Below are 144,179 nucleotides of genomic sequence, written 5' to 3' on the forward strand. Positions count from 1 at the left end.
CCTGAGAGAGTTCTATCAAATGGACCCTGAGAAGCATTTAGAAAAATGATGGATACTGAAAATTGTGGTTTCACGCTACCAAGACTCCCAACTGATTCTGACTCCAGCGATTTCAAGATCTCACCCATTCCTTTTCTGTGCAAAAGAAGTCAGCTGATCCTCAGATGTCTTTTTATGGATCAGCTCGCTGACCTCCGCAGAACCCTTAGGCCATCTCCGTGCACAGTGACATAATAATGATGGATAAGAATCATTTACCATTTTGGGGGAGAGGCAGAGCAAAAAAAAACGTTTCCCAGGCCTGCCCCAAACTGTGGAGACCAGCTCTGCACCAACCTGCCCTCTTTCTCAGAGCAGTGTGCAACTTCTCAACCCAACAGCACATTCCTCTCCCTGCCCTACAGCTTAGCTCTGGTGCCCCAGCCCCTTGTATACTTTTGACCTCACGAGCATTGCACAATCAGCCCATGAGCCTGATCCTCCCTCTGCTACAACCCACTGAAACAGCACCGGCCTAGGAGAACTCAGCTGTGCAGAAATGACTGTGCCCTGAAGCCACAAACCTTTCAACGTGTGCTTGCAAACTGTTCCAGCTCCAACAGGCACTTTTACCCACTTGCTCCACTTCTCCTGCACTTCCCATTTCTGGGTGTGATGCATTCCGTCTGCAGGGTTCCTTGCGTGTATCCTGGTATGCTGCAATGTATCAAAAAGTAATACGTAAATTCATCACAATATGGTGGGATGAGAAAAGAAAATTGGCACTGAACCAGCAGAGGCTAGGAGAGATTGGGGTACCTTTGGATTAGCCACTTTGAGAAAAAAACAATGTGTTTAGGACTCACACCTGTGTGTGAATTACAAGTCTGTGAGGCCAACACATTGTCTGTAGCATGGTGTGGTTCCCAAGTGCTCAGGACTTGGGACCTATGTGGCCCATAGGAACAGTGAAAGTCCCCTCCATTCTAGTTCCAGCTGAGCTGATCCCACCAGGATGAGGAGACACCTGAGTGGTGCTGGGGTGGAAGTGCAAAGGAGGAGCAGCTGTAGCCATAGGCTCCAGCCCCGAGCTAATATCCCTGAAGTGGCCAACTCTGACCTGGCTCTGCACAACGATGTATGGCCTTCGCAGCTTGCATTAGCAAAGACTGAAGAATCTCTGGATGACACCTCAGCTGGCTTCTCCTCCACACAGCTCTAGCCTCACTACATCTTTCTAGTCACCTCTAGTTTCCATTTTCTGTTCAACATATAATCCTCAGTCTTACTCACTGGCTTCTTCCTCTGGTGTCCTCTGTCTATTTAATACAAACTCATTAGCGGCCTGGTCACCTAGTTAATCCTCAGCTAAGGCCATTGGAGTTTTATCCCTGAGAGAAGAAAGAGCATGCCAGGTATTTTTCACATGATTTTCCCTCCTTCACTATGCTTTCTCCTGGGGGGATTTCCCTTTGGCCTTAGCTAATCAGAAGATCCTGCTCAGTGAGTGGGGAGGGCTGCCTCAGAGCAAAGTTCAAGCCTTTTTCTCTTCAACAGCTTCTTTGTAACAGCTCTCATTCAACCTTTAGCAGCAAGTATTTAGTTATTAATTTCCCATCTCCATCAGGTGGACGGTGCAGGTGGGAAGCTGGTCTTGGGGGTGTGCAAAAGTTTTCCGTTTGGGTACAATTTCTTTTTAATGTATTGCATCCACCTGGTACAAACTGGACATCTTGGTGTGTCAAACACAAAGATGATGAGAAGGTTAGAAGGAGAGGACAACGTGACTCCCATGCACAAGTCAGCAATTTGAACTGGATTGCTCTTTTCTTGTCCTTTCCCATTCTCCCCTCCTACCTGGTAATGGTCATTGGTAGCAATTTGTGTCATGCCGTCCTGGGCTCTGAGTTTCTGCAAATCCATTCATTGTGGCCCACAGGAACAAATCCCATCAAATCACCAGTTTATAAACTGCATTTCAGATACATTAAATGAGCACTGACTGCAAATCTGAAGACATTTCCATTTAGCTGGAGGCCAAGATTTTTAATTTAAAAAAAATATCCCTGACAGGGTCTGTGCAAAGGCTCTTTAGATATTCAAACCAGCATGGTTTATTTAAAAATTCAATAAGGCAGTTTTCATGGCAGCAGGGAAAAGGGAGCAGTTCTGGTGTCCGCACACCTAGTAAGGAGGAAGAAGCAACCAAGATCATGTCTCCCAGCTCTACAGCCAGCCAGCCAATGTTGCTCCCTCATTCAGCTCCTACGAGCTCCTGGCCCAAAAATTGAGGTACGCTTTCTGCTTGACAATTTAAGTTTCTCCAGCAGTGGCAAGAGGATTTGGGAGCAGGGAGCAGAAAGGGCCTTCTTAGAATTATCTGCTGTCCCAGGAGAAACGTTAACTAACACAGAGCAAGTTTAAATGGTCAAACCCACTTCTGGACTTCACTAGAGAGACAGTGATTGGAGGGAGACAGTGATTAGCTTTGCATCAGGGTAGTCATGGAAAATGAACTAAAGGTAAGTGAGATCTGTATCCAGAGTGATTATCCTCTGCTTTCTATGAGCCATAAGGGGCTCCTTGGGAAGCAGAACGAAAGTTAATTTGCTTTAATTTAGACCAGCAGTCAAAAAATATCCCTGGCTGCTCCAGATCATGAAGCAAAGGTATTTTCTGCTACAATATGGCCACTGCTGCCTTGCTATCTGTGATTCAGCTAGGCATAGACAGGGAACAGTTGAAAACCAAAGCCTTTCACTAGTGGTTCTCACTAAGTTGATTATTAAGGAATACAACATAACAGCCAAGACATCCCCTATTTCTTGTGTGGCTTTAGGATACACCCAAGGACTTCTCACATGATATCACTCAGGTCTCAGCCCATCAGCAGAAGGGTTGAAAGACTTTCCAATCCTGCTGCTAACAAGATTGTTAAGACAAACACAGTGATTATGTGAACCTTTCCAGTCAGAAGGATGAGGTGGGGTTTTAATTAAGGTAATTATACCCAGCTGGAAAGGCTATTTGCAAAGGCATTTAAAGTCTGTAGAAAGGTGCTGTGCTGATAAGCTGGGTTTAGTGATAGTACTGCTGATAGAGTCTGGAGCAAGCGAAGCCTGTTGTCTGTGCAGTCCCTTCTTTTTCTCAGGAAGATGTCTGTAGCTTTCTCCTCATCTTTAGGCAAGGAACCAGTATCTTTGCATTTAAGTACCAATGACAGCTATGGATTTTGACTGCTGTGAAGCAAAGCTGGTGCAGAAAGCTGGTGGTCAAGGTGTCTTGAACCATCTATGGGAAGCAATGGTTCCCAGTTCCTGGCACTGCACATTGAACTGGTAACTACCACCTTCAACAGGGCACTAGTGTCTAAAGAGTTTGCATGAAGTATCTCCCAGCAAATCCTACCAGCATCATTAGCATCGTATTTGAGAAACCTGACACTACCCAAGAGGGGTAGATGACACTTTGCAGCTGGAGATGCCTAGGATGAGTTTGCACTGAAGCATGTCTTGTACCAGAGAGGACACTGTTCTCCTAGCTTGGAGTTTTCAGAGTGTCAGCACTTTTTCTCTCTGAAAGAGGACACAGACTTTTAGCTTCAGAAGTGTTCCCAGGTCAGTAATTTGTGGGGAGTGGCCAGTATCCGTGTCAGGTCAGCTGGCATTTTGAGTTGTAATTGAGTTTTTTTCTTCAATCCTTTTCCTTTTAGTGCAGCGATCTACAATTTCTATATGAAAAGCCATTCCAGCTTGAAACTGTGAACTTGGTACTTTGACAGTGTCACATTTCTGACAATTCAGAACTCTTCTGAATTGCAGAAGATGGGCCAAAATTGACCCTGGCCTTCAAGAATCTGGGATTTTGACTAATCAATATTTCCCAATGCAAGTTTCTAATGGAAAATTTCTGATGAGCTCTGGCTGTGTCTACATTACTCTCTTTTTTCCCACTTTTTCTGACTGAAAGCTATTCACAACCCCTTCACCCCTTGTCAGAGTCCTGTCCCTCGCTTTCTTTGTAACAACTCTGCCGAGTGTTGGGGTTCCACAGTAAGGACATTTCATTGTTTTCTTATTCGTTGCAAGAAAGAGCAGATTGACACGACTTACACTTCACCCTTTCCCATTCAGCACTTCCTCTCATTTTGTTCTGCTTTTAATATCAGCTTTATTGCAAGTCTGTTCTAATGACACCTGTTTATTTATGGCTATTATTTAGATGATGCTTTAATTGTCGGATCAGCGCCTCCAGTCCATCAGCAAAGGAGCAGGCAGCTCTTCATAAACATCATTTTTATTTAGCTATGACACATGCACACACAACACACACTCAATTAGGAGCAACAATGGTGTTATTCCCGAAGAACCCTTGTGAGGTTCTTTGCGATTTTATTCTCTCTTGAAAAGGACAGCCTTTGAGCCTGTTTACTTTTCTTTCTGCACTGAGCATTTTGCCTTGCGTATCTGGAAAAAAAGGAAATTTAATTAGAGTAGTATTCAGGAGGGTTTTTTTATATATATTTTCTACCAATTAGCATTTCATTAAGGCAGTTAAATTGCATTTGCCAGAGACAGACACAACCCGTTACAGAGTATTATTTTAAGATCTCGTTTCTTTTTCCTCATCTTGCAAGCTGAAAATGAAATCAGGTAGTGATTGATTAATTATTAATTCATTACTGGTGATTAGGTTTGGTTGGAGCTGGGCGGGAGTGTGAGAGAAAGGGAAAGTGCTAAGACACAATCTTGTTTTATTCCTTTGCACAATTTTGTAGGAGCCACCTTATGTGGGCAGACTCAACCTGAAACTAAGTGTAGTTTCTGGACTGCCTTGACTCCTCGCACCGCTTGCTTCAGAGTATTTCCTCACCCTGACTTCCCTGCAGGATAGAGATGATAGGGAGCAGTATTAGCTCATCGGTGTCTTTTCTGAAGTGTTCTGGGCAAGAAGCATCCTACCGCTTGGTAGAGCCCACTTTCTTCTTGAGGCAGTCCATCAGTAGAACTATCACACTGCTCTTCTTCCTGGAGGGCTGATGAAATGGGACGTGTGCCTGTGCGTGGCACGGTCCCGCAGGCTGAGAGCAGCCATCCAAACTGCACCTCTGCCTTTCTCTAGGGGGCAGTTAGGGTCTGCTTTCACTTCCATTTCTGCTAGCTCCCAAGGCTCCTCTCCATCCCTTCCTGCGTTCGCAGAGTGGCTTTGTCTCTCTCTTCATTGCTTTCAAGGTCACCATTGATCAGATTGCGAGTGCTTTACAGCTGCAGCCTTGGACGGGCAGAAAGAGAAATTGATTGCAGTCAATTCAGCAGCAGATTGAACTGTATTGACTTGTCCCCTATTCATGCAGACGAGGAGCTTTGCTACCTTTTAATTACCACAGCTATCCTTTCTCTGTGTCAGTGGGACAGTCGGGTGTGCGCACGGAAGTGTGTGTGTTGGGGGGATTATATGGCCTTTCCACAAAGGCTTTGGGGTGTGCAGGGATTTTTTTCTGACCAGTCAGGGCCACATGAGATAAGAGGACAGGTTCTGGCTTGCTGGCAAGGGAATCCCAGTAATATAACATCTTCTGTTCCTGAATATGTGCAGTGACTGAACTTCCTCCTGGAGTAGTCCCTATCAAGTGTGACTGATTTTTTTTTTTTCTCATAGTGTAAGCCAGCCATTTGCAAGAAAGTGGCACTCTGCTGGAGAAATGGCTGCCACAGGTGATATAAGGGTGCTATTCCTTTGAACTGGGCATATTTGGCAGGAAAGGCAGAGAGGATCATCTGACAAAAGTCACATTGTGAGAAACTTTGCTCCCTCTCTCGCTGTCTTTGAGCATGTGGTGGAAGGACATGCTGCTGCAAGCTTTCTCAAATAGCTGAAAGAACCAGTCTCCTGTTTAGCAAAGTCTTTGGGCCAAATCCTGAATTCTCTTCTTAGGGAGGGACGACTGTTTCTGTGATTTGTGCTTGCATCTAAGGATCAGGAGAGACTGGGCCACATTCTTCCGCAACTCCTACGGAAAACAAGATGCATATGATTGATCTCCATGGAGCCACTCAGGCTTTTCATCCTGGATTCTACTTCTGGCTCTGTCCACAGGCTTGCAGGCTTTGCCGACACTAGCACAGTAATTCGTCGCTATCATAGAAAGTGCAGTTGGCATTTTTAAAAGGTACAGAATTGGCTGCTTTAGAGGACTGAAATCCTCTGTTCATCTACTGAATTGATGCCAGTAGTACCAGCACCAGGAATGAGAGAAAAGCAATGATTCCAGCAGGGCTGGAGAATAACAGCTTTTTTAGCAAATTGAAAAGTAAAAAACTAAACCAGAACAACAAAATGACTTTCATTTAGGGCCAGAGAAAGTGTTGCATTTTGATTTTGACCATTAAAACTATTCTGAGTAAGACGACAACACTGAAGAGAATTTCAAAAGAAAGCCTCCTTTCAAACCAGAGCTAAAATCAACATTTGAAAGATGAGTGAAAAAAGTTAGTTTTTCCCCTGCCATTCCTTCTCCTTCCTTTTCCCTGTTCCCTCTTCCTACACAGAACATCAGAAATTCTGCAAAGTGTTTTGGTGTGATCAAATACACTGTTTTTGCTTATCCTCCAAAACATTCCCCTCTTCTCTAGTCTCCAGGCCTACTTGAACCTTGAACTGACACTTTTTGTAAGGACACCAACCCCAGGCTGGGTTTGTATGCTACGTGTCCCGCAAGTGGAAAGTGGGCCAGGACCAACAATTTATCTTACACAAATGCCATCAGCTGGTAACAAATGCAAGCCACAGCTTCCACTGGAATCCAGACTGAAGATCTGTAGGACTCTTTCCTCAGGCCCTATATTTAAAATGGAATATTTTTCTTGATTGACTAGACCTTAGCAGACTAAGGATATCTATCAACTATTGCAATCCCTATTCAAAGTGAATGCAGACCACAGGCTTATAGGATAAAGCCCTTTGTTTTGCCCTTGTAGAGAGACACTTCCTCTTTTTTTCTGCAGCATCCCAAAGGGGAGAAGTGAATTCCAGCAGTTTACAACTCCCAGGGAGGGAATGTACTGTGATAATCTCCCCGAGTTTCTAGCTGTTAAAATAAATTCTTCCCATGTTAGTAAGGCTCCCTGAGGCCTCAGGAGAACAGGTGCTCACTTGACCCACGTGTCACCTCCATCTAATATATCACATCAGCCTTGGGGGTAAAAATGCAGCCAAAGCTTCCTTCCCCACACCCACCCAGAGGAGGCCTGGCTCAGCACAACCACAGATGGGGACCTGCATGCAACACACCTCTCTAGAGAGACACAGGATTTGCTTATCGTGATGCTTAGCCAGCCTGTCTGCTGTCTTGCCTTTGATGATAAATGATTCATGGGAAGGCTAGAAAAAATCATGCAATATATAGAATTGTCCGTTGTTATTCTGGAGGTGAAGAATATATACAAATGTGTCCTTCTACCAGGTGGCCATCTACTGATGTCTTGAAGAAGGCCTTTGGATTCTTCTGGTTTTACTCTGCATAACTACTTAGTAAGTGTTGCTAGTCTTGGTACTGGGCATGAAAAATTTCCTCTGATTTTGGAGAATGAACATTTTCTCTGGGCAGTTCTCTGAGAAGTGGAGGGAAATAAGTTCAAGAAAAATCTTCTTCAGGAAATATTCTTTTTCCTGCTGTAGAAAGTCCCAAGTCATCCAGTACAAACAACTCTTTTCCTCTGTTCTCTTCCAGGGCAACATTAAGGTGAAAAGTGCCATCCCAGACAGTTTGAATGAGGATGCATCCAGAGAAAGACAACTCATCTAGGGGAATCCTGGCCTGCACACTGCAATATTTCCCTCTCTAGAATGAAAATGAAAGCCCTTTGGTTTTGGCTTTGTCTGGAATACCATGAAACCCTTGGAAAATCATGTTCAATAAGGCTTTAAATACTATGTGCCTTATACCTACATGCAGAAAGAGGATGAGGGTGTACTTTCCATTTCTTAGCATACCTTGGGTTATTTCCTGGAAGGAGAAAGGAGTACCCATTATCCAGCATACTTTCACCTCTCCTATGGAAATCAGAGCAGGAGCTAACAGCCCAAGCCCTCGTGACATTTCCAACAACCATGCCACTCCCAGCAGCAACAGCAGGAATACTACAAGTACATTGGTGCTACAGTATTACTAAGAAGAGGCCAGAAGTCCACGTTTGTCCTGATGGGGCATGTCCTCTCTATAGATGGTCCTTCTCACCCACCACTGGTTCTGGAAGTGGAGTCAAAGGATGGTAAATCCTACCTCCTATGAATAAGCTCTTGGGGTCAGAGCTGGTATAAAAGGAAGTTAGAGGAGATATTCCTGTCATTAATCAATAGGGGACAGTAGGAGTGGTAGATGTTATTCAATCTAAATAATGTCAGGATTCTTGTTACATCATTACAACAGCTACCCCCAACACCTCAGCAGCCAGATTATGCACGGATATAGAGTCTGGATTTTGATCTTTTTCAATAAAACCCAAACTCAAGGGGCACGCATACTTAGCCTCTCATTCTTGTCCACACCAAATTATGTGCTAATTATTTAGCAGGTTATTAATTATTTAGCTAATTATTTAACTCATATTGGAATCTGAACATGACTGGTCCTTCTGCATGATGTACAACATGGGTTAATTTCACACTTCATGCCATGTTTATAGCAAAGTCAAAAAGGTTTGTATATTCTGATGATTAGAGAGCAATGTAGAGAGGTGACTGTAGAACAGTTGTGTAACAACAGGTTCTTGGGAACCTCAGTTGGAATTTCTAAGTCAACCAGCTCTTTTTGTATTCAATTCCAGGCTACATGAAGCTGAACAGTCATATTTTTCTGGCTGGGATGTTGTGTGAGAACTTGCAGAAACTGTGTATGAGCCTCTAGTTGCAAGTGTTTGAGAGCCATCATTAATATGGAGATAGGATCAATAGGACCTGGTGATTTAATTTACCAATCACTGCATAGTAACAATCAGCTTGTGAACATTTCTAAGCATCTGTTCAAAGGGAAGGAGGAGTCTGGGTTGTGAATACTAATGGTTTTGCACAGCAGAGATGCTTCAGAAAATTAAAACCCGTTCATGGAATATTCTGGCAGCAGAAAAAGAGTTTATATTGCTTGTAAATTCTTTACCAAGCTCTATGAATAACAAACTGCTTGCAGAAAAAAATGGAGATGCACACATGGAGACATGAGTAAATAGGAGTCACTGCATTTACTTGGGGGAAAATGGTGAGTAAATGGAAACAGATTGGAAATACATTGATGCTCTCAAAAGACTTCAGGTCAATTTTTCTGGGTGGTTGTTAGTAATTTTGTTCTCTGCCTCACTTCGCATGTCTGTAAATCTTAGCTAATGTTGATACTCGTTCAAGGATGGATGTAGGCCCAGGGTGACGGAATGGTCAGAGAGGAAGGACAGAGCAGCAAAATAGCCTTATTTACATCATGTTTTTGTAGTGCACACTGAGGAACAGAGGAGAAGAGAGGACACCCAGCTCCACAGTATGGTTTGAAAAGGCATACAGAGACTTTTTCTATGATCCTCATTTTTCTCACATTACCAAGGCACCAGAAGAATACAGCCCTCTGTGATGGAGCTAAAAGTATTTTCCCTTGTAGCAGGCTTGCAAACCTTTCTTGAGGCCCGCTTGTAAAGAAAAGCCTCTTCACTGTAGCAAGCTGGGTGACGCTAAAGATAGGCTGAGTATCAGTGTTATTTATTTCCCTGACTGCTGTAACCAATTAAACAAAAGCTCATTCCGCCCATAAACAGCAACAGCCTAGGGAATGTGGGAGAGAGAGGCACTGAGAAGAGGCATTTTATCTTTGACACATGGTCTTGGGCGGAGGGTTGAAGGTCAATGCATACACATCGTAATGGGCTGATTACCGTGCTGACAACCGTTCACTCAGTTTTATGAAATTATCAATTGATCTGTGATTGCAGAGTCTATTCAATGCTTAGAAAATACAGAGGGTGGAAAAGCCAGTAGGGCTAGATTATTCTTTTGCGTCTGGCTCTGTGGGAGAGGTCTCCTCAGGAGCAGCACAACTTTCTGGGAAGGGATTAATGCTGCTTTCCCCTTTACAGCTTGGTGGGAGGACAGCCTTTACTATCAGCCTTCCTGCTGCTTCTCTGTTAGGTCATCCTGTCTTTTTGTGATGTTTTAATTCTGAAGCAAGGAGCACAAATTTGCTCACTATTAAAATGACAGAATTGTGAAAATGTTAACGGTGTGAAGCTATTCCCTTGGATTTGGCAGCAGCTGAAAGGCTTGCTCATTGAAAAAAGGAGTCTTTGGCAATATTTTGAAGCCATCAAAGGTCTCCTTGATGCTGGCAATTCCATGTCCCCAAGAAAACAATGTGATGTATGTTTATCTCATGACATTAATTCCTAAAAGAACTTCAAAAAACTTTGCAGAAAACAGAGTCACACTTCTGAAATGAAACAGCCTCAGGAACAGCACTCAGTAGATGTTTTCCCTAGAATGGTGTTGCAAAGGAGGAAAGAACATCCCCAAGGGAAAATCTGAGAATTTTTATTACTAGAAAAATGATGCAAAGTGAAGTTTTATCAGAAAGTGTCCTAACAAAATGTGGAAAGCACTAGGAATTTGTAAGGGGCACAGGAAAGTTTGGATATCTTACAGAAAGGAAAAAAAAAGACAAAAAAAAAAGACTTCCTCATCTGTACAGTATTTCATGGGGAATGTGCACTGGCATCATTTTAACTGGATTACTACAAACCTCGTAAGACCGGTTACTTTCTGAAAGTCTGAGATCCAGGAATCGTGTTATTATTTGGATAGTTCATATGTTAATTACTTTGTTTAAAATTAAGTTCACAGCTTTCATAGTAGAAAAAAAGCTAGAAAATATCTTTTGGGACAACTCTGAAGGATCAGAAAATAGAAGTCAAATCAAATCTCCTCTTCCATTTATTTTAGTTTTGTATTTTACAGTAAGTAATTTATGGATTTTAGAGAAAAATTTTTTTTGTTTTGTTTTGTTTTTTGTGGTTTTTTTTTTTAATACTTGGACCCATTACTATTGAGCAATATGGAACTGGTATCAATCCATGGATTTTTTTTTCTGGAGTTCTCCCACCTAAGGGCTGAACAGATCTGCTATATAACCATTCTGTTTCTAGCAGGGGATCATATTTTCTATTGATATTGTTTTTCTGTACTATTTCTATTATAAGTGCACAGGATTGCTCTTTCAACTTTGCTATTTCATTGGAAGCCCAGTGGTCAGAGAAATTATGAAGAAGTTGGGATCCAGCATTAACCAATCATTAGTTACAACTGTAATGGCAAAAATTTTGCTACTACACTTCTGCAAATATTCTTCCATACCTCAGCCTTCCAATGCTGGCAGAATTTGATAAATATCAGTACCCCAGGTGGGGCGATATTGATGCTTTTGTCTGCTCTGACTAACCTCCAAAAGGCAGAAAGAAAAGTCATTAAGAAGCCTTAGCAACATTTTCCTTTTTTCAGACCATGTTGTGCACCTCTCACCTCCCAATGCCTCCTAGAGCAGGCTCTTAAATAGCGACTGATGAAATTACTCTAGTGAGAAACCAAGATAAATTACTATTAATTGCAATGTGGGAATGATTCAGAGCTCTTGTGAAGATCAGGGCTTTGTTGTACTAAGGGATGCTCAAACACAATAGAGACATCCTGGTCTGAGGAGCTTGATGTCTGAATAGACAGAAGAATTCTTGGAATCCAGAATTTTCTAAAATGGAGAGTCTGTTCCCCAAGGTAGCAATGTTGACTTAAGGATACAAGGTTTTTAAAGTCAACAATAACAAAAGGATTTGGAAAGGAGTTTGCCTTCTCTTTTGCTGATTAAGTAAGATCCATATTTTATTATTTTTTTCTGCATGTGTAAGGAGGAATGAATGGATTCTTTCTTTCTTGCCAAATGAAAAATGAGTTCTTCATGTTATCAAAGCAAAGCAAATAGACAAAATGTTGATGTTCTGGAGCTTCAGTAAAAACACCAACTATAGTGACAACTAACAGAGAAATGAAAACAGATGATAATACCCTTCTCTGAAACAGAGGGAAAAATAATGGGAGAAAGGAAGGTTTTTTTAGTACCCTGCTTTGCAAAAGGGAATGTGACTGTAGGAGTTGTGCTGGGTGCAGCTCAAGGGGTACAATTGTGAAAATAGAAATTGCCACCACCGTTCAAATGTTTGCCAGTATTCTTCTCTACCTTCATAGTTTGGTTTCTAGGCCTCTCTAGTAGCTTTCGTGCCCTACAATCAGTTGGCAGAAAGCAGCTGTTTCTATTGAGTCCCGCTGCTCTATTTCCAAGACTACGGTTGAAGGCAGAAGAGAAATTGGACAGCTTATCCCATGCCCTCTTCTGATCTGACTGAGGTGGCTCTAGCAAGCAAATGTATTTCCACTCTCATTTTAAAGTCTTTTACAGTTTAATAAAATGGAAAATCAAATTGCAAGGGAACAAAATTATTTTCATAAACATTGTTGTGGGCAAAGAGGTCCTCGGGATAATAACACTTTTATCTCCCTTTTTGAATCTTCAGGCTGCCCTAAATGCATGTAATAACAGTAAGTCATTCACAACATGTGCATTCTCGCAGAATTACTGTATTAAACAACTGTGTTAAAATGCTGGGGAGTCAAGGTATATCTTCTTTTATTATCTATGCAAACAGAACGGGCCTGATCTGTAGTTCGTAGAAGACAGACTTCCTGCTGTGGATAGAGAATATCTAAGCCTCTGGAGGTCAGCTCGGACTGTCAACATTTACAACGCAGAGACGATGTCCCATGATCATGCAGAACTCCAGGTAGAGGGATGGGAATAAGTGGTGGAATTTGGGGAGCCACAGTGGTGGAGGGGGCTTTCTTTTATAGTAGAGATTTGTACTTACAGACTGCAAGTCAAGCAGATAAAGCCACAGGGATGAGGTTTCTCTCTTACTCAATAGGAGATGTTAAAAAAAATCCTCAATCAACGTCTCTAAGTGTGTTATGAAATAAATCTAGATGATTGAGGTTTTCTGTCTCCCTCTATGTGCACAAACATATACCTACACCCCTCTCCTCCCTTCTCACAGAGATGTTCCTCATTCTTACAGCAGATACACAGCCTCTAAGAGGCAAAGGGTCAGCTTGTCCCTGAACATTCTTTTCTCTTTGCTGTATAAAATAACATTCTAAAGATGACACAAAATTCTGCCACCAGATATCAGTTTCACGGTTCTCTCTACAGGTGAGGAGTCAGGTCTTGGTTGTAGTTACTATGAATAAGCTGATCAAAAGAGAATTGGCTGTCCACTAAGATCTGAATCAAGTAGTACATAGTATAACAATGTAGGTCAAAACCCATTAACCATATTTCCTAGTTATAGTAATGTATAATATCTAAATATTTTAGTAAATTATGTATTATTAACTATCATTTCTGTTAGAGTCTGAAGAACCATAGCCTATACATTTTTTTTTTTCTTTGAGTTTACAACAAGCTGATGTTCCTTTCTGTGTGGAGAACACAAAGCCTAGAGATTACAGAACCAAGCTGTGAGATCTAAAAATCTATTCCACTGATCCATAGGGCAATTCTGATTAATGCTTTGACATGCCTTGCTTGAGTTTCCCTACCTGCAGAAAGAAGGTAGAAAGTATCTCATTAGCATGGAGTGAAGCTAAATTCATGTTTTTAAAGTATCTTCAGAAAGAAGGCACTTCAAGCTATACAAAGTAGTTAAGTGGGCGTACATGCACATTCTGACATACATTACCCTATCTCAGGAAAGGAAGCTGTAATACAATATTTTACCCTGTCAGAGGAATTGAATCTATCTCACCTTCAACTTCAGGATCAGAACAACCCTATGCCCTAGCAAGCATCTCACCCTGTTACCCAAGGGAACCTCAGGGTGCTGGAGATGTATATATATACACATATATCAGGATCTTACCATGCTTGGGGTTACCTTGTTCACATTATTCTCCCCCTACCTCTTGCCGTTTCATTGGGGAGCGCACCACTTGGGAGTTTTGCATGTGGGTCTGTATTAGAAACCCCCTTGAAATGATTAGGAGTCTTTCCTTTTAGCTAGCAGGATTTGAACGTGATAGTTTGTAAGACTCCTTGGGCTTCATTGGCATGAAAGGTACTGTACTGAAATGTAATACAGAAAAGTTCCTTTTTCCACACATTGCTATTCACATGAATATAGGTACATCCACTTACTTCGGTACACTGAAATGAATATCCGCTATAAGAATAAAGCTTATCAAAGCCTAAACACAGTACAATCAGCCTTCTATATAGATGCAAAACCTTACTGAACAGCAGCAAAAAGAATTAAACCCAATAGAGGAAGACAGAGACTCATTAAAGAGTTATAACAAATCAGTTATCAGACGTTTAAAGAATAAACTTGTTAGAATAAACCTGTTAAATAAATCCTCAGCAAAGCTAATTAGGTCGGTGTTATACTGGCACAATGGCTCCCTTCTTCCATAGAAAACTTAATGATAGCATAAGCCTGTTAAAGGAATACACTACGTATACAATTTAAGCTATTTAAAGGATACCTCAGTCTGTTCATCCTCTTAATCTGACCTACCTACGAATTGTCACTGGCGAGAAATATCTCCTAGGCTCCAAATGCCAGCTGAAAAACCAGGCCTGTGTGCCATGTCATTTGTGAAAGAGACATCCATGGATGCATCCCTTTTTCCAAACAAAGGGACTGGTGTGATGGCTATGAGGAACTACATGATTGAGGGATTTTTGTTTTCCTTTCTTTCCGTGTTGTAGTCAAGGGGCAGATTAACCAACTGAACCTATTCTCAGAGCTTTAATGACAATATTGATCGACTATTGGTGAAGCAGCACAGAAAGAAAGAAAATAAAAATAATTACTTTGCCCTTATATGGTGGCTTTTGTCAGCACATGTGTAAGGATGGATGATTTGGTGATTAAAGACATTTAACTGGGGCTTGGAGTATGTAGGTTTGCCCCTAGTTTTGCCTCTGTTTTTGTGTAAACCACATATTCCCTGTACTTCCCTTTGTCATCAATGACAGGGTGACTAGAGCCTCCTTTGATTTCACTTGTTGCAATTGTGAGCTCTGTGAAGCAAGCACTATATTTCTCCTCAGGAAGATCTAAAAAGCCAAATAAGGCTATGAGAGTGTGTGTTAGCATTCCTGTGATGGCTTAGTCTTGCTAGTGTGTGTAACAGCAGCAGTGGAGACGTAACTGCAGGCCATGATGCTCTCAACACTACCATTCTCCATGCTAGCTAGAAAAAGCTAGCACAAATAGATTAACATTTACTACCAACATGCCTTCATTCTGCTACATAGACAAAAAGCAGTGTGGGTAGCTGTAATTAGTTCTAGTCTGGCTTCTAGGTTGACAACAGTAATCCTGACAAGATGAGAGCATTAGATTGATGTATTATTACTTGTATTGCATAGATGGAAGCAGAAGCAAAGCAAAGTGATCCCCGCGAGATTATGTGGCCATGCAGAAGCAGAGCCAAAAATAGAACCCAGGTGTCCAAGTCGGTCCAGCACTTTTTATGCAATAGAACGCTCCCTCCAGAGGTGAACTGCACAATTTTCCTCAAGAAATGTGGTAAAATTTAAATGCTGAATGTCTGGGGGGAAATGATCTAAAACTATCAGGGAAAGAAATGTTTATTTCTGGAGAAGGTGACACAAGCAAAAGAAAAGCTTGAAAACAAGAACTGAACACTACATAAAGAAACACTTGACAGCCACAGCCCTTTAAGTTGCCTTGAGTGTCTATGTGCAGAATTCATTGCTGACAACTGAAAAACAGTGTCAGTTCTAAAGATTGAACCCGGAGTGTGAATCTACTATAATAGCACTGGGATACTGGGGATGACAGTGCTCTAGCAGAGAGATCTGGGCTGGCTCAGAAGCTGCCTTGGACAAATGGATTCTAAGAGGGGAAAAGATAGGAAATAAGGACCTGCAAAATCCCCTAGACTGAATTTCTGCCTAATGTGGCACTCACTGTTAAAGAAACACAGTGAATGAAGTGTTTGGTATGGAAAGTAGTACCATGCTGGTACCTGAGCATGTCTGGGTAGCAGGAGGGGAAGAAGCATGTAGGCAAAGTTCATTCTTAGTAATGCTATCATTAGCACAGAGAGGTAGCAGCTGAGTTAGGGACTGCTCAGGGAAAGGTGCATACACAGAGTAGGTAACAGTCTTTGCTTTGGAAAGCTTCCAAATAAAATAAACAAGGTAGAGTTTTTATACACACTTTTAAGCATGCTGATGGGAAACCCTGACATAAGAGCCACGTCTAAACTGTCTGGCAGCTGTGCTTCACCCTACACACTAAGGTCTTGGTCCTAGACATCTGGACAGAGTACATCAGAGCTCGTTCCTGGCTTACTTGACTGTTTCCTTTTCTTGGAAATCAGGGCATATGGGAACAAGAGTATGGTCTCTTCTCAGCTCAGGTAGGGCTGAGAAACTTATCCTGAGCTGTGGGCTAGGAAGAGTTTCTGTTTGCTGCAGCCTAGAGAGAGATTCAGGGCAAGCCCACACCACAACTTGGTGCAAGACCCCCAAATCAGTAGATTCTGAAGCCAACAAGTTGCAATAACACTGTGTGAGCTGACTGGTGCATGTTCAGTGTGAAGGGTCCCTCTGAACAGAGGGAAGACATCCACATGACTTCTCAGACTGCTTGAACTCTCTCTTCTCCTTATTCTCTAGAGATTGCTTTGGGGATTCATTTATGTAGATTGATGGGAGGCAGGAAGCCTTACCAGCTTTAAAATGGTACTTGAAGACTTAATGGCAGAGGTTTCATTATATGATTACATACGACAGTAATGACCTAAAATGACCCTGTATAGGTCATACAAGGAGTCAGTATCAAAACCTGAAACAGAGTCCTAAATCTTTTGGTTCGTCCTCTCTTTCTCTGACCACTAACCAGAATAACCTAAGAGACTGTGTTTATGCAGAGGTTTTTGTAAAGCACTTAGGCGTATACCTTTCGACATAGTTCCTAAAAATCGATCATGTCAGCTTTTTCTTAACAAGATGAAAACTCCCTATTGTATGTGAGGAATAGCACTGCCCAGGGCATGTGTTTACTGTATGGTAACAATAACCCCACTTCTCAGGGTGCTGGTATGCACCAGCTATCAACCTTGTGACTCACTGCATACCTGAGGCAAAGTGCAGTTATCTCAGAGTAGCAGCATGCTCTGAAATATGTCACTCCTTAGTGATTCAAATTCAAATTTTCTCCCAAATAAATAATAAATGACACACGGGGTGGGGGTGAGGGGAGAGATTTTTCACTCATCTTCCTATATTCTGTACTTGCCAGGTATATTTGTTTGTGAGAAGATAATGATGATAGCTCATTCTGACCTAGACTATTGCTTATGAAAAAGTGCGACTTGGTTGCATGAATCTGTTGGAAGGGGCTGGGCTACCAGCCCTGGTGATTTGGATCCTGAGGTTCCAGAAAATGTAATTTACCCCTTTTGTTATGTGGGAGACAGCCAGGAGGCTTGGTCATTGTTTATAAATGAGAGGTGAGAAAACAAAGATGAAAGAGTTTTGTGCCACCCCTTCCAAAAGCAGAAAAAAAAAATCTCCATATAGTAACAGCACATCGACGTCAGTGTAACAATCATGCAATCAGATGTGCGTATGTGTTATAACTGACCTTATGCTGTGGGTGGTACTATTATTCTGTACTACAATGGAGTTTGCTACTCTAACATCAGATTGTACGACCTCAGCACCAGCCTGCTAGACATGCAACAGCTTCTCTTGGGTAAGTCAGAAGAGAAGCACTGACCCTCTAATTCTCACTGATCTGGTGCAGAATCAGCTTAGAAAGACTAGGGATGTCAATGGCAGTCCACTTGCTCCAGCAACCCCTGTTAATTAAGCTAAGAGATCTCTTTCTCATGCCTGTTTCATAAATACCAGGAGATATTGGTGCCTCTTGCTTTGCCATCTCCTTTGTGATGAACATTTTTGGGCTCTGGGAGATATGAAACAGATGCAAGAACATAGATATGTTAGAGTGAGGAATGAGGAAAAAAGCTCAATTGAACATTCTAGTCCCTGCATTTGACTGCACACGGGTTTCATCTACCAACATTTTTTTGAGTGGTCTGAAGTGCTGAGTGATTGCAGATAGAGGCAGAGTGAGGCTTGAAGCCTTCTGTGCAGTGTACAGCTTATGATGGGTTGGGAGTTACAAGTAGTTCTCTTTTAATAGCCTTAGTCCAAGTTCAGAAAGAAACTAAGCTGCAGGTGATGAATACTGATGACTTGTACTTGGTACCAGACAATAGTAACAATAGTGAATATGAAAGACTATTAATAAAGAGGATGGATTTGTGACTAAGACAGGAAAATCAGCAGCTATGGGTTCATTCACTTGCTCTTCTGTGTACCTCAGCAAACTCTAGAGGATAGAACTCATCTCTGCTAGCTTCATCCCTCTAAAATTTGGGAGTTCAGCCTAAACTGCTGATCTAGGTTCCCTTTAGAGTCAATGGAGAGCAAGGTAATTTCAGAGAGAAATCCATCCCATCCTAGGGTAAATGTCTAAAACAATGAGATGATTCAATCTCTAGAGTTGTCATTGTCTTTGTCCGGTGGATCAAACCATTAATTTTACATCAGTGAAGCCCTGGCCAGGAACCTTCATATCAGTGTGACTTTTGAGCTGGGAAACCATCAGTTCTCACTGTTCTTTCTGTCCACCACGCTTTCCTAGAACTGACCTTGTAGTGGTCTGTGACTTTTTTTTAAGCCTCAATGACAGATAAACCACTGTTATTTCTTTTTCACACACTTTCTGCTTTCTAGCCAAGACCAGTAGCAAAAATACCAAAAAGCTCATCAGAAAGCTGGCTCTCAGGAGATTGAAAACCTCATTCTGCAAACCCCAGAGGCTCACAGTGCTCAGAACAAGTATTCTGAAAGGTGAATGCCTAGGACAGCTGAAGTTTGATTTTGAAGTCATGGCATTTCTTTTGTTGCTGGTGTGATGCTGGAAAGGGATCCATCCCCAAAAGTGGATTTGTTAATATAGGAACAGTGCAAAGATCGGACAGTATCTATTTGGAAAGTTCAGTGAGTTCAGAGTCTTTCAGGTTTCTAGGGCTGCACTGAGAATGAATCAGTCTGATGCAGAAGAACCAGCTATTAGAAACTCCTGTCAGAAAATGCCAGTTCCCAGCTATATCTTCCCAGTCTCCTGGGAATTATCAACATTTCTGCTTAGCTTGGCAGGGGGTTCCAATCTTCCACCCCCCACCTCCCACTCCCTGCTCACACCTTGACTGGAAACCTCTAATTCTTCATTGGGGATGGTGGGAACAGTCTTTTCCAGCTCCTTGCCTCTTAGCCCTGCCATTTGAGCCCATTCCCAGACTTCTTCCCACCACCTTTCAAAAATACCTTGTATTTATTTGGCCCCACAGCCATTCTGCATATCACCCATCCTGCTTTGCAAACAGTGAGACTCCGACCCATGTTTTAAGGGATACCAACAACAAATTAATATGGCTGACCCTTAGGAGGTAGATATCTATGCTACCAGAATAAAACATGGTCTAAATAAGATCACTACTTATTGTGGTATTGTTTGCAGAGGAGAAAGAGGAAATACATTTCACAAGAGACTGGGAGAGCACCAGAATATCAATACAGTGCTCACAAAGCAAGTTTAATCCATTTTTAGCCTGTAATAGACAATGAAGTCTGCAAAACGTTGACAAGAATACATTCTGCATCCTCAAGAAGGGCAACAAAAGAGGATATGTGGAAAGGAAAGGTTTCATGATAGCACAAGAAGAACTCAGAGTAGTATCTGATTATATTCAAGAGCCCATGGGACTCTAAAGTGAGTTTTTGCTGCAGAATCACAAATAGAAATGGAGTATTCATAATGTCCTGTGGGCACAGACAGCTCTTTTGGCGCTGTGAAATGGTGCTTGGAGCATACGCTGGAAACCCATCTGACCATTTTTTGTGGCAGCTTGCTCAGTGAAAAACATGGATGCTTTTCCCTGCTTTCTGGATCTCTCACCACAGAAAGAAACACTGTAGTGTCTCTGTAAGTATGTAACAGGGAGTCCAGATTATTATTTTTGCATCCTCCCCGTGATGACCACTGCTTTCCCCCCTCCTCCAGTGCTTGAAAATGGGAGACACTCTTTATATATCATGTGTATAGTGAATTCTAATCCTCCTTCACATCCTCCCTTGACTGATTGACTACTTTCTATTTTCTTCATGAGAAGAATACTACAGATAAAAAATAAAACAACTAAACATTGTTCTTAAGACAACTGGTGGAAGAGAAAAAAAGATAGGATTGGAAGTGTTAGCAACTCGGGGTCCTGATTGGAAGAAATAAAAAACTCTTGTTCAGTGGAGCTTTGCTGACTTGGGGTGAGGATCCAGACCTTGTTCATTGCAGAGAGAAGGTGAGTTGAAATACCCAAGACTAAAAAGAAGAGACCACTGAAAAGAGAAAGCTACTGGAGTGAAATAATTTTGTTTTTAAAAATGGCATCCAGAAGCCTTATCTTTGACACATAAGAACAGACACATAGCTAAATATGCTGTAACCTGCTTAGGTTTCCAAAGCAGCAAATTAAACCAGTGGACTATGCAGTGAGTGTCCATTCAGATGAGCAAAGCTCATTGAACACAACAATGCTGTAAGAGAACATGTTGAATACTCAATGCACCAACTAATCCTCTTTTGATATAGACACAGTAAAAGCTTTTTGGAAAAAAAGCAGCAGTAGTGTGTGTATGAGCTGGAGCGGGAAAGACAATATTTGGGGACAGGAAAAATGATGGGCAAAACTTCTCTCTTCACTTTGTTTTATGTTTGCCTCTAATAATCTTTATAATATTGATAGCAATTCTCATTTCCAGGCAGGATATTGGTGCCAAGAGTTTGTTGACTCTGACTTTCTGGAAGAAGGTGTTATTTTGTAAAGAATAATTGAGCTGTTCTCTAGGCCCTATGAGACCTTTGGGTGCCTGAATAATGTCAGCTCACCTACACCTATGTTTTCTCTCACTCCTTCTTCACAGGATTATGAAATGTCAGGTTGGCTTGTCCTAGATCCTGCTAGTCCAATCACCCGGTAGCTTTTCCAGATGCAGAGGAGAAAGGCACCTAGTATTGTTGCATTAGTTGAATCAATAAATCCCAAATGACTACAGCTGTAGTCTGTGGGACCTTTACTTTGATTTGAAACAACCTCATGTAAGACAGAAGGATTCCCCCCTCCATTTCTGTAAATGCCAAGAGCAACAATGAAAGAACACTATAGTGATAACCCTAGACACTATTTATTTGTTTAAACAAGTGCTTTGCAGATATATGGTCTATATAAGACCCGATCCCACAGACTTCTTTGCCCTGGAGTAAGTCATTCTGCTGTGGCCTTGTAGCAGGGAAATCTGTGAAAATCATTTCAGCCTTTTATATGAGCCAACATGACAGAATCAGGGATGGTTTACCAGGAAATGTGCTTTGCGGCTGAACAGTCTCTTGGAAAAAAGTAAAACTCAGGAGCTTTGGATACCCTGTAACTGTGATAAGCTAAGCTTCAGCCCTATCAGAACAGCCTGGAGTTTTACCAAACAGCTTCTAATTCTGCTTAGGAAAGATTTGCTGAAGATTTAGCTTAAGACAATATTCTGTAGCTACAGGGAATGCAGTGAAAGAAGGAGAGAACAGACTGTCCTTGCAGGCCAGAGGAGGCGGGTGGAAGGAGGGCCTCCCTGATTGCCCTCCTTGCCCATATGCCTTGCACAAGATGGCTAATTATTTTGCTTTTTGGCAGCAGAGCACAGCTAGTGACTTTTCTGAGGGGTCACTGACTAGAAACCTCACACAAAGGTCAGAAATTTTAAATGTTCTTCCTGTACTGGTTTGCCTTTGCTGAGGTACTAAGATTTGTCTGGATGGGCAATGCCCTTGAGGCACCCCTGTCTCTTAACTTGTTCCTCCCTGATCTTCCTTGCATTTTTTGAAGTGCTTAGGCAATTGCAAAGCCGTATTCTGCTACTGTGAGCCAGAGACAAGCTGGGTAGGAGGAGGCCCCATTCCTCCACCCCGCTTCTTCCCCAACTCTAGCCTCCCCGAAGCAGACGAGCCAGCAGGCCCCAGGACCGCAGCTCACGCCTCCGAGCGCCGCTCGGCTCTCTCGCTTTCCAACCAATTTCAAGCACGACCCAGCTCCCTTCCCAACAGGCTGCTGTTGCCAAACGCTGCCCAAAGAGGCAGGGCTGAGCTGGCGGAGACAGCAGCAGCCGGGGGGGCACCTCCGAGGGAAGCAGCAGCAGCCTCGCAGCGGCCGGCGGAGGCTGGGCGCGGCGAGGCCGCCCCGGCCCGACGGCCCCGGCGCTGTCCGCGGTGCTGAACCGCGCCCGCACGACGGGGCGGGGGGGTCCCGGCCTCTTCTCCCCCCCCCCCTTTCGGAGGGGCGAGTATCCCCCCCCTCCACCCCACTACCGAGTCAGGCTGGCGGGGGGCTTCCTGGAATCGCAACCAGCCTCGCTGCCGCCTCCTTCCCAAATTTGAGGGGCAGACAAGTTTAATTCCCCCCCCATACACAACCCCCCGCCCCGTCCAGGCAGACCTTCCCTTTCTCATCTTCCCTTCCCACGACCAAGGCTCCGTCTGGCCGGAGCTTAAGTTCCTCCTTTTTTCTCCCCCCCCGCCCCTCCCCCTTCCCTAATTATGTACAAAACACTTCTTAGAATAAAATGGCCAAGCTCGGGCTCCTCCCTGCTTTCCTCTTCCCCATTCATCCTCTCCAGACCGCTGCAAGCCCCTCCCCCGTGGCAAGCCCAGCCTCTCTCTTCCCTCCTGGAGCCCTTTTCATTTTTATTTCTAACCCCCTCTCCATTCTCCCTGCTGCCTCTGCTCCTTCCCCCGATAGCTATGAACTGAGCAGCAGAGGAGAGGGGGGGGCACAGGAGTAAGGGAAAGGGGGAAAAATAAGAAAAAAAAAAAGCAAAAGAAAGCGGGAGGAAAAAAAGGATCTTTTTTTGCCTCTGCCCTTAATGCCCGCGATCTGGATCAAGGAGGGGGATTTTCTGTCTGAGCATGAAAAGGACTGCTAGAGCCCCAGGATTTTCACGCCTGCATTATCAGCCCAGCACCCAGTATGCGAGCTGGACAGAGAAGCTCTCCCACAAGTTCCTACCGAGCCGAATAAAACCCACGGGCGAGCAGATCTCCGCCAGAGAGGGACATTAGCATCAGGTAAGGCGAGCTCTGCGCTGCGGCTGCAGCGCTGCCCCTGCCCCGGCGCTGCGGGGGGCTGCGGGCTCGGCCCGGGCACGGCGGCTCCCAGCCCTGCCTCCGCCGCCCCCGCCGCCCCCGCCGCGCACACCGCCGCCTCCGCTTCGCTCCCCGGCACCCCCGCCCCGCGCAGCGCGGAGTTACGGGGGGGGGGGGTGCTGCGTGGCAAAAGTCCTGTAACCCAGTTAGCGGCTCTGTGTGTGCGTGTGCTGAGCTCGGCGCCGAGGCTCGCCGGCACTGGGAGGACTGGGAGGACTGGTTCCCCCGGGGGAAGCACGCAGCCCCCGGAGGCTGCTCGGCAGTGGGGGTTCAGCCCCCCGTCTCGGCTGGGCTGGCGGCGAGGCGGGCGTGGAGGTGGCGATGGGAGATAGCCAGGCTCCATCTGTATTCCGGAGTATCGATACATCCCGGGGGGGGGGTTGTGGGGGGGACCGTCCCCAAGGAGATGGTGTCATCTCCACTTAATCCAGCGCTCCGTTTTGGCAAGTGACAAGCAAATCACGGAGGAAAAGGAAAGTCTGTCGCCTTGAATCCCACACTGGGCTGATTGCCTCTACTTCTAAAGGGGGGTGGGAGACCCCAGCGCAGAGCCGTGGGAGGGCTGCGATGGGGGGCCTGGATCCTACAGCCGAGGAGATTGATTCCCCCAGCTCAGCCCACAACGCTGCTTACCAGGCTGAGTGCGGAGCATAACTTTGCCTTTCCCAGCCCGTGGGGACTAGGGGGACAGAGGGGAGAGGGCATTTCCACACCATTACATCATTCCCGAGGTCCAGCACAGCCGGGGTCTAAAGACCCATGGATGATCCAAGGAGAGGAAGGCTATAGGTGTGAGCATGTGTTTTGGCTTTGGAGGGTCCCTCTGTGCATTTACTTGGGAGTAGGTAAGGGGGGGGGAGGTGTCAATTCTTAGATGCAGTCTCCTCTGAGGGAAGGAAGCAAGCTGCAGACGAAATGTTGGCAGTATTAACGTATGGATTTAGCCTTGTGATTGACATCTGCACTAGGTAGGACCGAAGGATCCTTCCTGCTTTACTCTGGCTGCTCATCTGGGTGCATAATATTAATTTGTTAATGGCAGTTAAGCCGCTTTCCTGAGAGTTGTAGAGAAGTATTTTGGGGTTAGTGAGAGGAGCAGGTAGTGAGTAAAGAGGAGATCAGGCTTGGGTGCAAGCAATGTGACAGGATTTTTATTTTTCTTCCTTAATAAGGAAAAAAATTGATCCGGTCTACTAGTGAGTGATAGACAGACAAACCCAGGCTCTCTCCCTCCCACTCACTGCACAGACAAGCAGTCCTGGTCTCCCTCACACACATGTACATGCCAAGCACACAAAACACACACGTTATTGAACTCGCACAGTCCACCCCGTTTAAGCACAAGATGCTTAAACACAGCATCTTGGTCTCATTCTCTCACACGGATGCTAGCTCCTTTTCAACCCACACAACCCCACTGTTCCCCCCCACACACAGACACCGTCTTGGTCTACACACTAACACACACTGTAAGTGCAGGACTGCATTGGTATTCTCATTATGCGAATCAAACCTCCAGACATTCACATGAACATAAACACACTGTGTTCCTCGCAGATCTCTTGATAGGGAGTTTGTTCTTTCAGCATAGTCTTCTCCATTGTATTTAGTTCCAGGCATTGATTTGGGGTTTGTCTGACTCCAAAGCCCTTCGCCACTCAGCAGAAAATGTTCTCAACATTTCATGTGTCTACATTTGTTTTACTGCTCTTTGCATGTTCCCAGGACTCAGTAATGACTTCACTACTGAAAAGGCAGACAAACAGCAGCCAGGGGAACGGGGCCATAGCAGTTAGAGAGAGGTAACAGTCCTGTACCCATCATACCTTCTCTGATGGAGAGCTGGAGTGTGAGAATGAGAAGTGCTCTACAAGAGTTATGTTGTTTTTTTCTGTGTATGAATATGTGTGTGTGTGTGTGCGCGCATGTGTGTGCACACGCGCATGCAAAAATATGTATGCAGCTATGGATAAAACATACACGTTGCAAGGCTCCACTTCAGTCTTACCCAGGTTCAGAGCAAAACCCTCCCATCCCTAGAGTACAAATTCTGCTGTGCCTTTGCAAGCCCCTCCGATCAGAAATGGACTCCCTGGCGTAGTATGCCTTGGGAAGATGATGTCACTGCTGTAAGATGCATTTAATCAACATCCCCCTCTGACCTTCCTCCCCTTCCCTCTTTCCATAGGCCTAGTTAGGAACTTGCGTAGTCCCCAAGAGCAGGAATGTGACAAGGCCGACCAAGGTCCCTGTTACAACTTTGGAGTGGAAGAACGTATGGCAAATTGGCTTGCTCTATGTAAAAAGGTGTCCCCAAAGAAAAGCTGGAGAGTATATCCGTGTTCCTTCCTCACCTCCACTGTTTACTGCCCTGGAAGCATGTGTGAGGCCAATGCTAAACACTGTATGGGAGTGGGTCTGCCAGCAAATGGTGATCATCGTTATCTGTGTAACAGAAATATTTCAAAGCCAAATCCTTCTGTCTTTGCTCAGGCAGAGGGCCCGTTGCCTTCTCTGCATGTGTTGCTCGAGAAAGCGCTGCAGAAACTGGCTCCAGTCAAGGGCCAGCGCATTTGCACCGATCTTGCTGCCCACCTCCGGAAATCGTTGTGGATTTCTAGAGTTTATCCAGGGGTCTGTGTGGATGCGGTATGTTTACAGCTGATGCAGAGACGTGAAGAAGGCAGGAAAAAAAAACAAAATCGCGAAAGATCAGAAAGGACGGCGAGAAGCCCGAAAAGCACCCCGAGGTATCAAATTCCGAGGCGAAAAACCCAGGGAGGCTGCACCCCGCCGGGGGGCGGTGGGCGCGCTCCGCACGTGCCGGGCCCCCGCCCGGGAGCCCCCCGCCGCCGCGCGCCTCGGCGCCCCGCTGCGCCCGCGCGGAGCCGCTCCGCGGCCGCGGGGCCGCCGTCGCCGCCGTCGCCCAGGAGGGGGCGCTGTGGCTCCACGCAGCGCAGAGCAGAGCAGCGCCGCGCAGCGCAGCGCGGGCGGGCGGCGGGCGGAGCGGAGCGCGGAGCGGAGCGGAGCGGAGCGGAGCTGATCGCCCTCCTCTCCCCGGCCTCGCGGAGCTGGAGCCAAGCGCTAATAATAATATGGGGGGGGAAAGGGGGGAACGATAAATAACAACAGGGCTCTCTTCTCCAAGGAGCCCAGGTGCAGCTGAATGGGTTTGGGCCAGATCCTTTCCTGGTGCAAGTCAGCAGAGCCCCGCTGCTGGGTACGGGAGTTACGGTGAGGATCTGGCCCGATACATGCAGGAATCTTTTACCCGGTGATGAAATGCAGCTACTTCTGGGACAGAGCCCAGCAGCTTTTCCGTGCCAGAAAATACTACAGGGGAAGTGAAAAATCACTTCATGCATTGAAAGTGCAGAGATGAACTTAGTGAGGCAGAATATAAATTACCCAGAGTTAGGTAGCTTGTGCCTTGTGGTTTGATTTACACCATCCCTCTTGCAAAAGTATCACGAGATTTTTAACAGCCGTAAGGACCTTGGCCCATTTCCTTCCAGGTCGTGCAGAGAGGCTTCCCAGAAAGGGGCAACATCTGTGCACAGAAAGATCTGGCTTCTAAATAGATCCATGGACCATGATCTGATCTTGTGGTTCTTCCTCTTGCCTGAAAGATGGCTGCCGCCCAGAGCAGAATGCTGAGTTACTGAATGGTGCTGAGCTGAGTCGGGGGCAGAGCAGCTCCTCCTGGCTCTGTTAGACTCCCCAGAGCGTTCCTGGGTGCCGGGGAGGTCTCCTTCATGCTCCCAGTGCAGGCTCTGCCCTGCCACATCCCGTAGACATGCTGCGACCTGAGCTCAGTCAGACAGGGCTGCAGCTCGTAATTGTTGCAGACAGGGAAAAAGCTATCAGCATAGAGGCCCGGGGAAGGAAGTTGGGTGTATCTACTGAGTTCCTCTATCGAGAGAAAGACAAACACGGGCAGAGCTGGACAGATGAATCCGATGGCATTCACCGGGGCTTGGAGAGTAGATATAAGACAGCTGTTGCTGACATAGTGGGCTAAGCTCTACTCTTTCAGCAAAGAAGAGCCAGGACTAGTGGGAGGGAGGGATAGGAGAAAGAACAAAATTCAGAGGAGCAGCTGATTTAATGACAAGTGAAGACAATTCAAAGACTCAAGTTTACTTCAGGGATGCTGGATCAGATCCTAAGTGAAGGTGGCATAAACTAGTCATAAACATGTTGCTTTGAAAAGTGGCTAGGAGTCAGAATCAGGATTCCCTTGATACTTGGGTTGGGGAGTTTAATACAACATGCTTACACCTTTGCACCCCTCCCTGCTCAGCGAGCTGTCTGCATGCATCCTCGAGGCAGGAAGGCCCGAAAGCAGCATCACCGGAGAGAGAGAAAGCAGCTTATTTATTTTTGCTATTTGTTCTCCTGAAGTCATGTGCTCTACATCCATTTTATTGTTGCCTACAAGGCACAGCTGACAGAGCTTAGCTACACACAATGCTATCGCTGTGTCTGCTGACAGGCCTGCTCTGAGAGCAGTGCCGGGTAAGAGTGGCACTAAGGCACTCATGGTTCGGGTGATGGTGTGCCCCTATGTGTTGACACAGTGGGCCCCAATGCTTGGACTTTCATACACATGATTCCCCCCTCCCATTTCAGAGAAACAACTAGTTGCATTGCTGATGAATTACCCCTTCCCCTGCAAATGGGAACAGCAGTAAGTTGGAGCAGCAGCAGCTGATCTGAGCAAACCATCTAACCAGCTTTGAATAATTGCCTTCAAAGTGAATAGCTTTTGCCAGACACATACCATTGGTGTGCACTGTTTATACTGGTGACAAAAATGCTGGACAGAGGTAGAAACTCAGATACCAGGAGCACCAGCACTGCTCGGGACCTATCTAGTGGTTCTCCTGAAAGAAAGTGAGCTCTTTCACATGGAGTTTGTGGAAGATAGAGCTTGGAGGCTTATGACAAGTCTTATTATAGCTTGGGCTTTTATATTGAGGCATATTATAGCCAAAATGTGTCGCAACGAGAGTACATGTGAAGAGTCTAGAACCACTAGATGTTAATCATCACAGCTTGTTGAAGCCAGGGAGTTAACTGGCTTCATGGTGAGTGAGGATCTCTTTCTTAGGGTTTGATTTAGAGTGTGATTTAGAATCTGGCTGGCACTCTAGATTCTGCTGCGTCTGTTATGATTTTGGATGCAGTTTTGGCCAGAAGTCCTGAGTCGGCACAACTCATCCCATTTAGCCATCTCTTTACCCTGCTGGAGCTGCATGTGAGTTTGTCAGAGACTGCAAACATTGGAGACCTTTGTGATAATTTATCCTTGCAATTGTGGATGCTACCTTGCTATATGGGTGGAAGACGGGGAGGGTGAGTTTTAAGCCATTGGCTTGTGCAGGCAATACTTTCTAGGTGTGATTGCCAGGACCAGAAGAATAAATTAAGGAAGTTTGTTTAGCAGTTCAGAGCTATAGTCAGAAAAGTACAAGGAAACTAAAAATAACCAAGGAAGGATGGAAGGAACTGAACTAAACTGTGATCTGAGGGAGGATGCTGACGTTTCAGGACAGGTAGGAAAACTGGGAAAAGCAGGTGTGAACTCTAGCTGGACTTCTGGGATCAGTGGAATTAACAGCAGAGAGGCAGACTATGAGTACCAGAGCAGCCTGGTTGCTTTTGGCATGTGACTGCTCTTCAGGCAGGTACAGATGGTGAGCAGGTAAGTGAAGCCCTCAGACATATGCTGGGGTACATATGTGGTTATGGGTCCCTCCTGGCTCAGACCACCTCCTTGCTTACAATATGAGGATGCTAGAGTTATTTCAGACGTTCCTGGTACTGCTATATGCTGGGGGAGATTTGCAGACAAAATCAAAGGTGTGATTTGAGGGAGCAAGGAGAGTTTAGGCGATCTAAGGTGAGGCCAAAGAATGCTTGAGAAATACTGAGGAAGTCTAAGGAGATAACTAACAAAGACAGCATAATGTTTGTGCTAAAATTGAGAAGGGAGATAAAATAGCAGCAATGAGGACCTTAAGACCAGCAGCTATTGCTAGAATTGCTTATGTTATGTTGTCCAAATTCTGAGCTGCTTCTGCAAAACAGCTCTGGGCTTTGCTGTTTTATACCTGAGAGTGCTGATAATGTGTTTATCTGTCATTCTCATTCTCCTAAAAGAGGATTGGAAAATATTAGAAAATGAGAGGGGTTGTTGTATGCATATTTTAAGCCAACTAATAGTTAAGTCTAACCAGCATCTTTCACTAAAGGAAAAGGCCCCCAGATAGAATTCTCCCACAATATTTATAAGGTGATGGCTTAAAGGGACTTAAGAGCTGTAATCTGAGTTCCTATAAGTATTTTTATAAAATCTTTTTTTTGTGCATTTGGAGAGACACATATATCGATCGTCTTACACAGTTACTTCTCGAGAGAGAAGAGTTAATAGCGGAGAAAGGCAGTGATCAGGACTAGATCAGTGTGGCTCAGGGTATTTGCTAGTGAAATGGAGGAAGGAGTGAAACATGGCGGTGATGGAGTTGGACTGGACCTCATTAAGATTGGGAACAACTGAAAAATGGTCTAATCAAAACAGTAGGAACAAGCACAGACTGTTGAAACTGGAGGAATATTCTGCTCTGCAGAATGGGAAAAATTATGCAGGATCTGCCAAGAAAAAAACAAGCATCCAAGTCCGATGGAAGTCCCTTGAATCAAGACACTGAGACAGGACAATGGGGTAAGTGTTACATACCTCGTCACTGGATGAGGTGAAAGGTCCATTTAGCGCTGACTCCGTGTCCCACCATGGTCAGTAATGGACACTGAAGGAATCAGAAAGGCATGTATAAGCGATATCACTCCTGGGATAACCTTGCAGCTGGTTAGGGACATCCAAAGTCAGTAGTTGTCTCAGGAATGTCATGTGCAGTGTCACTGGGAGCCCTAGCTCTTGTGAGTGTGACTAATTCCTTCTTGAGTCCTTTTCTGCTTTTGGTTTTCACAATATCCTGTTGTAATGAAATTAGTTATGGGCTGTGCACAAAAGTATTTTGGGTTCTTTTTTTCAGATCTGCTACCACATAATTTCCTTGAGTCCCTCCAGCTTTTATAGGACAAGAAAGAGTGAAAAATCATTTTCTGTTCTCCATCTCTGCTCTATTTCTGACTGGGCAGACATCAAATCATACCCCTTGTCTCCATGGCATGCAGGCCCCACTTCTACAGAGTGCTTAATCGAGTGCTTAAATATTGCTTAAGGAATATTAAGTATTAGTTTGTTTTTAAACATGTGCTCAAGTGTCGCTGACCCAATGCAATCATGGTTGGCTCTTCCAGGGCTGCAAAGGGCCTGATCCTGCAATCTGAGTCATGTAGACAGACCTCTAAGCACGGTCCCATGGACATAATGATACCTGTTTCCAGGATCAAAGTTGAAGCAACTGTTAATCCATATACATGCTGAGTGCAGAGTGAATCATGTTTATGATCTGCTGGAGTTCAGTTTCTTTGTTCCAAAATGCTGGTCAGGAAGGCAGAAGAAATATTCCCCAGGATATTATAAAGACTAACATATCATCTGAGGGAGAATCAATGGAGATTGATAGCAAATTAGATGGATACTGGAGACATTAAAAGGAATGATAGAAAATAGAAGTGATATTATAATTGCAGCATATTAATATATTTTAAATTGCTTTACAAATATTAACAAGATAAATAAGGAAAGACTGGAAAGAATGGTTTATTTAATCTGGGAAAGTTTGGAGTAAGAGGGACATTTGGGTTCCAGTATGAAAGTATATGAAGGTTAGAATGAAAAGTGATCAGAAACATTTTAACACTTTGATGATACAAGAACAAGGGGACACATCAAAATTAAAGGGCACAACTTTTAAAGCAAATTAAAAGGAAATAGTCCTTTTTTCAGCATATAGCGAAGCTAAACAATTCCCTGCTGCTGGATGTCATTGAGATGAAAGTCTGGATGGATTTGAAGCATAAAAGGCCGCATAACTTTGTAGCAACTAATAGCATTTGCAACTATGCAGTCTAGGACAATGGTAGTCAGAGCTCATGCTTCAAAGCAAAAGTTGACCATCTTCTGGGGTCAGGAAGGACATTACCTCTCTGCATAAAAAGAACATAATATGGTTGGCCAAGTAATATGACTGTGTATGGTCGATCCTGCTATAAGCTAAGTCAGCAAGAGATTAGCAAATTGCTTCTGTGGGTGCTGGATTAAGATATTATAAAAAGGTTTTCATCAATGCCAGACAGAATATCAATCCAACAATCTGTTCTTACGTGTCAACTCCCACAAAAGTAATTTCACTGATTTCAGGAGATACTGAAGCAGGACATAAAATGGGCGGTTTGCAAGCAGCTGCAATGACCGTGAGCTGCACATTTCAGTTTCCTGTGTCACCACTTTTATCTGCAGAGTGGTGCAGAGCTCAGATGAGACTGGAGCCTCGCAGTGCTAGGTGCTGTACAAAGGCGTGCTCTACTCCCTGCCCTGCAGGGCCTGTGGTCTAGACAGATGAGGAGACGAGAAAGGCAGTGCTGTCACTTCTGCTCCATGCAAAGGGAAGTGCAGCAGAAGGCTAGGGGATCAATTCAAATCCTATTAGAGTCAGTGGAAGCATTTCAGTTGGCATGAATAGGAGTTTGGGCTTGGCCTTGACAGATTTTGCAAGTAGTCAGTGGGAAGGTAACATTTTTAGACAGCAAGGCCTTAAATATCACAGTGGGACATGATGGACAGTTGAAAATCAGCCTCCAACGTATTTGTAAGATGTCACCTTAAAGAATTTGCTCAAGCTTACACAGAAGGTCTGTGGTAGAGAAGAAATGACTTGGTACATCCTGAGATTTAACCAAATTACTTTGGCTGGAGTGACAGAGTGGAGAGAGGAGATCAGTTAAGGAACTCATTAGCGTCCTATTGCCTCTCCCACCATCTCAGAGCTGGCTCTGCATTTTCTCTCCGCTGCCACAGCCCTGTGCACTGAATGCTCCTGAGGTGCCTCTCCTCAGGTGAAGGCCCATGTTGCCTGTCATGTGCCTGGCACAATCCTGCATCCTGCCCAGGATGCCCCACATCGTTTGGGTCATGTTGGTGGGAGAAAGAAGGAACCTACCTTTCTCCAACCTCTTCCTCTCACATCAGCTTTTTTTTTTCCCCAGTTGTCAAAGATATGTTTGGACAAAGGGAGAACAGGCTGTCACGTTGATCTGCCTTGCCTCTAGTGACAAATACATACATCCAGGGCTGTTCAGCTTTGACAGGTGAAACTTTTGGAGGGCTACTTGTCCAATGACCATATGCACCACCGTGCACACAAAAAGGAGACCACCCTTCTGTAGTCAGCTGAGACAGGTAACAAAACCGAGCTTCCTTCAGCCAGGTGGGAAGGATGAAAAGCTGCTGGCTATGAGGAAAGCATGTGCTCTAGATGGAATAAATGTCTGAGAGAGACGTGGGACTGGGGGCTCAGAGGGAGGGAGGGAGGAGAGAGCTGGCAGGTAGGAACACGAAGTTCAGTGGCAATGCAAGTGTGAATGCTGAGACAAGTTGTCACATCAGGACAAATGATTCCTTTGCTTTCTGGATAGCAAACGAGAGAGAGAGATATGACGAGGAGGTGCAAATCTCCTGATGGGGTGTTGTGTAGGTGTGATGATTGCTGTGCTTATAGGCTTGGCTGGAAAGGGGAAGGCTGGACAAGGGAGCTTTTGTCCTGCAAAATTCATGAGAAAGATGCTTGCAAAAAAGTAGCTATTAGGTAGGATTGCAGTTTACCTGCATTATTGGAAGATTGATTTCTGATGAAGGGAGCAGAGAATGGAGGGGAATAAAAATTTATAGACAGCAAGAATGGAGATCAGAGCTTTAAAATGGCAGTTGTGAGTTAGTATTCTTGAAGGATTGGTTCAAATGTGACTGCAGAGACCACGGCCAGTGTCTGATTTCCAACCATCTGCATTAAAAAAAAAAAAGAGAGAGAGAGAGAGAGAGACAGTGAGTGAGAGAGAGACCAGTAGAGTGGCCTCAGTGAAATTCTGCTGGATTTACCCCAGGGAATCAGAATTGTCCCTGCATTTCAAGTACCTGGAAGACTTAAAACACCGACGAGACTGCAAGACGAGGGGAGGGTTGAAAAGGAGAATGGCTGGCAGGAATAGGCAGATTGTAGACTGGCCTGGATAATTCAGGGATCTGTAATAAAACTGCATGGTGATGGATAGTGAATAAAAGACTACAGGTATATTATGGTTTACGGAGCACAGGACAGATGTGTCTCTAAGGAAGCTGCGATAATAAGTGGAAGCTAGCAGAAGACCAGGAGCAGTGGCTGTTTTGGGATGCAACAGCGCTGTGTGAATAAAGCAGCACCGTAGCAAGATAGTTCAATCCCGACTCTGTCACCAACGTGTTATATATAACCTTGGGCAGGTCACTCAGGCTGATATCTTTCAAAGAGCTTTTTAAATGTATGTGTTTCCATGCACAGGAGCCAAATTTCTCACAGTCAAAGCTGCAGTTCTGAGCCCTCCAGCTCACGCAGTGGATGCAAACCACCCAGGGAACTTGGCTCCGAGTTTGGTATGAAGGAAAATTTGGATTTTTTGAAGAATTCAGCAACCAGTGTCCTCAGGAAACATAGGCCACCAGGCTGGTATTCAGCAGTGCTGGGCCTTTACGTTTTGAACGTTGGGCAAAAGCAGCACGGATTTGCATTGAACTCCCCCCAGCCCCCTAAAATGCCTCAGTGTTTAGAAGTACATCCTGAATTAATTTCTCTTTACATTGCCTGAGACTGCTAATGAAATTTGCCTTTTATTGGAATATAAGGGGAAAGAACGTATTAATTATATCTTTTCCCCTCTCTCTTGCACACAGATATTGGACTTTTAATTGTACAACATACGCAAGGAAATGTGCAAGCATGTATGCGTACACACACACACACAAGTGCTTTGTGAAGCCTGGATAAAGAGTGCTGTTTAAGTGCAGCATATTAGTCTTGTTACCAAGTTCAGCAATTGCAGTAAATAGTAATTAATGATAAAGCTGCTTACATTAAAAAGAAGAGCAAAATAGGCTAAGTCCTTCCGTGCTTTCTCCTGCAGTGCTTCTCATTACTTTGTTTGTGTTTGAAAGGCAGTCATTATGTTTTTCCATAGTTCCATTTTGTTTTCTCACTGCTGTTCCTCCAGACTGCAAACATGGGGGACCGCCACATTAGGAAGGACACAGGTCTTGATTTGTGTCTCTCCTATAGCGGCTCGTGTCAGGGTAATGCACAGAAACATTTTCTCCCCTGTTAATGCAATAAGCCCAAGAAGAAGGGAGGGAGCTCTTCCATAGAGCCCGAGATCAGTGAAGAGCAGCCCCAAGCCCTTCGTGTACCAAATAAGAAGGTCCCTCTTTTGATGCTGGGGGCATGACCCTACCTGAGGTCAGATAATGGAGGTGAACGGATGGGCCAGGGGCAAATACACCCTGCTGTGCTTGCACAGCGTTAATGCTTGTCTGCGGATCACCATATGTAAGTTTTGGGGCTGGGGAACTGAAAAGAAGCAGAGACATACTCTGGATTTTATTTTTGTGTGTGATTCTAAAATTTTTGAAATGATGCAAGGCTGATTTCCGGCTCAATAGTGCAGTTTTTTTGTAGTATGATGTTGAGGATGCATACTGCATGCTGTCCATATGCATGTGTGGAGTGTTTGGGAGTACAGTGTCTGCTGGGATAGTGCTGGAGGACTGTGGAGGGTTTGTTCATATTGCCCACAATTGCTGTTATTGAAGCAAATTGTAGCCAGAACTGGGTTTCATCTTAGTGGAAGCTTGTTTGTTCCTGAAAAGATCCCAAAAGCAAACTAATACAAATGTAGCTTGCAGTTAGGAAACCCAGGAGCAAACTTAGGAGCCAAGTTCTAGAAACACCCAAAAATATTGAGATGCCTAACTCCTATTTAAGTGCCTCATTTTCTTTAAATCCAGGGGATGTAGGAAGATAAGTGGGTGACGTTTCCCTAGATACCTCTGGGACTGAGATTTCCAGCAGAGGCTGTGAGCAAGGTCCCATGCTTGATAGATCAGACACAGAAAAGGATGTCAGATTATGCCAGAAAAGCGGGTTCCCCGGTACATGCTGTTCCTGTCCCTGCGTGTCTGTGTCTCATTCAGAATGCTCTTTGGTGGTTTGAATAAGCGAGGGCTGATTGCAGGGAGCTATGCTTTTTTGCTTGATGTCAGACGCACTTGGACATCACACATTCCAATTTTCTATATGAACCTCATGCCTATTGGTGGCGTGTTAGAGAGAGCTGAGGTTAAAAAAAAGAGGAGAACTAAGAGAAGAGAAAAAATTCTGAGAAAATCGAGGGTAAAAGGAGATGCTGTGACTGTCTTAAAATAAAACAGTAGTAGATGGAAATTTTTAATGGAAAAAGTAAATTCAGCTTCTCTGAGATTATTTCTCAGGAACTTTTCTCTCATTTTTGATAGAAGGATTAGCCCACACATTTTTCTGTAAGTCTAATTATTTTACCTTAAGTTCACCGTTGAGTACAGGTTTAGACTAGAAGAGGGCAAAAGGCTATGAAAGTCAGCAGCTCAAGAAACTCACAGAAACTCAGCCTTGCTGAGATTCCTCATGCTGTTATGAAGACCTGACAGACAGCTATTTTAATTCCTAGTAGGGATGGATGAATAATGAATTTTCTTCAGTTTTGTTCTGAACCAAAAAATGAAAGGAAAAAAAAATGATTAGAGCCATGTCAACACAGTCAGGGTCGGGGGAGAAACAGAAAGACTTTTTTTGAGGAGGGGGGATGGGAGGAAAGGAAAATGGAATGTCACTTCAGAACTTTAAATTCTGCAGAAATAAAATGCTTTGCTTCATAATTAGATTATTTTGACTTTTTTTAACATTTGCATTTAGACCCACTTTGTAAACATTTCAATATAAAGCATATGATTTAGAATATGATGCAATCATGTACTTTGGCTCTTTTAAATTTTTCCAATTCCATTTTTTGACATTAGCTATTTAATGGATTCAACCTGAATTAATAAACATTTTCGGTTGATCCCCAAACACTTTTTGTGTGGCTAATTTTAGTATGTGTTAAAAATAATTTGACACAACTTCAGTGCCTATGATTGCAGTTTTCTTTATGTTACACGCAGTTAAAAACAATTCATACCCCACATAACTCACACAAAGGGGGCAGAGCAGCAGGAGATAAAAACAGAAAACAAAGAGATTTGGCTGAAGTCACAGAGTAAATCAGTAATAGAAATATCTATAGAAGCCTACACTCTTGATTTCCTTTCTCCTGCTCTCTCACTAGACTGCAGGTGAGTTATAAATCCCTTTCTCACCCATTAGATTTTTCTCATATTTCTTCCTCTCCTGCACTTTTTCATTCACACCTTCAGTTCTTTGTAACTCTTCTTTTAATTCTACTTTCCTTATCCTTCATTGTGCATGCGGTCTCTTCTTCTCTCCTCCTCTGCTCCTCCTGTAGAAGACTACTAATGAAGTGGCAAGTGTTAATAATGTGTCTTGGCTGTGCCTGCTGTGATGGATAAAGAAGGAGCAAGGTGGGTGAAGCAGAAGAGTAGCAAAGAGGGAGGGAATGGGATGATCTGAACTGATTTCTGACTTCAGGTGGAGGAAGGTGGAGGACCTAGCTGCATGCTTCGAAGCCCTTACTGCAATGGCAGCACAGAGCTAAACTGGATGTCTAAGGAGGGGAGTGTAAGCATGGCCTGAAAGCTGGGAACTTGTACCCCTGGGTCAGTAGCCAAAAGGAGAGGAAAGACTTATAGGACTGGGAAGTGCTTGGGCAAAGAGGAACCAGTAGATTTATCGTCTTTGTTGTGACAGGACCTCAAACCTGGGCATCTCATACCTGATTCATCTGGATGAGTTTGTGCATGGAGACTTCTTCCAGTGTTCGAGTAATATCAGATGCAAATAGGCATATTCAATGAGACAGGGGTTACGGGTGCTCTCTGCACACTGGGCATTGCATGCTGGCAGGGATTAGACCGCCATCTGCTTGGTACAACACACATCAAAGGATTGGTACCTGCATCCAAGATGCTGCTGGAACTCCTGCTGACTTACTGAAGTTCTTCAGAATAACATTTTTGTCTCTGGAGCTTCTCTTGTGTGATTAATGGACAGATCTGGACAGAGTGTATGGATTTAGGGAGGAGAGTCATTTAAGGGTCAAATAGGAGAAGACACTGAAGAATCCATACTCTGGGCTGGTACCTCTAGCTCCCTGGAGGAATGCACATGATGGCAGAGCAAACACATGAGAGCTGGTGTGGGGAAACTGTGTTCATGCTGTGAGAACAAAAATATTACCTAGCCTGGAATCCAGGCAGGAGGAGGGAGAAAAATGAGATGTAAATTAGGAGCAAGCTTTCTTGAGCTGCTTTGGTCCAAGAATGTTATATCAAGAATAATATGAGCAAGAATAGTTGGATCTCTTTGTAAATAACCACATTAGACATGATAGATAACTTCAGGCTATTTTCATCAGCATGGTAGTCTCTAAATATCCATCTTTCTTTAGAAAGTCCTTCCAAACATATTTGATTTCAAAGGGATAATCCAGGTAGCCATATTCCTGTTCTGCATTCAATTCATCACTCACAGAAAATTATTTTCATCTAATTCCATGGCTGCAGTTGAAGAAAGTCTGTTTATTCCTTTTCCACAGCAGTGTCTCTTTCTCCAGCAGCTCTGACTAGCTGGTATATACCCTGGGGAATGTTGAAGCAGAATTAATTAATCATGACCACTGATGGAGGTGTTTTTCAGATTTGGATTTGGTCAGTTGATTGCACAGGGACTTTCTGAGAGTCAGGCAACTGAAGAAACAATGTAATGTCTACTCTGGATCACTTTTAGACAGGGTCACTTCAGGAGGGTACGGAAGCATGTGGGATCTGACAAGCAGTGGGCAAAATGTAGCAGAAAGCAGCTGTGTGAATCCTGGTGGAGGGGACCACTCTCTCCCTTTGGCAGGGCACTGTACCAATGAAACTTTAGACTGCAGTTTAACATATCCTCTTCCATTCCCAGCCCATGAAGGTGTGAATCTTTCAGCATCTATGAGAGAGCCTTCCGGAGGTCCCTCATTTTGCATGTCCCCTTCAGTGCAAGAGGAGTTGTAATGGCACCTGGCACATGCCAAACTAGAAGTCACCCCTTCAGCATGCCCACAAGTGATGGCAGCTCTGGCCAACTGCACAGGTTGTGCTGGAGCAGTAACATTTGTGTTACAAATAGCTCCCAAGTCTTCCAGACCCTCTCCCTTCCCCTTGTAGTGTTGTGCAGAGCATGTGATATTCTTCCTGGTCAATGATTTCCTCCTGGCAGTGGAGAAAGGTCAAGTGTCCATGCCAATTCTTTTCGATCTGTCAGCAGCCTTCAAATCCTCTGGCAATGAAAGGCTAATGATTTGCAGCATCTGGCATGGATGGGCAATCTCTCCCTGCAGGAGCATTCTTCCTTTCCAAGGAGAGGCCACAGTGTGGCTTGGGGTGAGGAAGCATTTCCCTCAAGGACTCTTGCAGGGTGTAATTCTGTGCTCAGTTGTGCTGTTGCTGTCAGAGGGACATGGGCTGCAATATTATCAACATGCTGATGATGGGCGATAAGGCCAACCTTCAAGTAAATAATCCCCACCTTTCAAACTTTATCATCCTCAGACATCATTTTCTCCCTCCGACTTGTTTCATTGTTGTCTAACACAGAAACAAAAATTGAAGGACTTTGTTCCTTTCCTGCCCCAGAGATGAGGCCAAACATACAGAAATGTCATCGGGACATTAGGATGGATTTATGCAGGGACGGCTAGGTAGAAACATCAGCCTTTAATGGAAGCCTCAGTCTACAGCAGTGCTCACTATTAGCAAAGAGCTGTAATCAGCAGTGACAGACCAGCTGGAGCAACAGTAGATCAACCAGGAGGATCTGCATGCAAAGGTGCACTTTGAGCAGCTGTGCAGGGGAATACAGATTCCAAGTTGTGGTGACTGGCAATAGTCGGGTCCCTTTAAGAGGAAAAGCAGTGAGGAAAGTCCCTGCTCTTTTAAATACATCTCAAAACCTTGGGATGTTTCCCCTTTTTCCCCCACCTTGCACAAAACACCAACCGCTGTGTTCACCCCTGCGAAGCCCACCTGGTCGGGGAGGGAGTAATCCCTCTTGCCGAGGGATGCCGGCAGCCTTGTGACAGGGAGAAGCAGCCCTCACTACCTCTTTAAACTTTCTTGTACTCTGGGGAAAAGGAGGAGAAGGAAGAAGGTGGCCTTAGCAACCACCTCTGCTCTGCACGGTCGTGGCCCTCCATCCGGCAATACCAAGTGTCCCCCTCGCCTTTTCCACCCCAGAGGTGTCCGAGCCCGAGTCAGCCCAGCTCCAGCTGGCCCTGGCAAGGAGGATGCTCTGCCTCTTCTCTGCCTCCTGCTCCATCCCCACCACCAGGCACAGCCCAGCCCTTCGCCTCATATTGCCACCATATTATTGTACTCGGCGCTTACGTTTCGAACGGACTCCTTGTCCTCTCGCCGTTCAGCTCTGCGAGCGGGTGCTGGCAGCGCTACAGAGCGCAGCTCTCGGTACCGAGACCCGGTGCCCTCAATCTCTTATCGAACTGCAGTGAATGCGCAGGAGCCGTTGGGGACATTTTCATCCATGAAATGAAGAATCAATCGAGTTGCCTCATTACGGGCTCTGCTCCGAGCTGCAGTTCTCTCCTTCCCTTTCGCCGCTCAGCTTGCCCTTTTTTTCAACCCGCTTTCACCACCACCTACACAAACTTGGTGGTGCAAATTCACTGGTAGCAGTTCCCCTCTGCTACGCACAGAAAAGCAAAAATGTGGGTTAAAAAAAAAAAAATAGAGAGACCAGGTAGACTTCCAAGGAAGAGGTGGAACGTATATTTCAAAAGTGCATAAGTGGCTTGGAAAGCAAAGGCCCCACGAGGTCAATGGTATTCAGACTTTTAAATCCCTGATGCTGATGAAAACATGACAAGCAAATTCCACCCTGGGAAAATCTGCATTTTTTTCCTCTTTTTTTCTTTCTTTCTTTCTTTTTTTTTTTTTTTAAGAAACAGAGAACTTGATTTTCTGATGTGCAGAGGGGACTGAACTTGTGCTATGCAGTTATTGAGCTGACAGTCAGAGCTGCTTGGAAAATGGACTTGCTATTTCCTCAGGAAATTATTGTTGTTTGATTTGCTCTATTTGTGTGGTGATTTTTTTTAGCTCCATTCTGAATCAGAACCCTGCTTCTGCAAAGCTCTTATGGCCTAAAAATTCAAAATTAATAATAATTTGAGACCAGCAATATCTTCTGTTTCTGTGGTGCTAAAGCACAAAAACGCTATTGAAAATATTTAACATAATATACAATAAATAAAACACTGTGAAATATTATATGCAAAATATACTTTAAAAATATTAAATATATATCCACACAATACAGAATATGTAAAAATGTCAAAACAAATTAATTGAAACAACATAAAAATAATGTGTTTATCTCCTCATAATGAAACATTTCAGTATAACTGAAATGAAGAGAGAAAATCAAAATGATTTGTTTTGACATTTTAAACATAAAAAAGTTTGTAAAAATTGACATGTTCCCATGCAACGTTTTGATTTTAAGAGAACTGCATTTTCCTGGGAAAAAACTGTTCTGTCAAGATTTTTGACCAGCTCTGCTTACAGTCTATCTAAACAGACAAGCATCACAGCCAAGACTCTCAAACACTCCAGGTGGTCAGAAGATGGATTTAGCACAGAGCAGAACAGTCTCAAAGAAGGAAATAAATAAAACTCACAGCTAGAGGTGGCCTTAAACTTGGGTACCAAACTGCCTTCACGTCTGAGGTGTTCAGAGCTGAGTGGTTTTGGTCTCTAATCCTAGTGAGGGCTGAGTTCCTTCCATTTCTAGGGAGTCTGTATTGTGAGACTGGCTCACTGATGAAAGAGAGACGACTTGTGATGGTCAGATGCCAGCGCAGATTCTCAATATCCTCTGGGATTTTTCAGTTCTTGGCACTGGTTGGGGCCTAGCTAGTAACAACCCTTCTGTGTTTGACAGATTAATACTGGTAAGTATAAGAGGGCTTTATTCAATACGCATCCTTCCTTCTCAGTGGAAATCCCAGACTTAGGGCTTAGCGCATAGGCTGAAATGCAGCACTGCAGGTAGATTGGCTCTAGGATTCAAAGCTGATGAAGACAGCCTTGGTTAGAAATTCTCCCACCTTCATGATACACAGATTTTAAATCTACTCATTATATAAATGCAGTTTCAGGTTAATTTGAGCTTCTAATTTAATATGCTGTTCTGAATTGAGAGTTAATATGATATCTGATTATCCTTTTGCAATGAGATCCAACCCAAGCCTCATTGCCTTCAATAGACCTTCCAGCAGAACCTGTGGCTGCTGAGAGCTGCATAGATGTGCAGCCAGAGCAGGAGACCTACACTCAAGATATCTGGCTTCTGTTCCAGAAGCTGCCAGTAAAGTAGTGTTATTTGGGGCTATTACACATTCTTAGCTCAAATTTCTAGCCTGAATTTAAGCTCCTATGTATGAAGGTGCATATAAATGCCTCTATACAGGGAGGCAGGGCAGTACATGGAGCTGAACCTGAGTCTTTTCAGCCTCAAATCAGTGACCTGTGCACTAAGGAGTCCTTTCTGAATACTTAAATCAGTGGCTGTGTCTCTGTGGGTGATTCGTATAACATCTCTAAGTCACCAGGCAGCATCCCTCTGTCGGGACCAAGTGTATCAAACCCACATCAGCAGCCTGTTTTCCCAACCCCAGTTCTAGTCACGGCTCTGCTCCTCTGTGGAAGTCTGAGCCATGCAGTCCTTACGATGTCCGAGCTTGCCCCCAGCGCGGTCTGGCAGGAGTTTCGCCCAGGGTCTAAGGTAGTGACTGCAGGAGCCTGCGAGTCTAGATTCATGAGATTTTTATGGCCAGAGCAATTCTTCAGTTGCTTGGTGTGACAGGAGAAGTGGATCTGCCTTGGGTGAGAATTTGCAGCCATCAGCAATGCCGGGTCTCTTTTCCCTCCCCTCTTCAGCTGCCCCTGGTTGCTTTGGCTTCATCTAGCGTGAATGGTGGCAGAATCTGGTGCCGACAGAAAGCACTGAGTTAAATGGTGCTTTGCATCCTGGCAGGCAGGGCTGTCATTACCTGAGCAGCAGGAGCTGCACCAGGAGAAGCAATGGCCTGTGGATTTTAACCCCTTGTGCACTTCCAGCCAGGGATGCCAAACACAAAAGACACAGGTCAAGAACTAAGTTCCTTTCTGAGAGGCAGGAAAAATAGGAGGATACATAATTTGCAAGGACCATTAGGTAAGCGCAGCTTCTTAGCATACCAAAGGAAGCAGTGTTAGCTTGTCTTTCCTATACCGCATGGAGCAGGGTCCACTCCGTGTGTTCATGGTGTGAAGTGCCCTGCCCAGGAATGAACTTCAGAGCAAAAATATTATTGCACGGAATGTCTGGTTTGGGATAACAGTTGGCCTTTTGGATTGAACACCACATCATTGCTCCTCAGGGCAGTTTTGGCACTGATTTTTTTTTCAAGCCCTCTGCTTACAGGTCCAAAAATTGTTGCAATGGAATATATTAGAAAGGCAAGACTGGCACGCAAAATGGAATAGGCATGAAAAAAAGAACCAGAGCTTCTGAACTCTGCCCCAGACCTGCTCTTTAAACTTACATATCAGATTACTTTCTTTTGGAATTTTCCCATAAAAATGGTAGAGAATAGTAAGTTTTTTGTTCATGTGTATTGTGTAGGGCAGGTGTTTCTATGAATTCTTATTCCAAAATGCAACAAAAGTATTAAATGAATTTGGACATTTCCTTTTATGCATAAATTACAACATGTATTTTGGCTCAATCAAAACACACTGTTTAAGAAAACATTTCATTTGGGGTTTTAATGTATATTACTCAACACACAATGAAAAACAAAACAAAATCTTGAACCAATCCTTTCCAAACAGAAAACTCAACACATTCTGTTCCGAAGAAAAGCTGACTTTATCAAAATGCTCTTTTTTTTCCCTAAATCAACAAATTTCTACAAAGTGTTTTGCCTCTGATGAATTGGCATTTTTCTGACATAAAAATGAGCAATCCAAAAAAATTCTAAGCAGCTCTGTTGCAAGTCTTAGCTAATTCTGGAATGGTAGCGTGAAGGTGCGTAGGAAGGATATTGCAAGGAGATGTAGCACTGTACTGCAACTTAAGAGATTTGGGTTGAATTCCTGGAGCAGTTATAAAATGATCTGGGACAAGCCATTAATATACCATGCCTCTCAATTTCCATTCTGCAAAATGGGAAAAACAGCATTTCCCGATCTCCTAGAGCTACTGCAAGGATAAAAACCTATTAGCACTTATGAGATTACTGGACTTTGATATGAGATGTATGAATATTGAGGAAGACAGAAGACAGCTGCATTTTGGTGTAACTGAGAATGAAATTATGGGCAAGTGGTCTAGCTTGGACAATAATTTAATAACAGTAGGCATAATTTCAAGTTCAGGGCAGTGTTTAATAGAAATCAGTGCTCACCGCCCACCATATTTTTTTTTCATAAGCAGCTCAGAAAAGTGCAATTTATCATTATTATTATCATCTATATTCATTCTATCTCTACCACTTCACAAATGAGAGGAGTTCCTCACAAACATCTACAAAGCTAGCTCATTATCCGGCCTCCCTATTTATAACTCTCATTTATGACAATAGCTATGAAAATCTTGCCAAAGTAGGGCTGCTGGTGTGCTGACACCACTGCTCAGCCCACTGAGCGGTATTATCTCACTGTTCCCTTGCATTCCCCCATCTGTCCCTGGCCATCTGGTGTCCTTGGTCTTCTAATTAGATTGTAAGCTTTGGGGGGCATGGACCGCCTTTTCAGTTTCTGTTTGTACAGCACCTAGCACAATAATGTTCAGTCCCAGATTTAGCAGGACTGTGCTCATAATGCAGTTCTTCATCACACATCTGGATGCACATGGAGTAGATCCTATTAATTTGGTTTCAAATCTGCTGAGCACTGGCAGATGGATCCCCTTTCTAAGCAGAGACCTGAACCTGGGCTTCTGAACGATGGCTTTGGCACCTTGGCCAGTAAAGGTCAGGGACAGATTTATGGCAAGGACTAATAGCGTTTAATTCCCTCTGCTAACACTGTCCAACAGCACCTGATGATGTGACTTGGTAGAAGTTGCTTGCCTGCCACAGTTCTTTGGTTTTGAGCTACCTCTGCCTCTGATCCTCACTGTGATAACACCGGTAGTTTATAATTAGCTGGAGTGCAGGGACAAATGAGCTGAAATCAGGTACCTAGTTGTTACCAATGTGATTCTCGCCTTGCTATAGGCAGGGAGTAATTAGAATTCTTGAACAAAACCTGCTCCCTTTAGGCTGCTGGTTGAACTGCATTAATAACAAAGGATTCGTAGGGTGTTTTTGGTTCACTGAATACTCTGACAAGTTGTAAGCAAAGTGTTGACTAGCTGAAAAGAAAAACCTTTTTTTCTTCAAAGTCATTTGGGGTCAAAAGAAATATTTTTATCACTGTTCTCTTTTAAGAGGCTGGAAGGGCTGTTCAAAAGCAAAAAAGAAAAACCCAAGTAATTTCAAATGGAAATTTGGAAATGTTTCCCCTCGAAGCTCTCAAAACCAAAACATTGACTTCTCCCAATTATTACTTTTCTCAGCATGAACAATTTGGCAAAACTGATGTGAATGCATGAACTGTGTTGGTATTTTTGGAGAGGCATTTCTCATCTCCCCTCCTCACCTTTCCTCCCCCAGAATGTTTCAGCTGATGATATGCCTCAGGTTTAACTGCTCACGCATATTTCAAATTAAAATAGATAAAGAAAAAGTGGAAATTTAGACACTGATCAGAGCAGAGTGGCTGAGGTTTGGAGAGGGATTCACCCACTGCTGCCTGAAATGAAGAAGTCCCACTTCCATAGAGAAATAGCTCTGCAATCATTTGGGATTTTATTATGTTGCATGCCAAAGTCATCCAGAAAGTCAGAGCAACTGCTGGATTGCTGTTCCATCTCTCACTCCAACCAGATATGAGCCTCTGTAGTTTGATCTAGGGCAAAAATGGCCAAATTCTGCCTTTCTAGGGGCCGAGTTTACCCCCAGAACTTCACACGACCCAGTGAATCCTGACGGACTCAGCTGGGTTTATCTTCCCCATCCCTTTCCATCCATTCTCCCTGTTTTCCCCTGGCTCCAGCATGCACACATAGATGTCCCCAGTTTGGCTGGCTCACTGGCCAGCATTTCCAAAGGATATCCAAAACTGCTTCATGGGCAGTATCTGTCTCCCAGCACTTTCACGAGCCATGCCTGAATTAGGTGCAGAGCATAAATGATGCTGTTCCTGTTGCACCCAGCAACTTACAAGGAGTTAAATCCTAAAAGTGTAGGACAGTAACTACCTGTCCGGTAGGAATGTAAGTGTACAGTTAACTTAAAGCAGAAGTAGTTGAACAAAATCTAAGAGAATATCTCCCATGCTTAAAATTAAGCATACACTTAAGCTGTTTGCTGAAATGAGGTCAGACGTTTGTCACTTTGCAGGGTCGAGCTCTAAACTAACATAAGCTGTTTCATCTCTCCCTTGACACTTCAGTCTTTTACTAATTTATCAGCATCCTAAAGCAGTGTGTGAAGTTGCTGCAGAACAGAAGTGTTTCAGATACAAATAGCAATTGTTAGCCTCTTCCCTCTGGTAAATGGCAGCAGGCAGAAACCTTTCTCAACCTGCCAAGAACCAAATGTGGGACGCAAGAAAGAATTATTGGTGCATGAAGCTTAAAGAGATAGGGGGCTTATTTCTTTACTTCAAATAATGCGTTCAGTAATTTCTTTTTCCTGAGTCTGCATTTCTGATGGAAGTAGTTTACAACAGTGAGCATGAGAAAACAGAAGGGATGTGTGCAAGATCAATTTGAATCTAACAGAAGGGATGAATGAAAGGTACAGAGGTTAGAAAAAAGGTTTAAAATCCCAGGAGGCAGAGGAAAAGTGTGGTTGTTTAGAACAAGCAACGGAGAGGCAGAGCTCCTGCGTTCTGCCTTTCCATTTATAGCAGTGAGGTAGGGCTACACAGCTTCCCCTATATGAAACAGATCTGGCAATATCATTTTGTGCAAAATCTGTCTTTCTTAGCTATCCCACTGTATAAAAATTATCTTTTAAGTGGCTAAGTAGAGACCCAACTTTATTCCGTTCTTCTTATTTCAAGAAACAACAGGGATAACAGCACTTGCCTGCCTTACTAGAATGCTGAGAGCTTTAATTAATGTCTCTAATTCAATTTGAACTCCTGGGATAAAAGGCGCTGCCTTGTGACAGCAAAGGTATTGCCCAAAATAGAATATAATTAACACACAGATATCAATCACAATGAAATTAAGTGTACATTCAAATGCAACCTGCACTTTGCAGAAAGTACCTGCCTATTTTTCCTCCAAGAATCCTGAAGAAAGACTCATAAGACAAGGAACATTAAATGCTCCAGGTTGAATTCAGATTAGAATAAGGCCATATTAAACCACCTAACAAACTAAGAGGAACTGTAAAAGAAATCTACATTTGCACTGAAGGATGTACCTTCATGATGGGCAATGCTGGAAAGTGACTGTACCATGACGAATAACCAGCACTTCTAACATTTTCTTCTTGCTGTACTTATTTACCCTTAACTCTAGCCTATGTCCTGCTTCACTCACCAGTCACATTTATTAAGAGGGGTGACACTTGCATGATCATATTTATTGACATGAACCAAAGGACCCAGATCGCTGCATAACTGTGTAATGTTTCTGAGTGGAAATGGGCTGTGGAGCTTGAATTCTTTCTAACTGCCACATTACAAACAAAGCTCGCTGGCTCCTTGAGAGGTTATCGTTCATTGCTGTTAGGAGAGGAATGCCTAGTGAGCCGAATGTGCGGCAGGACTACATTTTGCTAAGTGTTATGCACAAAAGATGTCTTCTCCAACAAGTTCACAGTCCAAATTGGTCACACATAAATACTATTGTATCTCCAAGCTGACAATTAGAAAGTAAGGCAAAAAAAGCATGTGAGGGCATAGCCCAAGGTCATAGAGGGTGTGTGGGTCAGAAATGAACAGAATTTTTGGATTCTTGAATCAAAACCCAGTGTATGTGCTGCTCCCATCCTCAAATGTCCTTTACTGTAGAGATTGCTTTTGAACTGAATATAGCTTATAATTAGGCTTGGATCTCCTACCAAAGGGCTGTATACATGGAGACATCCCCTTCCTGCCCCTTTTTGCCCTGTCCCCTTTGCAAAATCCCCAGGACGTGGCTTACATCAGTGGAGATCCATAATGCCATGTAACAAATTAATTTCAGACTCAAACTTGTTAGCAGTTAGATTGAATAGACCTCACAATATTGCCTTAGACACAAAATGATCCCACTTTAGTAAGCTTTATGGCTTCCACAGGACCAGCCCTGTGGTATGTATTAATATTTAATGTGAAACAACATCTCTACAGCAGAGATGGAGGGGAAGTGGGGCAGATACTACTGAAAAATTAAACTTGGTTGTGTGATAGTTGTCTAGACCAAGTTGTGTTCTGTCATCCTTCATTGCCTCAGGCACCTTTCCATGTTCTCAGCACTGATACTTCCAGCCAGCTTCCAGACTGGAGATGTGTCCGCTTCTCCCAGTTATCTCAAGAAATTCTCTCCCCATACCTTAACCCCTAATGAAGAGCCATCACAACTCTATTGATCCTGACTCTAACCTTGACCTAAAAAGAAAGGGAGGGAAGATAAAGATAAGGAAGGGGATATTAGTGAATATCCCCTCTCTTTTGTAAGCTGAAGTTTCCCCAATGTATGATGCTCACATGTGAGATGAGAGAGCAGGGGTTTCTCTGAAATCCACTTCATTTGGCTCTTCTAGTATTTCAGTTCGCACTTGGACTGTACTGGCAACTGGAGGTGAGCAATCACTCCGGTTTGATATGTAAAATCTTCCTTTCTCTCTTTGCAATAGAAATTCAATAGAAAGTGAAATGTTTAAAGGAAAACTGATCCAGGCTGGCTGATGAAGGAAGTAGTTATGGAAGGGTTTAATGAGCAGACGACTAAGTGAGTTTGGACGACGTGTACAGAACAACTGATCGTTATCAGAAGCAAATCTGCACACCCGCCTGATGGCAAATGTGCTGAGTCTGCAGCTGTTTACAGTGGAGGGAGCACACTGGAGATATGCTAGGAGCAGCAGGGCAGAGAAGCAGCCTGAACTGAGGGCCAGGAGAAATGAATTTCTGAACTGGAATCTGGAAATGCCGAGGGTGGGATGAAGCTGAGAACATTTCTCAGGAATCGTATCGGATTCATGATTTCTATGAGTGGAAGCAGACCTGTATTGTAGCCTACTCGGAATACACCGTATTCCCTTCACTGTGGGTCTGGAAACTCCTCAAGCCCCATTTTGGTAAGGTAGGGTAGAATCATTTCGTTCTGACAGGTGAAAGGCTAAAGCACAGAAAACTGTGCCGTGCATGGTTGAAGTAGGAGTCAGCAGTGAAGGCTAATATTAAATATGTCTCCAAAACAGTAACAACCTCCTCAGTCAAGATCTACAGGTACTATTAAGTTTAATTGCAATAATATTCTATCTCTAATTAGAAAGGAGTTTTTATGTGCCCAATAGAAAAAGCTAACATTCATTGCTCTTCCCATACTTAACTTTTTTCCATTTTTCATGTAATGCAACAGCTGACTGTCATTTTTAACCAGACTTACACAACTCCGTTTTGTCAAGTGCTGCTGAGCTCAGTGCAGCTCCACAAACACATGCTGTGCACACGTGCAGACTCCCACACGCTCCGGCGCACACACACACTTGGCACTCATGCTCCCTGTCTCACTTCCAGGTTCGATACGCCCACACAGAAGACATGCACGCTCGCTGTCATGGGCTGCACCTTTGCCATGCTCCCAGAGAAACCGCCTGCAGCAGAAGAGCTGGCCATGCTGGCCACAGATGCTGATGCTCTCTGGTCCATACCACCAGCCAAGTGCTCACATTCACAGTCAGTGCTGCGGATGTGCTCGGCACCTCCAGCACAACTCCATGTGGCCTCTCCTACAGTCCTAGCAAGACCCTTTTGCCCTTAGGAATTACAAACTTTCAGGGTGCCTATGGTGGAGTCAGACCCATGACCAGAAGGGCCGTTTGGAGATGTACAAATAAGCCTGAAACCAGAAGTCACGGTAACAGAGTTCTGCATAGTCCAATTTCTCCTGCTTTAAAGAGTAGCTCCAGTCTCTCTATGCTATATTCTCCAGAAGTAGGTGGGTTTTGGCTGCCCTGAGGACAGGTTTTGGCTGGATTTGTGCACCCAGAGCAGGAGACACAGCCTCAAGATGACTCTGAAAGCCTGGGCACATCCCCCCAAAACTCAGCAAGGCAGCCAGATGGACAGGAGGTGGGCAGGAGGTGGAACACATCCTGCTTATGGAGATGGCTTTTTCAGAGCAGCATCAACAACTCCCAGCAACTGCAATATAGATGTTTAGCTCTGATTAATAGGGAACGCAAGCTGGGTTGCTGCTATAGTCTCTGCTGCTACGAAGCAGAAAGGGAAGAACACCACGCCAGGCGCAGGGTGCCGGCTAATCAAGCTGCTCACCTTCCACCAACGGAGCACAAGGCTTCGTTTGGAGAGGGGGCATCATGCCAACAGCGTGACTGTGGAGGTGGATGATCTAATGGCTGAAATGCTGGAAATGGGAGTCAGGAGACGAGGGCTCTCTTCCAGCTGTATCGATGGCTTGTTGTGTAACCTTTGGCAAGGCATTTCACCCCTCTGTTTCCCTTCCCACTCATCATATGTCTTGTCTATTTAGACATTAAACACGTTGGGGAGAGAAACTGGCTCACACTGGGGCTGCCTGCAGCCACAATTTGACAGAGGGGCTGTGCAGTGGGCAGTCGTTCTCCGGTCGCGTGAGCAGGACTGTATCCTGCACCAGGTGGTGTGAAGCATCCCCTTAAGCTCCCTAGTAAATCTCCCAGCACTGAATGTGCATGTTCAGTGTGTCGCCCTGTGGAGCCTTGATCTTGAAAAGAGCCTCGAGGTGCTACTGTAATCCAAATAGCAGCAGACCTTGCCCTCCCCCACCAAACACACACATCCCAAACACCCAGGCAGGAAGGTGGGTTGGGGTGATCTTCATCTTTCAAAGTTCAGCAAGATTTCATAGGGGTGTGTGTGTGTGTGTGTGTGTGTCCATGTGTCCTCATGTGCTCATCTCTGAAACCTGGATAATTATTTTATTTCTTTTTTGGCAACACTTTAAAGTAAAAGCTGGATCTTTATAGATTGTTCAGGTTGCATGGAGTATGGATTACAGATCATCAGAAAGACATGAAAGGAGAAGACACGTTTCTCTGGCACAACATTAAAGGTACAATAAATGGGTAATTGTAGCCTAGGGTGCGGCCACCTTCTGTGCCCAGCCTTCGCTCATCTTTGCAGCATTGCAGAGAATTTCACGAGGGAAATGATGGACAAGACGGGGTGAGGATATCTCAGGCCAGGACCTGGTTATTTCAAAGGTGATATATGCTTAGAAGGTTAAAGGCATCATGTAGGCGCATGAATAAAACACTGCCAAATACTCTAAGCTGTTAACACAGACAGACTGAAGGCTTTTAAAACTTGATTTTTCATGTCTGTTTTCACCCTGAGAGAAGGTTGTCAAAGGATCAAAGCAATTCCAATTTTTAAACTCTCTCTTTCTCTCCCTCCTCTCTTCTCCTTCCCGTCCATCTCTCTCTCTCTTTCTTTCCTTCCTCCTCTTCCCTCTCTGTTTCAACAGGACTCCACAGAATGGAGCAAGAATGAGAGGAAAAAGGCAGACAGAAAAGCATGAACTGGAGGCTTGTTGAGTTCCTCTACCTCCTGTTTATATGGGACCATATACTAGTACAGCCCTCCCACCAGGACCCAGCTGCTACCAACCAACATGTCTCCAAGGAATTTGATTGGCTTATTTCAGACAGGGGGCCTTTCCACCACTCGCGGAGCTACTTATCCTTTGTGGAAAGACATCGTCAAGGATTTACAACCAGATATAAAATATACAGGTATGTTGGTTTTCTACAGCACTCATAGCTCAGATAGGTTGTTAGGTGGGGGGAACGCAGCTAGCTCCCATAGAGTCAAGGCTTGTAGTCAATGGTGAGACATGTCATTGTCCCCGTTCCACCTGGAAATGCTTCTTTGATTCTTCACCACCCTCAGCTGGCAATGCAAGTTGCTTCAAAGACTCAGATGTAATGCTCTGATAGTGAGATGAAGGCACTGCGGGACTACGGCAATGAGCACAGTGGAGATCAAGACAGAGAGGGGCCAAAGGTGTGGGTGTACTTCTCATGTGGGGACAGATTAACCAGATAGGTGCACAGATATGTCTGTCAAAATGAATGTACCAATGGGCAGACCAATCATCCATACCACACTCATGCATGTGTACTTCCAACAGCTTAAGGTTTGTGCAGGCAGGAACAAACATAAAGATGCTGAGACACACTTCAGTACATTCGTTCTCACACTGCTATGCATGCACCATCACTGTGTACTGCCTACCACGGGCCTTTGCAGTTTATCTCCTTGTATGAGTCAGACTTGCTTCCAGAACTATGAGCTTGATTTAAAAGTCATTCAAATAAAAAATTAAAGAGAATAGGCAGAATTAGGATTTTTCTTTGCCTTCTAGGTTTTGAAGACTTTGTTGCTGCCCATTTCAAGTTCTTCTTGGCAGCTGTGATACCTAGAAACATACTTTTCTTTTTTTATTTTAATATGAAAAGCTGAGATGTTTGTATGAGCCCCCTACTAGAGCAACAGATGTTTTGGAGGGAAGGGGAACAAGTCAGCAAGTGTCATGAGATTTAGGCTAAAACCATAAGAGACTGCAAAACTCTCATAGACACATGCACATTTACATAATTATATAGTCCTGTTGCATTTCTGAAAGACACTTGCAAACACAACTACACAAACTAGTAGGTAGGAAAGCAGTAGTTAATAGCCTACTGTAAACATGCACACAGATACACGCACACTGCCATTGGGGGGTAACAGAAAAACCATGTGTGTGCAGGCAGTATTTTCCCATGGGCAGAAAGCCAAAAGCACTTGCAGAGTAGTAGCAGCATGCTAGACATTATCTATGTGTGGGGAAGAAAAATGAGTTGAGCTCATCCCTTGGCCTCCAGGGAGTGCAGCATCCCCTCCCCTCGCACGAGACCGCGGAGTGAGGAAAGATTAGAAAGGGTTGGAGACACTGTCCCGTCTTGTCCTCTTCATTCAAAACAGCCCAGAGGGGAAGAAACAGCCACAAAAACTAGAAATTATGCTGCCAAATTTCCTTGAATGATCTCTCACTGACTTTGCTGCACACAGGAGCATAGAAAATATGCTTTTTTTAATAGACTTTTTTCCTGGTATACCCTCAGCTTCCTCGGCTGCACTGCCTGACAGCATACACTCTGGCTGAGGGTGCAAACCTCTGTCCCATGCAGTGTCCCTAGCAGCAGCCCTGCCCGTCGCTAAAGAGCTATTCAGCCCTGAATGCCACCGCAGCAGTCTACAGGGGCTGTAGTGAGAGGGAAATGCATGCAATGTATGTGTTCAGACACATCTAACGACTGTCACTGCAGGTCAGGCCAGAGATCCATCAAGCCCAGGAATCTGTCGCTGAGAATCATGGAGAAACAGGGCTGGAAGGACCTTGAGAGGTCATTTAATCCCTGCCTCTTCCCCAAGGCAAGATCAGCCATACCTGTGTCACATTTGACAGAGGTTTGTGGGTAACCTCTTCTGAAAGGCTTCCCGTGACAGAGAATTCACACCCACCGCAGGCAACCCGTTCCACGGCTTTGCTGTCCCCACCTTCACAAAGGAGCTAAAATCTCTTCTGTTGCACATTAAGCCTGTGACTTCTGGTTTTGTCTACTATGGGTTGAGGAACAAATTCCCAGTGTGTTTGTAGGAGAGTGCTAAGAACTTGAAGGCTTATCTCAGGCTTCTCCTTTCAGAACACACAGTGTGATCTTTCTCATGGGAGACTACCAGCTTCAAAAGATCAGGAGTTTAGGCACTCCCAGCTCAGGGGAGCTGCATCTGACTCTGTTTTTAACAGTTATTAACAGATAATTTTGAATTTTTCTAATACCCTTTTGATCCAGTTTAGAATTTGTGTCTCCACAGTCTCCTGTGCTGATGAGTTTCGTAGTAAAATTGCATTGTGCAAAAAATACCCTTTCCTTTTGTTTGTTGGAAAACTGTGACCTGTTCATTTTATTGGATACTCCCTTCTTTCTGTGCTACTGAAGAGAGAGAATACATGTTGCCTCATCGCCTTCCTCACACCTCAGTTAAAGCTTACTTGAAGGGACCCTCCCAGTTAGGAACATTGATCTGCAGAGGAGATGCTTGCAGTGACATCCAACCTTATTGTATGTTATGTCTTTGCATACACACGCTCTCCTCAAAAGAAGACTTTTGTAGTTTTAAATATCTGATGAAATATTTCAGAATGAAAGATACAAATAAAGTCCCCAATGTCTCCCCTGTCACATAATGAAGGAAGGGATACAAGTTATCTGTTCAGATGTGGTGTGAATGACAGCAGGAATACTGGGAGGGACAGCACTCTCTCTGAAGCTGATGAGGAGGGTGGTGTGGTGGCTGGGTGAGAAACTACAAGGAGAAGGATGGCAGGACACATAATACCTATGTGATACATCACTAGCAGCACACAACAGGTTAAAAAACTGTGAAAAGGGTTTCAGACTAGAGCTTTATACATAGGAAGAGGAAAAGGATCTGTTTTATTCCATTTCTACTAGATATTGCCAAGGCATTTATCAAAGGACTTCTAGCAGGGGGAGGACATACTTCTTCTGACATGCGAGAAAACGAGTAGCAGCGTTCTGCATGCCCTGCAGTCTCCTGGGTGTGGGGAGCACTCAGAGAAGGGGCTTGCAGATAGTCACATTTTGAAGGCAGCATCACAGGGAAGGAACCTCTGAGGCAAGCAGGGGCAATACTAAAGAAGTCATTATTTACAGAGGAAACTGGAGGTGAGAGAGAGGCCAGCAGAAGAAGGGAGGCAGAGAATCCACAGAGATGTGGGAAAACTGAAAAGAGCGTCTAGGGAAGTGTCTCTTGGCCAAATATCATGCTCTGGTCTGAGGGAGCAGAGGGCTTTGGAAAATCCAGCTGCAGGTGTCATGGTTCAAGCTGCTGGGAGCTGAGCACTTTGGAAATGTACGCTCTGGGACTGACTTCTGCTCCCACTGCAGTCAGCTGAGGAGGAGGAGGAAGCCCTACTAGCTTTAGTGGAGAAGATGGAGCCATTAGGTAGGAGAAGTTGAAGGGCTGTTTGGTTTTAACATCTGGCCCCATTTGCAAGACCGCTCACTTTAAAACTGGGCCCATGCATTTTTTTTAAGCAGTGTCAAAATCAGTCTAGCTGTGGTGAGTGAGTGGAGCTATAGCCACTTTTAGCAGTTAAAAACTGGACTCTGAGCACACACACTATCCAGAACATGCCATTTTACTGAAAGTCACAGTGGGAAAATCTCATTTTGTGGGCTATTTAAACTGACTTCAAGAATCTGTAAAGCTGTTGGGATTTGGTCAGCTGTTTAATTCCAAGTCACTTTCCTCCCAAGTGATGTCTCTCAGTTGCTTTTTGCACTAGGCTAGGAGGTGCACATATTCTGCATTAAGGCATCACTCCTTTCCTTAGGAACACAGCTGCCTTGGAGCATGGGAATTTCCTTTACAGTCTTCTCTTTCAGTACTCCTTATTTCCCAGATTTTTTTTGGTCAGTTGGTTTGTCCCTCAGTCAGGCTCTTCCTCTGGGGACTTGGGATTTTGCTGAATAAGGCTTGCCCCAACTACACCTCTTCTCCAATAGCAGCAGAACTCAAATCAGCCACGGTGACCAAGGATTTGGAGTGGCTGTGAAATCGGGGAGAGGACCTCACCCGTCTCTAATTGGAACACTGTCACTTGTTTAGTGGTGATTTCCCCAGTGTCTTGCTGTGCAGGAACATGGACACAGCACATTAGAACCGTGTCATTTACACTGAAAACCCACAGAGATAAAACCACTGTCAATGTTGCACAGCAACTTAAGGCAAAAAGAAGGATTTTCTTTTTTTTTCAGGTGACTTTAAAAAGGAAACAACACCAGATTAAAACAACTGAAGTCCACATATTTGTCAGCAGCAGGCCAAGAACATGCTTTGGTTAGCAAGGCTATTTTATATACTGCAGCAGCACAATTCCTGTAGAACAGCACAGCTGTCGATACTTTTCCATAGGATGCCTAAATCCAGATCTACCATCCTAGCATAGAAAGGCAGTTCTCTGTTACTGTTTCCAAAGACTAAATGGATCACACTCTCTCCTTCTGTGTATTATATTTTAGCAGATTTTAGGCCTCTTTTTCCCAGATCTTGAACCACTGTTTTTCCTGGTGTCTTCAGTCAAGTTTTGCACATTGCATGCAATATTTGGAGAAAGGCAAGTGAAGGAGGGGAATTTTATATTGAATCATGGACAGTAGGGGTAGATACAATTGCATTAAGGAGACACATTAATCAGCATCGATTCACACTAATAAGGCTGGTTTAGGGGGGCCTCTGGCAGGAAAATGCTGCTTTGATCATTATCTGTGCACTCTGATGCTAATGCAGATACGATGGCAGATGCTGAGAGTGGTTTGTGGGATGTCTGAATATTCATTATGACTATCCCTGTTGTTGTTCCTAATCATGAGAGCCTTAGGTATGAGGTACTGCACAAAGGCAGGAAAACAGACAAAGCTCAGCTTGGCTTGACTTTGGGACTAGGGCAGTGTTTAGACTAGAAAACACCCCTGTTACCACAGCACAGTAGGTAACAGCCTCAGTCCACTTTTTTGAAGTACAGTGTTGTGTTGGCCTTTTTTTTCTCCTCCCAGAAACTGATTATTCATATATAAGGCAAAGCAAAAGAAACAGTAGACTTAACCCTTGAATACACTATGCAACTATCCTAGCAGAAACATTGGCAAAAGGGTATTTAGTTAATGATGTTGTTCAGTCTAGCAAGTTCCAGAAAAATGTTTTGGTTGTTTGGTGACAGAGGTGAGACAAGAGACAAAGAGGGAAGTGGTGAGATGGTCTCAGCCAGCTGGATGGACAGGTTGGCCCCAGCATAGCTGCTATCAAGCCACTGCCAGGTTTCCTACAGCAAGGCAGGGACAGGACATGCCTGTCCCAACAGAGCTCACAGGCAGACTGGCAGAGAGACCACATAGGTGTTATCTGTATTCTTGCCCCAGGCTCATGATGTGGCCTTGGGAGAGTGAGCTCACGTCTCTGTGCCTCGGTTTCCCTCCCTGTGAAAGGGAGATGACAGCCTTTGTCTGCTCTAGGTCACTGCAGAGAGTTAATTAAATGCTATGAGACGTCTGGACACAAGGGACAACAGCAGTATGCAGTTGGTGACCACAAGGGGCAGGAAGGGGACTGTGAATATGCAAGGAGAGATATGGATTTTCCACGTGTGGGAGTTTCTTCCAGTTCCCAAACTGGCAGTAGGACAAGGGAAATCCGACTGTTCAGGACAGAGCAGCAGGGCAAGTTCCCGTGCGGAGTTCCAGGGGTGTGAAAGGGAGATCCCTTCACCTTGCGGCTTCTCCCGCAGTAGGATCATTTACAGGCCGCCTCATTTCATGAAACAGGTAAAAATAAAATACTGCCCAGACCTCTGCCAAGTCTGGTTGAAATGTGCCATTGGATTAAAAAATTAGTGGGGGATGTGACAACAAACCAGTTGGTCTTGTCCCGTCCCTCTGCCCTTAGAGCAACAGGTCAAACTGACCTCTTACACATGTTATTTAAAGTAAGGTCCCCGGATACATAAAAAGGAAACTACAGCTCCTGAGACAGGAAAGACTCAGTAACTGGCTGGAGAAGCTAGCCATAAATTGGTTGGGATGGTGCCTGGGGGAAGAAAGTTGACTTTTTTTTTCCAAAAAATTGCTTCCCTAGGAGGGTGGTGCAGCTCTGAAGCAGGTCACCAGAGAGGGGAGGGAGATGTCCAGCCACAGCGAGTCTCAGGGCTTGGCTGCACAAAGCCACGGGCGACGCGCTCGAGAGCTGTCGATGGTCCTGCTTCAAGTGGGAGGCTGGATCAGGGACCCCCACGGGCCCTCCTGACCAGCATTTCTGTGATTTCTGACTCAGGGTGGACACTAAACTGCATGCTCATAAAGGGATTCACACTACTAAATGAAGCTCTGGCCTCACTGGAGATTTTTATTTAGTCGTAACAAACCCACAGATCTGAGCGGCTACATGCTCTCTAAATGTGTCATTCCCTCTGGAAGGAGGAAGAGAATTATCATGGAGCAAGGATCTTTACTGTGCACGCAGCATGGGCTACAGTTGACTTAGAAATGCATACGCTTTTCTGCTGCTTAAATTTTCCCTTGGAGGAAAAAAAAAAGAAAAATGAAAAAAAATATATTGTCTCACAAAACTGTCTCACAAAACTTTCAAAGTTTTATGGCACCACAAATTAAAAACAATGAGCCAGATTCTCCGTGACATAAATATGTGAAGCTGTTGACTTCAATGAAAATTCAGCAATTTATTTGCTTGAGAATCTGTCCAGCTGTTCTAGCGCATCCAGCAATGCCCAGTTCCCCCAGGCCCTACACAGAGAGAACCGGTGTTTATAAGGCTGCTTGCCCATGTCGTCTGGCTGGGAGCATTACAAGCTTTTACTATTTCTAAATGAAAGCAGAATGCATATCCTAAATGCGGGCACTGGACTTGGTCAATCTGGCTAGTGAATTTGAGCTTTTATGACTGTTTTTAGCTACTTCTACTAAAAAAGATTTGCCTTTCCTGACCAGATCTTCCAGGCGTGTTCCATGTAACCCTGTGATTAACACTACTGCAGAACTGATCTGGCTGAAAACTAAGCTGGTCAGAAAGAAGTAAAAAGAAAAAAGTTAATTTTCAGCCAGATCATTTCTCCAATCTCGTTCATTGTGTGGTGAGATACTAGTAAAGAGTTGGGACTAGGCAGATGGAGGCAGGAAAGGGATTGGTGAGAATATTGTTTTCAGCAGCAATGTGGACTGAAGTTGCATTAAAGAGATTGTGAAATTGCATACTAAGTTTTGGCAGAGACACGATCTATTAGAGTTGCTCTCACCATTTTTTCATCCCATTCTTTTTCTTCCATCTCTCTCTACTCCTCATTGACTCTTTTTGGTGTCTCTCTATTGCAGTGAATTTAATCTACTGGTCACTAAAGCTGTACAAATAATTGATTTTGTGGTTCACTGGCTGTACTGAACAAAAATAACATTGAAAAGTGTTGATCTTAAATGGATATTTGCTCAACTTTTCAGTGAAATGGTAAAATCAAAACATTTCATTTTAGGTTCAGTGAAATGTTTAAGCTTTGTTGTTTGGTTGTTGTTGTTGTTGTTGTTGTTTTTTTAATCCAGTGAAAACAATAATTTCCCCAATTTTCAAGGCATAAAAAATCACCTCAAAACACAAGATCAACTAACATCATTTAAAAAAACGTCAAAAATGAAACATTTTGATTTTGAGCGTATTTTATTTGGCTGTTTGCTTTTGAACTTGCTCATTCAGTTTATCTTGAATTTGCAAATAGTTTTGATGTCCTTGAAACAGTCAAGGAAAAAAAAAAAAAAAAAAGATTGGCTGGCCGTACTGCTCACTCTGAGACTTTGAAATCTTAAAATTCCCTAGTGTTCAGGTTTGACCTTCCTTGGGTTCAGCTTTTAGCACCTTAGGATAAAGAAGAAAGAGCTTATTTTTTTCCCCAGTGCCACTGGGCGAGGGAGGTGCCGCCAGGACGGAGCGGTGCGAGTGCCGCTGTGCTGTGCGAACGCTCATGCTTGCTCTGAACTCAGACGGGTGCTGAGACCCGGCTGCTAATGCCTGAGACAAGCCGTACAACACGGGCACCATCCCCGTGCCTCTCTCACACACAAATCCTGGCAAGTTTTCAGTCCTACTCCAGCTGTTTGGATGCCTGAAGCATCCAAAAAAGCACCGTGAAGGTTCTTCTCAAACAGCATTAAGGTGATGCTTTGCTTTGGTACAAATTGATAGGCTCTGTTAGGCTTTTTAGTCTTTGTTTTGGCTTTTTTAGTCATGCTGAAGTTCTGCTGTCAAGGTTTTCCGAAGAGGTTTTTACACTATCAGTTTAAAGGGGACATCAACTTTTATGTTTTCTAGTCAGAGGCAAGGCTTTTTTAGGAGAGGCAACGTAGCAGTTGAAGGACGAGGGAGCTGAGATGAAAGGAGGTTCTTGCCTCGATGTGGAATGAGCAATGGAAATCTGCACAGCATTGCATGGCAAAAAAAAAAAAGAAATCTCCATAGTTTACATTATGCATGTAAACAAGTGATGTACATTGGTTCGTAATCAGTAAATGCCTTGTAAATAAATGTGTGTAAACCAAAAATTTAAATCAATTTCCATAGTGCATGTAAACAATGAAGCTTTCCAGTGTTCCCTTCAATGTAAATGTTAATCTAAAAATGACATTAATACAAGTTTATGCAACTTTACAAGAGAGCCAGAATTTACATTCCTGTCTCACCAGTTCTAACACTGCAGCCTGGCAAACACAAGCCATCCAGGAGATGGGTGTAAACCAGCCAATTCTACCACGTGGCCTCTCATTTACCCACAACCTTCATTCTTCATGCAGTTCAGGGACCGGTGTTGCTACATCCCCTGCATAATGTGTCTCCCTGCGTATGAAAGCTTTTAATATATTTGCATAAGCAGAATAAAGGCAGGGGTGGGGGATGGCAGGGAATGGCTTGGCCTGAGCTGAACAGCATTTAGTCCTGAGAGCCTCAGGGCTGAACAGACAAGGAACTTGGCCTTCGCCTAGGCCAGAGGAGCAGCTGCTTTGGCTGTGTTTGGATTCAGATGGTGACGGCTTCAGCACGTCATGGGCAGCTGCAGGACTTGACAGAAGGACGCATCCCTCCTTCTCTTTGATATTGTTGAGAGCAGAGGGCAAATGGAAGGATAAACGGCGCCGGCCTTTGATAGACTCCGAATGGCTGCGGTCTTGTAACACAACATCTGGCTGAGCTTTGGGGTAGGTCAAACCCTCGTCTGAACTCAGCAGCTCACGCCCAGGCCTCAGGGAGCGTTGCAGATGCAACATTAGCTGTTCAGGTCCTGATAGGGCAGTCCTGCTTAGGACGCACTAAGAAAAGCTTGTGCATGAGCTAGATGACTAGCAAGGCATGTCAGTAACTGGTTGCCCTGCCTGCTGACCTGGGTAAACTCTTCATCAGCTGAGCTTTAGAACAGTTTTGCATAGTACAAGCCAAAGCACTAAAACTCCGAATCCAGAGTGAAATATCTTAACCATGCTCTCAATAAATCCCAGAAGCAGCATAGACAAATATTTTTAGTCATTGAACTCTTCCAAAGGAGATCTGCATTCTCTTGGGCTAGGAGGCAACTTTCTGCAGAGCCCCCTCTGAGATCTTGCCTAGTGAGGGGATATTTTTGCCTCTGCATGGAAAGTGTAGGACTTTTCCCAGCAGGCCTCCCAAGGCTGCTCCCTAGCAAGCTGCGACTGCAGTGACTCTGCACGTTCATCTCTGAATTCGTCAGACTAGCAGACTACGGTCCAGTGGCTTGGGAGCATATTTTAAAGGCTAACAAGCCAAGGAGAAGCCTTCACTCTTCTTTTGTGATCAGATTATTAATTCTGCTTTTAAAACAGGCAGATGCTTATTTCAGCAGAGAAGCTGTTACATTAAAAAAAAAAAAGTCATCCTGTTAGATGCATGGAATAATTTTGTTCTGGCACCAGTAGCACTGGGAGATGACATGACTGTACCTATTATAGGGGGGGTTCTATTTCTGGATCCCTCTAATGTTTCCCCTGGGTTCCAAAAGTATGCTTTTTTTTTCTCTCTCTCTTTTTTGCTGATTGCCACCCACCAGGCTCTGTAAATGGAACAAGATGTGTCCCACTGGGGCAGTCAGAGCCATGCAGGCTGTTTTGCCATGTTATCCTTCTGCATGCAGGTACAGAACCCAAGGACATATCTCCTGAAAAGAAATCTAGGAATCAGCCTTGTTTGGAGCAGGAAGCCAAAAGGGTTTGGGCCAGCCCTTTGCACAAGGATCTCCTCTCCAGGCAACGTGAGGTCCAATATGCCCATGCAGAGCTGTGTGCTGTGGCATGGGCACACTAGCGGAAGGGGCTGACACAGCACACAGGCAGCTCGGTGCAGCCGTGCTTCCCTTACAGAGGTAACCGCGCATGTGGTACCAGCACTTCTCCTTGGGGGTGGCGTAGAGGCACTACTTAAGCAATGCCCCACTGCCTTGTGCTGGGTCTGTGCACTAAGGACCCTGTGAGGTGATGACCAAGCCTTGAACGTGCCCTGGACACTCTGTGTCTCGGGCAGCTAGACCCAATCTCACACACATCGTGCTTCACAGACTTCCACCCCGACACAGCCATTGACAGTAAAGCATTTACCAGAAGCTGCAACGAGGTTCCCTTCAGCAGGGAGCAAATTTTTTTCTGGTTAAATAAATCCTATCAGGTGAGAAATGCTGATGGGGAGGGGGAAGAGAGAGTGGGGAGAGAAGGGCAGGCAGAATTGGAGCTGGCAGATCTCAGCAGAATTTGCATTCACTGAGCCTGCCTGGGGTGGAAGCAAACTGCAATGCAGGCTGCAGGAGGATGCTGGCTTCTCCTCCCTCCCTGCTGGACTCCTCACAGCTGCCTGACTTCTAAACGCTCTGCTTCAGCAGGCCTGAGAGCCTCCCCATCCTGATTTTTCTGTGGTGTGGGAAAGCCTCCAACCTGCTCTAGAGCAGGTCCTGAAAGGCAAGTCTCGAGGTCTGACACAGGCAGCTGCGAGCAAGGCGAGGTTGTGGTGTAGCGGAGGGATGGGATTCTGTAAAGTATCTGCTATGCTTCTAAATCAAAGTCCCCCTGACAACACAGAGCAATAAATGCTCGCCTGGGGGCCCGGCTCCTCCGGTCATGTGATGATGTCAGAACCTGAGCTTTAATTAAGAAAGGAGGGCAGGGAGGGAGGGAAGAGTCTCTAGCCCTTATGAGTGCAAAGGAAAGCTTGGAAACATGACCTGTGTGCAACCAACAACTGTTTTAATGTGCAGACAGCTGCCAGCAGAGGGATAAGCAGCTGGGAGAAGGAGCCATGACAATAAATTTCCAACCAGATCAGGCCTTCCTGTGCTTCTGCTTGCAATGGAAAATTGCCTTTCTAGCTGAGGAAGGGAGAGTCTCCCTAAAAATTTTGCTATGGTAAAATTACACCAGGGCACCCTCCCTTGCATGCTCATGTCTCAGTCTTGCTGGGCCAAATGCTAATGCTAACATAGCCTCTGCCTGTGCACAGCAATCATCTAGAGATGGCAAGGGCCAGCTGACTGCCACTGTGTTCCTGCAGGCTAAATTGTGTCTATAGGGCATAGCACTTTTTAAGTGGCAACATGGCAGTCCTCTGCTCCAGGCTTACTGCAGGAGGTATATTGCCTCTTGGAGTTCCTCAGCCACAGATTCAAGGGTCTCCTTTATTATGCGTGTATGGCATGCCACCCTTCAGCACTTGCTGGTCAGAAAGTCCATGCTGCCGTAGGTGTGCTTTCTGCCAGCCAACAGTTTCAGCAAAGGCACGGAGCAACTAGACATTTCAGAGGAGACCACTTAAAGAGAAACCTCTGGATGCTCTCCAGCTCCCAGGAATATGCCTTTGGCAAGGTTCATGGAAGAAGAACTTTATTTGGTGGCTACCCTCTCAGCCAACACACCTGGGACTGAACTGGAGACTCAAATACATCTGATATTGCAATAACCTCTCATTCCCATGAATGAGTGTCAAGAAGAATCAATGGAAGAGCTGTTCCATTATAACTCATAGCTAGCACCTCTCTTTGGGCTTGACTGGCTTAGCGATAGCTCTTACAAGCATCCAGACACTGAGCCCTGTGCTGACATGGCTAGAGATCTTCTAGTTTCCACAATAAAAGTGCCCCTTTGCAAGCTGCAGCAATGGTTTCGTGGTCTGTTAGTCACTGGCTGGTCTCATTTTAAGAGTTCCTGGAGCACAGATTGAGTTTAAGCACTGATTTCAGCAGCTGACAGTGGCAGTCTACTCAGGTGATTCAATCCAGACAAGAACACAATCACTCTGACCAGCGAGAAACAGTACCTCCCCACAGCTACCTGGAGATGGAAGAAAGGACTAGATGAAAATGAGCATTATCAGGAGGGTAAAATCGTCTTCATTGTCCATATAGCCCAGTCTAGTCTTGCTTTGCTTTTTCTCCCCTTTCCTTCATATTCGTTCTTTCCTTTTCGGCAAAGGAAAACCTGCCTATTGAGCATTCAGCATTAAATATTTCAGTGTTAGCTTCCAGCTCTTGAGCAAAAAAACCAGAAAGAATGTTACTTTTTACTGCCCTCCAAATATCTGGGATTCTCCCTGGGGAGTCCAGCCACACAGCCTGGATAACGCTAATAAGAGATCCTGGTTAAGAGCAAGTGAGAGAGACAGGAAAAAAGAAAAGAAGGTTGCTTCATCCCCGGTTAAAGCTAAATGAAGAGTCCTTACCAGACGAAAATGTTCTCCTTGCAAAAGGAGAACATTTTTTTGTCTCCCTTCCCCCCTTCCCCTCCCCCTTATTCATGAGCAGACTGCGAAAGTCTCAGATTTCTCCCCCACCTGCCAAAGGACTCCCGACTGTTTCTTGGGAGTATTTGATATTTGAAATCTGTGCCGTACCAATTCAGTAGTTGAGTGTTGCCAAGTCACATGATTAACTCTATCTCAAGACTATTTAGCGTGTCTTCAAAGCCCCCACTTTTAGTGTCCTGTGATTATGTAAGAGTCTCAACTCAATTTTTAAAGTAAGTTTATGGCCCTCATAATTGCAGAGGAAAACTTGATAATACGACTCCTACATAGTCAAAAAGCAGAAGGCAAAAAAGAAAAAAAAAACTTAAAGTTTATCAGATTTAAAAAGTCTCATGAATTTTAAAACCAATCTCTTAATTCTTTTTTGGAGCCTGACTCATGATTTTCAAACAGTTAGCGATATGGCTGTAGGGACTGTAAGGCTGGTTTGTTATCTTATTAGACAACTTACATAAACTATCCAAACCCATGGAGACTCAGAGATTGAGTATTGCACTTCAGTACGCAGCTGGAGAGAACAGTGTCTTGTCTTCTGTATAGATCAAGAGGATCTCCTCCTAATCCAGGTCTCTAGCCACTACTGCAGCACAAATATTTCCCCAAATGATATTAGTGCTAATCATATGAATGAGAATAGCCATAATATTGATCTTCATAATGCTTAGGTTATTAAATTTGAGTTTGAAGGTAGTTTTGTGGGGTGATTCATAATAGTAAACCTCGTCAGCATGCATGAGCACGGAAAGCAAGTCACAGAGCAATAGCACTGCAAACCCAAAGAGAAATACATTCTAGAGTTTTCCACCCTACTATGAGACTGCACACTGAACAAACACATATAACTATGTTAGTAATGTCAGAGCTGATGTTCTGCTAATCATTTGATAATCTCAGATGAGCTTAATTGATCCGAAGGGGGAGAAAACCATTTGGATAATGCAACAACCTGTTCTAATGATTCTAAGAAGCATAAGCACCACCTATGGGCAATTTATTCCTGGAATATTTGCACAGCCCCCTACAAAGACAGGAATACTCCTGTGACAAGATGAAGGGGGAGTAGCCACTACCACCACATACGGTAGGCTTGCCTTCCACAGACATATTATTTACTCGGGCTGTCCACATTCAGTTTACAGGTCACGCATACTGAAAAGGTAGGAAGGTAGCAGAGCACACCATGCTCACGGCTGTTCACAAGTCTCATACATGCCTCTGTGTATACTGTATACATGATCATTATTTGAGATGCACTCAGAAATTAGGGTGGCCGAAGTATCTTGTATGGCATGGACTCAAGAAGTGGTGCATCTTGAGACATTTATTGTTTGCTTCTAAGCATATTTATACTAAGAAGTTAGCTGCTTCAGTGGTTTCACAGATACACTTTGCTAAGCCAGGCATCATGCACATTATGTCACAGGTAGCCAATCATTGCACCGATCACGCACGCAGTGATCACGTCTTGTACCTTGCTACTTGTTTAGAAAAGCTGTCTTGCTCTTAACCTTGGTTCCCACTGGCTTCTGCTAGTTTATCTGTACTTTCTCAGGATGTATCATTCCCAGCTGCACCAGTGTCCTTGGGTTTGTTTGCCTGAGGCTCCTGTTGCTTGCTACTTGCAACTTTCCACCAGTTTAACCCTGTCATGACCCTCCACTGTATCTCACATGGCCCTTGGTGGATAAAAGGAGATCTGAAAATACTTTCCCATGAAATAGCTCTATAGCAAGGAAAGGGAAGAGTCCAACCAGCTATTCTAGTACATGACAAAGGAGGAATCAAGAATATGGAAAAAGTTAAATTCATAAGCTTACAGGATAATTGGCCAACTGTATTTGGACTCCCTTTTCTTCTGCAGAAGAGTCATAAAAACAGGCTTAATGTTTTCACTCCTGGGGACTGAGATATTTTCATCATGACTTTTAAAAAAAAAAACATAATGCTTTATCTCCCCACTTGAACAAATCAACTCCACTGGTGATTGTATACTATACAACTGTGGATCAACCTTGGAAGGAAAAGACATCATATGCACAGTTGCTATCCACTAGCTGGAAAACAAGTTGCTCAGCCCCCTGTCAGGGTCTTTTAAGTGTTTGTACCACTGGGATTGGATGTGCTCTCATAGAGGTGGGGATCATACATTGAAAGAGGAGGAGACCTGGGGTAGTTCTAGAAGGAAGTGGGGAGACAAATGACAAAGCCTTTTGGTTTTAGTTGTAAGAATATTGTCTCAGTGAGATAGAGAGTATTTTCCTCAAAATGTTTTATTTTGTTATCACTAGTGTTTCAAGCTGATGAATTGGTTTCGACATATTTTTGAAGTCCTGGGCTCTCTGGTCACTAGTGACTACAGTGAAAGAGAGAGATCTAAGGAATAAGCCATTTTGACAAAGTTTTGTCTAATGAAAAAAAAAATAGAAGCTGTTCCAGATTCTTCCAGCATGGAACAAAGCTGGATTTTGAAGCCCTGAAAGTATCTACAAAAAGGAATAATCTCTTGGACAGCTCTATCAAGAACTGAAGTCAGAGCTCTCCTGAACGTGAGCAATTTAAGCTTTGTCTGGAGACACACAGTTAAAGTCCTTACCAATTACAGATGAGTTACCATGAGGTGCCACGGGGACAGTGCAAAGGGACTGAGTAGTAAAGGATTAGCCAGTGCACACAGAAATATTGAGCAACTTACCACTACCTCCTATTGTGCTTGTGCCAGTGGAAACCCTTCTTAGAATGGCATATTTTATTCAGTTTTTAAGAGCTCTCAATTTTTCATTTAGGAAGGGAAGCTGGAGCAGCTTCCAGTCTGTAATCAATCAGCCTGCTTTTGCAGAAAAGCTCTGAGGAAGAGCTCTTGCTCCGTAGGTCCTTTATCTTCCCTGTGAACTCACAGAAATTATATTTCTGAATGGAATTAAGAGAGAGGAAGAGGGAGAACTACAGTCAGTGCAATGCTCAACTAAACCTTATAGATTGCCTGCTTCTAGTAACTAGCTCTACCAAAACTATTCCCAACCACAACACTTCTATCTCTAGATGGAAGAAGCAGATGATGATTTAAAGAAGGTTGGCCCAGACTTTAAAAAGGTATTTAAGTACTTGGTAGGGTTTTCAACTGACCAACTGCCAAATTCCTATAGATTTTAGTGGGCATTAAAAAATCTGGGGCTTTTGAACAAGAACTGTCACAATCTTAAATGAGGCTGGCAATAACATAAGCCATAGATTTATTATCTGTGTTAATAAATCACTAGAAATACACAATGATAAAGGGAGTAATAACAGGCACAGATCATCCAGGGATCCCAAAGCTCTTCACAGCCATTACTTAGGGTTCCTTATGATAGCAGAAAAGGGCTGTTTTTTGTTTGTTTGTTTCAAATGAATAAATTTATCATTAGTACAATATTATGCAGTTCATCAAATATATTATTCACCAGCATATTTGTCAAAATAATAGCTCAGTCATATATTATCAGAGCTAAACATTTATAATGTGTGTATATCCAGTCATGATATGATTTATGCAGGCTTTTGTGGAATGAGTTAGTTATTGACCAGTTTAAATCACAGCTCCCTTGTGAGACAGAGGCGTATTAGACTGTGAGCTCTTGGTGAACTTGGACCATCTTTTCTGCTGCGTGGTGGTTCAGCACCTGGTGCCACAAGCACAGTTCCATGGCTGGGTTTCCTTTCGAGACTACATCGATACAAATAATTATAATTTTGTTTATCTACAGCCTACACCACGTCTAATCTCAGGTAGGGAAAAGTCAGCCACTGACTCCAGACCAAAGCATGTCTTAAGTGCTCAGCATTGTTGTAGAACCAGTACCTGAACACAATGCCAAGGTCCCCATCCCTTCTTAGGTATTTCAGCTATTTAGTGTCTCTTCATCTCCCAGTTCCAGGAAAAGATGGTTTAGGAATCCCAGTTCCCTGCTCCCATTAATAGGTCACACATTCTTGGTAACACTGGTAACAGAGGAGCCCTTTACCACATTCGTCCCAGCTCCCTTTCCAGTACCAGCTAGCTGGCCTCCTTCCACAAGTGCCTCAGCAGAGGGAAACTACGTGACCGACACTCTCACTGACTCCCATTGTCATTCGTGACCAGCATCCCAGAACGCTGCAGCTTCTTCCATGCCTTTATTGGTGTCAAACATCACAGCCTCTCCCTTGGGTTTTATTAGGGAAGCTGATGCCAAATCACCCAGCTTCCTCCTACTCGATAAAAAATGTTTATAACCCAGTAAATTCTAACATATCAGCAGCTTGTTATGGAGGGAAAAGGTCACTGGGATAGAAAGAAAAAAAAAGATGCCCTTCCATCGGAAATTCTGGCTGGGTATATACAAACAAGTCAGCGCCAGGAAAATATCTTTTGATATGATAAAGTCTTATAATAGAAAATGTTGCTGCAATACAGGCCTCGTTTCTACAGATAAATATTTAATATAGATCACTAAAGATTAATCGAGTACAGAAAAGAGTCTCTCCTATGGTTGGTGTAAAGAAAACATCTTCTCGTTAATTTATTATGGAGCCTGAAATGAGAAAAATCCTATAGAGAGAAATGCAGGGTACGGTTTCCATAGAGAAGCAGCGCACCACACCAGAATTTATTTAGTGTGTGGGCAGAGGCCTTCCCAGAACCAGCTGCAGCGTGGCGTTCATGTGATAAAAAATCCCAGTGTAGGAAGCAGCCTCACAGGCTCATCGTGTTTTGCTGGGAGTAGTCTGGTTCCTGCAGATCTCAGGGTTTCCAGAAATGGTGAGACCGTAGAGTCCATGGGCTCCAGAAAGCATGTTCCACCTTGGACGAAGACTGTCTCACTAGACTGTATCATAGCACATGTAACGTCTCAGCCTGCTCCTTCAGGAGAGGGCACTGAGCCTTTTTGGAGTAAGTAATGCTCAAAGCTCAGTGCCAGGACTGGAGCTCCCCATCTAATCCTAAAGGCTGCTTGCTTTAGTCAGAAATCTCCGTAAGCATTTCCCTGACAGTTTCTCCAAGGAATTCATTCATTCATAGCTGTGATCCTGACTTTACTGGGCAGCAAAAGGATATCCAGGGCCCTGGGGTGAAATTTCCATCTCCTGTGATGCTGGGATGTGTTTAGTCAGCTCCACTGTGATCGGTAGATGACAGTACCCCTTTGCTTTCTACATCTTTCACAGAAACCACCTCCCCAACCATTTTGCAGCATTAAATAGGACAGTTACAGAGAAAAAAATCATAAATAGCAGCAGAGATAGCATGAGGGAGAAAATAAGAGAGTCACAGGCAAGGAAGGAGAGAAAAAAAGATGTGATTGCAGCTGAGACTGAAATGGAACAAAGAGTCAATGAGATGGAGAAACACATGAAGGTTGTTCCAGATGGCCTGCCCCACCGAAGTGAAGACTCTTGCACCACCAGCATCCACAATGTGTGAACGGGGGGGATTGCTAGCGCTTGGATGAGCAGTGGAAGTGGGTGGAAGGAGTTGGCAGATCTGTCTGTACTCACGGATGGGGGAAATAGAGGAGCGTTATAACAGGAGCCCCTTCCTAAAAATGCACACGCTCTGGAGATCAGAAGTAACTTTGGAGAGGAGGAGGCTGTAAAGTTTCCACCTCTCCAGCAGACCATGCCTAGTTGTTTCTCCAGAGGTGGTACTTTCTCTTTTCTCCTTCCTCACTTTTTCCTGTGGACGCTTTGCTGTTTTGGGAATGTTTGTGTTGAGCAGATGACAAAATACTTGTCTACATGCTTAGTTCTCCCCAGGAGAGAAGCCAAGGGAAGGAAGGTTGAATGCCGCATCTCAGATCCTGGTTATACTGCTGTGTGCATTTCTAGGAGGCATTCAGGAAAGATAGCTATGAGGAAGATAGAAAAAGCACTGCTAGAAAAAGTTTGTCTATTTTTGCGGGCTATGCAACACAGTGTCTTCTCTTCTGCTGCCACACCCAGCTGATCTCACAGAACACCACTTTTTTGGCTCAGTTTTTACACACTCAGCAGTGTTTCAGAAGAAACAGATCAGGGCAGGGTAGGCATAAAAGATGGTGGAAGGACAGAGGTCCTGTAGCATCCTAGTATCACAACTGGAGGAACACTGGACAAGGTTGTGGCATCCCATCTCCTGCTCTAGTGGGCTCAACATCACAGAATGACATGTCATGCTGCCATTTGAAGGATTACAGCTCTAAACCATTGGTACAGCGCTCTCCTTTACAGACAGCATCTCCCAGAACCCAAATAATGAGCAAAAACCTGATCATAATTCTCTCTAGTTCTACCACAGGTTGTTGGACTTACTACAGGTACAACTGGATGGCAGACTCTAGCCCAGGGCTATGCAGAGGAAAGACTAACAGGTTTTTAATAACAGCAGGGGCTGTTGCAATCATCTAATATAATACTAATCTGCGTTTAGAACATTTATTTGTGGCATGTGGCACGGATCTAGTCAGGAGAAATGGAACGGCTAAACTACCCCCAGGATAACCGGGGGCTCTTATTTTCCTCTCTGCAAACACTGTCACTGTACTGCAGTTTGGCCCCTGCCACCTCAGCAATGGGTCCTCACTGGCCATGCCCCTCCGACTCTCTTTCTCATGCTTCGTACTCCTGCTGGAGTGAGTCACAGACATAATCTATGGAACACAAACATGATTTTATAATAAGTTTTTTACGCAGCCAGGATAAAATGCCAAACAGAATCAGAAAACAATCAGTCAGAGAAACTCAGCACTGCTGATGAGCGTGCTGTTTGTAATGGTTCACTGCTCAGGAAGATTGAGGCTTTAAATACAGCCACCAGCTGCCCGTTCAAACACGGGGATAAGTGGGGCAAGGAGAGACAGGCAGACAGGTGGATGTGTCTCAGGGAAATGGGAATACCCCGTATTTCTCCTATTGAGAGTCAATGGATGCTGTGGCTTTAAGTTAAAACAGGAGCGGTATCAGAGCTGAAAAAGGCCCCTTAGTATGGAGTCTCTGCTTCTTATATCTAGAGATCAGCAAATATGCCAGGAGCTGGACTTGGTAAGTAACAGTGCAAAGAGTAGGGACAAATAAGGCTGTTACAGGGCTGACATTTGAGTGGGATAAACATGCACTTATTGTGGAGGCCTCTGGGTGATGCTCTTGCACAGGGCCATATAATTGATCTTCCCGCTATAGGCAGTTTTAGGATGACTCTCCCCCCCGTATGGCTTATGACAGCCCCTGCCCCAAATAAGCTGAAGTTTACATCACGATCTGCAGCTTGCAGTAATAAGGAGACCTGCAGGACCCTAAATCTGTACTATTCAGCAAGATGCAACAGTTAGGGGGGAGAAAAAAGGAACGGACTGGTGGAAAGCATGAAGAGGGGAAGCAACTCTGCCAAAGAGCAGGAGGAAGAAGAGAACCGAGGGCCTCACTAGGGATGGGAGCGTTAGAAAGCATCCTACTGGGCCAACCTGCAGCTCGGCTGCGCCAACGTCTTGTCCTGGTCCTGGTTCTGGTCAGCAGCAGGTGGTTCAGGAGAGTGAGCAAGCAGCAGGGCTGCACCCCAGTGCACAACTAGCTAGCCCATTGCAAGGAAACAGTCTTTGTCCTATCCCCCTTCTTCCTGACACTTGCACAGATGCTGGGAGCTGTGAGGTTTCCGGCTTGTATCACAAAACGCTGGGACCAGTTCTCTACCAGATCTCACGGATGGTTTTGCAAATTTGTAAGACATTGGGGGGGGGGGGAGTTCATAGTAGCTTTCCTTTTTCCTAAGTGCACCACATTTGAGTCATGTAACTGTAAAACTCACAGCTGCCATTTAAAAAAAAAATAAGAATAGTCAGTCTTTTAAACTTGCAAAGAAAAGCCTGAAAATATGAGCCTTAAAGCCTCAGATCCCAAAAGGCAAATAAAAATCACTTCACACACTGTTGTTTCGTTCAGTAGATAAATATATATATACATGTATGTGTTTCAGTATTCTGGGATCCAGTTCATTATTTCTGAGCACAGGCTCAGAGGTGCAATAGTGCACAATCCCTTATTCAGCCATACAGCTTTAGCTGACACATAGGCTTTTGCACTGCCCAGGCCTCTCCCTCTGAATTATCCATGAGGGGTAGTCTCCTCCTTAGCCTTTCTGCAGCATCTGATCCCCCACACTAGGCTTTCAGTGCCTTAGAGAGATCCAGAGTTCGACTTGAACAAAAAAAATCTATCATAAAAGAAAGCAGTGCAGGAAAGATGGGAAGAACTAACCCCATAGAAGCTGCCACCTGAACTCAGTAGAGGATTCCTGAGCCACAACACAAATATCTGCCGAGCCAAAATGAAAACCCAACAGGTAAGACACCTTGCTGAGGAACACTCTCCTTCACCCTCTAGATCTCTCCCTCAAGCAGCTCCCTACTAAATTCAAAATGAAATAAACAAACAAACAAAAAAAAAAAGAAAACAAAGAAAAGAAAACAAACAAAAAAAAGGCAGGCAACAAACAAATAAAAAAAAAGCCCCCCACAGCTGACCTCTCTTTCCTCCTTGTATAATTTGAAAGGTGAGGCTGTAATTCTTCACAGCTGGCCTTACTGTGCCTCCCTGAGGAGACAGCTTTGCATTCAGAGAAGATGATTGTGCCCTTTCTTTAACGGAGGGGATCAGCTCCAGCCCTCTTCCCAAAACCCCAAACTTGTTGTAGGAGTCCTGCTGCCTCTTGAGACTGCCTTTGTATGCTGGGCTGGATCCTGCCTGTGCTGAAGTCAAGGGGATTTTGCTCTTAACTCCCTCAGGACCTGAATTTTACATCTGGACCTTAGCATGTATGTGGATTTTTCTTTGTAGATAACTTTAGTGATTCATGTGCTTATGCAGCTCTGCATGCATTGCAGGGCAGTTAGTGTTTTGCATGTACTGGCCTTCCATTGAACTCTCTTCATCATGCTGCAGTTTTTGTGCTTACAGAAAGGGTGTAACAACCGCTCTTGGCTATTCTAGGTGTGCTTGAGGCTCAGTCAGCTACGGAAGCACTCTCATGGTCCTTTTTTTTACAAAAGGCACCAAAATAGCCCACCTATATCATCTGACCATACTATATTCATAAAAACACAGGAATTTAGACAGATTCAACTAGAGGTGGTACACACTGGTGTAGCTGGAGGCCTCAGTGCTCTACAACCTTCTCTCCTAGAACATCTGGCACATTCTTCTTTGCCAATTTGAATACAACTGAGTTGACAATCAACATAACCTTCCCAAAGGAAGTGGTTTGCATTTCATTAGATTGATTTCCCAGCCTTCAGAGTCCTATTACCTTGTAGAAGATAAATGCCACGTGCATGCATTTGATCTCTCTCTCTCTCATACTTACCATAGAACAAGTCCAACACCCTTCTTTTGGCAGGACTCCAGCTCACTCAGGTTCATGTTTTTCCACTGCTTGCTCTTGTGTCCTCCCATAAGGGCTGGGATTTGGGAATCTATGTGGAGTGGTATTTTTTAAGAAAGACCTTTACTTCCTGCCCCTCCTGTTCTCCACGGGTCTTGTGTGGCTGTGTTTGCATGTTGCCACCACTACCCTTAACTTAATTGCTACAATGTGGGAAGCAGTATAACCTGCTGACTTGAACCCTGAGCAGGTAGCAAGGGCACTTGATAGGACTAATTCTTGGCATAGGCAAAGAGGGCAGCTGCCTGGGACAGTAAGTTTGGCTATGATCCCACCATTGACTTTACCTATCCCATACTCCAGAAAGCAATGTTGGCTGTTGTGGTCAGGCAGCTTTGGAAAAAGGGCCATGGTGTGCGGGCCAGTGAATACTCTTGGGGTGTTGATTGTTTCTCCTCATGTTCCCCATCTCTCTCATCCTTGTAGTGGCAGCAGAAATAGCTCATGGATCTCTTTTTGGGCTTGCCTCTCTTCTTCCTGTATAGGATAAGCCAAAGTCTGGTCCACACTGGATTCCTCTTTTCTAGGGCACTGTCATTTTGTCACTGGTGATGAGATGCCTTAGTCTGGCTCCAGATTCGGGTTAATTCTGTTCATATTTCTGCTATATGTTGGATCACTTACTTGGATAAGTTTTTCATCTCTTGTTGTCTTAGTTTCTCCATCCTCAATGACACATTTGTTTAAAATGTGCTTTGAGATTCATATATCAAAGTCACAGAGTAACAGTCAAAGGGAGCAGGACTTGTGATTGGGAAATTGCTAAACACATGCCTGAATAACCAACTTCTCCAAAGCATCATAAACAGATGCTAGAAAACAAAGGCAACTGCATTCACGAGTTCCTGTTCCCTGGATGAGACAGGACAAAAATAAAGCTTTTCATTTATGAAATGTTGCACAAATGCATAGCTGTATTTTTTTATTGCAGGCCACTTTGCAGCATGCAAAAAGATTGCCTTTCTTGAAGAGTTTGTGAATTTTTATTTTATTGTAGTCTTTTTATTTCCTCCATCAAAACATGTCTGAGTTTGAAATGGCATGACTAGGAATGAAAATTAAATACATCAAAACTGATTTTTGTTGAAATGAGATTTTGGAGCAACAGGGGAATGTTCAAGGCTTTCTCCCTGCTTGTGTTCAGTCTTTTTGCTTAAGAAGGATGTAGTCTGAGGAAATGGGTCACCTTTTTCCTAGAGAAAATTTCTTCAATTTTACTGTAATTCTGAAATGTCACAGGCTTTTTGGGACAGTTTTTTGGTCTTGAACTAAACACAAATCTCTCTGATTATAGATGGCTTGAATTTTGCTGCACCTATTCTCTGCAGCCTAATTTTTTTAGACCTTCATGTATCGTCTTATACCCTTTGTTAGTAATTTCAGGTCCAGTTACCATCTGAATGGTATGCCGGGAGGGGACAGTCTCTGTATATAGCCACTGCATGCATCATGTCTTGCTGGATGTCACTGTTGACATAGGGAGCCCTGATGGGTTGGCCTGACTGGAACAGCACAGCTTGGAAACCAAAGTGATATTGATCCACAGAGTTCAGGGTGAAGGCACAGAAATGGGTGTCCTGAGGAACCATGACAAGGAACCACCATTTTCTCCTAAACCAATTGGGCAGAAATAATGTTGCAATATTACAGGAATAATGTAGCAAAGACCAACGTGAGGCTTTGTGGGAGGGAAGGTAGTTTTATTTTATGACAAAACCCATTTCACTCAGTCCCTCACACTCTCATACCTACACACTCACAAGTGTTTTGTCCAAGTTTCCTTGTGATGGCACAAGCAATGAAGGATGCCAGCTACTGAGTCCCTGTCACACCTCGTGGGTTATCCTGAGGCTGGTGACCATGTGCTGAATCTCGGTACGCCCTTAGGAGCGGGCAGCGATCAGTCCCTCCATCCTGTTGCATCCCTGTGAGTCATTATTTCCCTATATACTCTCTACACACACTCCAGAAAACCCCCCTGCGGGGACCCCCCTGGGTCATTCTCTTCCATCTGAAGGACATTCCCCATCGGAGGAGGCTATAAACCCCCTTCACTTCACCTAACCTGGGCAAGAGCCCTTCAGCCAGCCCGTGGCACAAGTTCCCTCATGTAAACAGGTGGCTTTGCCAACTGGCTGTCCAAGTCACCCACCAGCGCCTCCCTCACAAGGCTGCTAGTCTTTCCATCAGCTGAGGATGACTCAGGGGGAGAGGGGGTGGAAGAGAGGACAGTGCTGCCATCACTGCCGGTTCGTGCATTCCTCTTGCCGAGCCTGTGAGTGTCGTAGTCATGCCCAGTTGGCTCTGCCACAGCTGTCTTGGGAGGCACAGCTGGATGGAGAAAACTGACGGCATGCGAGCTGTAGAGGCAGGATGGGTTTTGTGTTTAAAAATGCCCTTTTTTCCTCCTGACACAGTGAATTTGAACCTTTGCCAAGTGAGTAGCACAGCTGACCTGAGGGTGATGATGGCTCTGTTTTTCTAACAACAGTTGGAGTTTTGAAACATAGTTGCATGCTGTGTTGGAGAAAATTTTGTGCTTTTTGAGCAAAAAGGCAATCAAGGGTAAATTTCTGATACTTACTCTCTCAGTATTGCCAAATGCTGTGCTTAAGTTGCCAGTAGTGCATTAGTCAGATACCCTAGCTTGTAACATGAGAAATTAAGGTTCAAGTCTACGTTTCTCACAGTTTTTTCATCTCAGTTTACTGTGAATCACGATAAGTAAAGAGCAACCTTGGGGCTGTAGTGTTACAGGCTGAGGATATTGGCCTGAGATAGCTAAAATTAGGAGAAGAAAAAAAAAATCACAGTCCAAACACCTATATCTCCAGGAAATGAAGCAAGTGTAATTTAATGAAATGACTTGTTCCAAACTGTTCTTGTTACAGCGTTTGATTCATGCTGTTATGCTCGCAGGAACACTGGTAGGCAATGGTGACCTAGTTTAGAGGGTGAATTTGGGGGTAGGGCAGGCCTGGCTTGCTGAGGGGCTACATGGGGTAAAGTGTGCTCACCATGACTGAGGGTGAGTGTATGCTCCCCTGGATGGTCTGCTGTCTGCTCTATAAATTAAAAATTGTCTCTGTCTTCCACTGCACACTTACTTTCCAAAATAATAGGTTTCTATACTTTCAAGTACTATTTAGCCACATGAGAGGGGATTTCATGAAGACTTCAAGGGACTTCATGAGTTTAATCCTCTGACCTACTAGAGTTCAAACACTTCATCATGGTAAGGTCTCTTTTTTTTTTTCTTACGAGTGGTTACAGTACAAGACTGACGATTTGGGGCCTATTCCTGTCTCTTTCCCATGCTCCTACACAATGTTAGTCAAGTCTCTCACCATCCCCTGTGTCTTCCTTTCCAACCTGTCGTATCTGACTGGCTGTTTTATACTATCAGCTGTCTGGACAGGATCTTATGTTTGTGTAGGAGTGTAGAAAAAGAAGGGAATTAGAAGAAGCGTGGAGAAGACAAACAAAAATAGTACTGATTGTCCAAGGTTTCCTCAAGAGTGTCTAAAACTCCGTCAATGACTCAGATGTTTCCCTCACCATCCATTGCTTCAAAAGAGAAAACATGTTTGTGACAGCTCTTTGACTTCCCAGGACCTGCTTGATCCTGTGTTCTGGTCAAGGCCATAGCAACATAGATCCAGGACACTATGCTATGAAAAATAGTATCAATGCCATTATATTCATAATTGTAGACCTACAAATGCCTGGTTCATAGATGAGTTCTTGTAGGCTGGCTCAGATATTTTAGTGAAGAATTGTTCTGGCTGCATCTGTTGTGATTTTTATCATAATCTCTGGTGAAGGAATGGGCATCTCTGTAGGGTCTATTTCAGCGCTTGGAGGATTGGACCTAGCAGCCTCTTAAAATAACAACCTCATTAGCTTAATGAACCATGTCTGGGTTAGGCAAGGTTTTAGGAAGAAAACAACAGAACAGAACACTTCCTATTGTTGCTGATGTTTGTTAAACTGCAGTGGTGCTAACAATGCTGGGAGCCCTTGTAGAGATGTCACTCTGGCTTCTAGCAGCTAGCATCAACCGCTGTGTAAATTGTAGTGGCTCAGAAGAAACGCCATCAGCCCAATGCTGAAAACAGCTGAAATGGTGTTAACGGTAATGGGAACTACTTAAAAACAAATCTCCAGGGTGAAGGAGGCTTAAGTAGGGTGGTGTTGGGAAGGGCATCTGAGGGGTGTGCTGTTTGCAATGAAATCTGCACAAAAAGAACATTATGGGGAAAGTTGAGTGGAAAAAATGTCCCACAAGCAGTTTGTACTATTAAATGATGTGTGTGATGAAAGGTAACTGTATCAGCTGACTCTGGTGAAATAAAGGAACAGATCAATAGTTGACCTGTGAAGGTGGCTGGTGCGTTTACTCTGTGTTGAAGAAGATTAGAAGTTACCATATTCTAGCTGAAGTGCAAAAACATCTAACCCAGAGGTCACACAATTCAGCTGAGGGGGTAGTAACCTAGTGCAATGTGTTTGCTTGTGATTGTCTGACTAAAATGGTAGCTATGATTAGATAGGAAGTCTGGCAATGACCAAATCTAATGGCTTGTCTTTTAACTCATGTTTACCTATCCTGAAACCCTCTGCTTTGATCACCTAGTAATAAATTTATTCCAGATTCATCTTTTTTTAAACAAATCAGTCTTCCTAGCACCCAACAATTGCATGTTCCCTCCTAGGAGACTCAAGTGTAGTCACATGCTAACAGAGAACACAAGACTCAGAGTCATGTTTGTCTGACTGGTTTTTAATTCAGTCCTGGAACAATCTGTTTACTGAGATACTTTCAAGGTCACATGAAATCTGCCTAACTTTGAAGTCATTTTCTTTCTTATTGCTTCTTGAAAACTCTTGTTTTTTCAGAAAATCCAACAGGCTGAAGTGATTGCCTAGAGAAGGGGGAGTCCTTGAGGCTTCAGACACCTAAACCAAGACCAATCACATGGCTGAAGTATAGACCAAGGAAAAAAAACCTTTTTTTTTCCCCCTGAGGAAAAGTGAAGGATTCAGTAGTCGAATAGCATTGTTTACTTTTGCCATATGATTCTACTGAGTGACCCAAACACTGATGGCCTTCCCTTTGGATTCAGTCCTATCCATATAAATGCTTCGCTAGGAATAAGGTTGCTGTGAACAGCACAGACTTTATCAATATATCAATGGTCAATCTATCTTATTCACCTGTCAGCTGTTATATGTCAGCCTGCCTGCTTGCCTGGTCATTATGCAAAATGCTGTCAGACTTTCAGCTTAAGTGATTTCTTTTTCATACTTCTCTGGAATTAGATTTGTTGTTTTTTTTTTCTCTATTTCTTATGGCAGAGCTTCATTCTCTGTCTAATTTGGGACGCGTTTGAATCTATGGACTGGAGTTTTCTTAAAGAGATTAGGGGAATGAGTGCCAAATCCTCACAGGAACCAAATTCCTGTAGACTCTTTTAAAAATTCAGCTTTAAAGGCTGACTTCTTCATGCTGGCCTAGACGGAGAAGAGGCCAGGCTACAGAAGAAATTCCTAAAGAAATATTGTACTGCTCAGCCTGGACCTGTCTGGGATTTTGAGGGCACAGACTAGAAATAAAAAAAATTGCCAGTCCCACCATGACCACAGATACCCAGTACAGATTCACATTAAACCAGATTCGGCAGTAAATAATAAGGATTATAATGCTGTTCTCCTGCTAGTATCCTGCCCCTGTGGCATTGTTTGCAGAGTTAAGGGCTCACAGCAACCTGGAAACTCTTTCACCCTGAGGACCAAAGGCGACTACTACTTTGTGCAGCCTGTGACTGGGACAATTAGACTGAGAAAAGGAAAAACACTTCTGTTGTAGGGACATGAGGGAGGGTTCTAGAGGACTTCAGGCTCAATTCCTGATGCTAACACAGAACTTGTGTGCTACCCTGGGCAAGGTCTAAAAATCCCTCTATGGCTTAGTTCACACTCATGCTAACAGCTAATAACACTTTTCTGCAACATAGGGATGACCAAAGATGTCCTTTTTAATGATTGTGAGGTGCTTGGATGAAAACAAGGGACAGAGACATGTCTAGGCAGATGTCTTACATATATATCCAAAACCCAAGAGAACAGGAAGGTTCTAGAAATGAGTTCTCTCTCTGACCTGGGATCTCACTGACATCAAGTCAATAATGTACACGATATGCCAGGTAGCGGACAATAAGCAATGATTATACCTTGCTATTACTGAAGAGTGTGTTGCTGTGTTTGTAAAGGCTGTCTGCACATCACTTACGGGAGCGGTTGATGGCTTTTGAGTTATGATCTGTAAAAAGGATAAGGAACTGCTGAGCAGAAAAAAGGTGGTGACTTTACCTTTCCCAGTTCCTAGGGAGTTGTTTTTAGCCCATGGAGCTGGGCCCGTTTGCTGAATGTGCACCATGTGTGGGATGCACTAACTGTCCCGCAGGCCCTGAAGGCAGCATATCCAGCAGCCAAGGAGCAGGAGGTGCTGGGATGTGCTAGTTAGCATGACAGTTCTGGGCTTTGCTCAGTGTCTTCCTGCTGTTTTTTTTTTTCTTTCTTTTTTTCAAACAGACTCTGTCTCGCTCATTGTTTAATGCATTTAATCTCTCTTTGGTTTCAAGCGACAGCCCCTGAGGTCTGTACTGAACTTGTTTCTTCACTTATGTCCTTTGGTCGTCTTGGCTGTTTGAAGATGGGGAATTTAATTTGCTCCGATGACCTCTCTGTATCAGACTTCTCTCCCTGGGTAGAGATATTCATGCCCTTGGACTCTCCTAGCCTCTCTGCTGATATGGTGAGGGGTCTGGGTAATGTACCCATCTCAAGCTTTTGACTTTTCCTCCCTCCTTAGCATTTTTTTCCCCTTTTTTGTGTTTCCCTGGAGGTGTCATTGTGCTAACGAGCACTGAGACATCCCTAGTGACTCCCTCTGTCTCTGACATGCATGGCCTTGATGGCCAGTTCATTAACGCAAACTCTGGAGGGGCAAGTATTTTCACAGATACAGCTGTATATAAATAAAATGTATCCCCTTACTGTGACAGGGAGGAAGGCCTGAAATACGCATATCTGCCTCCCTGATGCTACTGTACATAGATCATCTCCTGCTCTCGCTCCCTCCCCCCATTAGGCATTAGCAGCTAGACACTTCCTACCCCTTCTGGCCATTAGGAGAGTAGACTCTTCAGTGCTTTCACCAGGCATTAGATAGCAGACTCCCCTCCACTGACCTGGCAGCATTTTCCCGTGTACACTCCACATTAGCATGGGCTGTCTACACTGGCGAGACATTAGAGCATAAACAAGTGCCTCTCCCCTCCTACTCAGACATTAGGTCATAGTTTCTCCTTATCCCTTCTCTGCATCAGGGATACATATTCTTCCTTCTCCTTGTTAAAAGGTTTATCTCCTTCCTCCTGAAGCCCTTAAAAGCTTATCCACTGGCAGAAATTCAGGTCCTTGCTAGGGATTTCCCCTGAGGGCCAGAAGACTCTGTACTAATCCCAGCTGTCTCATGGAATACCATCATAATCTTGGTCGTCTTTGCAACTTCTTCACCCGGAAAGCTAGCAAACAACAGTGCAATTTTTCTCTTTTATAGAGTACCTGGAGACTGATGGAGTCCTCACCTGTTCTTTCCAGGCAGTGGCATTAAGACTGTGGTGACACTGACATTTCTGAGAAACAATGATCAGTGAAATGACTTCTGAGAACATTTGCTGCAAATTAAAAATTCAGTGCCCTTTTTCACATGTCATCCATGAATCCAAGGCCTTGATGGATCCTCCAACTATTCAAGGATTCTGTGTTGCCAGATAGATGAGAGTATGTTTACCTAGTCCTGTGCCCTGGCTTCAGTTTTGGCCAATAGCAGCTGCTTCTGCAGAAAATGCAATTAAGTCTGGCACTGAAAGTTGATAGAAAACCTGCTGTTGGAAGTGTTTCTTCACAGACTTCAAGAGTTACTGGTTGGATCATCCCCTAAGGCAGGAGGTATACTATTCCCTGCAAATCTCTTATTTTTGTTTTATCACCTCAATAATTCTAGGTGATTTCATTAGCCGTATTCATTAATGTCAAGTCCGTTTTCCAAAATAGTACCATGATCTTGGCCTCAGGTGCATCTTACAGCATGGAGTTCTATGAGTTGCATGAAAGATTGCTAGTATTCAGAGGATTGCTTTCAATATGCAATATTCTGGGATTTGGTAAGCCAAGTTTTAAATATGGACATGTATTTTTGCTCATTAATCAGGAAGCTAAACAATATCACATCATTTGCTTGACCAGTCCCAACCAAGCAACAACACACAAAGAGAGAGTACCACCAAATACTATGCCAGAACATAAAAAACAGCTTGGAAAATGTCACTAAGTAAATTCAAATAATGCATAAATTAGAGGGAATTGCAACTGGCTCATGGATATTCTATGAGCAGAAGATAAACATCTAAGTTAGTTGCATAAATTATTCATCATAAAGTATTTGCTCAGCTTTTTTCATCAGCTATGAAAGCCACACATCCAGGCATTTGGAGAGGATAATAGAACCGTGGCTTTTACCTCAGTGATATGCCCTAGGAGCAGAAAACTCTAGGGAGGGACTGTGCACAGAAGGACCAAGTGGAAAAACTCCCCTACACTATGATGTTTTTGAAGTGGATGTGGATTCCACTAAGGACTTGTCTGCCATATGAATGGGAACTGCAGTTGTCCCTTGGTAGCAGGCAAGGTTGCAGATATAGCAATAAGTTCTTTTAAACTCCTCCTTTTGCCTCCTGCTGGTGGTGTCATAGGGTGGTGTTGGCCCTGATGTATAAAATGAACCTAGGCTCCCCTTGAACAAATTATTTACTAAATTGTCATTTTTCTGTTCCTATCTTCTCTCATCTTTATAGCCCACTGCCTTACAGTCTTTGGTCCTACTTGTATCACTGCTTACCCTGTCCATCTCCACCCATCCTTTGGCAGGGATTTTGATCTATCAATAGGATGTCACTTAAACAGTTGCATGTTTCAGCTCCTTGGTCTTTGCTTTGGAATAGATACCTTGACAGTGACAAAAGCAAACCCTCTTGCCTTGTCTAGGAACATGAAGCATTTCCACACTCCTTTCTGAAAATATGCTGGCTCAGGAGGACTCTAGCACCTCCTGACTTTACTGATAAGGCTTATAGGAAGCAGCAATCTGAGAGCAGAAGTGTGCTTGTGTTTCACAGGGACTAACAATTGTCTCTTTGGAGAGGAAGCACAGATGGCATTTTTCCCACATTTGCTAGTTATGATCTTCGTGATAGGGACAAGGGAAGCTCTATTTATTATAAAACCTTCATCACAGCAGTAACATTGGCTGTCCTTTAGCATCCAAATCTGCATCTTTCCATGTAGTGTAACTGCTTTGACCTGAAGGGACCATTCCTTCTTCATGCAAAGGTGATTTCATTCTACAGCCAGGTTTGCGATCATTACTCATAAATGACCTGGAGCAACCTCTCTCTGTTGTGTCAGAGATAGGCTTTGCTTTTAAGGCTCTAACTATCCTCAAAAGCAACCATAGGAACCCCACATGTATCTCTTCCACAGATACTAAGTATTGGACTTTTACGCTACCCTGGGAGAGCAGAGCTATATTCTAACTATAATCTGCTCATACAGTAAATACATGGACATTCCTAATGTACTTGTCATCTACAGACTGCTTGGAAGCCAATGATCCATCTCTTCTTCCTTCCTGGTACTAAGGTACTGGTGTGTTTTTTGGTGGGGGGAAGGAGGGGCTCTTTGGCAGAGATTTTTCTGGGAAAGACCAATGTTTTTGCAGTTTTCAAGGTCTAACACTAATGACTCTTAGGGTGTAGTAAGAAGAGGTGTTCTGTTTTGGGGGTTTTTTTTATTTGTCTTGTGAAAGCCTAGGAGCTACAAGGAGGGGATTAGCTCAGGGGTAAGGAGACATTTTGAAATAAAAGGCTGGAACTTTGTTATTTTAATGAAAGCTACTGCTGTTAGGCAGCCTGGGGAGTTGTGATGGGATGCAATCAAAATAAATACATGCATAATTGCATTAAGTAAAATAACCTAACAGGCATAAAATAGAGTGGGTGTAGAACCAACCTGGGAACAAAGAGATCTGGCTTGTGATCCTGGCTTTGCAACCGACTTAAGGCATCTCCTAAATCTGCATACATGTCAGGCTCTTTACCAGCAAAGTGGGACTGCTAGCTCTGGTTGACACACATTGATAGAAAATGCCGTGTCACTGCCAGATACTGTCATTCCTATTATTTAAGTGAAATTTTTTTCTTAAATCTGATTTACAGGAATAAGTAAATGAAAAGGGACAGAGAAGCCTGTGACTCAATTATCTGGAAGATGGTTTAAGACAGTGCATGTGCATCACAGGAGAGTGGTTATAAATAATACCTTTTCCTTTTAAGAAGGCCCTTCTTGATATTTTTCAAAGGACATTAATAGATTTCTCATCCTTTAGGTGCTCAGCTGGTGATGTATTTTAGAGGCTCAATTTTTACCTCACATGTGTGCAGGGTTTTCTCCATATCTTTTGCTTTTTGTTGTTTCAAAATGGATACCTACAATAAGGATTTGCTTTTGCAAATTAGCAATAATTTTGCAATTAGCTTTATTTTTTCCAGTTGCTATCAGTTTAAAAGAGGGAATTTTAAAATGATTTTATAGGTTTTTTAAAAAAAAGAAAGAAGGAAAAACAAACGGAACCTCCATTTTCATCCTGGCCTCTGCTCGTATCTGAATCAATCCTTTTAGAAGGCTTATCAAGAGCTGGGGTTTTTTTTGTTTTGTTTTGTTTTTTTCTTCTAAAATGATCTTTTCTGTACTACCTACTGCTGAAAGATAAAGGTGTTCTGAGTTTTGCAAAAGCAGGAGCTTTGACTAGCAGGAAGACCTGGGGACACAGAGACATAAAGACATAGCAACAATCACACTGGACTGGACATAAAGTCTGTCTAGTCAAATAGCTTTTTTTTCCTGACAGGAACCAGGATTTGCTGCTTTAAGGAATGGTGTAAGACTCCAATGTGCGTGAGGGTGAAAGGAACAGTCTGCTCCCTTCGTAGGGGAGTGCAGCACTCTGCAAGGCATCTCTGGAGACCCTGGAGCTACCTCCTCATTAGCCCAGACCCTCCTCCTCAAGACATGGTGTTATTGTGCAGTAATGTCTCGCTTTTCCTTTTTTCCTTCCTCTCCCCCTTCTGTCTAGCCTTGTAGCCTCACGTGTGTATCCGTGCAGGGGTGTCCAGCAGGATTGTCCCCTTCGCCACCCTTGTTCCCTTCCCCTGGTGGTTCTCCCTGCCCACCCAGACTCGCAGCCTCACCCCTGTTGTGTTCCTGTGTTGTCGTGTAGGGAGTTTGCCCGTTGGAAGGTGAGGAACACAGCCATCGAGCGGAGGGACCTGCTCCACAACCCACTGCCCCTGATGCCTGAGTTTCAGAGGAGCATCCGCCTGCTGGGCAGGAGACCCACCACGCAGCAGTTCATTGATACCATCATCAAAAAATACGGCACCCACATCCTCATCTCTGCCACGCTGGGAGGTAGGTTGCAAGCTGGCCTGTTTTCTTCCATAGGTGTCGGTGGTGGGGTGGCGAGGACACAGGGCAGCGTCTGCAAACCTTCTGGATGGAGGCTGGCTGGCAGCGTGGAGCCAGGCCACAGCTTCCCCTGCCGCAGCCCCTCTCCTCTGCAGACAGTATGAAAATCCCGAGAGTACGAATAGCCTTTGCAAATGAATTCAGAGTGCAGTGCGTGGAAGTGCTGCCGCTGTGCTACGTGTGCACCTGTGCTCCTTTGACAACAGTGTGAGTACTGGTGTGCGTCAAGATAAACGTGCTTCATTGACCAGCAGAGTCTGTCTGTGAATTCGGTGCCCCCGTCCTTAATTTGACAATGGAGCGTGTCGATCCCTCTTTTTCAGAACACAACCAAGTGCAGGGAGAAAAGCATCCTTTCTCACTGGACTTGGAAGAGCTCCAGGAAAAGGGAGTTCAAGGAGTTGGGCAGGGAGGGAATGCAGCAGGGCAAGAGTGCCAGGAAGACCTGTGCTGAATGCAGAAGTGAAAGCAGTAACATGGACTAGATTTCTGAAAAAAACAATATTAAGTCAAATGCAAAATGTACACACAAGGACTGCAGAGAGGTTTGCGTGTGCAGGCAGGATATGTCAGTGGTGGAACAAGACAGAGAACTGTAGGGCCATTAACTCATACGTATGCACTGCTACTGGTGCTGCACAAACCTGTCAAGTACTAAGTACTGAAAACAGGAGGGGTGAAAATCAGCAGCTCTTCTTGAAATCTCCTGTTGATTTTCTTTCTCTTGTACTTTTTATTGCCCCTTTGGGGTGTGCATCTAAATGCCTTTTTGTTGAAAACTGGTGTCCTTACAGAAAATATTGCAATGATAAAGGGTCTAACTTTTAGTACAAGGTTTGTTGCTGTTGCCTCTTACAATGTACCCATCTTCCAGCCTTGACACATGGAGCAGTGATTGCAAAGTCTGTAGTGAACTTTGAGGAATTTTTAGCCATCTGTCTGTTCCGTAAACATTCTGCAGACAATCGGATGAGATGTAGATGAGATTAGATGTGTGCATATGATTCATGCACAAATTAGGCGGTAGGTAAATTGGCATGGTTCCACTGAAGTCAAACGGCCTTTCTTGCTGCAAGTGTCCTTCAAAGAACCTCAGGCTGCAGTTTCAGTCCATCCGCTCAGATCTGGTCACTCCATCAGCAAGAAGTGTAAGAGAGCACAGGTTTCCATGCACTGAAGAGCATGAGTGACTGCATGGATCAGTCCTTAGAGAAATCCATGTAGAGATAAACTCCTGTCTACTGAGGAAATAGCTCTTCAGGACCATATTTTACACAGTTCAAACCAGTCAAGTAAGAAACCAGTGAGATTGAGAGAGTTCTGTATGTGGGTTTACTTTTTTTTCTATTGAGGTTTTTTTTTTTTTTTTTTTTTTTTTGCCTTTCACATCCCTGGAAATTCCGAGTAAGAAAGACCTTCGATGGTGAAATATATTTTTAATTTTGCCTGGGTGAGGTTGTGAATTATTCACAGTGGCTTGTTTCTTCTCCTGATTTTACAACACAACAATTTTAAATATGCAGAGGCTTGTAACGAGAACCAGTGTTGGAGGGGAGTGCTGAATGCTCTGTCAGCCCGGAGCATGGTAAACGATGGTGGGGGAGAAAGGAAGGATTTATCTCGGCAGTGGCAGTCCTAAAGAAGATGCAGATGAATCTGAACATGCATTATGCAAGGAGAACACTAAGTAATCAGAGTTTGTGCACTAAACAAGACCACCATGATATCAAACCAGACATCTCCTGGGAGATGCTGCCACCCTTGCTCTCTCAAGACTTCAGGTCTTAGAAAAGTTACAAAAATTCTGCTTTGGATTACAGTGATTTGTAGCTTAGCCTGATGTCTTTTTAGGTTGCAAATGAGTAGCAAATGTACAAGAAACTTTTTTGCTTTTAAATGTCAGCTGTTGCATGGACTCCAGGAGGGCGGGTGGTGGCTTAGACCAGCCCAAGCTGAACACAAGCTGTTTTCACACCTGGCCACATGAGGAACAATTCTGACGCTTTTCAGCCGCAGAGAAGGCAGGTCCCCCCCCTTCCCCCGCTCTCCCCCTACCCTCCAAGCCTAATAAAGAGCCAGATCTGCTCCAGTTTAGTTCTGACAAAGAGATTGGTGAAGGGTCATTTTGAGGGCATCCATGCTCTGGGATGGAGCACACAGAGCTGAGAGCCAATTTGCAGGGAAAGCCCTGAAGGAAAGACAACTTTGAACATAGTATCAGCTTAATAAATGAGAAATTAAGACTTAATAATGCAGCAAAAGTCTATTAACCTCTCTTGATCTAAGGGCTGCTTTCTTACGCGCACTCTCCATGGGGATGCTGTACTTTTTCTAATCTGTGCTCGTGTACACAGAATAGATTTCCAGCAAATAGTATTTCTGCTCAGCCCCCTTCACTCCTAGGGACAGTATTTGTCCCTCAGGGGAAGTATCAAACCTCACAGGCTTTTCTTTCCTCTCCTTTTTTCTTCATCTTCTTCCCAGTGGAGGGGTCCAAACACCTCAGGGAGGAGAAATGACAGCTTTTGTGGGATAACGTACTGCTCTCCACTGCCCTAAAGCAAAGGCTTCTCCCGTTGAATGCCCAGGAGATGTCTCCGTGGCTCCTTGCCTGCTTCCTGTTGTCTACTCACCCAGGGCTAACAGGGAATGTCCTGGTGATCTGTAACCTTCGTTGCCATCTGAGGGCTTTCCTCGCTGGAGATTCAGCCCAGGCTTCCTGGTTGCTCCCTGTCCAAGGGATTTCCAATCTCAGCATTCCACTAGCTACCAATGAACTAGAGTCTGGACTAAAATGGTCTTGCTTTTTGTGCCTGGGCTATTAAAAAGAAGGTGTTAAAGAGAAGGTAGTATTTTTCCAGGGGGGGGGCCTGGGAAGCTGTTTTTTCCAGCTCAAATACTGGTGCAATTGAAAAAGAATTGACGCCTGGATCCCATGGGTTCCTTTGGGAATTGCGGCTAGGGAGAGTTATTCCAGGTCTTCCCTTTCCTCTCCCAGCCTCATGAAATGGAGGCAAAGCACCATTTACATCTGCTGCATCTCCATGCAGGTAAATGCTTTTACTACAGGTTAGATCCAACACCTTCAGCTCCGAGTACAGCACTTCCACACCCCTTCGCCCTCTCCTCCCCCAGGCCCCTCGACTAACTCTCCCATGCAGCTGCCTTTTCACTGGCAAATAAGTTGCCTCATGAAAATTCAGAGTCTGACCTTCCTTCAAATCCCTCCGTAAAACTCACCTCAGCGATGAAACCCGAAAAAACATTGACAGCGGCCAGGCATCTGGTGCGCTGTGACCGCCGTTTCTCGCACTAATCACGCTCATCTTATTGCCTTGCGCTTGCCCGTCTGTCTGTTGTACACACCTGTTGTGTCTCATCAGATACTTAGGTTTTTAAATCCTTTGGGACAAGAACCATCTTTCTGCTATTTGTGTGGATAAAGCCTGAAATGACAGAGCCCTGATCCCTGCCAAGGACTCTCCATACTGCTCAACGAGTGTTAACAATGATAAAGGAAATAAAAGCTGGTAATTTTCCCGGGAAAGTGTTCTTATGACTAGTAATAATGATGATACTGTAACTACTATGACTTTGATCACGGTCAGAAAACAATATGTTGTTTTTAACAAAATATTAAGAGTTTTACATGCCAAACTTTTTCACCTAGCTTCCTTGAAGCCAATTAAAAGATTTCAACTGATCATTTCTTTTCATGAAAAGTATCTTCTTTCCACCAAAAATTTGCAATTTTCATCTCAAAGCCAAAGGCTCAATCCTCAATATATCAATCGCTTGAAAAACTAAAATCCAACAAAAATATTTTGATTTTCAGCCAGAGTATTTTTGGTTTGTTTTCAGGCATTTGGCTTCCAGATAAAAGCTGGAAATTTTCCAGGGAAAGGGGGAGGGGTTACTGTTACTGTGTTTTGTTTTTTTTTTGTATGTATGCAATAAAAGAAATGATTTTGACAAATCAAACGATTTCAGCTAAGCAGAATTTTTAAGAAAAGTAAGTGCTTGCTCTCCAAAAAAAAATGCTGAAGAGCAAAATATTTCTTGGCCTAAAAAGTGGTGATGCATTTTTTGACCATGCTAGTACTGCCAGTGGCAATGTATTCATCAGCGGGTCATCTATCAAATCAGAACAAGCACCATTATTCTCATTAAGAGAGCTATGTAGAAATGGCACATTCCTACCCTAAGTGTCTATTCTGTTCATTTATTAAAATCAGAGCTTCACTTGTTAGAGAAGCAGGAGGGTATTCTACCTTTTACTCCTTCTAGCTCTATAAAACCAGCCTTCTGTTAAGAAGGAACTGGATTTTATTCTGGCTTGTACAGCACAAATTGAACTTTTAGGTAAATATTACTCCTAAACTTTGTGTCCTTTTCATATATGTTTCCTTTGGTTCAGGTTTCTGCTAATGTTCAGGATGTCTGGTGCTACGGGGGCCCTAACTTCCCTCTTGGATTATCTGTGGTTACCAGCTCAGATTCACCCGCCTCTTGTTCCTTATCTTTCACTTTCCACTTAAATTCACTAAATGAGCCTCTAGGAGAGAAAAGAAAGTGGCTTAGCTCAGCTTTCTCATTTGCTCTTTCATCTGTTTGTTCCCCCTCACTCACCCCCACTTACTCTTTTGCATAGCCACTGGAAGCCAAAGAGGTGCAATTAGCATTTGTTTGTCCTCTGTACCCTCCTACATACTTATGTCCTATTTGCAACTTAAATCGTCATTTATTCCTTCTATAAATCAGGTCAGAGACTTGCATAAGAGTGGCATCTGCTCCTGTCAGGTGTGCATCATTCTAGATGTACTGCCCACAGAGAAAAGCATTTCTCAAGTGGGCCAAATGGCCTGAATCCATTCCAGCAGTTGTGGTGTAGCTACACTGACTAACAACCAGCTAAAATGTTATTTACTGAATTCAGTGGAGCTGATCTACAGCTGTGGTGGATCTAGCCTTTTTCAGCTGAATAGAGGAGGCTCATTTATATTACACTGAGGTTCTGGCCCTATGGTACTAGTGAGGAAGGATGGATTCATTTAAGAAAGCTTTAGATTTAGGACTTTGCCTTCTATAGGTGCAACATGTGATATCCTGTGATCTTGCTGAGGTCACCCTAAATGGCAGCCTCTGGGCACCACTGACAGCTCCTTTTCTTTCCACTGCAGGAGAGGAGGCCTTGACCATGTATATGGACAAAAGCCGACTTGACAGAAAGTCAGGAAACGCTACCCAGAGTGTTGAAGCACTGCACCAGCTTGCTTCCTCCTACTTTGTAGACCGTGATGGCACCATGAGGAGACTCCACGAGATCCAGATCTCTACCGGAGCAATCAAGGTACTGTGTCTTGCCACAGGAAGAGAAAGAGGATAGTGTTTCTATACCAGTACTATAGGGATATGGGACAGGGCTTCACCATTCCAGTGTAATGTCTTTCCTGATCACAATAAGTTGCTTTGCATTGATTTCCCTTGGATGAGTTGTTCTGTTATGGTCCTTACTGAAGAAGTGATCTCTCTCTGGCCGGTAATGTCTGGAAAGAGGGTGGGCGTTCAGAGTGATGGCTACATAGGAGAGGAGATTTCTGCTGATGTGTGGCAGTGACCTCTGGAAGGCCATGTGCCCATTGCAGGAAGGAAGAGAGGGAACAGATATTCCAGATTGGCAATGGAGCTTGGGAAGGAGAGGCAGTTCTGTGAGCCGGCCAAATCCATGCAGCCTGGAAGTATTTTCCTCTTGCAGATATAGCAACTTCTACTAAGCATCTCTCAGATGAATTAACTACAAGGAAAGGTGAAAAACTCAGAGTGTGGCATTACCAAGGCATGTGGAATGAAATGGATTGAGAGACAGCTCGGGGGCTGGAGCAGGAAGGAGGGGGAGCGGCTCAGAGCACACAAAATAAGGAAAATGGCTCTGCAGACAAAGGCTGCCTTCCCTGAAAGCAATCATCCTATACTAGGGAGGGATTTTATTGTCGCAGAGTTCACTCCAGGGAAACGATGTGGATGGAGTCATCATTGTTAGCCATTTCTGAAAGGTTTCAGCTTCTGGTATTGTACTGTGGTGTCTCACGGCTGAGTGTGTTCCCTCCTGGATGGGAAATTGGATTGAGATACTGAAACAGTGACAGCAGATAATCATCCTTTGTGAATTCAGGAAGGGCAGCAATCCTCCAAGGCTGGAAACAGCTACAACCACAGTAGCAATATTGCAGGTCATCTGCATCTCAATCTTTCCTTAGCATGATGGTGTGCACATATGTTGTGGGAGCACTAGGCACCATTGCTGGTTGGCAACCTATCTCTTCATCTTGTTTTCCATCAAGACAAGCTAGCAAATAGTTCCTCTACTGGCTTCTGGTGCTCTCCAGTGGAGATCCTCTATGAGAAACATCAGTCTGCAGGACCCCTTTGCCAATCCCAGAATAACATATAGTACCATAAGGAAAGCAGGCACAATTCTCCAGCTTGTGTGTGCATTAAGCATTAACCATGTCTGTCCAGTGAAGGACGTTTTTCTCAGCTGTGTAAGATGTATTTTGGATTGTGTTAGCTGGTGATGGTAGGTCATGATATCACAAGGTCTGAGCCTGCCTGGGGAAGATGCAAAGCTGCAAACAAAGGGAACAATCCTTTCTCTCTTTTTCTACATCCTGCTTTAGGTAACAGAAACTCGGACTGGCCCTCTGGGCTGTAACAGCTATGACAATCTGGACTCTGTGAGTTCTGTCCTTCTGCAAAGCACTGAGAGCAAACTCCACCTGCAAGGTAGGGAACAGGAGAGAGGGAGCTGGCAATAAGGGGAATTGGGGACGGAATGAAAAGAGAGAGGGGTGGCCTTGTTTCTAGCCTTTTTCTCTCCTCTGTTTGCTATGATCACCTTCTGTGTTGTAAGTTCCCTGATGCAGGACTGGTGGCATCCTGTGGCTTCATATGATGGCTGGCACAACGTGTTCATGCTTGTGACAGGGGCTGAGCTAAAGGCACATGAAGCTGGAGACTGGAGCCTAATGAAGTGTCTAAGTGCATCAGGTGCCCAGCTGCCATCAAATTTTGATGGACTTCTGGCTTCTGTATATTATATATACACTGATATAAATAAATGTGACCTTTTCCATTAATATTGAAGGGACATACTGTCCATGGCTCTCTTTGTCCCTCCCAAATTGCCGATTTGCATAAGAGGTTTGCAGATCAGCTTTTGGGACTCTCTAATGGACATAATCTTTGGGAAAAGTCACAGAGGTTTTATTTGGAGGCTAGAAGCCATGGCTTTGGTCCCAGTTGGGGAGCTGGTCCAGAAGTCAACAGATAGCAGTCATGACTGAACTGATAAATAAACACATGCTGGTTAGCAAGAAGTCAACTTCAGTAGAAGGAGAAAATTCACTGGGCATGTAATTTACTACGGTTATTCCCAAGTTTTTTGATGAAATAAGGAAATGTGGGATTTAATTGCTCATTTGCCCAGATGGTTTTATTTCTGGAATCCTCGTACTTGCACAAATTTTAATTTTTCAGATGAATGGACTACATTACATCTTCCGCTTTGAGTATAATTTGGCAAGTACTGTTTTAATCTTGGTTTCACAGAAACCGGGTTTCATTTACTGAGTCATGTTGCAGGGATATTATTGTTATCATTTGCCTTTAAAAATAATAGGCAGGTTGCTTTCACTGTTCTGGTGCTTACCTAATTATCGATAAACAAATTGAGGCTTTTTATATGCTGTGATGGTGGCTGGTGGCAATCAAAACCCGAGGATGAAACATCAGGTAACTAGGTACACAGACAGACAGGCAGCTTGATCTATAGGTAGACAAACTGGGAAGTAAATAAATCAATAGATCTCTATTGGGTATGTGTTGCTAAACAGAAGAAGCAAAAAAGCAAGGTGGCTGGGAGAGGGAAGGAGCTGGAGGAAGATTTAAGGGGGAAGTGAGATGCATGAAGCTGTGCTTTCTGATGGAAGGAGATGTCATCCGTGGGTCCTCACAGATCAACCACATGTGGATTTCATGGCATAACATGGGGCAGATGGAGACCAGACCCGAATGAAGGGAGACAGCGAACGAGGGGGGATGGTGAGAGCTCTTCCTACTAGAACAAAGTGACCTTTCAAGCTACACCTGAGTGTTTTCCAGCTAATCTGGAGTGCGGTTCTTGGGATAATTACCCAGGATCCTTCCGCTGCTCTGAGAGACCTCATTAGGAATTAGTCGCAGGGCTGCAGGTAATGGATCGTGACCGTGGCTCCTCTGATCTGATTAGCAGCCAAGCATGAGCTGCTGACAGAAATCCATTCTGCCATCCATACTGCCTTCGTGTCACTCTGGCTGGGAGGCCAGCTCAATAAAAGAGCAGCATCTTCACGACAGGGAGAATTTCTGTTTCTGAACTAGCTTGCTGCAGCCCAGCCCTGAGTTTTCAAAGTCATGCCCTATTGGAGATGTGATGGCCAGACCCAGAGCTAAGCTATCTTCATGCTTGTGTGCAGGTTTGGGTAGCTCAGTCAGATCTGAAATTTAGGGGTGCAACTGAATTTATGCAAAGTGCGGGGTGTCTGGTGGTGGCCTGGACTGGCCAGAATCACTAATTCATAAAGGAGTATCTGTGTGGGTCTGACCTGCATGTATGTCCAGACCGGCTGCCTGCACTGGGGTATATGTAGAGGTTTATTTATCACAGTAGCACAGGAGGTTTTGCCCTTTCCCTAGCGCTAGCAGGGGTCAGGTCCCCCCAGTCCTGTGCACAGGAGGTTGCATGCTCATGCCACTTTCCTCAGAAGTGTAGGGGCATCCTTCTGGGTGCCAGGATCTCGTGGGCATCTGTGCTCACTTGCACTCCGTAGCCTCTTATCCCTGCAGCTGGCGCGGTGCCGTCCCTTCCACCTGCCTCACCCTCCGCTGCGGCTGATGCACAAACTGCCTGTGCTGCCTAGGAGAGGAACAAGGCAGGGTGTGGGAAGGGGAAAATGCAAACAGATCTATGGCAAACTGCTGGGAAACAGGAATCCTTTTTCCTGGAAAAAAATTCCTGGGCTGAAATTTTAAAATTTGGGTGAAAACAACATTTTGAAATGTTCTGGGAAATTAAAATTCCAGAGATAAATCCTTTTGGGAAGTCGGACATTTTATGTCAATATTGTAACATGGCACTATTTCAATAAGGTAAAATCCTTCTGTGCTATTATAAACATTGCAGCATTAAACAGGACGTATTGGGTAGCTTGTTACATCAAATTTGGTAATAGAATATTAAAATTCACATCACGATTAATATTAAAGTCTTCACAGAACTGGGCAGAATGACAAAGCAAAACATTTTAGTGAAACAAAATGAGGAAATATGAAAAATGCATTTAGACCTTTCCCTGTCAAAAGCGCTTTTGGAGTCAACATGTTCTCACAGAATGCTTCAGTGAAACTGCATTTTCAACAGAGAACTCTTCTACGGAAAATGTTTCAAATAGCTCTAATTTAGAGCTGGGGAAATTTAGCCCTTTTAATGCAGGAAGCCTTTTATATACAGTCCAAAGCCAAACATTTCTCTCTAATAGTTTTTCTAGGTGGATTAAGGACACATTCCCTAGTCAAACCCTTCATATTTTCTCTGTAGTTATCTAAGCCAAACCTACACCGAATCTGTTCTCTTCTTAATTTTTAAAGAGGAACTTTGCACTTCAGAGTAGCAGAATTCCTCCTTCTGATCAGCCAGGTACCTTCAAAACTAACATATTCTGCCTAATGCTGGTCACCAGAAGACATGCCTTCCACATGTGTTAGCAGCTCCTGAGCCAGCCAGTGGAGGAGGAACGGATACCTTGTGTACCCTGGGTTGGACTGAGGTGTTCCCCCTTACAAAAATGGTCCAGTAAGACCAGTTAAAGACCTAGTCTTTAAGACCAGGTTGCCTCCTTGCTTGACTGCTCAGATGAGATTGCTTTATCAGTAGACAACACTGAAGAATTAAAAAGAAACATTTATGTTCACAATACTTGAAGAAAATTCTTAGAGCATGAAACAGCACCATGAGGTCTGAGGATGAGGTGGGCAGCAGGGCTTCCCTGGCTTGCTTGCGAGGATGGCCAGCCACAAGGTGGTCCACGGGGCTGGAATGCTGTGAGTGTCCTTGGGACTCTGGCTTTTCTGCTTTATAAACAGCAACTGAGGCCCTCAGAGCAGCAGTCTCAACTATGGCTTTCCTACATCCTCATGTTTATAAAGCTTATTTGGCAAATGGTTATTCACACATATGTTTTACTGATAGCTGAAATCAACTCACTTTCAGCAATATTTAGTCACTGAGCATGATACAGAAATACATATGAATGATGGAGGAAAGTATCTGGGTGTGATGCTACTGTCCTGACAGTTTTAATACCTTGCTAGGATCTGGTCACGAGGATGCTCAATATAAAACCAATGATATGATTGTGCCTGTGTCTGGGTATGTCTGGGTAATAATGTATATGTCAAAGTACGAATGTGAAAGTTAGCGTGGCTGTATTTCAGTAACCCTAACACTGATTTCTTCTGCAATGAAATTCCTGGCTGGAAGGTCTCTGAATAACCTTCAATTCCTGCAGCACGCTTGCCATTTTGAAGTCATGGTTCTGTGTTTGGTGCATATATACTTGTGTTCTGATGAATAGCTGGATTTGTGTGTGTCACTTGTGTTCCTGGCCTAAGCTGTATTTGAATATGTGCTTCTCGTTAAATGCTCCAATTAGCTGCATGGATTTCAGTAGAACTGCTTATCTGTTTAAAGTTAAGTATTTATGTAAGTGTTTTGCTGAATTGGGGCTAAATATACAGCCGGCCTGATTATCACTTAAACAAAGAGTCTTTTATGCTGCCATGTGAACATGAAATGATTTCTACAAGAGAGGGTTTTCTTGGAAAGATATTTTAGAAACCATGAGCTTTATGGAGAAAAAGCAATCTGCACGAGGCACCCTGCAGTGTCACATGGGACCAGGTTTTATTTTGGAGATTACGGGATATTTAGGTTTCTGCATGTACTGGGACACACAGCGTATGTGAACATGCACGGAGGCATCATAGAGCGCACGGTTGTCCTGGAGCCTATAAGCATGAGCATAAACCTACACACCCCATGCGAGTGTGCAGGTGTATAGAAGCCTGGGTGTGACCAGGGCATCAGAGTACCTCAGCTTTCAACAGCAAGCGCGTTCCTACAAGTTTAATTGCTTCTTTTAACCCTCTCCCCTCCAGAAAAAAGAAAAAAAAAGCTGGGACCAGACAACATGTTGGTGCTGTTATCCAAGTTAAAAATCAAAGAGAAATTATGGTGAGCTAAGAGCTTCTGAGCATTTGGGCCTCGCAGTCAAGAGCTGGGGCCAGGGCAGGCTGCTCCTCCAGGAAGCAGACAGTGGAAAGATTTATTCATGGGACCTGGACCATGAATAAATAGGGTCAATGCACATCAAGGAGTTCAGGCCCCCTTCCTGCGAGCTTGCAATCTCAGTGAGTATACCAGCCTTCAAGGTCTCCAAGCTCCTTCTGTAGGTCACCATTCTCCAACAGCTTGGCATTTTCTTTCCATGCTGAAGAAAAGTGAAGAAAAGTTTTGGAGCCTGGCAGGTGGGGACCATCCCTAATCTCGGTGTGAAGGTTTGAAAAGGGAACATCCCTCTGTGATGCTAGCTTCAGACAAATGCTTACCAGAGACTGAGAACTTTGGTCCTTCCTGAAGTCGAAAGGAGGAATGGTGTGGTTCTTATTGAGAGACATCTCAGGAAAGACCAGAGGAGCCTCAAAATGCTACTGCTCCCTGATTCCAGACTAGCCCTGAGGTGTGTGCAGGGATGCTCTAAACTGAGGTTGGCTCCTTGCATGTTCCCTCCCTTCCCCCCAACACCACCGCAGAAAAGGCAGCAGGAGCTACACTTCCTCCAAATACCAGGCCTGAAATCCTGCCTTGTGTATGTGTCGCAAACATCTTCTCCAGCTGAACATTGCACTGTGTTTATTCTGCCTGGCAGCTGCCACTGCTCTGCGAGAATTAGGTCAGGCAACAGGGCAGCTTGCTGCCGCTGGGCATGGTGTTCACATAAACCATGCCCTGTGCACCAGCAGGAGGGGGGGAGAAGTGGATGTCCCCAGTGCCTTCACCGCACTGATGATCCCCCCATACTTGACCTCCCAAGGACCTCAGCAAGGTTGGAGTGTCTCTCTGGAACCAAAAGCAAAAGGGTAATGGGGGTCTCTGGGGCATTGCCCACAGCTTTTCTCTTGCCTGAGGTGAACATGACCCACCACAGAGACGGGCCTGAACTCCTGAATGGAGTCACAGCCCTTCCTGCCCTTTCTGCACAGGCTCATCCTCTGAATTATTGTCTTATTTTCATTCCACTCCAATGAGCTGTCAGCAACGGATACAGTAATTCAGCGCAATAGCAACACAAACAGATGGGTAATTGACCCGCATGCCTTCATTACACCGGAGTTCAGCACTGCTGTTCAAGCCATAAACTCCTTTATCTGCCACTCTGAAATCCCTGGGCCTTTTATGAGGAAGGCGAATGGGCCAGGCTTCTTGTGAAAGGTTCACTCATAGTTTTTCTTCTCTCTGCCTTGTGCACTTCAGATGCTGACGGAGTCTGACAAGCAGAACTTATCAGGTGCAAGGAAACAGCTGTGGATCCTAAAGGGCCCTAGGCCATCTGTAGGGATCCCAGAGATGGGGGCTGGAGGAGGACAGTACTGCAAAATATGTGTGCTACATACAGGGCAAACACCTAAACTGTTATCATATTCTCCGGTACCTGAGCACGCATACACCTACGCTAATGCCTATACGGACAGATGGATACACAAACACTCACTATGGAGAGAGATTGGGATAGACCTCTTGGCTAATGTAAATCTTTAGAGCACCACTGAAATCATTGGCACTGAATCCATTTGCACTTTTATAGCACTTGGCAAATAGCCTTCCTAGCAGGGAATGAGCTAAAAAGACTCAGGTACCCAACTCCTGTATTTATTCCGTGGGAATTGGGCACTTAACTCTGCAAGACACTTTTATAAATACTTCCCCATATTATTTGTCTTTCTCCTGTCTTTCTTTCATCTTGTTTTCTCTTTCAGGGGATAGTTTCTTTGTTTCTGTAGTACCAAAACTGTTTAGTCTCTCTCAAAACAGGTCTGAACAGCACAATGCTCATCACTGACCTAGCACTTGCTTGCAAAGTATAAAAAAATCCCACCTGGGAATAAAGGAGACTTTGCACCCATATGCTTTACACTGCAGTGGGATCCAGGACTGGGATAAAGTGGGGACGCTGGGAGCCAGGGAGACGGAAGTTACTTATCACCCTTCTCTCATATAGCAGACAGGCTCTGATCTCAGCTAATCCATTTTTCTGTATTGGAAGCTTACAATTTGTATCCTAGCTTCCTTACTCATGACCGTTCCAGGAGAAATCTCCCAGTGGCTTCAATTCTCACCACTTTCCCAAGCTCTTAATGAAACGGGTTCTGAAAAAACAGAACAGCCACCGGAAATGCCTTTTTTTCCCTTTTTAACATCCTTGCCTCTTGTTTCTACGCCAGGTCTCCAGCTCATCTTTCCTCAGTATTTACAAGAGAAGTTTGTCCAGTCTGCCTTGAGTTACATCATGTGCAATGGAGAGGGGGAATACATCTGTCGGAACAGCCAGTGCGGCTGTCAGTGTGCTGAGGAATTCCCGCAGTGCAACTGTCCCATCACCGACATCCAGATCATGGAGTACACGCTAGCAAACATGGCCAAGTCCTGGACAGAAGCCTATAAGGATCTGGAGAATTCAGGTAACCAAGCAAACCAAATTTCCCTACTGATTTCTTTCAAACAAAACATGACTGTTTATACCCATTAAGAACGCTTTTTTTACCCCCAATATAATCTTATGGTATTCATAAAAATTGGAGTATATTGAGCCAAGAATGTGATCTAGGATAGTTGTTTTTTCTGCATACATGTACATACAAACACACACACACACACACACACACACACACACACACGTAATTCTATGTGTAAGGAGATACCTTACATGGAAAAATTTGTTTGATTAAAAATCTGATTTTTCATACCAAACCAGCTCAGAATGTCTCTTTAATAGTCCTACAGGGAAACTTCCACAATATGAATGATGCAGAAATTGCTTTTCAGATTTGCATGAATGATTTATTCTGCTTTGGTGAAAGGCAATTCACAGAGAGAGAGCACAGGCCAGATGACACCTCATTTGAGACAGAGATGAGAAGGGGAAGTGACTTCTCTTTTCTACAGTGCTGATGTCTGTTGGTATGAACATTTCTCTTCTGCCTCTGACTTCTCCCAGTGTAACACTGGGTGTTTTAGTGGCATTTGTTCCACTTTGATGCCAGTAATGCCCATAGTAGGTGCGTTGTAATGCTCATGCAACACACACTTTCAAGGGTTTGAGATACAATTGCATCTTTTCCTTTAGCAAGAGGTCTAAAGTCATCTACCTACCCAGAAGCCACAGGGGCACTAAACAGAACTTAATCAAAAACTTGTCCATGCCCTGACTCTGACCTCTTAGTGTTAGCCAGCTCCTTTCCAACACGTTTTCTTTAATTATTGTTGTCAAAATTGTCCAGGTCTCCATGTTAGGAAAGAAGACTACGAGGAAAGGAACAGTTAGCTCTATTCAAGACCTTGAAGAAACTGCTTCTTTGGAAGTCTTCCCAGCAGAATTTTCTTTCCTTATGTTGAAGATCACCCTAAGCTCTTTAATGGTTGAAATGAGGTGGCCTGTGACGTTCCCTCAAAGGGCTGTTGAGGACTGCTCCGTACTTCAATATGCGGACCCTGCTGGTGTTTCTGCCATTGTGCAGATTTTTATGTCTAGATCACACTGTCAGCCTGGTGCTTGGTGAGCCAAGTCAGAGTAGTAGTTAATGGCACAAGGCAGGTGACAATCTTGACAAGGGCTACAAAACACATATTATGGAGAATCATGGGCCTTGGGGACTTCTAGCAGTAGCTAACTAGCTGAAGAGGTCAATGGATTTGTTGGGTGTTTCCACAGGGTCACAGAGGTCTGGGATGGGTACTCCAACGCACACCAGAAATGTGGATTTTGGAAGCCTCTGCTAGCACAGTACTGCACAGATTAGGATCACTGGCAGTGCCTGTCAGCCCAGCTCTGACACTAGTTATGCTTTACTAGTAATTAGCTTTGGCAGGGGAATCTCACGCAAGCTGCTCAAGAGCCACATGTTGGCCACCACTCACCAAACCCCTTTACATTTCCAGGAGCTCTAAGCCAGACACTTAGAAGGTGAGAACCCTGTGGTGGAAAAAGAATTCCAGTCCCACAGTAATTATTTTACTGTTATACTGGGCACTTGTTGCATTTGACCTAGGCAAAAACAGTGGTAGATAGTTATATCCAGTCTCACTTCCCTTGAGATTTCAACAGTGGAGGGAGTTTTTCATATGCCATTTTAAAATGACACATTGCAGTGCAATTCTCTGCTGTGCTGTGGCCATATTCCACCCAGGGCTGGAGGCTTTTCAGGAATAGATGGAGTGATTATCTTTATGTTGAAAGCTGTTGCATCTCATTCATCACTTTGTTACATGATGCATGAACCTATCCTTTGAGACGAAAGTTGCTAGGAAAGATGACTATAGTATTAGTATTTTGCTTCTTTGTTTTAATAAGTATTCAAGATGACTGAATGATTTTCTTCATAATGAGCAACAAAAAATAAACCTCTAATGACATCTGAAAGCCTTTCCAATAAAATGAGGCGAAAGGCACAAGCGCTGTGAAATACCCTTTGTGCAGGAAGTCACTAATAGCCTAAAAGATCTATATTCTGCTTCTGATCTGTGTTGAATTCCTATGTTAATTTGAGAAAAACATGCAGGGGCAAATCAAAAGTTGGTGTGATTTGGGATAGCATCTTCAAAGTCAAGCAGGCTGCAGTGAACTGGTGCTGTTTTAGATCAGCTCAGGAGCTCTCTCTTAGTCCTTCTGTGCTTCATTGCTTCTGTGTAAATTGAGAACAATAACACTGCCCTATTCTGTTTTGGCATTTTACTACAGCTGGCCAAAAAAATCTGTATCAGAAACGTGACTCTGGATTTTAAAATGACCTTTTGATTAAAAGTCATGTGTGTGGGAGGGTTTTTTTCAGTACTAATATTTTCTGATGGAAATGTGATTTTTTTTTTTTTTAACTGAAGACAAGCACTGGAAAAATGAAAGTTTCATCTCCAAAACAGAGATATTTGACTTGGCTGTTTCACCATGGTGCCACCACTCTTCTCCAGGGGCTGGGCTCCTCAGCCCACCGTGCTGAGTCATTGCCATGGGACTCTCTCCCATAAGGGACCTAGTGACTCAGCAAAAAGAGGCATCACAGAGCATCCTGGGAGATGTAGTCCTAGCCATCATCAGCATTTGCTGTGCAGATAGATAAAATAACAACAAATGCTAACAGATCTATTAGTTAACTGGAAGCTGTCTGGGTCAAGGATGAGCTATTCCTAGAAAGGTACAAGGCTTAGCACAGTGCAACTGCAATCTTGGTTGAGGCCTTCAGGGATTGGTAAAATATAAATAAATAACGAAGAAACTGCTCATTTGGGAAAGTCTTTTTTCTTATGTTTTGCCCTTTTTTAAAACAACCCCATTCAGCTGTTATTTTGCCAGATTTCTTTGCTCATTTGTTTTCCCCCCAACGTTGCACTGCAGTATCAAAATGTGCACACTGCACTGAAATTTCTCCCTTACCCGTCTCTATGAAAAATGTAGCACATTCATCATCGGAAGGAAAAGAGCTTGGTCTTTTGCACAAACAGGCTTTTGAGGAAATTGATTTATAAGGGGCGGGAAGCAAATGCAAAGCTTTTACTGCTGAAAGGTACCAGAAGTAATCAGCATGGTCAACAGAAGCAATTATACATGATGATAGTTTCAGAGGACCACTGAACGGGAGAGAATCATTTTGGGGGAGGAGAAGGGCACTGAAAGCAATATTATAAATAAAGTGAAAACCTGAGAGATGATTGAAAAAAAAGTCCCCGTTATCTTTGGGGAAGATATGAGACAAGCAGATGTCCCATGGATCTTGATAAGTGCAATAATGATAATTATTTTTATTAGGTGCTCAGTTGCACTGTGGTGATGAGTAAGACATGAACCTCCATTTACCCATCCATATAATGATCTTACTAATGCGTACATAAGCATGAACTGTAGATCGTTGAACAACAGGAAACATTTCATGCAAATATATATAAACATATGAATTCAGGTATATGAACTTTGTACCATAGGTTCCCAATTATCTCTTTTAGTTTCCTCCAACTTTTCTATACTATAGATCTTTTATTTTCTTTTTAGAAGATATCCACCTTTTAAAGTCCTCTTTTGCTTCTGAAAATGGGATGCAGAAAAAATAAAAAGAAAATGAGAGAGGGAAGAAAAATAACACAGATAAAGAAAAAGAATGGCTGCATTTCTCCTTGTGCAATTTGTGTTTTTTAATGGGGGGTACTGGAGTCCAAGCTCCTAGTTGAAGCAGGACTATCACCAACACTAGATCAGGTCAGCCCTCATTTTGTCCAGCAGTCTAAAATGAGAAATTCCTTTACCTCTCTGCAGCTCTCTGTTCCAGTGCTGCATTACCCCTAAGTAAAGCAGATTTTCAATACAGAACTTCCACTTCTCAAGCTGCAATTTGTGTCTATTTCCCCTTGTTATATCTCGAATAAGAGCAGCTTTTCTCTTTCATACTTGTAACTACCTTTCTAGCAATTGTGGGCTCTAATTAGATTGCCCCTTGCCCTCCCCTTCACCAGATTAAACAAGCCCAGCTCCTTCCACCTGCCCTTGTAGGACACGTGCTCTGGGCCGGTGACCAGCCTGGTGGCCCTCAGCTGTGTCTTCCCCAGGTTCTCAACACCCACATTTTATTTGGTGGGGGCCTAAAACTGAACAGAGCAATCTAGGTGCAGCCTCCATAGTGCCAAGAAAAGGGGGATACTAACTTCCCTCAAACTGCTGGACTACCTCCTCCTAATTTAGCCCAGTATGCAATTTGGCTTATTTGCAATGAGAATGCAGCGTTGCCCACAGTAACCCCCAGGACCTTTTCAGCAGGGCTGCTCTTCAGCCAGTTGTTTCCAAACATGTACTGATGCATGGGATTTTTCTTCCCTGGTGCAAGCTTTGATCTTCCCTTTTTTTTGCACTTTGAGGTTTCTGTTGGCCCACTCCTCAAATTTCTCAAGGTCCCAGTGTATCAAACATAGTTTTCTGGTATCAAAAATTGGGTTATTTTCTACTGAGAAAGGTGGAACCACCTGCCTTTTCCTTATGAAGATGTCCCAGCCTGGTAATCAGAGTCTAAGCAAACTAATCTTGGTTAGGACAAAAGGGATGGTCATAAACAGAAATGGTACCAGATTTTCTATTCTGTCACACACACACACACACACACACACACACACACACACACACACACAGAAAAACCCTACATAGTGCTTTTTCATTCACAAACAAAATCAAATGGAAATCAAGTGATCACAAAACAACATTTAACACCACATTTATGGATCAATTAGATTTTTTCCTTTTGCTAAAATTGATACATTTTATTCTGATTTTAGACCTGAAAGCCATTTTATTTTATGTTCATTGTTACATAAAGCAACTCATTTAACTTCAAATGAAGAATCAGAATGTTCTTTTTAAAAAATGAGAAAGCAGGACATTTTAAAACAATCCAAAACCTTCCTTTGGGGATTTTCTTAAGCTTTTTGCTCTTTTTTATTTTCTTTTTAATGACACAGCCACAATCATTTGACTTCAACAACAAATGGCATTTTAGTAGCAGCTGAAAAACAATTTAAATAAGAACTCTTTAACAGACAATAATTACAATTCCCTCTCTTTTTATTCATAACCCTTGAACTGTAATCCCAAGCTCCAAGGAATTTGTTCTCTTTTTGTCTCCACCCTGTACACATTAACCATATTGTTTCACCCTAATATTCTTCAGGTTTCATTTCCCATATGGGAGCAGTAACAGACATGGAATTAGGGGGCTTTCCGGGGGAGAATGACAGACCAGTAAGTTAATGGACATCAGCTTCCTTTAACAGGGCACTGATGGCCTTGTACCTCATTGCTATTCCTCCATTCTGCTAATGAAAAGCTTTGCAACTTCATTATAGTTCGGATCACTCTCTTCCTCCACATGCTTGTGTGTTCCAGATGAGTTTAAATCCTTCATGAAAAGGCTACCTAGCAACCACTTCCTGACCATTGGGAGCATCCACCAGCACTGGGGAAATGACTGGGATCTTCAGAACCGCTACAAGCTCCTGCAGAGCTCCCTGGAAGCCCAGCGCCAGAAGATCCAGCGCACTGCCCGCAAACTCTTTGGCCTCAGTGTCCGGTGTCGGCACAACCCTAACCACCAGCTGCCTAGAGAAAGGTACCTTCATCCATCATTGGGGATAGTGTGGTATGATGGGTGACTGATGGGGCACAGCCTGGGCTTGAACGTAAACCCTCCTCACAGCCAAAGTGTTTGGCTTTAGGATGTGCTAACATGGAGGTTTGGGGACAAATGGTAAAGTCTGGGAGAGGGTTGAGAATGCTGGAGATTTAGGTAGCCTTTATCATGGACTCAAGCACAGCCACATCTCTCCTGCTCGGTCATACCTACCCAGGCGAAGGGCACCCACATATCCCATAGCGCCCTGCAAGGACGTTACAGGGCTGAAGTCAGACAACCAAGCTGACTAAGCTCCTTTTTGGAAGGTCTTGCATCACATATAATAGTCAAGCTTTAAGCATCTATTTACAGTTAAAGTGGAAATATAAAACACAAGATACTTCAACTCATTTCTGGGTTGTGCTTCAAGAAGTAGCCTTGGTTTCACTTGGACAAGACCTTCTCTCTTCTACAAAATGCAGCGTGAACCTGCAAACCTGCACTGACCAATCCTAGCAATGTTATTACAGATGGAGAGAGCAGGTTTTCCATAACAGCTAAAGTAACTATTGATATCCAAGTCACCTCCTGCTGACTCCTCACAGCCCTGTCCTGCAGCTGGTTTTAGGTCTGTTTCCAATCGTTTTTGGAGACCTGCATCTGTGGATTTTAATGAACATTTTTTGATGTTTCTTTCTGCATTGTCTGAAACCAAGTGACGCTCAAAATCTTGGAAAAAACGAGTCCAAGTACCTCCTCTTCCATGCTTTGCTGGGAAAAGTCTGGCCAGGTTAACATTTGTAGAGGAACTGCTTTTTCACCCCCTTTATTAGCTCAATATTCAGACTCAAGAGAGAATTAACTGACCGACTGGTGTCTCCTGTTATCATCCTGTCCACTGGACACTAAGTAGGCTGAGCTTCCATTTAGCTACTGTGCAGCTCAGGAAACTCTTCCAGGGCTTAAAATCTCTTTAATTACCAAGCATTTTCATGTTGCTGGACAAAGATTTGATGGAGTTACTAGGGATGAGGAGAAATATATATTAAGTTTAAGAGATTATGAAAGAAAGTCTTCGGAGAACTTCCTAAAATTGGCCCATTCCTGCCAATTGGCCAAGCTGCTAAAAACAAGCCAACTGGTGGAGGAGCCACAAGCAGGTCCAGACATTATTTTGAGTTGTGCCACAACAACAACAAAGTGAAGCAGCAGCTAACAGATATCCAGCCAACCATGTTGCTGCAAAGCTTTCAGATAAATATGTCTTTAGCGTTTCTCTTCTATTTAAAAAAGTCAACCAGGCAGAAAAGGAGTCTCCAACTAATACTATAAAATCTGGGGGAAGGAGGACGAAATGGATGATGGCAGCTGTTTTAACTGACTGATGTGCTTGATTTGTTTAAGTCAACACCACCAGGCATATTATCATTTCTTCTCTTATTTGTCATTCTGCATTTGTAGCTAGTCAGGGGAGGGGCTCAGTAGACAGATACGTAGCAGAAAAGGTATGCATTTCATCGTTCTTTTCACAGGGCTTGGAAATACTCTAATTTTCTAATTGTTACTGTACAAAACGACAGACGCTTATCAGGCATGCCAGTGGCTTTGAAAGGATGGAAAGGTTCTATTAAGAGCAAGCCTCTCTCTCTTTAATACACATAATAGTAAGCCTACATTATATATTCAAAAGCAATGTAAAAAAGAGAGAAATAGGACTGCTGTTGATTGCCCTCAGGGAAAGAAAGAGGTGGTGTTTCTAAAGGAAAGAAAGAATAAGGATTTTGGTAATTAGGATGATTCTGCATGACCTTTTGCAAGAGTCAAGAAAGAAATATATATATAGATCTATTATTTAAAATAGATTTGCTCTGCACTGCTTTTGCTTAAAAGCACCTCTTTGCAGGCAAGTTTGTTGGTTTAAAAAGAAACCACTCCTTAGTTGTTAAAACTTCGCTGTTGAATGAGCACCTATAGTCATATTTTCAAGCTCTGGATATAAAATATAAATAACACCCAAAGGAGGGGAGGGGGAGGGGAATCTTTCTGGGCTCCAACCTTATTGTCATTAGTTAGAGAACATATCTCACAGCTTCGGGGAATGAAAATTGAAGTGTGTACTTCACTGCTCCACACAGAAAGCCCAAAGGTGCCTCCACAGCAGCTAGTGTTGGTTAAAAAGTAAGAGGTGAGCTTGCAAAGGAAAAGTTGTGAAATCCCTACGTCTTTTCTTGAACTTTTAAAAAAAAGTATCTGTTCTGCTAGTTGGCTTTTTTTTCCCCCCCTCCCTCTTTTTAAATCAGCTCAGGTACCATCTATAGCAAAAATACATCTTTGTTTTTGGGGGACACCCATCAGCCTCTTCCTCTCCCCAGATCTGATTAGCCCTGAGGGATCACAATTCAGAAGGAAGGAAAATTATTCATAAATCCAAAACACCCTTCTGTATGGCTTAACCTCCTCTTCTGGTTCAGTGCTGGAATCTCAGCACTGTCCTGCGAAACATTTTTGTCACAACAGATGCCTTTCGAAATGGGGAAACAGCTCTGCATTAATACTGGGCTCCCAGTTCCTGGCATTGCCAAGGGATCATATGTGTCCTGCGAGCAACAAGAAACTAATGCAACTTAGCTCTCACTCATAGCCCTGACTGAACATCATTTTTTTCACTGTAGTTTGGATTACCAAATTTTAAAGTTGAATGCCAAACTGCTTGACAGAGACCTTTGAAGGCATAGTTTTCCTTCTTTTATTACACCTGCTCTACTACCTTATACTTTGAAATGGCAGGGGTAGCAAACATTAGGGAAAATAACCTTTGTAATGATATTTGTCCTTTAAGAATCACATTAGAAGTTCTGCAATAGGGTCTGACTTCCACGGGAAGTCGGGAGGGGGAAAGAAGAGAAAATAATGTCTCCTTAACGAAAAGAAAATAATGAAAATTAAAATCAATGACTTTGCTACTAACTTACAGCTTTTAAACAGTGGCTCGTTCTAGCTTCCTTCTGCCCTGACTTCTCTTGGTTATATTCACATAACTCTGAGCCATCGAGGGTGTGTGTTTTAAGAAGTTACCTCCTGTCAGCTGAAGCGCAGTAACTGGTCCTGCATATATTCTTATCCTGTCCCAGTTGCAAGATAAAATGGGTAATTTATACCACTCTTCCTCTCTCTCACTTAATCACACTTCCCATTGTCATGTTTGTAGCCAATACCCAGCTCTGCCCTCGATTCTGCATTTTCATTTAATTACGTCCTTTATTGCTGCCATCAGCAGATGGTAGGTAGCCTTCTTTTTTTCATTTTTGTCCTACTTGTGCCTTTGTTGAATGCTACCAGACACACACGCTCACACACATACATGAAAAACCCCTCTTTATCTTGATCTCCTCCCATCCTTCCTCCACAAAGTTGATCTGGGGAACAGGAAAATTACTAGTTTCAATTGCAAGATCTTAGCTGTGACTTCTTTCTTGTTTTGCTCTGCCAACTGTTAGGATAAGACAAGGAGGGAAGGATAGCAAGATTGTTTTATTTCTAAGACAGAGCACACCAGCTGGACTAGGATATGGTGATCTGACTCTAATTTTTTGGAGTCTCCTGCTGTACAGCCTATCCAAGTAACTCCTTCTGTGCTGATTTATTTCTGTTTGTCTTCTTTTCATGGTGGTCCTTAATACTTCCGTATTGTAGTGATTTATTAGCATCATATATTGCAGGGCCAGATGCAGCTGCAATGCGGACAGATGAGGAAAGATCGGGTCTGCACAACCACTACTGAATTCAGAGCCCATACAGGGCAGGGACTGCAGTTGCAGCCACCCTCCTGGGATAGCTGCACCTATACAAATAAGTATTCACGTAGATCAAGTTTTGCCATGGGTAACAAGGTTCCAGACCCTGGCAGTCCTTGTCCCACGAACTCAGCGGCATCACCAACATGTAAAACTTGTTTCAGAGAGCACAGCATGAAGCCAGCACTACACAAATATATTGGGAATCCTTCTGTGCATCAGCAAGTGCATATGGAAATCGGGAGAGTCACATTCACTTGCACACAGCTGGAATTGAGATCTGTATACGGCAGTTGTTCAGTGTGTGTTTGACTGTCATTTGTATATGCAGCTGTACATGGCTATTTACAGCCACAGTAAAGTAGTGGCAGTATGTGCACACAGGCACACCACTGACATTGCTGAATACCTAATCAAACCCATCTCAGAAACCACCTTGCGGCCTAGTACAATGATGTCCACCTCACCCAGAAGCCCAGTCCCACACAGGGCAACAAATGTAACCTTGGAAAAAGCTGGGGGAATCAGGGAAACATCATCCTTACCTTACGGAGAGGGGCTGGGATGCAGAGAGGGCACGTCCTTGAGCTGGACCTTTACCTTCTGTCTGCAGTCCCAGCCTGCTGCCTCGGGGCCCTTCCTTTTCTTGGTGTCAGTGGGCTTTCCCCCTGCCCTTGCTGTGGTAGAAATTATAGTGTAGGTGGGAGCTAGGAACACATCTTGGAGCTGCAGTGGCTGTTCCCTTCAAGGCAACCTCTGATTTTGCACTGTTGTCACCAATCCACATCATGGAAAAAGGCAGCATGCAGGAACCTTGTGCTTCACTTAAGCATCCCCTGCCTCCCACTAAACCTACGCAGTCAGTATGTGTATAGCCAAGGGCTTGCTTTGGTTTTACTTCACTCTGCACCTGCTTGTCTTCCCTCAGCTTTGTGCTTAGATTAGTAGCAGAGAGTCCAGCCTTCTTTTAAAGAAGGCCCCAGGGGAATCAAGGTGGGCTCACAGCACTTTTGGGAGGGTTAAAACTGGAATTTGGGTGCCTTGCTGAATTCAAGCCCAGTGGGCTGGCTTTCCAAACAGGAGTTGCAAGGCTTCACATGGGCTAAAAGATAATTTTACTGCAGAAGAAGCAAGCAGAAATTCACCTGCAAGCAAAAGGCAAACTCAGTCCCCAGAGGCTGGTTTTGAAAGTGCTCCTTGCTGTCAGCAACCCGTTTTACAGTCACACGGAGTTGTCCCCTCCCCTCTGAAGCAGGGCTGTCCTAGAAACCAGGAGATGTCCTGTGCACTCTTCCTAGGGACCAGGCTGGGCTGTCACCAGCTCGCTGTACAGCAGCTATTTATAGAGGCTGGTGCCTTGTTCCCAAGCTCCCCAGCCTCCCTCTGTCTTTTCCACTTGCAGGAGAGCTCCTGTTAGCTGCGAATAGGAGACAGAGACCCTGGCAGCTCTGTACCACTGGAGGAACAGCAAATTGTCCCTTCACAAATCCAAGACTTCACAGTTTTCCTACTAAATCACTTCTTTTTTCCTCACTCTGTCCTTCTCAGTTTTTTTCCTTTCACTCAATTTCTTTCTCTTCCTTCCTCTGTGCTTTCTCTTTTCTTTCCTGCCAGTGCTCTGTATCCTGCTCATTGCTGTTGTTTTAGTTTTCCCCCTTTCTCCATCCCTGTTCCTCCTGTCCACTGTATTTCTCACTTTTCCCTTTACCTGCATATTATCCTTCTTTCTTCTTCTATCCTTTCTGCTTCTGCTCCTTGATTATTTCTTTGCTTCTAGCTCTTTCCTCTGTTTTATACTCTCATCCTTCTACTCGCTCCCTCCCCCTAATCATCTTGCTGTTCTTTGCTGCTGTATCAGTTAATGCCTTCTTTGATACAGCCTACAGCTTAATGATTATTCGGAGGTCAGGCTATGCAGGTGCCATGAATTTCACTAATCCAGCTCTGAGAGCCTCTGTCCATAATCACTCCTCCCGTTCTACAGGGACTGAATCCTAATTTGTCATTAGCCAGTCCTCTCACTGCAGTGTTACGAAGAACTTTTTGCCCAGAGGAGACAATGAAGTATTCATTAGCTGGGGGGGAAAGGCGGAGGGGAGGGAGCGAGGCGGCTGAACAAGGCGTTCTGGTGAAGACTGCTGAGAAAGGAATCGCTGTGCTGAGATTTCCCGAGGGGTAGGGAAAGGGGGGGGGGGGGCGCAGAAGTGCAATGTGGTAAGGGGGTTATACAAAATCCGAACGTGGGTTATGGTGTCATTCATTAGGGGTTGTTTCAGGGCTGCAGAAGGTGGAGGTGATGGCACTGAAATAGCAATTATGGGAGTCGTGGGGCCTGGGAATGGGCAAGTGTGGTTGCTTGTTAAGGGGAGAGGCTGTAAGGGAAGGTTAATTAACAGCAGTTGTTTTAAAGGACAAGCCATCTGAGCAGCTTCATCTCTGTGCACCCTGGCTTCTATGGTCTTTTCTGCTTTTACTGCTCTCTGCACCATGAGCAGAGGCTACTACTGGTTTTGCCCCAATCCACTTCAAAGTCTGTTTTTGGTTAGTGGAGGGATTGTCAATGACACAGAGAGGAGCTGCTGCCTAGCCTCAGCCTAGGAGTTGTGCTGACGTGTAATATCTGATGGCACTTCAGCCTCTGGCATGGCTTTGTCAGCTCCGTTCCCTGCTCTGTTCCCATGGCTGAACTTTCTCCCTGCCACACTGATGGGACCCTTGGCAGGAGGCTGGGCTAGTCTCAACTCTTAGAGTAGTGTGAAGAGAGAGAATTGAGATGATCAATCCCTACCTCATTGTTATTTCTTAGAGGGTTTTTATTCTCCACTGAAGGAGTAAACAGCAGATGTAAAATAAACTCTAGAAGTAGACTGGAACAGCTCACAGATGCCAGCAGCAGAGCATGAATGTTCTGAGAACTTTGCCTCAGATATATCCCCGAAAACACTGTTGCCCTAATATGATGCCAACATTGAAGAATCTGTGAGGCTACGTGATGCTAATACTTTCCTCTCTCCACTTGCAGGACAATACAGGAATGGCTTACCCGGGTCCAGTCCCTTCTCTACTGCAATGAGAATGGGTTCTGGGGGACCTTTCTGGAAAGCCAACGGAGCTGCGTATGCCATGGTGGCACCAGCCTGTGCCAGCGCCCCATCCCCTGCATCATCGGGGGCAACAACAGCTGTGCCATGTGCAGCCTTGCCAACATTTCTCTCTGCGGCTCATGCAACAAGGGCTATAAGCTTTACCGGGGTCGTTGCGAGCCTCAAAACGTAGACTCAGAGCGGAGTGAGCAGTTCATCAGCTTTGAAACAGACTTGGACTTCCAGGACCTAGAGCTGAAGTACCTGCTGCAGAAAATGGACTCTCGCCTGTATGTGCATACTACCTTCATCAGCAACGAGATCCGCTTGGACACCTTCTTTGACCCCAGGTGGCGCAAACGCATGTCCCTCACCTTGAAGAGCAACAAGAACCGGATGGACTTCATCCATATGGTGATCGGGATCTCCATGCGAATCTGCCAGATGCGCAACAGCAGCCTGGACCCTATGTTCTTTGTCTATGTCAACCCATTCAGCGGGAGTCACTCTGAGGGCTGGAACATGCCCTTTGGGGAGTATGGCTACCCGCGCTGGGAGAAAGTCCGCCTCCAAAACAGCCAGTGCTACAACTGGACCCTGCTATTGGGCAACCGGTGGAAAACCTTTTTCGAGACCGTCCACATCTACCTACGGAGCCGGACTCGGCTGCCTTCCCTGCTGCGTAACGAGACTGGCCAAGGGCCCGTGGACCTTTCTGATCCCACCAAGCGTCAGTTCTACATCAAGATCTCGGATGTGCAGGTGTATGGCTACAGCCTGCGTTTTAATGCTGACCTACTGCGCAGTGCTGTGCAGCAGGTCAACCAATCGTACACGCAAGGCGGGCAGTTCTATTCTTCCTCCTCCGTCATGCTCTTGCTGCTGGATATTCGGGACCGAATCAATAGACTGGCGCCTCCCGTGGCCCCAGGGAAGCCCCAGCTGGATCTGTTCTCTTGTATGCTCAAGCACCGCCTGAAACTCACCAACAGCGAGATCATCCGTGTGAACCATGCTCTAGACCTGTACAACACTGAGATCCTCAAACAGTCGGACCAGATGACAGCCAAACTCTGCTAACCCGGACTTTTCAGTGGACACATTGGTGACTGATTCTTTTGCTGTAAAAAAATAAAAGAGAAAAAAAAGAGAAAAAATTAAAAAGAAAGAAAGAAAAGGGGGAAGAAAGAAAAGAAAGGGGAAAAACAAATTTGTAAAATGTAATTAATATACGAAAGAGAAAAAAAGAGGAAATTCTTCATTTGTTGAAAACTAAACCCGTTCTAGCAGCTGTATAAAACTGTCAGGCATGTTTGTTATTTCTATAATCCATCATAAAAGGGTAACACCTTACTCTCTCTTGACCTTGAGGGTGTTGCTTGCTAGGCCTCAGGGGTAGCAGAAGTAAATAAAGGGAGGAGCAGAGAGAGGGGCAAATTTCTGTACTGAACTGTAAAGATTTCTGCTATGCAGGTGCCAAGACAAAGAAACAAACAAAAAAATCAAAGCAAACAAAAAAGTTATATGTAAATGTAACAGAACTGCCATTATTCCTAGTGGGAGTAAATGGTCAAAGATAAAAGATATTTCTTCTGTTGAGATTTATGCCAGCTTTACGTTGAGTTATTCACCCAGCCTGTGCCGAGCTTTGCTGGAGGAGAGAAAGTGATGGCAGTCCTTTGAGAATAAAATGTACGCCTTATCAGCAAGAAGACACATAAGAGGTAGAGGGAGGGTGCAGATGGGAGGTTTCTCCACTTTGGGGTTTCCATCTCAGAAGGCTTTTCACCAGAGGTAGAGCCTCAGCTCTTACTGAAGAGTGGGACACATCAAGTCCCCATGGCAGGGGTGCAGCCCTGGGGGCAAGTTCTCTCAGCAATTTTGGCTCCATTTAATGCCTGGCATCAGATTGCCACTGCCTTCAGCAATGCAATTTAACCCCTTAAGGATCAGTGCCTGTAAATCCTCGAGTCACTTCTCTTTAAGGTGTCTTAAGTGGAGTCCCCAAAACCGAGACAACCAAAATCATCTGCCACTTTGGAAAATCTAGACTTAAAAGCAAACCTTTGTTTTCAGTTCAAGGGTCTCCAATAACACTGAAAAAGCCTCCTCACCACAAAAACCAAAGCACAATGCAAGAAAACACATGCCCAAGGAAAGCTGGAGAGTTGAAGGGTACACGTGTCATTTTAGCTCTTTAAAGAAGGAAAAATCTGTGTTGCTATTTTGTTTCCTTGGCTGTGAATAATATCCCTGTTTCATTTGCAAATTCTTTGTCCACAAAGAAAATACAGATAACAGATGAGTAAATTTTATCAAAACAACTGCAAGATTAGCAAAAGGGGAAAAAAGGCAAAATAACCAAATCTACCGTGAATTTAGAAGCCACATTAAAATGGGTTATCAAAAAATTATCTAACATTTTGAAGTGTGTGTGTGTGTGTGTGTGTGTGTGGCTTTAAAAATTATATATATATATGATGGAGTGTATAAATGTAGGATCAGCTGAGCTGGATGATAAAGCCTGAACAGTGGGTGGAGAGGACTGGGGTGTTTCTCTCCATTTCACTTTGTTTTAGTTAAGGTCCTTTGTGAAAATTGCTAGTGCTACTAGAATTTCTCCCCTCCAAAAAGGGAGAAATAAATATTTCATCCTACCCACTTCCAGAGCTGGAGGAATATCCTGGGGAAAGTCAGGTCTGAGCAGGAGGGATGGCCCTGACTCAAAGCCCAAGGTCCAGATCTGGCTTGAGTTTTAACACGTTGGCTTGATAGTCTCATACAAGTTCTGATGTCTCTTGTTTAGAGACTTTGGCTCAGCTTCTGAGAATAACATCAGTTCTTTTGGAAAGAGATACATGTATTGTGGTATTATTCATGTGACACCAGGGACAAGGGCAATTAAGTTTGGCTTCAGGTTTAATTTAATTCCTGAGGTTTTACTTGATGGTCATCAAAGCCAGGAAGAAATTAGATACTGTAAGAAAAATGTACATTTACTGAACTCTCTTGCTAAACCAACAACAGAAGCCGTAGGAGAAACCATCTGGATAGTTACTAAGAAAACCAAAAGGAGCCAGAGTCACAGAAACACACCTGAGTTCCAGTCTGTCCATCAAAATGAGGGGGAGTGTGTATGTTTGAAGAAGAGGTGGGTGAATTCAACAACAAAGTTGTTTCTATGGGCATCCATCCACTTCAGTCTGTAGTCACTTTTATTTTGTGTTTTCCCTAACTCACACTGAGATCTCTTTCTATCTCTGCTGGACAGTCCATGTAAGAGGCTGCAAAGCTGACTAATTTTTCTAGTTTGTTCATTTGTTTGTTTTTTGTTTGATTGGGTCTTTGCCTGTGCAGTAGATGTTTATGTTCATAGGCCCCATCATCCAAACAGGTTGCTTTATAGTTGTCACCTTTCGATGTCAGCTTTCTGAGAAGAGAAAATTCCCCAGCAATAGCATACATGGCAGTTAGTTTTAAGCAAATAGTAGAGAGTATTCATGGGAAATGAATGTCAAAGTTATAATTATGAGTGGAAATGATGTTCCTGACAGTTACACCCATCCAAGCAGGGAACAGAAATATACTGTTTAATTTACATGTATGACCCAAAGAGCTGACATCATTGAAAAGAAATGCAACTATTGCTCTAAAAACACTGCATATATTGCTTTTGAACAACCTATAGCCTGAGATGCTTTCTGCTTCCAATGATGTGATCTGCTCATGACTGAGAAAGTGAATGTGCTAACACAAAATGAAATTCATTTGATGAATTGCTTTCCTAGGAGATAAGTAACCATCTCTAGTCACTAGCACCACTGAAGCTGCAATTAAATCTCACATCTCCTGGGTCACTAATAACACATTAGCTAAGTCTTGCCCTGTATTTGTGGGATTGTTAGGGATCACGTTGATTGCTCTCATGTGTCTTTGGTAATGTCTTAGGATGACCAGCCTCTGTGGCTTTAGTTACATTGGGCTTCAGCAGCAAGGGGGCAACACTAGGAACTTTAACAAGACTTTGGGAGCCCACAGAACTTTAAATCACTGCTGTCCAGTCAAGATCCAAGCAATGGTAGACAGCAATGTAGTTAAAGTGGCAATGGCTGACATGAGCTAGTATTTTGACCATGGTTTGGAGAGGTGAAGCTAGAGTGTAGAAAACTAATGCAGATCGGTCTGGGGAGATGGAAGGCAGTTTGATATAGATATGCTGTCAGCATATAAAGCTTAATTGGGAGCTCCCGATGCTGCAACAGAGTGATGTGGAGTCTCTGTGCAGCATAGTTGTGTGGTGATGCTGCAGCATGGCTGGATGACACTGTGAGCTGGAATGAAGACAAAATGTCATGAATCAATTCTCTTGTCCTTCAGTGTTGGGGAAAATGAAGCTATCTGTCAGCTCAACCAGCATTTTGGGCTCAGAGAGAAAAAGGAAAAACAAAACCAAACAACCAATTCAAATGTGGCCTGGACCATGCTGCACTCTGCTTGTGATGCTACAAAAGAAAGGGGTAGATCCAGCTTAGACAGTGAGGAAAATTTCATACCCTGCCTTTCCAATGTGAAACGTTCTTGATACTGCACACAGGCCATGTGCTCTGCTTCCACTGCTCAGTCTTGTAAGCCTTCCTTCCTCATGTAAGAGGTACCTATGACAGTCAGGTCCAGAACCACAGATCATACAAATTTGTTTTAGCATATTTGCTCAGAAGGCAACAGAAGATGCGAAGGCATATTGTAAACTTTTGGCTGTGATCAGAGAAAGTAGCTCAAATCTCCCAAGAGTCCACACCAATGCCACAGCAATGTTAATCAGCTTCTGGGGGAATTATGTCCAAGTCCTCCACTTGGTCAAAAAAAGGTTTTACAAGACAGTGATTAGAATGGAGGGTAATTAAGAGAGGAGAATTTTGGGAGCCCCAGAGAGATCTTTCACCAATAAAACTAGAAGCACTAAATTGCATAATGGGTATTGCTATACAGTTTAATGTTAAAAGGGACCTTCATACTTGTCATGACCTTTGAGATATGAGGAATCACTGTCTGACCATAGAAGAATGAAGCTCAACTCCTTTCCCCTGTACAAGAGGGTGTTAGGGAGAAATCCATAAGATTGTCCAGCCCAGTTAATGCAGAGATGATACTACCAAATCATGGCAGATACTTGGCCCTTGCTGCAATTAAATTGGGAATTTCATGAAAGCTGGAGCCATCAAATAATAACCCAGAGAAACCACAAAAGCCAGACGCAAACTTTCTCAGAGCAGCCGGTAGAGCAGGACTCTTTTCTGCTTCCTCTCTCCAAATGCAGGAGAAGACTTCAGGGACAAGTCACATGAGAGAATGTGCTGGGAGCTTACTAAGAAATTTGCTTTTTTTAAATTATTCAAATTTAGGCTTACCAGCCAATGTGGCAGAAAGCAAAGGACGTCAGCAAGTCTTATTAATATGCTGATGCTAAGGCTTCAGAAGCGTACAGAATGCCCATTTGGATCAGGGCTAAGAGCACAGCATGCAGTTGCCATGGAAATGTGGGGAGGCCATTAATTAACTATCATATGAAATCATCAGGAAGAACCTGAACCTCAGCAACTTTGCCCTCCTCAGAGGCAAGGGGCACAGCCCCAGTGACCCCACAGTCAGCCTTCCCTCCATGGCTGCAATAGCAACCAAATCCTAGAGCAGAAATCTTCTTGCAGGCATGAGAGGCAGGTGAGCAAGGATGGGTAAGGACAGGAGGGTGACAGGACAGAAGGACAGGGGTAAATAAAGGATGGATAAGATTTCCCCTCTTTTTCCCCATTCCCAGGAAGCCTGTTTGCTGTTGCAAAAGGAGCACAGGAGAGATGCTGCTTTTAAGCCAATGGGACTTTTGTCAAGAGTGACCACAAGGCCCTGACTAATTCAGTTAGTGGTGTTAACACTTGTGTGGGTGAGCTGCACCTAGGATGAATGAATGACAATGCTTCCTGGTGCTGTCCTGCTCCCCAAAGCCACCTCCAGCCTTGCTAAGCCAGGACTTCCTTTCCCCAAAGGAAAATGTGGGCAAATAAGAAAGGCTTATTGGCCTCCTGCCCAGACTCCCTCCAGAGCCAGAATCTACCTCCAGCCCAGGCTGTGTGCGTGTGTTCTTGTGATAGCTGTGATGGACTTTGGCTGCCATGTACAGGATGTTCTTTTTAGCCCACTTGCTGAAATGCCACTTAGGAGAGCATTTGGCAGATGGCATCTCCTGCACTACGGTCTATCAGGATCCCCAGCCCTGCTGCTCAGCTCCCTGTGTTGGAGAAGAAATGCTGAGTGGCAAACCAAGCCATGTGGTCCTGTCTCCAGCTAAAGCATTTTCCTTGATGAATCAAAAAAAAAAAAAAAATTGCACAAGCATTAGATGTTGCAGTCAGTTGTCGGAAAGCAGAGACAGAGGAGGGTGGAGGTCTCACTGCTAAGTGTTAGGGGAGAGGCACAACGGGAGACAGACGAGACAGCGCATAAGGAAGTCAGCAAGGACACATTTCCATGTTCTGTCTATCTTGGAGAGTTTGAAATGGTACATGATACCGGCCAGACCCATTCAGATTAAGGTCTGTCTTGTCCAAGATCCCTTCTCGAATCCATATATCAGTTTCCACCTCCTCACAGGTTCTTTGCAATTTCTTCTTCCAGTAATTTTTTTTTCCCACAATCTAAAATTACCTTCTGTTAATATTAAGATTATTATTTTTCTGTAAATGAAATAAACATAGAAAGCAATGAAGATAAAAAGGTCTATAAAAAAACTTGTTGGAAATTTCAGCCTCTCCTCCTGAATTGTCAGATTCTGATTCTTTTCCTGATCAAAGATGAGTGTTTGGTACAAATACATTGTTTGACCAAAGATGATTTTCCTTTTGTGTAACAAGAAAAAAAATCCAGTGAATTCCATTGGGAAACCAATCTGACCACACTGGGTTGCATTAAAACTTAGCAGGTCACAGGAGATGGGATTAAAATCTTAGAGATGTCTAGTACCATTTAATAAATCCAGATGAGGCTGGTAGAGGTGATACAAGACCTATAGTAGAGCTATATCCTTCTGGTGCATCAAGTGTAGTACAGATGGGACATACTAGGGCATCTAACATGGCATGAGATGCTCTCTTTTAGGCAACCAAATCCTGTCTATAATCGACAGGAAATGGAAAGGGACAAGCAACTGTCCTCTTCAACACTTTCAGCTTCACTTTAACACCTCAGCCTCCTTCTCCCTATACCTCTTAACTCATATAAGCAGGAGGTTCCTGGGAATGTGTGATGCCATGCTGACTGGCAGGAGAGGGCTGTCTTAGTGACACCACTGCAGCAGAGCTGAGATTCATGTGTTGCTGCACAGAAACAATCCTGGCTACACCATGTTGTGTCCTCATTGTTAATGTTTATCTCCAGTCCAGTGCAATCATTGGGTGGTCCCTACTGGCTTCCAATGCTTGTTTTTCTCAGAGCGGAAAGCTGACCCATGGGAAAGACCTCATATAACCCTGACATTGATCCCTCCTCAAGAGAACCAAGAAAGATACTGTTATAAAAAATAATCATTGCAATATAACCTGTGGAGCAGCAAGAAGAGTTGACTAGGTGATCTTGACTAGATGCAGACAGTCACAAAAGATATTGGAGTACTGATAGCACAGCTTAGGCAGGCCTCCTTTCCCTCCTATATCCATCCTGCCTCTCACCCTCTCCTCTTAACAGTTTTGCCTCAGTAATGGAAAAAACCCAGCCTATTTAATATTATACAGAGCACAAAACATACCAGTATAGCTTAAAATAATATTTCAAGTCCATGGAGAAGTTCAATCTGATTGGACTGAACAAAGAAGTGAAACGAAATGGGAAAATCACAATGACTCATTCTTGTTTTGTCCACTAAGAATGTTTTTGCCAGTGATACATTGCTGTGAGATGCCTTGATTTTTAACAGGACAACAGCTTCCAGTAGAAAATGGACAACTGAATTATTTTGTCTTAAAATATAAAGGAGGTCTAAAAAAGAGAAAACTAAAATCAAGGGTTTCTGATTGAAACAGGTGGGGTGCATACTATTTTTTCAATACCTGAGATGACTCTGTTTTGAATAGAACCATCTGCCATTCAAATTGTCCAGAATACAGATTTGTCTAAACAGGAAAAAGGGTTCATCTGGGATGATTTTCCGAAGTGCTCACAGATCTCCTTGAATACAGTGTGCCAAGGAGCAAATGATTAGTTCCAAGAGGAGCTGAAGGTCAAGGCTTCTCAGCGGTGCTGGCAGGAACAGAGGAAATAAAACCTGGATTATAGTGCTGGTAAATTTAAGAGAGGAAACAGACTTAATGTGACATCATGAAGACAGAAACACAACATATATATTTCTGTTATATATACCTATATATATGTACGTTATTTATCTATTAACCTATATCTATTATAGTGACAACCTTGAGATCTTGAGGGCTCTATTAAAATTCAGTCTCACTGTGTTTGATGCTGGGCACAAACATAATTAATACAAGCTTGTCACTTATATAGCCATGACACATAGAGTTTAGAGCTACCCTCATTTTACAAGTGGGAAATGGAAGCCCAAGATGGACTGAGAGACCAGCCTGCTATTGCAAAACCTTCACAGAACAGGGACCAGAGTCTGTCTTGACTCTCAGTCATATGATCGACCATTGTAAAGAAGAGGAGAAGGAGAAAGGATCAGACAGGAATTATTATTACAGGAATGTTTTTAGTTCCATCAACAGTTCCTGGGATCTGGGTGTCCCACTCTCATGTGCGGTGTTGGTGACCTTGAGAAAGATGTACAAGTGTAAAGCTCTGCCATGAAGTAGATTTTGTTACAGTCTCGTGACATTCCAAATGCTCAGGTCAAGTCTGAAAGAATTGCCTTTGCCTGATTTTGGTGCAAACAGAAACCACTAATAGAAATTTTCTAGTGATGAAACAATCCTTATTTCAGTTGGTTTTCTAGGGCAGGCTTCTTGACAGAGTGCAGCATCTCTCTCTTTGAGATTTCTTGGGTGGCATAGTGGTGTAATTTAGGACTGAATCTTGTTCTGCAATGTGATGACAGGTTCACATTATTCAAATGTCATGCATCTGACTACTGAGATCTAGATTTCAAACTTCTCTATAGCATTTAGACTCAGGGTTCTGTAAAGATTCATTCCAGGATGAGAAGGCAAAACTGGATATTGCCTGGTTTGGAATTAGGCTCTAATTTTGATCTTTCTTTGGTTTTAGAAGCTACTCAGCCAAGGGAGCTCACTCCTGACTTACTTCTGGATACTTGAGAACTATCTCCATACTTTCAGTCTCTCTTGATAAGAAAATCTAATGTTCATTGCTCAACATCAGCTCTGGTGAAGACTAATGCAAAAGGCTTAGCTGAAGCAAGCAGCCTGCTCAGAAAAAGCTTATGCAGATAAGAAACCCTTGTGGTTTGCTTTGAAAGTCAGTAGACTTGGGTTTAGAAGGATTAGTGAAGGGCTCAGTCCTGCAAGGTGCTGAGCACTGTGGATTGCAACACTAAGTGTGCGCATGTGTGTGGTTAGATGCATGAAAGTCAAAGGGATGGTTCAAAACCATATAAGTTAAGATCATGCCCGTATGTTTTTCTGGCTCACATTCAGAGCTCTCAGAAACTACTCATGTGTGTTGAACTTGGAGGGAATCCCAGATCTCAGGAATGTAGGGCCCAGGAGCCCAGAGATCAAAAAGCAGACTACTATCCTGACTTTTTAAATCTCAGTGGCTGGTTGGGTTCAGTAAACATATGCAGTTACAATGGAGCATATAGAGAGCCATTTTGCCCGAGATGAATACTTGCACTGCACCTTGGTGCAGCCAGTAAAGTGCACAGAGATGTCCAAATGAACACAGATTGCATCACTTCGTAATGAAAATCAGTATCTCTGATGTGGCACCAGGGGACCTCAGTCAGGCACCAGGACCCCAGAGTGGTTGGCATTTTACTGAGCCGTAACAAAAAGGAGGCCTGGTTTCAGGGAGCTTCTTGGAACAGCACTAATTAAGAGGAAGATACATGTGGCACCAGCTGAAGTTCCCAACAGGCTTTCAAGGGTCAGTCCCATAAAGGTGGATGCAACCTTCATGTATTCTTTAAGGTATTTTTTTGCTGCTCTCCCTTCCCAGGGAATGTTGAACAGGAGCCATTGCTTTTGCCATTCCACATGTTTTCCCACTTGCAAAGTGCTTTTTTATATCTCACTCTTAATAGGGTGAGCAACCATTAATTTTGTCTGTCATTAAGACCAGCATTACTTGAGTATTTGTTATAGGAATCAACTAATGAAAATAAAAACCACCATGTGTAGAAAAAAAACAGAATAAAAGACAACTAGAGGACAAAGAAATGAGAAGCTTCTGCTTCAAGAAGTATTTGTACGAAACAAGAAAGAGGGGAAGAAGCAGATGTTAAAATGCTCCAGTCATACCTACTCCATGCTACTGCTCTTCAAAGTCTGTACCTAGAGAAGCAAAAGTCACCTGGAGAATTTAGGGTTTGTTGCCAGGGTGAAGGCAGCTAAGGAGCCAAAAACATGTGTCTACTGTGTGGTTACTTTAGTTACCAGGTGTAGAATAGCTCAAATTTCCCTGAAATATCAGGTATTAGCAAGACATTAAACTCCAGGGTACCCAGTTGTTCTAACAGGCCTGGCATATCCTACCTTCCTGTACTCTCCTGTAAAACAATAATGCCATTTCCCCCATCATTATGCATCACACATCAATCCGACTGTTCATTAACAACTCTGACCTGAATCTGTCACTTTACAACAAACTCCTTTAGGATTCCAGGTTTACTGCCGTATAACTGCTTTATTATACATGGAAGGCTTTAATAAGCTGATTAAAAAAACCTTCCTTTTTTTTTTGAAGACTTAATATGTACTTTTCTGACATCAGATAAGTACAAAATAAACCTGAAACATCACCCGAAGTGCATTATGCAAAGAAATCTGTCACTATAAAAAGCACCAGCCACACAGGGCTCCCTGCACCAACTCCTCTCTGCGCTGCCTTGGCTGCATAAGAGGGAGTCCTGCTGTGGCAACTGTTAATTCTTTAAATGCTTTGAGTCAAACCTTCCTCTCTATGATTCAGCTGGTAAAAGACACCATTCCTCTCTAGAAATGAAGCTTTCTGGAACAATAGTTTCATTGTGAGGAGAAAAGTTCTAAAATTAAATGAAAAGTGTCATTCTCAGTGTTTAGGGTGAAAGGCAACATCCCAGTGTATTTCAGCTCAGGAATTTCAGGACAGCCTTTTTGAAAGGAAACTTTCTGGTAAATGATTGAAAGAGGCTATTCCAGTGAGGGCTTCTCTGCCGGATTTTGATTACTTCGTGCCAGATGAGACAGAACAGGCCAAATGATAAAATGGAAGTGAAGTGTTTCAATAATTTCCCATTAAAAATGTCAACAAAAATTATATTTTGCTGAATTTGCATATCTCTAACAGAAAACTGTTCAGCTGGGGAAAAAAATTTGTCAGCTCTATTGACAGAGCTGGCTGTGGGGAGTGAAGTTCTTCACATCTGGGCTAATGGTGTGTGAAAAGCTGGCCTCGTTGAGTATATGTAGACCTTTCTTACTGCTCCTGAGAGGCCTCAGGAGCTGCCAGGAGGAAGGAGCGATCCCCAATTACTCTGTCTCCAGTCTACACAGCTATAGTGTGCTGAGCCAGACATGGCTAAGGGTACATCAAACCAGTGGGCTTGCTCATATGCTTACACTGGCTTAAAACTCCCCACCCAGATCTTCAGGTCAGTCTGTGAATGCTGGTGTTGATAACACTTTCCATAACTAAAACTTTGTGAAGCGAAGGAGCCATGTCTGCAACGCATCCCACAGCACCCAGGTTTGCTCTTGCCCTCATGTGGCTTCCCACTGGCTCACGAGATTATTTTGTACACATGCTTCTTCAGTGCAAAGTGCCTGAGGTAGCAAGAGAGCTGTGCTGCAGCCCACAGGAGCGGTGCTCTGATAATGTGGCACAGAGGATGTGTGTTGCTTACTCTGGGATATGCAGCGAGGGTGTGTGGTGGCCATGTGCAGGAGTAAAGTCTAATCTGACAGTGGTGAAGAACTGTTGTCGATGGAGAGAACCAAACTTGGTATAGATATGGAAACCTACAATAGACCCTGGAGCAAAATATTCTGTAAACTATGCATGGTTTAAGACTTGCAGGGAACAAAGTGACTTGCTCCAAAAAGACTAAGCTGTCATGTGGGATGTCATCGCCCAGGGTCCAGGACCTCGGAGCAAAACAGTGGCACATGTGGCCAAGTCGAACAATGCTTCTGAGAAATAGGAGGCAGAATTATGATGATCAGCTGGAATATTATAAAGCAGGACTTTAAAAGTTAGAGCTCAACTTTAAAGAGAGAGATGGTACTTTGAGTATTACATCTAATCCATTGATAGTGGCAGGGTTTTATAGTGTGTGTTCTACAATCAGTGAACAAAAGCCCCAGATATTTCTATTAATCAAAGACCATCTTTTAAATCAGTTATTGGGTTTTTCCTCTTGTTGCAATCACTGGCCAGCACAAACTGAATTACAGTGTTCTTTCTTAAGCGGCACGGCTTGCTCCACCTTAATTAGTGCAGACCAGTAGAGATAAGGTGAATGAGGTGAACATTAGATGCAATTTTATCATTGATGTTGAAAAGGCAACCAGACCTCAACTTTTCTTTCTGTAAGTACATACCTTCCTTTTGTGAGATGATCAAGAGCACTTCCACTGGAGGAGGTGGGCAAAGCACCTTTCAGAACTGATAATTGTGCAGGATCCAAATCTTTTCTAATAAAATCTTCTAAAACCTTCACAAAAATTCTACTGAAGGCCAGCTTGCCTAAGAGACCTATAATTATAGAGAGCAAAAGAGAGATGAGATGAGGGTTATCAACCTGTTTCACATAAATAGGACCAATTCAAAGAGACCTGAAAGACAGGGATATGGAAAAAGAACAAGAGAAAAAAATCATGCTAATAATAATAAAAAAAGAACAAGGATCAATTTCTTCAAGAAAAAAAATAATTTAATCTTATACAAACCATAAAGTGTACACACATTCTGTGATTTCCCAGAGGTCTCCTGGCTGATTCCATTTTCTTGCAAAACCCACATCTTTACACACTGCAACCACAGCTCCTATCTTAGCAATACAAATTGTACATTCAGACTGCAGGACATCCCAAGAGATTCATTCCCTTGATGCTGCTCTTCCTCTTCTTTCTCACATTTGAAAGTCAAATATTTATCCTTTGGCATCTTCTGTATTTTGCTCTGATCCTTGAAAGAAGGAAAAATCCTTTCTCATTGCCCTCACTTTGGAAAACTACTGAGACAGAGGCACCATGGTCTTCAAGGAAGTACCCAGGGAAGATGCAGCAACAGAGTTAGCTGGAGATAAGAGACTAATGCAGGAGGGGAAAATGGTTCCAAAACTGGTATTTTCCCCAAACTGTGGCAACATGTTAACATACTGAAATGTTCAAAAGTCTAGTATCAGAGGAGGGGGGCGAGGGAGCCAGAATATTAATTCAAGTTGAGGAAGACACTAGTTTCCAGATCTTTTCCATTGCTTTTAGAAAACATCTGGGCTAAATTCACAGCTAATACAGTATGGCATAGCCTAATGTATGCCTAATCACTTTGAGGAATTGGCCCTGTCTAAGAAGAGAAAGATGAGAAAAAAGTGTCTCTACATAGTACCATTTACAGTACACCCCAAGCATTTGTCTGCATCATTAATGGGGAATGTCTGTGGGAAGCATGTTCTAAGTTCATCCTTGTCTAAAGGTGTCTTCCTTCACCTGAATTTGCCAGGACCAGTGTCTAGACTTGAAAAATGAAGGTTCTGATTCCACCTTGTTGCTGACGAAGTGTGATATAGATAATTAGCAAAAGTGTGTGGGAGAGTGTGTAGAAAGGACCAAAAGTGAAGATAAAAGTCCAGTGATATTCATTCCTCCCATCACAAACACACACACACTTCTCAGGCAGCTCTACGTGCATCTGCTGCTTCCAGCATGGAGATTTGTTGCATATTACTCTGGTGAAGGCAAACAAATCATGAATCAGCTTTTATATCCCAGTTTGGGAAAGAGAACAATGAGCCAGAGGGTCTGTGTGAGCTACCCGGCCTGTGTCAGCTTCCAAAAGGTACAAAGTGCCTCTTGAAAGGATCCGGGAGACCCTCAACTCCTGCATTTGTCCCTGATGCATCACAGACTCTGGTCTGCAGTGGATAAAACCCATGGGAATCATCTGGCTGGTGATAACAGTGAAGTAAGTGGGGTATGAGCACCAAAACATTAAGGTGAAGACTCAGCCACAACCAGCAAGACTCCAGCAAGGGTCATGTTCCTCCTGCAGCGCTCTGCCCAGTGTCCTTCATCCCTCCCCACGGATATTGCAGACAGAACAATATCCCACAGGCAGAGAAGCGCATATCAGCCTGCAGGTCCCCTGGCCCTTTGGAAGTTAACCTCTGGCTTCTTTTCACACATGCCTGCCTGTGGAGGTTCAGATCTTCATCTCTCCCACTTAGCCCAGAGGTGAGAGGAGAGCAGATGAAAGAAAAGGATGAAAAACAAACCAAAGTGCGTGTGTGTGTGTGTGTGTGTGTGTGTGTGTGTTGTGCAGGGGTGGGGCTGGGGAAAGAAATACTCACTTGGCAACAACCGAAAACCTCCTCAAATGTCCATATGAGAGCCAGACTCTCTGAGGCACCCTCAATAATAGCCATAAGGACAGGAGGTGCGAGAAAAGGGGAAAAATCATTACACTGAAAACTCACTTAAAAGAAGTAGGGGAATATGGGTCTGAGCCAGGCTGCAGCTCCCATTACTGCTGCTGTGTTGAGCAGTGCTTATCATTCTCTGTAGTTCAGGGAGCTTTCAGGTGATTGCTCTAAAAATACTTTATCTGCAATGGTTAAAAATAATTCCCTTCCTTCTATTTATTGACCTCCCTCTTTACCTGTATGACCTCCCATTCCCAAACATCTCTCAAGTATTTAAAAATAACAATCTCTCTTTCTTCCTTCCCAGCCTAATTTGATTAGTTTATACAGCTCTATTTAATTGGGTGCATGTGGAAAATGAAGAGCTAAAAGAGGAGCTTTGCATTTGCTTCTTAGCATGAGACTCAAGTCTGATCTCACAGGAGTGAGAAATACTACTTGCACATTGTGCCTGAAAATGTTTTGGGTGATGGAGACATGAACTGCTCTCTGTTGAGTTACTGTTTCAGTGCACTGGTGGTCAACTGTCCTATGAGGAAATGTGCTTAGGGAGAGAAAAATACTTCAAATCAGGGGGAATGTTAGACCGAGTAGCAAATCGCAATGACTTGCATTGTACACGGATTCACGGCTGCATCTTATTCCAGCTGCAGCTTTTCCTTGGTGTGGCTTCTCTTGTATAGCTGTATGCAAAAAACAGCTCTCGAGGTGCACGGGCAGCATAACAGGGCCAGAGTCTTCTTGGATATTGTTTAATTATTGCCTGTCATGGATTGAAGCTGGCATTTATTTATTCATTTTTGGTCTTCTAACTGTGATAGGAAGCAGTCTTGTACTCAGCAAAGAGGATGAATGCCGTAATATTGTCAGTTCAGGCTGGCTTGTCTCTTAAAGCCGTCAGCAGTTTTCTCCCAGCATCAACTTATGTAAGGAAGAAGACTGTGCTTGTGGGACTCCACAGTAGTAGGCATGGAAGGAAGGGCTGCCCAGGACGCCTGTCCTGGTTTGATTTGGAAGGAAGATCCTGATGCATTTAGAAATACATTGTTCAGCTTTTGCTGGAGACAGGTTATTATTTAGCAAGAAACAGCATTAAATGCAGGGAAAAGAAAGTCCAGCGGAATGGATACAGATGCACTTCATTTAATTTAGTACTTTCATGATTCTCACTTCGTGACTGGGGACACAGAGAACAGCAGCCACTTTGTGCTGCAAGCACAGCTTTTTATAAGGACTTTGCAGTACCTTCTGCCCTATTAACACTTACTGTATTCTACTCCCAAGCTTAATTATTCATCTTATACCCAAAAGTGCAGCTATGATTAAACTGAAGAGCAGTTAGGCATTCTCAAACGGAGGTGATGCTGCAGCACTGGAGAGGCATGTTTCAAGGGTATGAGTTTGTCCCTCTCCCCTGCCCAGATCTTTCCTCCACTGAGCATGGCCTCTGTGTTCCTCCACTGACCACTCTTTAAAACACCTCTCTTCATTTCTCCCTCTTCCTCTCCCCCCTGTGAAAATCACATCTTTATAGCTTTCTAGTGTCATTACCTTTCCCCTCTGTCGACTTCCCTCTGCAACTGAATTTTTTCTACTGCTATCTGCAGGCTTGGATGAAAGTCCATTGAAGACAACTGGAAGCTTCTTACTGATTGTTGGAGGATATTGCTGAAAAGAGGAAACATTAAGGATAAAAAAAAAAAAAATGTTAGCTATGGCTTTCTGACTGGGTCCTGGGGATAAGTTAATAGGCTTTCATTTCTCTGACCCCATGTAACTTGAGCAAACCATGTCAGCACTCTCTTGAGGGACAAAGATGTGCAAATCCCAGGAGGAAGCACAAAATGGTTCTTCGAAGAAGGCATCTACTGAGATGCCTTTCCACTTTGCTCTGAATTCTGGAAGCAACTTGAGACAAACATGGGTAACAGTGAAGGTGGCTGATTTCAGCCATGAAAAGGTTAGGCTTCTAGTTGAAACTAGTCATTTAAGCCATAGAAAGAGAGACCATTACCTTCAGAGGATGAGTCATCCCACCCACTTTAGACACTGTACATAGGAGTAGATGACTCATTCTCTGGAGATGGCTCCCTTTCTCTTCACTGTCTGTAGAGGAAGGCTAGATCACTGGCTTAGACACCTAAACTTTTACACGCCTAAAACTTAGTAAAATGAATCCTCTTTCTGCTGAAGAAGGCACAAATATTACCATGCCCACAATACTGCACTGTGATGGACACCAAACCACTGCTGCTGTAAGATCCTGTGAGTGGATATGCGGGATGGACCATCCATCCTGTCCTGACCAGGTCTGAATAATTACTCCACACCAGTGAGTCACCCCAGGTGCAAGCTGTGGTCTCAGCTGAACTTTCCTGGGAGACAGCAGGAATTATTCCTGTATTTCCTGACCATTAGGTAATGGGTGAGCAATCAGAGTCCAGACTGTCTTCAGAAACACCTTCCCTCTCCTTTGCCACCCCATTTGGATGTTGCACAGAATGCTCTGTGATGCCTTCTTTCCACTGAACTTCTCATCCTTAGCCCCTGATTCTATTTTGCTGTCTCTGACTGGTTTGACTTACTGTCGCTGACACTACCAGGACGTCCCAAGATTCTGTGGGCAGATGGGAGCTGAGTACAAGACCCAGTTTCATTTTCCAAACACGCTAGGCTAGTTATGGCCAGACTTGCTGTGTCAGGGTGGAAGTACCCAGTCCAGCACTTAACAGGACTATTGGAGCATGGCCAATTTTCTGGAGAATGAGCATGACAGCAGTGTTCAAACTTTCCATTTCCATAAAGCCACACGACCAGAAGGAATTTAGGACTTGTTCTCACTCATAGCTTCTCCCCTGCATTCTGTTGGGGGCTGCACCAGTACATTCATTTATAAAACTGACCTGAAGACAAATGCGCACAAGCTTTTCTTGCCTTCCCACTGCTATCTCGGAGGCAGGGCTCCAGTTTTTAACCATATGACACAGCGAGATAAGCCTTACAATAAAAAGCAAACAATGCAAGGCGAGCCCGGGCCTCCAAGCCACGATCTCCGTTTGTTCAGCATTTTCCCAGGAGGCTGTTGGAGATACCTGTGAGTAAAGCTGAATACAGAGAGTCAACTTTGCTGAAGCAAAGAGCGCAGCATTCTGGGTTGTTAATCCATTTGTCTTCCAGTCCTGGGGAAAAGGAGTTTGCTACAGGAAGTCACAAATGGACTGAGTTTCCTTGTCTCAAGCCTGTTTCTCTCTGTTTCACAGAACCACCAGCTTGGCACCATTGTAGCATGAGCACCAACTTCTGGTGAGAAGAGAGCAGAGAAAGAAATGCAAAAAAAAAAGGGATGTGTTAGTGAAGCTATTTTTGAAACAGTTTCCAGCTCTTTACTGCATTAACTCCAGATCTCCCCTCGACACTATTTTCTTCGCTGTTCAAGGTAGGCTGAGGGTTCTTTTTCAGCACAATGTTGTAAGAACATAGCAAATTCATTAAGAATATCCCCCAAAATTAACAAAACAAAAACAAAAATACAGTTGAGACTGTCAGAAAATTCACTCTTAGGGTAAACTATATTCTCTATGGCACGGTAATACAATATGCTGTTAAAGTCTTTCACTCAGGAGGGAATAAAGGATATTTGAGCATAAATGCATTATCCACAATCCACAACAGCACAGCCTATCCCCCTGTGGATAATGCTATTAGTGCTACATTTCAAATTAAAAAGCATATGCTCTTCTTCTTTCAAAAACAAGGGAGTGCTGCCCACTTTCTTCACTTGACTAAAAACAAAAGCTTTTAAAGTGATAAAACAGCATTCGTTTGATAAAAACAGCCATCTGCACCTGATTTAACTAAGCGTTCACATTTAAAGACAAATCACTGGATGGGGAAAAATTAAATACAAGCAAAAAAGTTTACTTGTTTTGACCACAAATTGATACTCACTATCTCTACCAATACTAGTCCCAATTCTAACACCAAACGGTGACCCTAAATAGCAAGTCTCAAACAAGGGCTTTGTAAATCATTTTACTTACAACTCCCCAAGCAAACAACTCCCTAAGCTAACTCCCTTCTCAACCTATTACTCTGTATTAGTTAAAGTGGGTTGCTTATTAAGTTTTTTATATCTTCAGAATAATTTGGAAAGACACCAAAGTCTTAATGTACCACATTTCCATAACGCAACATGATATTAACAAACATCAAACTCCATCAGTGATCTGTGCAGCAGGCATCCTTTAAGCGTGTAATTAAGATAAGAGAAGATAACATCAGCGGCAAAAAAGAAAGTGGGGGAGGGAACACAACTGCAGCTTTCCGAAGAGGCTGCATTGAGATCGTCCCTTTGAGGTCAGGACATAGCAGCAACATAGCATGGGAACAGTGAAAAAGCTATTCTGATCATGCATTAAACTGAGATGAACAGTATGTTGCACTGATCACCCTCAGAAGAGCAGCAGCTAGCACAGCCAGAATGGCAGACGGATAGCCAGGTACAAAAGTGTCCCTCTAGAAATGGTCATGCAGACCTTTACGAAAAAGTCCTCAAGCATTATAACCTTTCCTCATAATTTTTAAATCAATATAATCATGGTAACAATACCTAGATGTTGGAGAGTGCTTTTCATCTGTAGATCTCAAAGGCTTTGCAAAAGAGGTCAGTACTTTGAATTCTACACCGGTCACCTCTATTGGGCTGATCCTGTGCCATTCTGCCAGGCACTTCCGCAAAGGCTGGATGTGCATGTGGGGAGGTGTGTGTCCTGGTGGGTGCTAACAGAACATGCAGTAGTGAAACCTAAATCATCATTACTATCCTCATGCCCTTTCAAGAATCACCCAGAGTCCCATCTACTGGGCTATTCCCACTGGGTTTAGGAGGAGCAAAGCAGAGAAAGAACTTTCTTTCCAAAATGTTCCCATAGGCTTCAGGAAGTATTTATGGCTGTGCACAACTCCTAATCTCTTTTCACTGGTAAATAGCTGGGTATTTTCCTATTGGAAAGTGTGGTTGTGGTTGCGTCTCCTGTTCTTGCTTCTAGCATAGCTGAAAACATCTGTACATGACTGAACATGTATATTTAGCTGTTAAAAACAAACAAAAAAAACACTGGCATATCCTGATAGCAAGCTTATTTCCCACCAGAAGGTTCTATCCATTTGGGCAAAACTTTCTGTATTCCCAGACAGTAATAGACAACCCCAAATATGTATTCTAAATAACATCAGAGAGGGGAGATTACAAAACACATTCTAGATGCACAAGTGACTCTGAGCTAATAACCCCCCCCTCCTGACTCACGGCCCCCAGTGTCAGGCAGAAAAGTAAACCAATTTGTCACTGCTGCTGCCTAGTGCCAGGATAAAAGTGTGTGTTGTTCCCATTCCTTTGCCAGAGGTCACTGGATACAATGTTTCAAAGACTGTCTGAAGGAAAACAAATGAGCGCAAACATAATAAATTGCAAGGAAGATGCTCTGTCGTGACTAGTACGAACGGAGGGGGGGGATGATATCTTTTGGGGGGAGCAGGAGAAAAAAAGACGCGCACGATTCATCCGGCAGAAGACTGCTTTAATCATTTCACAAGGGGATGGCTGGTTTCAAGGACAAATGGATAATACATGTTTCGCTAGGGCCGATAGTGAGATAGTGAATGTACTGATACAGCAATTAAGTGAACTAGTGTCCTTGGGCAGCTGCTGAGGTTTAGGAAAAGCAAAGTTTTAGACAGCGCTTCAAGTCTTTCCTCACCAGCAGTGGGGATGCACCGAAAACGTGCTACTGTGAGCGCTGGGAAGAGCAGGGTGCCTCGCTGGGGATCACTGCTCCTCCGCAGCTGCAGTTTGGGGTTGCAGAGTCCTGCTGCTGTCCCTGATACATTCCTCTTCCTGACCTCTCCCTTCAGCGAGGCGGATGGATGGACATCCCGGTACTCTTCTCACGCCGAACGCAGAGGTGCTCCGTGGTGCAGCAGCAGTAAGAGGCACCACAACCTTTTTTACCCTTGGGTTGCTGCGCATAGCGACACTTCAGCTGAAAAATGTGGGACTGGGCTTGCTTTCCTGTGCAGCTTGGACAAGTTTATTTTATGGGGTGATAAAACAAGGTTCTTTTTTTGATATCCTCAAGTGCATAGGGACGGGTCCATCACTGCCAATGTACACCAGCAGTGTATGCACAGCAGATCTCTAAAGACGTCTAGAGAAACAACAGCATGAAAAATGCCATTTTGGCTGACCACTAAAATTGGGAAAAAAGCCCTACAAAGCTGCAAGTCTTACAAAGCTTAACAGCTAGATCTACAAAGCTAGTGCCTGTCTTCTGCCAGGAATGGACGGGGCTCAGGCTAAGACAGCCGTTACGTGATGAGCAATGGACTGCAAGAGTTTCCTAAAGGAGTGGAAAAAAAACCTCAGTTCCCACTTTCCTCTCCAAGTCTGACATGTCCAGCCTGGTACACCACACCGAGTGACTTTCCATGCTTGGGGTCACGCACATCGTACCTGTGCACTGGAATGATTAACATCTAGCCAATAGTTTATTAGGCTAATTTTGCTTCTTTCTAGTTTATTAGACTCATTTTGCCTTTCTGTGAGTTATCCACCTACAACTGAGATCGTTAATTCTTTGGATTTATTTGCCAAATATTTTTTTCCTGGAATTATTTTTCTGTGTCATAACAAATTGTAAGCTTCTGCAGGTTGTCTTTTTGCTCTGTGTTTGCAGTCCATCTAGCACTTTGATTGGGGGCACACTGTACCTCTGAGATATATATATATATATATATATATATATAAATAAAATAGGAAGCACATTGTTAGTACTCTGTATTCCATGTTCATGTTGTGCTGGTTCTTTCTGACACAACCCAGAGTTTGCATGCTGTGTATCTGTCCCCCTGATTTCATCTACATTTTTCTATCAAAGCAGGTTGCTAGGGCTGAAGCTTGAAGACAAAAGAGAGATTCCTCTAATATTCCCAAGTAGTGATTTCCAAGCATAGAAAAAGGAGGTTCAGTCACTGAGCAAGCAAAAGATGTATTAATTACACTGTTATTTCTGGAAAATATTTTGAGGTATTTTCTCATTGTTATTTTGTTCCCTTTTGTGGAAAGCCTGTGCCTCGTGACCCTACCTGACACTCTCACCACCATCCTTGCTCTTTCAAGGTATCTTTTATTGCCTGGACAAAGCGAAAAATATATATTTGAATGTGGCCATGAGATAGGCCATTGCTAACATATCGACAATAGAAAAAGACACTGCAGAATAAAGACATCATTGGTATTATCAGGGAGCCAGGTGTGGGCAGTGAGGACTGAGCTTTTATCATACATTACAAGGATTAAAGGTTGCCAGGCTTGACTTTCGCCACATTAGGGCAGATTCTCAGCTGGTGTAAACTGAAGTAGCTCCCACAAAAAAAATTAAACTATGTCTATTATATCCTGCAACTTCATTGCAGTTAAGGAACACGATGGAAAGAGATCTCGAAGGTCATTAAGTCCCGTCCCCTGCTATCTCAGGCAACTGCACCACACAGTCGCACCCGTAAACTGATCAAGCTTTATCATACTAGTCAGGCTGTTTGCCACCCACTCCTCCTGCTGGAAGGCTGTTCCAGAACTTTACTCCTCTGCTGGCTACAAACCTCCTTCTAGTTTTCAAACAGAATTTATTAAACGGAATCCATTTCGATTTGCTTTCTGAATGCACAATTTAATCCATCCGGGGGAGGAAAGAGAGGAGGGAGGGACTTCTTTGCATTTCTTTTATTTCACAAATCTGGGAAGCCTTCCCCAGATGTAGGAAACCAACTGCATGGATGAAAGATAGGGATCAGCTTTCAATTCATACCTTTTCTTCTCTTTATGTGTGGCACGCAGGTAATGTCACTGCAGCTGCTCAGCTTTCTGTCCTTTCATTTCAGTCTCTTCTTCAAAGATCACCTTCTCCCAAGCAGAGCTATTTCCTCAGGGTTAGACTTATCCCAGGACAATTACTGACAAGGAGAAAATATCTATATAAATTGTGTGTCTAAAATCTCAGATGAATTACAGGAAATCTACGGGACATTCTCTCAGAAGTGGTGTATAGGGCCACTGGGCCAGACTTGAGCACAGCAATTCTTGTGAACTTCACAGTGAGCAGTGAGATGGGTTACCAAAGTCTGATGCATGCAAAATCTTCCTCTCTCTGCACAAAAATAAAATACCTCTGGGTAAGATTTTCATCTTGCTGAATCTGAAACTATCAAAGGAAAAGTGTTTTCTCATAGAAAAATTGTAATCAGTCTAACAAGGAAGATTTCCCAAGAGGAATGTGATGAGATGAAGGAAGAGTTCACTTCTGGACTTCCATTTGTCTGCAGAAACTTGCCATTGTTTTGGCTAGGGTTTTTAGAACTGAAATGACAGTGATTAAGAGATTCATTTAGTCAGCTTATGTTCCTTCCTTCCGGGCGTACTCTCCCTGGAGGAGTTAAACTGGGAATCCAAAGAGGCTACTGACAGCGGGGAACTCGGTGGAAGGGGGGAGAGCATATTTTAGGAGCTGCAGAGGTTGGGAGATAGTGGTTTAAAGTGAGGGAGCAGGAGATGAGTGTAGTCTCTGCCCAGCCACAGCTGGCTTAGCGCTCTCAAGGCCCAGGAAGGGATGTATCCATAGACCCGAGGCTGTTAAATGACAGTTAAAATAAGCTGACGTACTTTCCTCAGAAGCCTCCCAAGAGAGTTTTGTCTCTGTAATAGAATAATAAAGGCAGAATTTAGCAAATATTTGTAAAGATTCTCCCTCCATCTCTGCCGCCTCATAAACTACACTTTTGTTTTATTTGTGGTATCTATAGCGTCTGTAACCCAAAGGCAGTTACAGCAAGTTAAGCCATTGCTTTGTTAGGGACCGATCCTGTAAGGTACTGGGCACTGGCCCCAGCTCTGTACAGTACTTAAGTACGTGTCTAGCTCTGAAGACACTGTGAAGTGCTTTGCCTGCAGCAAGGCCAAGTGGATTGGTATTTTGCAGGATTGAGCCTTAAGAAGATGAATCCCATGGCTGTTGCTGGTAAGATCCAAAGCTGGAAGCAGGGCATTTGCCCGGAGGCAGAAGTGTTACTGACAGTGCGGAAAAGCCCAGGATGATTCTCACGCACACAGGTTGCAATCTCGTGGGTTCCCCCAGAAAAGAGGATACCACCCTTGGGAGAAATGCACCTTGTCAGTGAGGACCACACTTGTTCTCATTGCAAGAACAAGTCTCTATCAAGAGGGACAGCCCAGATCGGCGGACGATTGAGTATGAGGAGGGAAAAGCTTCTAAAATGCTGTCCCAGTAGGAATGCTTATCTGCAAACTGGGCCCAGCAGCTCCGGGAGATATAAGTACAAATTCTTTGCTATACTTTTCCTTCTTCCTTTATCTTTCTCAGACTCATTTTTCAATTTTTCTTTTTGAGTCTTTCTCTCTTTTCCTCTCTCTTCCCACTAACTTTTGCTCTTCCATCTTCACCCTCCCCCCGCTTTTCATGTTAATACCATCATATCGTCCTGTGCTTCCATCTCACTTTTTCCAAGACGATCTATCACAGCAAATTACATTTTCCTGCTACTCTTATTTTCATTCCTTTTTCCTTTTCATTCCTTTTTCCCTCCTTGCTGCCGCTCATGGTTTTTCTCTGCCCCAGTCCAAGGCTCAATGACACCCGCTGTGGGGCTCTGGTGGGGCAGCAAGGGGACCGCCGATGTGGGGTGTATGAGCACTGAACATTAGACGATGCCGCTCAGTTGTGCTCCTTGGGAGCTCGGTGGAGTATGGCCATTACCAAGGACAAGGGAACACACCTGCCCCTAAAGGCCTTTGAAAATTGACTTCAGAAGTGTGAAATGGGTCAATAAAAACAAGAAATGGAATTGATGTCAGAGACTCTATATAGATGACAATAAACAGCCACAAAGGCTTGAATTCCTCCCTCAGCTGCCAAAGGAGACTTTGGGATCTCCTGTTCTTGGCCAATTTATAGTAAATAGATGCTGCTGCATATAGAAATGAGGGGCAGAATCAGAGTGGGTGACAAGTGGGAGCAGTTCTGTCGAAGACAACGAGACATCAGCTGCTCACACCCTATCAAGAATCCTTCCCAATGTGTCTATCATTAAGCCAGGCAAAGAGGTAATAATGTATTTAATTTTTTACTGAGTGGCAGTATTTTGGATTATAACATAAAGCCTGAGCAGGGGGTGGACATAATAACTTGCAATAAAAACTGAAACTGCTGGAGGATTTTCCCTTATAGGCTTATTTTGTCAAGTATTGTTTCACATTTACTTTTTTTTCCCCCATTAAACTATGAAATAGATCCTCCCTCTGCATTGTGAGAAGCGCTTTTGATGACAAGAAGAAAAAAAAGCAAGAGAATAAAATAGTAAAATGCAAAATAAACCCCCAGAGCCCATGGTCCTACTCCCAGGTGAAAGCAGATTTCAAAGAGAAACATTTGTAATTCATATTTCTGAGCAGTAGTAAAGAGAAGCCCCACTACTGGCCCTTTCCCATTGAAGAGACTGAGGGCCTATGTCTCTGCCATGATGGTGCTTGGCTGACCTTGGGAATAAGCCGCCCTATTTGCTTCTCACTCCTCCTGCGCGGGCACAGATACCGGCAAACTAAATTCACGCTGTACATACAGTGCTGAGGGATCCTCTTGGGGAAAGCGGTGAAGATGTGGAAAATGTCAGTGTGTGTGCATGTGTGCGCGCATGCGTGTATGCAATTTGAAAGGCCAACAAAACAAAACATCGTAAATCTTTGTTACAGACAGAGTTGGGAGGAAAAAAGAGAAAACAGCTACCCAAACCCCTTCAGCTATTTAGTCAAATGAATTCTGCATGTCTCTCAAATGACTCAGATCAGGGCTATACCGGCCTGACTCCCTCCTGCTATCTCCTAGCATTGCTTGGAGAGGCTAGATCCTGCCAGAGTGAAGAAACTGCCTTTAGCTGCCTCCGACATACGTTGAAGGGGGCCTGCGGCTGAGGCGGACAATCAGATATTATTAATACTTCTCGTGCAGCGTGCTGGAATGGGGGACAGCAGAGCCTGAAGGGAGACCTGGAGCAGATCCAGGGCTCAGAGGAGGGTTTCTGCCAGGGAGGAAGGTGGTATGAACAGCATCTCAGGGAGCCAGCTGACTTGTGGGGCTCAAACAGCCGTACCTATTGCCTACTGACATAGGACTAGTACTTTCCTCTGCTCCAGCCTTCTCCAGATGTGAGTGACACTCGCTGCTTGTGACAGGAGGTCATGTCCTCACAAGCCTGCTGTATCAGGGCAATCCTGCTGCTTTCCAAGTTTGACTGTTGACTTTGGTGGAAACCGAAGGGGGCTAATTTGTGTCAGCTTTAATCTTGGGATAGCTCAGTGATCCCTTATATGCTCAGGTAGCGAACCTCCAGTGTCCATCTCCCATCTTTGTCGCTGCCAAGTACCAGCGGCCTTGCTCTGCTCCAGCAAAAGCACACAGTCAGCACAGCAAGGTGAACAAAATGCACTGATTTTCATTTGATGAAAAATGAATTGTAATAAGATCCCCACCACCACTAGCAGCCCCCTATGGCTCAGAGATATTTGAGTGAGAGCTGTACTGAACAAGGGGAAAATATAATAACAGGGGCCTAGCTGGATGCTCTCCATCCCCTCACCCCACGACTGTTATTAAAGGTGAATTCCTGAGGGTATTCGGAATCTGCCTCTGACTAGCAGAGATAATAACATCGAAAGCTTTGATGAGACCAGCCCGAGCTTCCTAATTTCTGAATCTGTATGAGTTTTTAAACTCCTGAGGGGTTAATATATCCAGGCGAGAAAGTGGACAACTAACTTTTATCTATCAATCAATCAGACTGCTTAGTCAGAGCTACAGGAGATGTTGTGGATCTCAGGACACCCCCCTCGCACTCCACAGGCTCCTTTCAGCCACCTCTGTGGACCTGCAGCCCCACTTCCCAGGTAGAAATAAGAGCAGCAGAAGTTGGGTGGGCACTGGTACGTCTGCCCTCCTCTAGCACCTCCACCAGTCTTCAGGGTACCAGGAGTGATGCTTCTCTCACCCTGCCCTTGCCACAGCACAGTGTCCCCCACTCATCATTTTGGTAACCAGGTGCTTTCTGCAATATCAGAAGAGAGGTTTGACGTAGACCATCAGTGGCATGTTTAAAGTCACATCAGTTAACACTGTGAACCACTGACCTTGGCTTTTTCTGACTAAAGGACTTTTTCTGTGGCTGCTGTCTTCTAAATCAGTGGCTATCCTTAACCAAGTCTCCTCTTAATGCAAGATATTACCATACTCATTGCGCCTACATTTCTGCAGGCAGATATCTGCTCACATTGCTTGAACTCCATGCTGACGTGACCTCTGCTAACTTCTCTTGTGAAGGCAGTGTGCTGTCATGAGGCTTGTCATTTTTGTGAAAGCACAGCATGTCCAGACCAGATTTTGTTTACAGGTGGGTGAACGCAAGCCTTTGCTCTTACACAATAAAATCCAGTCAGTATTCAAAGTCTTTAGTAAACTTTATTGAAATGTTTTAAACTCCCAGGAGTTATGGCTGAAATCAGCAGTATAGACATTTTCTGAGAGTGAGCCCTCCTGTCACAAATATACCACTGCCTAACAAATATAACCTCTCCTGAATTAGAGGGAGGACATGTCATTGCCACAAAAAGGCTTAAATAACAAATATTCTTTATCTGAGACTTTTGAAACTTTCTTCCTCCAATTTTAGAAATTCCCAGTCTTCAAAGGCAAAAATCCAAAGCTATGCACAACATAGAAGATCTAGGCTTGGAGCAGCAAGATCTGAATCTATCTTTCTCTAGGAATGCCCGTAATCTGAAACACTCTGAAGTCCTGAAAACATCCAAATGCAAGAGCTGGACTTTTTTTTTTTAATTTTGTGAGCCTTCCTGGTTTTCAGTGAGAAGAAGTTATTTCACAGCTCAGTCTAAAATTGGAGAATTACACAGCTAGAACCAGAATGAGAACTAGTGCCTGGACACACAAAGGCAAGTAAGGTGAAAATAGAAAGAGATGGGAAGGACCAGATTATCAGCATCCAACTCCTTGGAACCCCCTGGATCTGACCTGGGTCACCTTTCCGGCAAAGGGTCAGTTAATAAATCCCTCCAGACCCTGGGACTGAAATCTTGAGAAGAATGCAACCAAAGAAACGCATGCAGAAGCAGGAGAGACAGAGGGACCTTGCCAGCTGTTCCCAACATGAACCTTGAGTAATTAACAGGAGCTGTAAATGAAGAAAAGCCAACATGACAGTCACAGCTGGATTGTCTTCTTTGCTGAGCTTTGTCTCCTTCTCACCAAGTGCAGACATCAGCACCCCTTGCCTCTTTGGGTGCCACATGCATCGCCGAATCCCCCCCGCCACTGACCCAGCCCAGGCCTGGCCCATTTTGTTTGCTAACTAGCCTTTTGCAAAACAGACTCCTCTGCCCATTTGTGACCTTTGCTGAGACACCCTGGCACTAGCAGCCAAAGGCTTCTGCTGACCTTGAGTGACTGCTTCTCCTTTCCAATCCTGTTATCGCTCTCTGCTGGATTTCCTGCTGCAGCAGAACTCCCTTAATGTCAAGCAGAAAAAATGGATCGGGTCAAAATGCAGGGAAATGAACTCACAGGCTATTATAATGGAAACAGTTTAGCTTCAGTCAACTTTAGCATTAAGTCCATAACAGAAGGTTGTGGTGGCTACAGGGCCTCCTCACTGCTCCTCCTCACAGAAAGCTGAGAACTAGTAACAATTTGCACACCCTCTATTCACAACACCAACTTCCTAGCTCACCTAGCAAGAAGCAGGACAGGTGAAAAAATCGAACTTTGAGCTCTCCTTTCTGGATGCATCCAGAGTGTTAACAGCCCTTCCAGTGGCAGGGTGCATCTCCCCCTTCTCCCTTCCCCTGCATGAACCCAGATGGTATCACAGCAGATCCTGCTGCATTCAGTGCCATGTTACAGTTTTCTCCTCCTGCTGTGACATTTGGCCTTCACTTTACCTGCCTGAAAGTCATTGCCCTTTTCTCTTAGTACATGTCTTGCCTTTCCCTCAGAGAAACAGTTCTTCAGGTGACTTTGCTGCATGTATAAAACAAAGAGCATATCCAGTCCAGCTCTATCATCTTCTGTCCTTATTGCTTATTCAGTGCTTCACATTTTCCAGTGCAGCCTTGCCTAAGCTCTGAACATGCTCAGTGCCTTGGATCCATACTCTATTCACTGTTGGAGTGAGGCTGAATACGCTTCAGGCCATTCCACCAGGATAGCCTGGGCATGACTCTTTCTGAGCACACAGTGGGTAGTTTAAGCTAGAGCTTAACAGTTAGCAATATGGATGGAAGGTGCACAGGCTGCAGAGATTGTTGGGCTTAAATCTATTCTTAAAAATGCTCTTCAGCTTGTCATGTAGACACAGACAGAGAAAATGAATGGTAGAGAAAAAAGACAAAAACACAATGACCTGAGAAAAATCTTGATGGGATACTAGAACTGTCATAGGAACACTGTGTTTTAAAGTCCCCTTCTGGGTTTCACCCCAAACCCAGGAATTAGACACTCAGAGAGAACTCAGCCTTCTTCCATGCCAGCTCCCTCCCCTGTCCCAAAACCCTTCAGCAACTCTCCATGTGCCAAGCATGCCTAATTTCACCTCTCCTCTGCTATAGCTTTCTGCTCCCTGCCAAACTCCCCCCTTCTTGTATAGGATCTACAAACCATTCCCTGCATGAAAACACTCTACCTGGGAGGTAGCAAGTCAGGCCGTGTCCAGAGACTCTCCTTTCCTTTTGTTCGAGCTGATGGTACCTGACGTGGTCTCTGGGCAGTGGAGGGATGATATGTGTGCCTGAATACGGCCTGTAGTTGAGAATGAAGCTTCACAGAGACACACAGGATGCCCAGTCTCAGAGAGGGAGAGGGAAAGCATTAAACCAAAGTGAAATACTGCTTTTGGGACAACTCCTGGAATTGCTCAGAGATACCTATTGAGGGCAATAATTGAAGCTTAGGATCCTTGGTACAGATCCCATCTGTGCTGATTTCTCCCTTCATTTCCGTGCTTTCCTACTTCACCCTTGAGCTATCCTAACAAGTATGTGTGTGCGTGTGTGTGTGTGTGTGTTGTGTATGTGTGTGTGTCCCCTGAGCTGCCAACCTGACAACCCCTCATGACAGACAGCTGATCCCATGAATCAGAGAGCTCTTAAGCCCGTTCTCATCCCTTCCAAACACGTCCCTTCACTCTGGATGATGCAGTGAGCTCTTACATATCTCTCAGTTGCCTGGTTACCAGGTTAATATTGATGACAAATGCTGGATGACAGTTTGTTTAACACTGCTTCCTCCAAGATCTGGGCTCCAGCCTTCTCTATTCCTAACACCCTGCGCTGTCAAGTCTTAAGATGCTCTTGTTCAGTGCCTCTTTCCAGCACCTAGCCTTTTGCATCCTGTGCTCAGTCTAGTTTATCCTGTAATCTCCAATGTCCTCTGATTGAATTATCTTGTCGCATTACAACAGACCAGCTTCCCCATGATCTCTCAAAAATAATCTATGGTTTAATGGCTCCAACCTCAAGGTTTTTGTAGGAAATTTCAACTCCCCCCCCCCCCCCGCACTGGAAAGAAGACATTTTAATATATTCACAATGCCCTACCTCACAAACTCTCAGTCCTGAGGAAAGATGTTAATCTCCATCTGTGTTCATGCATGACCTCGGATAGCAGGGCACAGTCCTATTGTTGCAACTGTAATATAAAGGAATAATATTAGTAATAATGCACATAACTGCAGAACCTCTCCTCCCATCACTCATACGCAGATGACAAGCCCTTTAAAACACAGACCACCTCTCTTTTATATATTTATAGTATAGAGCACAATGTGGCTCCTACGTGTTCCCATAATGCACATAAAAGATGACTTTAAACGCAGATTTCCTTCTATCTTGAACACAAGGAAGGGCTTTCATATTCCTTAGCTTTAGCTTCTGCTTTTTTTTTTTTTTTTTTCGTCCTTCCCAGTGTCACTGGAGCAGTTGATTGTATGGATCTGATTTTCTAACCCCAGAACTCCTTCTGAGAGAAGACAATTCTAATCATTAAAGTCTCCCCTAGCCTGGCTTAGTGTGATCCTATTTGTAGCTCCAGCATTTCAGAGCTTCTTCCTCCTCCAAGCTAAAATGGGACTTCAGTCACCTCATGGCCAGAAGCACTCTGCAATGGAGTGGTCATCTGGAGAGAGGTGTCTCAGAGGCTACATGAGAAGTGCTTGTCCAGCTGGCAAATGAACTGACCAAAATATATTTCATTCTTCCAGAGCTGGAGCCCAGAGCTTTTGGATGAATATGTGCTTAACTATTTATAATTGACCTTTGCACAAAGGAACATGAAATTTTTATAGCCTAAAGCCTCATTTATTAACTTTACTGGAGTGTAAAATATTGCTGTTTGCTATAAATTTGTATCAGGACAAACAATATATATGCTAATTAGCGGCTGTGCAGCCGTTCGGGGGCGTATGTGCTCGCCAGTCATTTCCAACAGGCAACAGAGAAGAATGGAATAGACAAATGACAACCGAGTAGTTTGATACTCTCTGTTCAAACAGTGAAGTCTGAAGAGGTGAATTAATGGTGTTCATTATAACAAGTCCATTTCCTTTTCATTTCCTTTATAAATTAGTCCAGGTAACATGCTGTGTCCCTGAGAGAGCCGATCAGAGGCAACCTGCTGAGATGCACCTGCAAAACCTATCACTCCGGAGTTCTTTCATCACTCCTTACTCAGCTTTCCCTTCCTTTGCCTTCCTCTGGCCCACCCATTTATCTTCTCTTTCTTGTCTCCTCCATGTGCCCTTTTTATTTTATCCTTTCCCCTGTTTCTGTTTTTGCACTATTTTCCTTTTCCCCTTTCTGCTCCTATCCTTTTCCTCTTTCTTCTTTCTCCTTTTCTTACCTTTTCTTTATATTGTCTTTTGCTTCTTTTTCTCCCAAATACCTTCTTCTCACCATGTATTATTCTATTAGTATTTTGAGAACCCTATTGTTATTTTGTAAACTTTGAATCATACCAGGACAGATATTCCTAAAGGATATTCCTAAAGGTCATCAAAACTCCGTACGAAATACAACTACAGAAAAAAAAATAAGTGAGACGTATCCAATTCCATGTAGCCATATCAGTTATTGCAGGGTTGGCATTTGGTAGAAAAGGAGACAAGCTGTAGAGAAGATGAAAGGAGTTTGGTGGGAACATCTCAAATGGTCCAGAGCCACAGCTGTATCTGGTGATCTCCTGTCCCTGTGAGTATGTCTTGGTCACAGAAGTATCAGTATTTACCAGCTGGGAAGGTAAGTAAGTGGCAACCTGCTAGCAGTGAATGTGACTATTCACAAGCGGTCCGAGGATGTGGCAGGTGACAAATGCCATTTTAAAGCTGGATGGACACCAAAGTTGGTGGATCTGAACTGATGCTCCTTAAAAGGCCTCCCTCCT

At 43.9% G+C, this 144,179-nt stretch overlaps 1 protein-coding gene across 1 annotated transcript; it reads left to right on the top strand.

Moving 5' to 3' along the window:
• The first annotated feature begins 22,984 nt into the window (after positions 1–22,984).
• On the top strand, positions 22,985–113,411 carry BRINP1 (BMP/retinoic acid inducible neural specific 1). Its single transcript, XM_067309103.1, has 8 exons — positions 22,985–23,327; positions 51,389–51,656; positions 85,170–85,360; positions 90,598–90,767; positions 92,095–92,200; positions 99,014–99,250; positions 104,704–104,926; positions 111,746–113,411. Exons 2-8 carry the CDS (start codon positions 51,439–51,441, stop codon positions 112,884–112,886), a joined length of 2,286 nt encoding a protein of 761 aa, XP_067165204.1. The 5' UTR covers positions 22,985–23,327; positions 51,389–51,438; the 3' UTR covers positions 112,887–113,411.
• Positions 113,412–144,179: the final 30,768 nt, after the last annotated feature.

The sequence above is a fragment of the Apteryx mantelli genome, chromosome 21, assembly GCF_036417845.1.
Source record: "Apteryx mantelli isolate bAptMan1 chromosome 21, bAptMan1.hap1, whole genome shotgun sequence".
NCBI classification, from domain to species: Eukaryota; Metazoa; Chordata; class Aves; order Apterygiformes; family Apterygidae; genus Apteryx; species Apteryx mantelli.

What these genes read in the sequence shown, in the direction of transcription:
- BRINP1 (XM_067309103.1), top strand. Translation starts at nt 51,439, where the DNA reads ATGAACTGGAGGCTTGTTGAGTTCCTCTACCTCCTGTTTATATGGGAC. An exon ending in ACCAGATATAAAATATACAG is followed by an intron (nt 51,657 to 85,169) that starts GTATGTTGGTTT and finishes GTTGTCGTGTAG; the next exon opens with GGAGTTTGCCCGTTGGAAGG. An exon ending in TCTCTACCGGAGCAATCAAG is followed by an intron (nt 90,768 to 92,094) that starts GTACTGTGTCTT and finishes ATCCTGCTTTAG; the next exon opens with GTAACAGAAACTCGGACTGG.